The sequence below is a fragment of the Podarcis gaigeae genome, assembly GCF_964106915.1.
Source record: "Podarcis gaigeae genome assembly, chromosome: 13".
NCBI lineage: Eukaryota > Metazoa > Chordata > Lepidosauria > Squamata > Lacertidae > Podarcis > Podarcis gaigeae.
This window is the reverse complement of record NC_139689.1, coordinates 26207763-26341476: the sequence shown is the minus strand read 5'-3', so window position 1 is coordinate 26341476 and position 133714 is coordinate 26207763. Positions and strand designations below refer to the sequence as shown.

General features: G+C 41.7%; 7 protein-coding genes and 1 long non-coding RNA gene across 8 annotated transcripts; 4 read left to right on the top strand and 4 right to left on the bottom strand.

Annotated features, from left to right (window-relative positions):
- Window positions 1–15531: 15531 nt before the first annotated feature.
- LOC310830534 (vomeronasal type-2 receptor 26-like) lies at window positions 15532–21100 on the top strand (the record flags this gene model as incomplete). Its single annotated transcript, XM_083710314.1, has 4 exons — window positions 15532–15786; window positions 17999–18211; window positions 18703–18829; window positions 20199–21100. 4 exons carry the CDS (start codon window positions 15532–15534, stop codon window positions 21098–21100), a joined length of 1497 nt encoding a protein of 498 aa, XP_083566440.1.
- A 14122-nt stretch (window positions 21101–35222) lies between these two features.
- Window positions 35223–36158, top strand: LOC310830533 (olfactory receptor 6F1-like; the record flags this gene model as incomplete). Its single annotated transcript, XM_083710313.1, has 1 exon — window positions 35223–36158. One exon carries the CDS (start codon window positions 35223–35225, stop codon window positions 36156–36158), a length of 936 nt encoding a protein of 311 aa, XP_083566439.1.
- Window positions 36159–49879: 13721 nt separating this feature from the next.
- On the bottom strand, window positions 49880–57740 carry LOC310829688 (olfactory receptor 10R2-like). Its single transcript, XM_083708423.1, has 2 exons — window positions 57353–57740; window positions 49880–52629 (listed from the first exon to the last, which is right to left on the bottom strand). Exon 2 carries the CDS (start codon window positions 52544–52546, stop codon window positions 51680–51682), a length of 867 nt encoding a protein of 288 aa, XP_083564549.1. The 5' UTR covers window positions 52547–52629; window positions 57353–57740; the 3' UTR covers window positions 49880–51679.
- A 2261-nt stretch (window positions 57741–60001) lies between these two features.
- LOC310829646 (olfactory receptor 6F1-like) lies at window positions 60002–61198 on the top strand (the record flags this gene model as incomplete). Its single annotated transcript, XM_083708364.1, has 1 exon — window positions 60002–61198. One exon carries the CDS (start codon window positions 60002–60004, stop codon window positions 60935–60937), a length of 936 nt encoding a protein of 311 aa, XP_083564490.1. The 3' UTR covers window positions 60938–61198.
- A 3392-nt stretch (window positions 61199–64590) lies between these two features.
- Window positions 64591–113396, top strand: LOC310830532 (vomeronasal type-2 receptor 26-like; the record flags this gene model as incomplete). The annotated part of the gene is made up of 8 exons (XM_083710312.1): window positions 64591–64808; window positions 65205–65496; window positions 65757–65819; window positions 66579–67436; window positions 68176–68435; window positions 68975–69068; window positions 69888–70014; window positions 112492–113396. The coding sequence occupies 8 exons, from the start codon at window positions 64591–64593 to the stop codon at window positions 113394–113396; spliced, it is 2817 nt and encodes a 938-aa protein (XP_083566438.1).
- LOC310829737 lies at window positions 83041–84358 on the bottom strand. The gene is made up of 2 exons (XR_014557349.1): window positions 84258–84358; window positions 83041–83179 (listed from the first exon to the last, which is right to left on the bottom strand). It is a non-coding gene; the product is annotated as an uncharacterized lncRNA (long non-coding RNA).
- On the bottom strand, window positions 89251–95398 carry LOC310830828 (vomeronasal type-2 receptor 26-like). The gene is made up of 4 exons (XM_083710663.1): window positions 94642–95398; window positions 93677–93904; window positions 92067–92193; window positions 89251–90429 (listed from the first exon to the last, which is right to left on the bottom strand). Exons 1-4 carry the CDS (start codon window positions 95353–95355, stop codon window positions 89519–89521), a joined length of 1980 nt encoding a protein of 659 aa, XP_083566789.1. The 5' UTR covers window positions 95356–95398; the 3' UTR covers window positions 89251–89518.
- On the bottom strand, window positions 99980–102134 carry LOC310830827 (olfactory receptor 6F1-like; the record flags this gene model as incomplete). The annotated part of the gene is made up of 2 exons (XM_083710662.1): window positions 99980–100929; window positions 102107–102134. The coding sequence occupies 2 exons, from the start codon at window positions 102132–102134 to the stop codon at window positions 99980–99982; spliced, it is 978 nt and encodes a 325-aa protein (XP_083566788.1).
- Window positions 113397–133714: the final 20318 nt, after the last annotated feature.

The following is a 133714-nucleotide window of genomic DNA, read 5'->3' as shown; positions in this document are numbered from 1 at the left end:
ATCCTAATAGACTGGGGTGGGGGTTTAAATCTGTTTTTTAACTGATGAGTTAAGCCTAACTTTAGTCTAGAAGGGAGCTTTAAATCTGATATTTTCATTTTTTAATGCTCACTATTTCTTCAAAATCCCCACTGGCCATAATCCCAACATGCTTAATTTATTTTAGAACACCAAAGAAGGGATGCTATTCTGCTAATTAGGATATTTTTGCCTATGTGACTTATGAGTGCAGCAAAAGAACCAGACTGTACAATGGTGATGGGATAAAATCAGGCCAATTCGTTTTTCACAGCCGCAGGCAGAGCAAAATTGGCATGGCATCGGGTCCCAGGATCAGTTCATCGTTTCACAAGCCTCAGGTTGCTGGAATGGATCCTCTGGGTTTGGATCGTTCCAAACCTGTATGACGGAAGTCAGCCAGTGTTGAACCTTGCCGTGGTGCAAGTCTAGCAAGCAAATTCTCACGGGGGGACCAGGGTGCAGATTTCAACCAGGCAAATATTGAACCCACGCTTCGGTTTGCCATGGTCAATCCTCCTCTTAGGCCCATTATGCCCCCCCATACTATGTTGATCCTGACCAATGCCATTTCCACCACAAGGGAGGACCTACCACGGTCTGACTCCTGCCAATCCAAACCTACCCCCATGGCCAATCCAAAGGCCCAAATAAAGATCTTCCAATCAAATGTTAATTGCCGCTTTCTGACAGGTGAAACCCACCTAGGCGAAAGAAGTCCGAAAACTCAAACCTGATCAAGGGGTGACAGATTTTTCAGGCCACCCTAGAGCATTACAGCACGCACCACGTGCCACTGCCCTATCCACCTGCAGAGGCTGATCTCCCCTCCAAGAGCATCGCTGCACCAAGATGACTGGGTGATGCACATTTTCAGATCTCCATCAGGCAACGAGGCAATGTCTTTTAAAATGGTCCACTCCAAGTAAACAGCCTTTTGTGTCCATAGGTTGCCTTCAGCCAGATAAACGACCAGCAGGTCTAGTGAGCAGAAGTACTGAGTGCATTTGGAAAGCACTAGGGTAGCATAGCTTGGCTCCTGAGCCCCACAGGGGTGCCACAGAAAGCATGCAGTTGGTCAACGGAGCTGTGGACTCAACAAAGCTGGAAACCTCTGTTATAATAATATAACATTGTGTGTCTTGTTTGTTTTGTGATGCTTCCCCAGTGCTATGGAATTAGGCTGCAGCATTTGGGACTTTATACAGTTATCTATGACATGGAGAAAGTAGATAGAGAAAAGTTTTTCTCCTTCTCTTAGGAATCTAGAACTTGTGGATATCCAATGAAGCTAGATATTAGAAATTTCACAATATACATAAGCAAGTCCTTCTTCACACAGCATGTAATTGAACTAGAGAACTCTCTCCCACAGGTGGCAGTGATGGCCACCAACTTGGGTTGTTTTAAGAGAGGATTGGATAAATTCATGGTGGGTACGTTTATCAGTGGTTACTTGTCATGATGGTTATGCTCCATCTCCACAGTTAGAGGCAGTATACTTCCGAAAATCAGTTACAGAAAATTGTAGGAGGGGAGAGGGCCCTTGCGTTCAGGTCCTGTTTCTGGATTTCTTACAAGCATCTGGTTGGCTACTGTGAGAAAACACACTGGACTATGTGGGTCATTGGTCCTATCCGGCAGGTTGTTTTTATGTTAGCAGAAGCAATAATAATAATAATAATAATAATAATAATAATAATAATAATAATAATAATAATTTATTATTTGTACCCCGCCCATCTGGCTGGGTTTCCCCAGCCACTCTGGGCAGCTTCCACAAAGACTAAAAATACACTCATATGTCATACATTAGAAAACTCATTGCAATCATTATAGTAGCAGCAGTAGTACTCAAATGGAAAGAGTGCATGGTTACTTTTCAGTGGATCTAGACTTGGCTATGCTTAATGTAGTTCCCCTGAAATCAATGGGACCATATAGGCTTGGTTATCTTGTTCTGTTGGTTTAAACGGGTCAACTCTAAGTATTGGGATCCATCCAATTAATTGTAAAAAAATAATTATATTGCCATTCTCAGGTATTGTTTTACATTATACAAATGCATACATCCCTCTCATTTAATAAAGGAGCAGCAATTTTTAAAATCATGACACTTTCCAATACAGCATTCCACAAGTGGGGAGGCACTGCAGAAAAGGCCCATTCTTGAATTGCCACCTTCCTGACCTCTTGTGGAGGGTGCACATGAAGAAGGCCCTCAGAAGGTGATTGCAGGGTTCAGGTCAGTTCATATGGGGAGTTGTATAAAGGAGAGCTCATTCACAAAAACAATTGTCTATAACTTAGCCATACTGAGGTCGTTGAATTAAAGTAACTATATAAATATGTAATAAACATTCAACATGCAATTAATTAACATGACAGATTTTTTGGGGGGGAGGGATATTCTGGAAGTAGCTTCTCAAGTCAAAGTAAGAACACCCCCCCCAAAAAAAATTGACACCCCCCCCCATGATTGTTGGAGTAATTAGAAACCATAGATGGGATATTTGATGTTACAGCATTATTAGCAAAATAAACAAAAGGCAGCTAGGTTCTAATAAAACTTCTACCTGATTAACATATGTGGAAATGAGACAAATTACATAAGAAATTTATTTTATTTTTAAGAAATAAATAAACAATGGAACTATTTCCACTTCTATATTCCCAAAAGTCATAAAAGTCATAATCCCCAAAGCCTTGTTTACTTAAGAACACTCACCAACTTTCTAAATGTTATATATATAAATAAGACCATTGTGAATAGCATTTCCCATATTAACTTAGGAACTTAATTTGCTAAGTGCAACGAGCTTATGTATCTCAGTAAGAATTGCTGCAGTCAACAAACCATGTCTGGGTTTCATAGTCAAAAAGAAAAAAAAATCTACTAGCTAGCCAGAATATAGTAAAAGTGTCTTTGAGCACATACAGAGTGCCTCTTTCTGTCTCTACGCTGAGCAAGTGCAAATTGTCCAACCCCTCCACGTTTCCTCTTTTTCACAACTTTTTCACAGCTGCACTAGAAATTCAATTTGGTTCAAATTTTATTGCAGACCTATGTAACTACAATTCCCGAAACAACAGGCAAACGTAAACACAAATATTCTTCAAAATTCACACTGTTCTCAATATTGTGTGCAGTTCTTTAATCTTAAAATGTATACTGAAATGCATATATTGGGGGGAAGTGAACATTAAAAGTGTACATTAGTGAAAACTACACCCAAACATGCAGTATACTACATTATGCAGAACTGCTTGCAAAAAGGATATATTTGGTAAACTGGTACACTAAAGCATGTATATTAGGAGAAATACCAGTGCCACCCTATCTCTTTCCAGGCCACATCCATCACTGGCCCTACTTGAGAAAGGGGTGTGTGAGTGTAGAAACTAAATTTCTGAACAAAAGTAAAATCTGAATGCCTTGCTAAGCCCACTTTTTCAGCTGCCCCTGTGCAATACTGGCATGTGCCCCTCTGAAGGTTGCAAACAAGGAAGGAAAAACAAGTATTTCACACTTTGTGACATCAGGGAGATGTTTATCCACTATGTAATTATGAAAAACACTATTATTGTTTTTCCTTAATCTGTAATCAAAAAAGAGAGACGGAGAGATTAAAAACAAGTGCTTCAAATTTTGAGCTCACTTAAGTACTGGTTACAATGTGCTGCATAGGTTGGAGGGTGTGTGCTTGTTGTGACACATGCAGAAGGGATAAATTGACCTCTTACAGTTGCTGGTTTTTGTGTGGCAAAGCATGCCGTTGTGCAGTTGTGGTATGGGCAGGCATGTATTTGAATTAAGGTGCTTGCTGTTGCTGCTGCTGTTGCAGCTACAGCTCCCTCCCTTTGCTTGCAAGAAAACGTCAGAAAAATGCACAAACACCCAATACCATTTGTATAAGCCTGGAGAAGTGATCATCGGTGGGATTCTTTCTCTTATACAACATGGGGTATATTTGCTCAATTTTACATTCGTTCCATACAGAATTCATGATTTTCCTCTGTAAGTTTTGCATATGTTTTTTTACTAGTAATCATTTTTACTACTTAATATTACATATGCCAACAACTGCACAGCAGATGTGTGTGGAATGCTACAAAGTTCGGCTTTTCATATGATGTTAATGGGCAAGATGTATAATTCCAATTTCTACTTGTAATACATTTATTAAAGACCTAGCCACTGTGGGTGGCACAATAGTGTAGGATTTTGACCCCATCCCCAATTTTCCTAGGAAAAGCCCTTCAAAACAGTGTACTTTAATGGGAGGGAGGGAGGAAGAGAAATTAGTGCATGACACCCTTCCTGCCCAAAATATGGTATCCTGCCCACCATGCTTTAAAAATAGGCAATTCCACTGGCAATAACCAGACAATTGTTAAGTCCAGCTGATCCAAGTGCTTAATTCTGGCTGGATCTGTCCCAGGTTTACAAGAAAATGTTTTCCTTAATCCCCATTTGTCTGACTCAGTTCAACAACTCTGCCTGAAGATGCTGGATCAAAATTCACACTTCTTTTCTGATAGTAACCTGCCTTTCTCAAGCTATTAGGGAGTTGTCTAATAACTTTTCAGTAATTAAAAACACCACAAAGCTGGAAGGTAAATGAAATGGGGGACTTGTCTTCATTGGGGGGCAGGTGTGTGTGGACAACGGAAGAGGTTGAAACAGATGGTGAGTACTCTGAGGCATGTTGAGATGAATAATGATCTCAGAGACTTACACATTGGGCTTTGTGGCCCATGGAGCAGGATATGGATCACTTTTGGGGATAGCCTGCATCACTCTCTTGGGGTCTGCTAATGCATAATATCTAATTGACCTTTGTAAATCTCATTGTGAATCTCATTGCAGCATAAAGTTTAAACATTATCAGCATGTCCTCGCCATGATTTTTGCCATTAATGAGATCAACAATAACCCACGGCTGTTGCCTAATATCACACTGGGGTTCCATATCTTTGACAACCTATATAACTCAAGAAGAACGTACGAGGCCACCCTGGATCTACTTTTCAAGCAGAAAAATAATATACCAAATTACAAGTGTGGTAGGAAAGATGTATTTTCTGTTACTGGAGGACTCACTTCAGAATACTCCATGCAGATGGCCTCCATTTTAAGTAACTTCAAAATTCCACAGGTATGTTCATGCTTGCTGTTCAGTTATACCCTCTCAATTTTTCATTCTTTGAAAAAAAAAGATATAGGAAAAATGTAATTGGTTCACAGAAGTGCTGATTATTAATAGTTTGGGAAGCTCAATGTGTTTGTGAAGAATGTGAAGAATGTGAAGAAACTGCATTTTCTTCTTTAGGAACAACCTGAAGATAAATAAAGAATGCAAAATATATACCAATTGCTGTAAAAGTTTGTAGAATAGTTTATATTTTCTTTCTAATTGACATATATATAATCATAATTTCAAAAATAAACATAATTTTAAAAGGTAAACATCAATTTTTGAGCCATGCACATGGTACATCTGCTGAAATCCTGTACCTTCTTATACCAAAAATATTCTGGATTGTTCTATCTCACTTTGACGGCAATAATGTAAGTACATTGTATATATCACAGAAAAAGTAATTAAGCAGAATTAACCTACTACCAACACACTGTTTTTGTTTCAAGACCACATTGCAGATTACACCCACAAGAAAACACTGGTTTGCAAGAGCCCTAGGCTTACTTTTATATACTAGGTACTAGTTTAACAGAGACAGGTGTTGTAAATCTTTATTTAGCAGAGCTATTGATCAAGTTTTGAAATGAAGTATCTAGAACATTAAAAGAAAGATTTTTTTTTCATTCAGCATTCCCTAAGAACTAAAAAAGGGGGGATCCTTGCACATTTGTGAAAATTGGTGTATTAATGTTGGATACATTTCCTATTCTTACAGATATCATTGTTTTGTTCACAGATTGTACACACATTGACAATTAAATGTGAATAACAGTAAGTGTATAGCTCAACTATTGTGTAAAGAAATTCACAAATTGTATACTTTTTGAATGTCATGTGTGAACATAGTAATCACCTGGATTGGGTCTTTTGGTTGCAGATGCTTATAAAGGCAGTTTTTTAAAAAAATAAATCTTGAGTTTTAAAAGAAAACATATGTTTGCTCATTTGTTAGATCACCTTTGACTCATTTGAAGCTACAGTGAATGATAAAAGTGATTTCCCTTTTTCATACTGGACAGCACCAAGAGAAACCATACATCATGTTGGTATCATCCAGCTACTCCTGCATTTTAGATGGACATGGGTTGGCCTCATTGTATCTGATGATGATGCTGGGGAAAGCTTTGCACAGAAGCTGTCTTCTTTGTTTATCCACAACAACATATGCATTGCCTTCTTGATAAGGGAAATAGTAACTCATTTTCTTCGTAATAATTACTGGAAACCTGAAAGCACTGAAAGAATCATGGAATTAATGCAAATACTTATTTCAAGTAATGCCAGTGTTATTATTCTCAAGGCGGATGCTCTGTTGTCGAATAGCTTAACACACTTGATGGAAATAAATGAATTCAAGATGAACACCAATGTAGGGAAGGTTTGGATCATGCCGCTTCAGTGGTATTTCAGCACCTTCTTAAAGGGAGAATTGATTGGCAGAAACATTTTCTTTGGTGCATTTTCCTTCTCTGTCCACACAGATACAGTTCCAGGTTTCCATGATTTCCTTCTGAATGTAAAGTTTGATAAAACACTAAGTACGTTCCTCTGTTTCTTCTGGCGATTAGCACTGCTACGGTGTGAAAACTGTAGAGAGGAATATTTAGAAGATCTTCCTTCCAAGGTTTTTGAGATGGATATGTCTGGTGAGAGCTACAGTATCTACAATGGTGTCTATGCTGTGGCACATGCTTTGCATGCTATATACTTCTCCAGACCAAAAGCTATGTTGCATAAAGTCAATGTGGAGCCTGTGAATGTTCACCCATGGCAGGTAAATTAATCACTTTAAGGCTGGGAGTACCTATTTGTAATCCACAGTTTTGAGAACATGTTGTGGGCACCAGTCACAAAATGGCTACCATGGTTATTAGACAATAGCACAGCATGGCTAACACATCAAAATACTGGGAAAAGAAAAAGGAACACAAAACTGTATGGGTATATGCCCCCATCCATGGGGATGGGGTGATCTATATCAGCATTCACTGTGCTTGCTGAGAAAGAAAGAAAAATATCTGCTTGTTGTCTCTGTTTAGAACAAAAGGTAGGCCAGGTACCGAATCCTGGTCTTTACTTGGAGAGAATTAAATCATAAAACTGCTACCCATAATGTGTGGAAATAAGGTAACAGACAGCTTTTGAACTTTTCTCTGTACTTCACTTCAGCTATAATTTAAAATGCTTGTAAATGACCTCATGGCATATTGAGGGCATGCAGAAACTATAGATAACATTTTATAAAGCTCTTTTTATTTTCTTCCAATCCAGCTCCATGCTTTCCTGGAAAACATCCGCTTTAACAATGGAGCTGCCCAGGAATTCTTTTTTGAGAAGAAGGATTTGTCCATTGGATATGATATCACCAACTGGGTCACTTTCCCCAATGAGACCTACCTAAAAGTCTTGGTTGGAAGGGTTTCATCAAGTCAGAACTTCAGCATTATCAAAGATGCCATTGTGTGGAATACAAGATTGAAGCAGGTAGGAATCAACTGTGGATGGAGCTGCTATCCACACTCTTGCTGTAGAACCTTAAGTCCTCTTATTTGTCTTTAATAATCTCTGAGCCCCACAGAGGTAGACTGGTGCAATGAAACTAGCCTTCTTTTATACAGGGTGAGTCTTTTAAAAGAGGCCCCGTGGAACATGTGTACTCTGTATCCACAGAGCCTCTTTTAAAGGACTCACCCTATACATATTCAGGTTCAGTGTTTCTCCACAGCAGACAGAGTTGCTCATTTATTGCAGTAAGCAGCTGGAAACCGGGCTCCTTCCTGACTGGCAGGGCCTGGGCCTCTGCTTGCTCTGGGAGCCAATCAGCTCTCTTGACTGGCTCCTAGGAATACAGCCAGGGCACAGAACAGAGAGTAAATTGTACTCCCTTGGTCTGCAACCAAGCTGTAAAAGGAGACAAGAGCTGTAGGAAGCCTGGATTCTTAAGGTAAGTATGGTTGGACTCATACATTTTTTTATGAATAGGTGCCACCACATTCCATATGTGTTGAAAGCTGCCATATTGGACAGAGCAAGATAGTTCAAGAAGGCAAACCACTCTGTTGTTATGACTGCACTGCATGCTCAGAAAACATGATTTCCAACGAGAAGGGTATGTGGCAGTACACAGCTATGCAAAGGGAGGGGGAATCATATATGTGTTTCATGTTTTTATATACTTTGTTAGGACCAGGAAAGGGGGAAAAGCTCCTTCTTGTCTCGTACATTCCTAAACCTATGCAGGCCCCCAAGGAATTACAATTTGCAATTTTTAAAGATTCACATACCGCAAGACAGAGTTTATATAGGCTGACACCAGGTTATCCAGAAAACTGAGGATTTCTCAACATAGAGAGAAATATATACATATAGAACCAAGGAGTCCCCAATACCTACCCATCCCCTGTCCCCCAGAAAGAGAATCTAGGTGTCTCTAACCAGGGCAACCAACCCTGGGCAAAACCAGAGGTTAACCTGGACCTATTCTGATCTAGTTTGTAGGTAGGTCTTACTTTAATTAGCATACAGCCACCAGAGGAAAGAGATGTTGCTCCGCTCTCCCCCCTCCCTCTCAGAGAGGTGGCTTGGATAGGAGCAGCTGTGCAGATAAAATCAGTGGCTCTGCTTCTGCCCCTTAACAACAAACAAGAAGATGAATCATGCAATGGGCTGCTATCTTCTCCCAGTGGTCAGGGTAGATGCCAGCCTTTTCATTCCTCCCCCCTCCCCCGATACATGATGGTCCTTCCTGCTCAGTACCCCATCCCCTAATAGCTGCAGACCTCTCTGAGTGATCCCATCCAAACAGATAGATAAGGATATGGAAGTATAAGCATCTCATAATAATAACTTGATTTGTGATACATATGTCAAGAAAGGATAACAACCACATTTCGGACCATCAAATATTTTAAAGCAGGCTGTGGGATGACTAGGCTGATGGCTAAGCTGTGGAATGTTCCTAGCCAATCCCTCATATTTTTGTTCCCTTCTTGTTAAATTTATTTATTTAGTGTATGTATGTATGTATGTATTCACTTGCTGGAGGAGACTCTTGAGAGTCCCATCGACTGCAAGAAGATCAATTGTATCCATTCTTAAGGAAATCAGCCCTGAGTGCTTACTGGAAGGACAGATCGTGAAGCTGAGGCTCCAATACTTTGGCCACCTCATGAGAAGAGAAGACTCCATGGATGTTGGGAAAGATGGAGGGCACAAGGAGAAGGGGATGACAGAGGACAAGATGGTTGGACAGTGTTCTCGAAGCTACAAACATGAGTCTGAACAAACTGCGGGAGGCAGTGGAAGACAGGAGTGCCTGGCGTGCTCTGGTCCATAGGTTCACGAAGAGTCGGACACGTCTAAACTACTAAACAACAACATGTATTCACTATATTCTTGCAGGTCACCCTCAGCTTCTTTGCTGAAGACAGAAATTGGGCAAATAATCCTTCCCATCCTTTCTTAAAATGAAAATTTCTTAAAATGTTTATACTTGTGCTTCGTATAAACATGTGGATTGAGCCATTTTTGTCCAGTATTAATTACACATTATGCCATTTCTTCCCTTCTGCATAAATGCTGTCATTTATATGATATATCCTATTAATTCCTTTCAGATGCAACTCATTGTGTCAAGTGCCCAGGAGATCACTATCCAAATGAGAACCATGACCAGTGTATCCCTAAGGTTATATCTTTCCTGTCCTATCAAGAGCCCTTGGGGATTGTTTTGGTTAGTGTTGCTCTTTCCTTTACTGTGAGCACTTGTTTTGTGATACAAACCTTCCTAAAGAATTGGAACACGCCCATCGTCAAAGCCAACAACCAGAACCTCAGTTGTGTTCTTCTCATTGCAATCCTGTTGTGCTATCTTTCTTGTTTGCTCTTCATTGGCAAACCTGGGAAGGTGTCCTGCCTTCTTCGACAAATTACTTTTGGCATCATTTTCTCTGTGTCAGTTTCTTGTGTGTTGGCAAAAACAATCCTTGTGGTCCTGGCCTTCTGGGCCACAAAGCCAGGAAACAGGGTCAGGAAATGGCTGGGCCAAAAAGTGGCTACTTCCATTGTTTTTTTCTGCTCCTTCCAACAAGTGTGCATTTGTATTGCATGGTCGTTGTCCTCTCCACCATTCCCAGATGTTGACATGCACTCACAGACTGAGAAGATCATACTGGAATGCAATGAAGGTTCCATCACCATGTTCTATTGTGTCTTGGGCTACATGGGGTTTTTAGCCATGATCAGCTTCACTGTTGCTTTCTTAGCCAGAAAATTGCCTGACACTTTCAATGAAGCAAAGTTTATCACTTTCAGCATGCTGGTGTTTTGCAGTGTTTGGGTCTCCTTTATCCCAGGTTACCTAAGCACCAAGGGAAAATATATTGTGGCTGTGGAGCTTTTTGCCATCTTGACCTCAAATACTGGGCTATTGGCTTGCATCTTCCTCCCCAAATGTTACATCATTATTTTCAGGGCTGATTTCAATACTAAGATGGTGCTAACAAAAAAAGGAAATGACTGATTAGTTTTTGTTTGTTACATGTCCCCCCCCCCCGGAGGGGAGGGTTCCAATAAAGACTTATTTACTGAACTTAGTAAACTGTGTATCTGCATGTTGGTTAATAACTTTCAATTGTTAAGCCATTGAGACAAGGAAACCATATCATAGTTTAGGTGTCAGGTTAACCAATGAATTAATACTAGAATGAAATGAAGCCTGTGTTAGGTAAAGGTAAAGGGACCCCTGACCATTAGGTCCAGTCGTGGCCGACTCTGGGGTTGCGACCCTTTATTGGCAGAGGGAGCCAGCGTACAGCTTCCGAGTCATGTGGCCAGCATGACTAAGCCGCTTCTGGCAAACCAGAGCAGCGCATGGAAACGCCGTTTACCCTCCTGCCGTAGTGGTACCTATTTATCTACTTGCACTTTGACGTGCTTTCGAACTGCTAGGTTGGCAGGAGCAGGGACCGAGCAATGGGAGCTCACCCCATCGCGGGGATTCGAACCGCCAACCTTCTGATCGACAAGTCCTAGGCTCTGTGGTTTAACCCACAGTGCCACATGCGTCCCTTCTCACTGTTCAAAGATACAGCTTTATTGTACCTGAAAATTGCTTAGCACATTCACTGAAGCCAAGTTCATAAACCTTGACATGCTGTCATTCTGTTCTGTGTGGATTTCCTTCCAACCTGCTTACCTGAACACCAAAAAGGTGGATATATAGTGATAGTGGAAGTTTTGGACATTTTCATGTCCACCAAAGGCCAATTTTCCTACACCAGACTACCCAGCCTGTTTCATCCCCATCAATCACCTCAGGTTAAAAGCCAACCCTTCTTCCCTTCCAGGAATGTGCAACATGAACAGATATTCACATAAGTGTTGATGGTGTCAGAAGCTCCCTTGAAAGTCCCATTCTGGCTCACATGTGTGCTCCACTCCTCCTTCCCTGTTTGCTCACTCAACTACCAACTGGCCTGCTGGCCCCTGGTGGTCTCCTCTAATGATGGGGGGGCCTTCCTGGCCACCTTTAGAGCTGAGCAGCTGCCCACCTTATGAGAAAGGAGCCAAATTGTCTTCATTGTGCCCTCCCACTCCCCCCCCCCCCAGGTGTCCCAGGACACAAATGAGCTTGGTTGACTTGTGGTAGGAACAGAGCCTCCATTGAACCCCATGCCTGCCTTTTCATGATCTGGGCAATGAGGCAAGCCGTTCCACTGCCATGATTGGTCACAACCAACCAAAGAATAATTGTTTTGTTTTGTAGTTTGGTATATATAATTGTTATTATTTGCATATTTTGGATACATAAATGATATGTATTGATCTTTCACAACAAGTAGAGAATCCTCAGTGCAATCAGTTAACTTGTATGAATTGTAAAGTGATAGAATCAGCTCTGTATGGGATGGAGCTGATGTGCTTATCCTTGTCCCCCACCCCCAATATTCTCAGTTAATGTCTGGGGCGGGGTATAATTATGATGGCCTGCAAAAGAAGTTTGAAAAAGAGAGGTGCTTTTTTATCACCACCATCACCCACAGTTTAATAAAAAAACGTTTTTCACTGATATTCATTGGAGCAATATTGGACTTGAGACATACCATCATCAACTTTTGTGATCTCTTGTGGAGGGTGCACACGAAGAAGGGCCTCAGAAAGTGATTGCAGGGTTTAGGTCAGTTCATATGGGGAGTTGTATAAAGGAGAGCTCATTCACAAAAGCAATTGTCTATAACTTAGCCATACTGAGGTTGTTGAATTAAAGTAACTATATAAATATGTAATAAAGCGTGTTCTCCCTAACAGAGAGCACGTGTTGCGGTTGGGGGAACAGGCCACCCTGCCATGACTAGGCAAATTTGGTCAGCAACCCTAGCTTTTAAGGGGTTAATTGGGTTGCTGGGGAATTTTGATTGTTGCCAATTCAGAGGAGGGGTCAGAGGCTTTAAATATAGGGGCCAGACGTGGGGACGACATCCTCTTAGCCATTTTGCACCGGATCACCCGCCCTCCCTCCCTTTAATAGGGTGTTTTTTTCTGATCGCTTGACCTTGCTATGCCTGTCATGGGGTCGTTCGCCTTGGAGCGGGGGCCTGGTAGGAATTTTGCCACTTGGCTGATTGGCTGGTGCCATTTGGTTTTTGCCTACTGCGTAGCAAATCGTCACAACTTGTAAGGTTGGCGGTTAGGCATTGGTTAATTGGTGCTTGGAGGGGTAAGTGCCTATCCCTCCAAATGATGCGGAAAGGGAATTCCGTTAAAGGAATCCAGGGGCTTGCCATTCTTTTCGCCCTTGTCCGTGGAGCCGGACTTGGGCCGTGCAAGCCCCACAGGAACATGAGGGTAAGAAGTGTTGGACTGATTCCCAGCCTCATTTCTCCCCAATACTTGTTTCCCACGCTGGCTTCCGGTGGTGTCCGGAAGGGACCAGCTCTGTCCTTGAGGGCCAGGACAGATAGTCATAACCAATGCCTAAGCAACCACTCACATTTTTTGTATTTTAATAAAGTTGTGGCCAAAATTATGCCAAAAACCTTAACAAAAATTGATGTGTGAAGTGTGAATTATTTTGGGGGGTGGCACTGTGGGACTCAACACGCAAACCTTCAACATGCAATTATTTAACATGACGGATTTTGTGGGGGGGAGGGGTATTCTGGAAGTAGCTTCTCAAGTCAAGGTAAGAACATCCCCCCCAAAAAAAAAATTGATTCCCCCCCAATGATAGTTGCAGTAATTAGAAACCATGGGCGGCATATTTGATGTTACAGCATTATTAGCAAAATAAACAAAAGGCAGCTAGGGTCTAATAAAACTTCTACCTGATTAACATATGTAGAAATGAGAAAAGTTCCTTAAGATTTTTTTTTTTTTTAAGAAATAGATAGACAATGGAACTATTTCCACTTTTGTATTTCCAAAAGTCATAATCCCCAAAGCCTTGATTACTTAGGAACACTCACCAACTTTCTAAAGATATATATATATTTCCAGGCCACATCCATCACTGGCCCTACTTGAGAAAGGGGTGTGTGAGTGTAGAAACTAAATTTCTGAACAAAAGTAAAATCTGAATGCCTTGCTTCGCCCACTTTTTCAGTTGCCCCTGTGCACTACTGGCATGTGCCCCTCTGAAGGTTGCAAACAAGGAAGGAAAAACAAGTATTTCAAACTTTGTGACATCAGGGAGATGTTTATCCACTATGTAATTATGAAAAACACCATCATTGTTTTTCCTCAATCTGTAATCAAAAAAGAGAGACGGAGAGATTAAAAACAAGGGCTTCAAATTTTGAGCTCACTTAAGTACTGGTTACAATGTGCTGCATAGGTTGGAGGGTGTGTGTTTGTTGTGACACATGCAGAAGGGATAAACTGACCTCTTACAGTTGCTGGTTTTTGTGTGGCAAAGCATGCCGTTGTGCAGTTGTGGTATGGGCAGGCATGTATTTGAATTAAGGTGCTTGCTGTTGCTGCTGCTGTTGCAGCTACAGCTCCCTCCCTTTGCTTGCAAGAAAACGTCAGAAAAATGCACAAACATCCAAGACCATTTGTATAAGCCTGGAGAAGTGATCATCGGTGGGATTCTTTCTCTTATACAACATGGGGTATATTTGCTCAATTTTACATTCGTTCCATACAGAATTCATGATTTTCCTCTGTAAGTTTGCATATTTTTTTTTCCTAGTAATCATTTTTACTACTTAATATTACATATGCCAACAATTGCACAGCAGATGTGTGTGGAATGCTACAAAGTTCGGCTTTTCATATGATGTTAATGGACAAGATGTATAATTCCAATTTCTACTTGTAATACATTTGTTAAAGACCTAGCCACTGTGGGTGGCACAATAGTGTAGGATTTTGACGCCATCCCCAATTTTCCTAGGAAAAGCCCTTCAAAACAGCGCACTTTAATGGGAGGGAGGGAGGAAAAGAAATTAGTGCATGACACCCTTCCTGCCCAAAATATGGTATCCTGCCCACCATGCGTTAAAAATAAGCAATTCCACTGGCAATAACCAGACAATTGTTAAGTCCAGCTGATCCAAAGGCAGCAAGCTAATCATTTGGACAAAGTGCTTAATTCTGGCTGGATCTGTCCCAGGTTTACAAGAAAATATTTTCCTTAATCCCCATTTGTCTGACTCAGTTCAACAACTCTGCCTTAAGATGCTGAATCAAAATTCACACTTCTTTTCTGATAGTAACCTGCCTTTCTCAAGCTATTAGGGAGTTGTCTAATAGCTTTTCAGTAATTAAAAACACCACCAGGCTGGAAGGTAAATGAAATGGGGGACTTGTCTTCATTTGGGGGCAGGTGTGTGTGGACAACGGAAGAGGTTGAAACAGATGGTGAGTACTCTGAGGCATATTTGAGATGAATAATGATCTCGGAGACTTACACATTAGGCTTTGTGGCCCATGGAGCAGGATATGGATCACTTTTGGGGATAGGCCTGCATCACTTTCTTGGGGTTTTGTATCCTCTTCTTAAGAGTGCCAAAAGGTGAAAGTTAGAATTCAGAACCAACTCGCCATATGGTAGGCTCACCCAGTCAATATGATAAGGAGCCTGATAGAATTGGGTTTCACATAGTTTTCATTGCCCACTATGAAATTTTATGACTTCATTATGTTCTTGTGTTATTTTAATAAAGGGGCCCTAATTTTATCCCATTCTCTGTGTGTGTTCATTGACTATTTGCAGTCTGCTAATGCATAATATCTAATTGACCTTTGTAAATCTCATTGTGAAACTCATTGCAGCATAAAGTTTAAACATTATCAACATGTCCTCGCCATGATTTTTGCCATTAATGAGATCAACAATAACCCACGGCTGTTGCCCAATATCACACTGGGGTTCCATATCTTTGACAACCTATATAACTCAAGAAGAACGTACGAGGCCACCCTGGATCTACTTTTCAAGCAGAAAAATAATATACCAAATTACAAGTGTGGTAGGAAAGATGTATTTTCTGTTACTGGAGGACTCACTTCAGAATACTCCATGCAGATGGCCTCTATCTTAAGTAACTTCAAAATTCCACAGGTGTGTGCATGCTTGCTGTTCAGTTATACCCTCTCAATTTTTCCTTTCTTTTTTTAAAAAAGTGGTTCACTTAAGTGCTGATTATTAATAGTTTGGGCAGCTCAATGTGTTTGTGAAGAATGTGAAGAAAGTACAGTTTCTTCTTCAGGAACAACCTGAAGATAAATAAAGAATGCCAAAGTAACTATTGCCATATATACCAATTACTGTAAAGGTTTGTAGAATAGTTTATATATATGTCAATTGGAAAGAAAATATAATCATAGTTTCAAAAAGAAAACATCATTTTCAAAGGTAAACATCAATTTTTGAGCGATGCATGTTGCATATCTTCTGAAATCCTGTACTGTACCTTCTTATACCAAAGATATTCTGGGTTGTTCTATCTCATTTTGATGGCAATAATGTAATTACATTGGATATATCACAGAAAAAGTAATTAAGCAGAATTAATCTACTACCAACACACTGTTTTTGTTTCTATACTAGGTACTAGTTTAACAGAGACAGGTGTTGTAAATCTTTATTTAGCAGAACTATTGATCAACTTTTGAAATGAAGTATCTAGAATATTAAAAGAAAGATTTTTTCATTCAGCATTTCCTAAGAACTAAAAAAAGGGGGGATCCTTGCACATTTGTGAAAATTGGTGTATTAATGGAGGAGAGCCTTCCTATTCTTACAGATATCATTGTTTTGTTCACAGACTACACACATTGAAAATTAAATGAATAACAGTAAGTGTATAGCTCAACTATTGTGTAAACAAATTCACAAATTGTATACTTTTTGAATGTCATGTGTGAACATAGTCATCACCTGGATTGGGTCCTTTGGTTGCAGATGCTTATAAAGGCAGTTTTTTAAAAAAATAATAATCTTGAGTTTTAAAAGAAAACATATGTTTGCTCATTTGTTAGATCACGTTTGACTCATTTGAAGCTACAGTGAGTGATAAAAGTGATTTCCCTTTTTCATACTGGACAGCACCAAGAGAAACCATATATCATGTTGGTATCATCCAGCTACTCCTGCATTTTAGATGGACATGGGTTGGCCTCATTGTATCTGATGATGATGCAGGGGAAAGCTTTGCACAGAAGCTGTCTTCTTTGTTTATCCACAACAACATATGCACTGCCTTCTTGATAAGGGAAACAGTAACTCATTTTCTTCTTAATGATTACTTGAAACCTGATAGCACTGAAAGAATCATGGAATTAATGCAAATACTTATTTCAAGCAGTGCCACTGTGATTATTCTCAAGGCAGATGCTCTGTTGTTGAATATTTTAACACGCTTGATGGAAATAAATGAATTCAACATGAACACCAATGTAGGGAAGGTTTGGATCATGCCACTTCAGTGGTATTTCAGCACCTTCTTAAAGGGAGAATTGATTGGCAGAAACATTTTCTTTGGCGCATTTTCTTTCCCTGTCCACACAGATAGAGTTCCAGGTTTCCATGATTTCCTTCTGAATGTAAAGTTTGATAAAACACTAAGTACGTTCCTCTGTTTCTTCTGGCGATTAGCACTGCTACGGTGTAAAAACTGTAGAGAGGGATATTTAGAAGATCTTCCTGCCAAGGTTTTTGAGATGGATATGTCTGGTGAGAGCTACAGTATCTACAATGGTGTCTATGCTGTGGCACATGCTTTGCATGCTATATACTTCTCCAGACCAAAAGCTATGTTGCATAAAGTCAATGTGGAGCATGTGAATGTTAACCCATGGCAGGTAAATTAATCACTTTAAGGCTGGGAGTACCTATTTGTAATCCACAGTTTTGAGAACATGTTGTGGGCACCAGTCACAAAATGGCTACCATGGTTATTAGACAATAGCACAGCATGGCTAACATAGCAAAATACTGGGAAAACTGTATGGGTATATCCATGGGGGGAAAGGATCTATATCAGCATTCACTGTGCTTGTTGAGAAAGAAAGAAAAATCTCTGCCTGTTTTCTCTGTTTAGAAGAAAAGGTAGGCTAGGTACCAAATCCTGGTCTTTACTTGGAGAGAATTAAATCATAAAACTGCTACCCATAATGTGTGGAATAAGGTAACAGACAGCTTTTGAACTTTTCTCTGTACTTCACTTCAGCTATAATTTAAAATGCTTGTAAATGACCGAATAGCATATTGACGGCGTGCAGAAACTATGGCTACCATCTTATAAAACTCATTTTATTTTCTTCCAATCCAGCTCCATGCTTTCCTGGAAAACATCCGCTTTAACAATGGAGCTGCCCAGGAATTCTTTTTTGAGAAGAAGGATTTGTCCATTGGATATGATATCATCAACTGGGTCACTTTCCCCAATGAGACCTACCTAAAAGTCTTGGTTGGAAGGGTTTCATCAAGTCAGAACTTCAGCATTATCAAAGATGCCATTGTGTGGAATACAAGATTGAAGCAGGTAGGAATCAACTGTGGATGGAGCTGCTATCCACACTCTTGCTGTAGAACCTTAAGTCCTCTTATTTGTCTTTAATAATCTCTGAGCCCCACAGAGGTAGACTGGTGCAATGAAACTAGCCTTCTTTTATACAGGGTGAATCTTTTAAAAGAGGCTCCGTGGAACTTGTGTACTCTGTATCCATGGAGCCTCTTTTAAAGGAACCATCCTGTACATATTCAAGTTCAGTGTTTCTCCACAGCAGACAGAGTTGCTCATTTATTGCAGTAAGCAGCTGGAAACCGGGCTCCTTGGCAGGGCTTGGGCCTCTGCTTGCTTGGGGAGCCAATCAGCTCTCTTGACTGGCTCCTAGGAATACAGCCAGGGCACAGAACAGAGAGTAAATTGTACTCCCTTGGTCTGCATCCAAGCTGTAAAAGGAGACAAGAGCTGTAGGAAGCCTGGATTCTTGAGGTAAGTATGGTTGGACTCATACATTTTTTTATGAATAGGTGCCACCACATTCCATATGTGTTGAAAGCTGCCATATTGGACAGAGCAAGATAGTTCAAGAAGGCAAACCACTCTGTTGTTATGACTGCACTGCATGCTCAGAAAACATGATTTCCAACGAGAAGGGTATGTGGCAGTACACAGCTATGCAAAGGGAGGGGGAATCAAATATGTGTTTCATGTTTTTATATACTTTGTTAGGACCAGGAAAGGGGGAAAAGCTCCTTCTTGTGTCGTACATTCCTAAACCTATGCAGGCCCCCAAGGAATTACAATTTGCAATTTTTAAAGATTCACATACCGCAAGACAGAGTTTATATAGGCTGACACCAGGTTATCCAGAAAACTGAGGATTTCTCAATATAGAGAGAAATATATACATATAGAACCAAGGAGTCCCCAATACCTACCCATCCCCTGTCCCCCAGAAAGAGAATCTAGGTGTCTCTAACCAGGGCAACCAACCCTGGGCAAAACCAGAGGTTAGCCTGGACCTATTCTGATCTAGTTTGTAGGTAGGTCTTACTTTAATTAGCATACATCCACCAGAAGAAAGAGATGTTGCTCCGCTCAGTAAGCCACGCCCCCGCCAAACTTCCCTATTGGGTGCCCAACCTGGGAGGGACGTGGCGGCCAGCCCTGGAGTTGAAACAGGGTGGAGCGCCCCCTGCATGACGTGGGAATCATCTCCCGCTCACAACCCCTCTCCTCCTTGGAAGGAGGAAAGGCTTTAGCATACATCCACCAGAAGAAAGAGATGTTGCTCCACTCCCCCTTCTCCCTCTCAGAGAGGTGGCTTGGAAAGGAGCAGCTGTGCAGATGAAATCAGTGGCTCTGCTTCTGCCCCTTAACAGCAAACAAGAAGATGAATCATGCGATGGGCTGCTATCTTCTCCCAGTGGTCAGGGTAGATGCCAGCCTTTTCATTCAGCCCCCCCTCCCCTGATACATGATGGTCCTTCCTGCTCGGTACCCCATCCCCTAATAACTGCAGACCTCTCTGAGTGATCCCATCCAACCAGATAGATAAGGATATGGAAGTATAAGCATCTCATAATAATAACTTGATTTGTGATACATATGTCAAGAAAGGATAACAACCACATTTCGGACCACCAAATATTTTAAACCAGGCTGTAGGATGACTAGGCTGACGGCTAGGCTGTGGAATGTACCTAGCCTATCGCTCATATTTTTGTTCCTTATTACTTTGTTAAATTTATTTCTTTAGTGTATGTATGTATGTATGTATGTATTCACTATCCATTTTTGCAGGTCAACTTCAGCTTCTTTGCTGAAGAGAGAAATTGGGCAAATAATCCTACCCACCCTTTCTTAAAATGAAATATCAGAGAAGGGGATTGCTTAATTAAACTTTGCTTTTATGCTTTGTATAAACATGTGGATTGAGCCATTTTTGTCCAGTATTAATTACACATTATGCCATTTCTTCCCTTCTGTCATTTATATGATATATCCTATTAATTCCTTTCAGATGCAACTCATTGTGTCAAGTGCCCAGGAGATCACTATCCAAATGAGAACCATGACCAGTGTATCCCTAAGGTTATATCTTTCCTGTCCTATCAAGAGCCCTTGGGGATTGTTTTGGTTAGTGTTGCTCTTTCCTTTACTGTGAGCACTTGTTTTGTGATACAAACCTTCCTAAAGAATTGGAACACGCCCATCGTCAAAGCCAACAACCAGAACCTCAGTTGTGTTCTTCTCATTGCAATCCTGTTGTGCTATCTTTCTTGTTTGCTCTTCATTGGCAAACCTGGGAAGGTGTCCTGCCTTCTTCGACAAATGACTTTTGGCATCATTTTCTCTGTGTCAGTTTCTTGTGTGTTGGCAAAAACAATCCTTGTGGTCCTGGCCTTCTTGGCCACAAAGCCAGGAAACAGGATCAGAACATGGCTGGGCCAAAAAGTGGCTACTTCCATTGTTTTTTTCTGCTCCTTCCAACAAGTGTGCATTTGTATTGCATGGTCGTTGTCCTCTCCACCATTCCCAGATGTTGACATGCACTCACAGACTGGGAAGATCATACTGGAATGCAATGAAGGTTCCATCACCATGTTCTATTGTGTCTTGGGCTACATGGGGTTTTTAGCCATGATCAGCTTCACTGTTGCTTTCTTAGCCAGAAAATTGCCTGACACTTTCAATGAAGCAAAGTTTATCACTTTCAGCATGCTGGTGTTTTGCAGTGTTTGGGTCTCCTTTATCCCAGGTTACCTAAGCACCAAGGGAAAATATATTGTGGCTGTGGAGCTTTTTGCCATCTTGACCTCAAATACTGGGCTATTGGCTTGCATCTTCCTCCCCAAATGTTACATCATTATTTTCAGGGCTGATTTCAATACTAAGATGATGCTAACAAAAAAAAGGAAATGACTGATTAGTTTTTGTTTGTTACATGTCCCCCCCCCCCCGGAGGGGAGGGTTCCCATAAAGATTTTTTTACTGAACTTAGTAAACCGTGTAACTGCATGTTGGCTAATAACTTTCAATTGTTAAGCCATTGGGACAAGGAAACCATATCATAGTTTAGGTGTCAGGTTAACCAATGAATTCATACTAGAATGAAATGAAGCATGTGTTACCATGTACTATAATTAGAATTATCCATTCTTACTGTTCAAAGATACAGCTTTATTGTACCTGAAAATTGCTTGGCACATTCACTGAAGCCAAGTTCATAAACCTTAACATGCTGTTATTTTGTTCTGTGTGGATTTCTTTCCAACCTGCTTACCTGAACACCAAAAAGGTGGATATATAGTGGAAGTTCTGGACATTTTCACTTCCACCAGAGGCCAATTTTCTTTCATCTTTCACAATACACACCAGACTACCCAGCCTCTTTTATCCCCATCAATCACCTCAGGTTAAAAGCCAACCCTTCTTCCCTTCCACGAATGTGCAACATGAACATATATTCACATAAGTGTTGATGGTGTCAGAAGCTCCCTTGAAAGTCCCATTCTGGCTCACATGTGTGCTCCACTCCTCCTTCCCTGTTTGCTCACTCAACTACCAACTGGCCTGCTGGCCCTGGTGGTCTCTTCTAATGATGGGGGGCCCTTCCTGGCCACTTGCAGAGCTGAGCTGCTGCCCACCTTGTGAGGACGGAGCCACATTTTCTTAATTGTGCCCCCCCCCACTCCACCACTCAGGTCTCCCATAGCACAGGTGAGCTTGGGTGACTTGTGGTAGGAAAAGAGCCTCCATTGCACCCCATGCCTGCCTTTTCATTGTCTGGGCAATGAGGCAGGCCGTTCTAACTGCCATGGTTGGTCACAACCATCCAAAGAATAATTGTTTTCTTTTTTAGTTTGGTATATATGATTGTTATTATTTGCATCTTTTGGATATATAGATTATATGTATTGATCTTCCACAACAAGTAGAGACTCCTCAGTGCAAACAGTTTACCTGTATGAATTGTAAAGTGACAGAATCAGCTCTGTATGGGATGGAGCTGATGTGCTTATCCTTGTCCCCACCCCCAATATTCTCAGTTAATGTCTGGGGGGGGGGGTATAATTATGATGGCCTGCAAAAGAAGTTTGAAAAACAGAGGAGCTTTTTTATCACCACCAACACCCACAGTTTAATGAAAAACGTTTTTCACTGATATTCATTGGAGCAATATTGGACTTGAGACATACCATGATCACACTTTTGCACAGCTTCACTCTTTTGCCAATAAAATACAATAAAAAACACCTGTTGCTTCAAACTCCTAACTGCTCAATTCTCATCAGAGAAAATTCCAAAAGACCGCAGTGGAGTCCCATGAGGTTTGGCTCTGCTCAATTCCAGTCTGGTTAAAATTACTGATGTGTGAAATTGCAGACTCTGTGTTGGCATCTGCTGGATGTAAATTCCATTACTGTTCCTGCATTATATTCCCATTTATTTGGGATAAGGTAATCTTTTCTTATGGTCAGTAAATAGTTAATGTAAGGCAATGATCTTATGCCCAATAAACTTGTGTAAAGCAAGCACAGCATAAGGTAACCTGCATACAGTACACTAGATGCAAAGGGGCTTGCCAGGAAAGGGTACTACTGTTGGATGAGCCAGCCTGAGCATTGCAGAGGGAAAACAAACCTTCAAGATAGTATTTGAGTTACGCCACCCTTTTTGCTGACTTAACAGACAGCAGGTCCTTAGAGGGACATAAGTATTGGGCAGTGGGATTGGATACAAGATCCCAGTGGATCTTGCTATAGGAATGCTTTCTATATCAGCGATGGACAATCTCCTGTACTGCAGATGTTGTGGGACTGCAACACCCATCCACCCCAGCAAGCATGACTATTACTCAGGGATGATGGTAGTTGTAGGTGAACAGCATCTGGAACACCACAAACTCCTCATCCCTGAACTCAATATTGTAAGGAGAACCAACCGTGTTCAGACAGCCTCACAGTGAAGCAGGTGGTACCTTGGCTGTGTCTGTGAATTTTTTTCGCTATTTCCCACAAGCAGAGAATGCACCAATTTGGGGAGGTATTTACCTGCTCTGTAATTATGCAAAACACTATTATTCATATGTAACCAAAAAATACAACAAAGAATTAAATAAAAGAAACCAAGGGTGGGTAAAGGCTGAATTCCTTTGAGTGTTAGTTACACTGTGCCTCTTAGAGCTGGACGTATGGTGATATATGCACGAAAGATAAAATCACCACCTACTGTTCTCACTGTATGTATGGTGAAGCATTCATGCTGTTATGGGAAGGCATGTATGTAAATGCTGGTGTTTGCTGTTGCTGTTGTTGTGGCAGCTACAGACCCCTCCTTTTGCCTGTAAGGAAATGACGGGAGAATGCAGAAACACCCAAGAACATTTGTATAAGCCTGGAGAAGTAATCATTGGTGGGGTTGTTTCTCTAAAACAACAGTGGGTTTATTTACTTGATTTTAAAGATGTTCCAGACAGAAATCACGATATTGGTTTGTAAGTTTTGTACAGTTTTGTCTACTTCTAATCCTGGTTGACAATGTTAGATTTGCCAACAACTGCATGGCAGAAATTCCTCTGGAATGCCACAAAGTGTTCCTTTTCATAACTGACGTGTCCCTTAGAAAATGTGGGTTATTGGTCAAAATCCTGTCACCTGTATGGAGCAATGTCCAAAAGATTTCCTGTAATTGGGTAGGATTTTGAGCTCCCCACCCCCCAGTTTTTTACTAGGGAAAGCACTTCAAAACAGCCCACTTCATAATGTTGTGTCCCATTATATATGCCCCCACCTAAAAGGAAAGGAAAGAATGAAAGCTGAGCCAATTTACCGCCTTCTCACTGCATGTTATGCATAGTGTATGCATGAATCACCAGGGAAATATACCAGGCAGGAATAGAAAGAAGTACAAGGGAGTACCCTGCATAGCTTTCCCCACTCGAAACCGGCTGCTCCACTGGCAAGAACTATCTAATGTTAATATATTATGTCCCACTGATCCAAAGGCAAACAGCTAATCAGTGGGATAAAATCTGGCTGCATCTGCCCTGGGTTTACAATGACTTACTCTACCTGTTCCCTCTCTGTCTGACTCAACTGAACAATTATGATCTCAGATACTGAACCAAAATACATTCATCTTAACCTCCCTTACCCCAGCTAGTAGAAAGTTATGCAGCAGCAATTTTAAAAACCAAACAAACCGGTGCTGCTAATAGCAAATTGAACAATCCCAAACTCACCTTTATAAATCTCAATGTGAACCTCATTGCAGCACAAACTTCAAATATTATCAACATGTTTTCGCCTTGATTTTTGCCATTCGTGAAATCAATGACAACCCACAGCTCTTGCCCAATATCACCCTAGGGTTCCATATCTTCAACAATTTATATAATTTAAAAAGAACCTTCCAATCTGTTCTGGATCTACTTTTCAAGCAGAGAAATAGTATGCCCAATTACAAGTGTGACAGGAAAAATGTATTATCTGTTATTGGGGGACTCACTTCAGAATATTCCAAGCAGATGTCTACCATTTTAAGCAACTACAAGATCCCACAGGTATGCACACTCAAGCTTCGTATGGATGGTGTCCACTTGCTTTTCAATTATGCTCTATCAATCTCCCTTTTTTATAAAGAGTATGAAAAAAATCAGAAGTTGTTTCTCAAAAGTGGAAGTAATTAATGGTTAATGACACTGAGTTGGAATACTGATTAAAAACTAAACTTCAACACATAAATTAACACTTAATAATGGTGATATTTGCTCTTCGTTACATTCATGCTAGAGCCATTTAAAACCATAGACTTAGATTACCTAAATTAATGAGCAACTACAACAAATAAATTTGGGCTATCTGTGTTGCACCAAGACTAAATGTAACAGAAAAATATTTAGCTGCTAACAAGCTCCTCATGCAAAACTCAGCAATGGTTTCGCATGAATACAGAATACATCCTCAATAAAACACGATTAAGTAGGAGATCTGGCTTTTCCTTTATCTACACATTCTATGGACTAACTATAGCATTGAAAGGTCATTTAACAGAAGTGTTGAAATACTTTTGAGTTGAGGTATGTAAAACATTTCTAGCTGAAGAAATAAATTGTCAGCCAAAAAGAACAGAAAATAAAAACCCTACTTTTAGGTGCCTGTACATGAAAAAAAAGCATATTAGTGTGGCACCTGTTCTATTCTTACAGATATTATTGTATAGTTTACAATGCGCTCTGATTGAAAATTTAATGTGATTAATGGTATGAATGTATTGCTGAACTACCGTATTTCCATATAGAAATATGCAGATTGTAGCCTTGCTGAATGTAATGTGTGACCACATGAAAGGTGTTCTTGGATGCAGTTGCTTATTAAGGCAGAGTTCTTTTTTTTTTATTTGTTTGTTAGCTCACTTTCGGTTCATTTGAAGCTACAGTAAGTGGCAAAAGTGATTTCCCTTTTTTGTACCGGATGGCACCAAGGGAAACTACCTATCATATGGGGATCATCCAGCTATTTTGGCATTTCAGATGGACATGGATTGGCCTAGTTGTATCTGATGATGATGCTGGGGAAATCTTTGTGCAGAAACTGACTCCTTTGCTTGCCCAGAACAAAATATGTGTTGCCTTCTTGAAAAGAGAAACAGTAACTAACTATATTCTTAACAATCACATGCAATTGGATTACATTGTAAGAATCACAGAGTTGATGCAAACACTTGCTTCAGCTGATGCCAATGTGATTGTTCTCAAAATGGATGCATTGTTGCTTAATATTTTAATACAGTTGATGGAAATAATTGAAATCAATGTGATGAGCAACATAGGAAAGGTTTGGATAATGCCTCTTCAGTGGGATCTTGCCAGCAAACTAAGTGGAGAAATGATTGGCAGAAACATTTTCTTTGGTGCCTTTTCTTTCTCAGGCCACACAAATGCAATGCCAAAATTCAAGGAATTTCTTCGGAATGTCAAGCTTGATGACACTTTAGAGATGTTTCTCTGTTTGCCGTGGAAAGCTGCATTTAAACTGTGTGGAAGCTGTAGAGGAGAGGAGAATTTGGAGGAACTGCCTATAAGGATTTTTGAAATGGAAATGTCTGGTGAGAGCTACAGTATCTATAATGCTGTCTATGCTGTGGCACATGCTTTGCATGCCATATACTTTTCCAGACAAAGAATTATGTTGTATAAAGGCAGACTTGAGCATGTAGAAGTCCAGCCATGGCAGGTAAAGTGTAATCACTTTAAGGATGGGCAGTGCTTTTTTCTGAGAAAGAAAGGGCCTATTGACATTAAAATGTGGTGGTAGGGGCACAGACATGGAGAGGGGCCAGTGGATGGTGGAGGGGTGTGACCTGATGTCAAGACTGAGCAGTCAGCTGTTTGATGCTCTGTCTCTCACACACAAACCTACTGGAGAGCTGCTACCCAGATGAAGAAGCCTACCATGGCCATTGCCACCGGGGGGAAAAATAGTTCCTGGAATGGTGTTCCGGTGTACTCCACCGGAAAAAAGCACTGAGGCTGGTGTTGTCTATTTGGAAATTTGAGGTCATGCCTTGGACACCAGTCACAAAGTGGCTACCATGGTTAACATGGCATAACACAACATTGCAACATGTCAAAACACCAGAAAAAGAGACAGGGATATGAAACTGAATGGGCATAACCCCCCCCCCCACTGCCTGTCATTGGACAAAAGAACATATATCACCATTCACTGCACTTGCTTAGAAACATATATTCCTTGCCCACCCTTCTTTGTTCAGAACAGAAAGCAGACTAGATGTCAAATTTTGACACCAATGAAATGTGGTCATGTCTAAACAGATTTTCAATGTAGAGATTGAGCCTGTGCAAACAGGAACTCAACAGGAAGAACAAAATAACTCTCGTTCACTGTATATTTTTAAGAATTATGTGGAGATAAAGTGACAGAAATCTTATGAATTTGAATCCTCTGTGCTTCACTTCAGGTCCAATTTTGATTTTTTTTGTAATTGGAATATTGAATGTACACAGTAACTACAGATGCCATTTTATAAAAGGTGGTGTGCTGTCTCCCAATCTAGCTCCACCTTTTCCTGGAAAACATCCATTTTAACAATGGAGCTGCCCATGAAGTCTTGTTTGAGAACAAGGAATTGTCCATTGGGTATGATATCATCAACTGGGTCATTTTCCCCAATGAGTCCTACATCAAAGTCTTCGTTGGAAAGGTTTTGCCAAGCCAAATGTTCAGCATTATGGAAAATGTCGTTGTATGGAATCAGAGATTAAAGCAGGTAGGAAGAAATTGTGTATCTTGATGGAATGGAGCTGCTGTCTGTGCCATTTTGCACTCCTGCTGCAGACCCTTCAGTTTATAATTTCTCTTTACTAATTTCTCAGCCTTCCAGAGCTTGACTGGGGTAATAAAATACCACACAAATCCAAGTTCACTGGTTTTTAGCAGCAGACTGGGTTGCACTTTCACTGCTGCATGCAGCTAGGAGCCTGTCAGCTTTCAAGCTGACAGGACTTTGGCCTCTTGCTTGCTCAGGGAAGTTGGATCCTCTTAACAGAGGGTCCATGTTGCCCTGGAACTCCCCCCAACCGGCTTGGCCAATCAGTGATGTGACAAGGGTTGGGGGTATTTAATAGGCAGCACGACATGGGGACCTCCTCTTGCTTTGCGCTGCCGAACACCCTCTCTCCCACCTGTTAGTTAGGTCATGTCTGGCCTTGCTTTGGACTTCAGTTAGTCGCCTGTTTTGGAATGGGGGCCAGGTAGGAATTTTCCCCAATGTGGCAGATTGGCTGTGGCCACTTGGTTTTTGCCTACCTCTTAGCAATCGTCACAACTTTGTAAGGTTTGACAGTTAAGCAATGGTTTAAGGGGATGTGGGGAGGGGATGTGCGGCCATCAACTGCCCCGCCATTTTGATAGGGTATTCCGTTAAAGGAATCCGAGGTCTGGATCTCGTCCAAATCCCAGGGAGGGGTTAGGGCCATGCCAGGACCCCCGGGAACCCCAGGGGTGAGCTCCAGTCAATATACATTGATGGAGTTCCCTCTGCTGGTAGTTTACCCCTGCAGGTTCCCTGCTGGGTTAGCAGGAGCCTGTTATAGTCATTAGATACCAATGCCTAAGCCAATACCAGTCACACTTGTGTATTCAATAAAGTTGTGGCCTAAATTTGCCCATTAACCTTTAAACTAAATTCTGTCTTCACTGTGTCTTTATTTCCATGGGGTGGGTTTCAGGGCTCGGCACACAACCAAATGGCAAACTTGATTAGCTCCTAGTGTTAGAGCTGTAGTGCAGAACAGGTGGCATATAGTGCTTCTTGTCAGAGAAATAGTAAAAAAAGCTGTGTATGGCAATTAATAAAAGAGTGAAAGTGTGGGGCTATATGCACTCTCTAGGAAGTCATAGCTCCCAGCAGAATATTTAAAAATCAAAAATGTGCAGCACAGTGAAGCATTAGGAATATAGGCTGCTACATATCTTTAAATATCCCTTATAGTTTGCTTTCATTGTTTCCCCATTTCCCACCACTAAAAAGACCCTAACCACATCAGATTTCATGCAAGGACAGAAGTGATGGGCTGGCCTATGTTTGAGGACAAGGTTCATGCATTCTATTCCCCCCCTTTTTTTAATGGATAGGTGCCACCACGTTCCATATGTGTTGAAAGCTGCCATATTGGACACAGTAAGATAGTTCAAGAAGGAAAACCAGCCTGTTGCTATGACTGCACTCCATGCTCAGAAAACATGATTTCTAACAAGAAGGGTATGTGACAGTGTACAGTAAATTTTATAAACATGAGTTTTGTGTTCTATACTTTATCAGGACCACAGCACAGCAGGAAAAAGTAAAAAACACTCTTCCATCTGCAGTGCATTCCTAATTCTATTCAGGTCCCTGAGAAATTACAATTTGCAAGTCCGTGTTTATGCAGATTGGCACTACTGAGGATTTATCAACATAGCAAAATAATTATCAGTATAGTTCTGTAGTGTGCAGGGCTATGCACTGACATACAATACTAAACCTCAATCCAGGGCTCTTGAATCAGGCTCTACCTTTAACCTGGTTCTGAAGTATTTTAGGGAGGAAATTATTTTTAATGAACATGTAACTGGGAAGGGGAAGCAGGAAGGAGCTATTGCTTTCCCTCTCCTCCCACTTCCAAACTAGGAGCAGGAGTTCAATTCTCTGACAAGCTTCTTGCACAGCAGCACCCTGTCACATGTAGGATCAGGGCCTCCACTGAACGGTTGTTCAGCAGAGGTGCCAATCCTTCTCCTTTACATGTGGCTTGACAGCAGGGAAGCTGCTTGCAAAGAAGCAAGCATACACCCCACAAGATTCACATCTCAGTTTGTCAGAGGTGTCAATCCTTCTTTGTGCATAATGCACTTTTGCAAGCTGCTTCTCTACAGAAAAGCCACCAACAATTGAGTGCTTTTCACTGGGCATGTTTGACATCTCAACTGAAAAGCTGTTCAAGAAAGGCACTGCTTCTGCTTCACAGAGCTACTTTGCAGTTCAGTGGTCAACAATGTCCAGGGCGGGATCTACACTGACGTATTTAATGTTATTTCCTGTTATTAGGACGATGGTAGATATGTTGTTTTAAAACGTCACAGGGCATACTTATTAATTAACATGTTTTATACCTTGGTTTTTGCATCTAATTTAAATAATACCCGGCTACAACATTTTCCTAAATGTTCTTTCTTTCCCTGCTCCTGGTCACTGGTTGCTCTGCTTTGTCCTCTGGTGTTACATTTTAATTTTTCCTCCCTCCCATCTTTCCCTCCCTCCATTGTCTTTGATTTCTGCGCCCCTCAAATACCACTGGAGGGGGATGGGAGTTTCAATGACATAAAAAAAGAAGGTAAAATGCTACATAGGGACATATGAGCAGTGTTTTACCAATATTGCAGCATAAAATGATTATTCATTAAGTGATAAAAAGACAAGGTGATAACACATTATGAATGTAAAAAGGAGGACATCATGTGTTCATCTACATTATCGAAACCATTTCTTAACCCTTCCTTAACATTAAAAACGATGAGCATAGATCCACCCTGGGACTACTGTCCTGAATCAGCCTTCAGAGTTTTGAATCATGATTGCAAGGGAATATATTGGAACTTTATTGGTGAATCAGTTTTCAGGATATTTTTGTCAATGGACACACTTAAGTTAAAACGGTTGTGTTTTGCAACCAGACCCAGAAATAAAGAAGCAAGACTCAAGTGATGATTTGAACATTTTATTCGTAAAATCTGACCCTTGCTGCCACCTCTGCTGCTTCCTGAGAAATCAGCCCCAGCATGCTGAAGAAGGTGGGAAAGAGAAAAAAAAGAGATGGAAAGGAACAGGCTGTGGCAGCAGTGGCCCCACTCTTCCCAGCCAGTGGTGGAGGGACCTTTTCCCTTGAGGGCAACATGGGTGGTGGTGGTGGGAGGGACATTCTGCCCCCCTCCCAGCTGTGCCCTGTCTGCTGCCTGAGGCAACTGGCTCAGTGTGACTCAGGGACATGGTGGGACTCTGCTTGGCAAGGCCAAACATTTCCCATTCCAAAGGGCACGACAAGATATAGCCCCAAAGCCTGGGCCCCACCTTATGGCAAGTAGTGAGGTCTTATTGCCCCACCAAAAAGATTATTATTATTTTAATGATTTCTTCAAGTCACCCTGAGGTACCTCACTGAATGTAACCCTCCTGTCTTTCGGCTTTGTTCTGTGCTTAGTATATATTTGGAATTGAGACGCCTTCATTAAAACATTTGGATTGAATCATTTTTGTCCGGCATTCACAAGGCATTATGCCATTTAATCCTTCCTGCTTGAAGCAAAGAGTGCTATTTCAATGATATATTCTCTTTATACCTTTCAGATGCAGTTCATTGTACCATGTGCCCAGAAGATCACTATCCAAATGAGATCCATGACCACTGTATCCCTAAGGTTATATCTTTCCTATCCTATCAAGAGCCCTTGGGGATTGTTTTGGTTAGTGTTACTCTTTCCTTTGCTGTAATCACTTGTTTTGTGATACAAACCTTCCTAAAGAATTGGAACACGCCCATTGTCAAAGCCAACAACCAGAACCTCAGTTGTGTTATTCTCATTTCCATCCTGTTGTGCTATCTTTCTTGTTTGCTCTTCATTGGCAAACCTAGGAAGGTGTCCTGCCTTCTCCGACAAATGACTTTTGGTATCATTTTCTCTGTGGCAGTTTCTTGCATGCTGGCAAAAACAACCCTTGTGGTCCTGGCCTTCTTGGCCACAAAACCAGGCAACAGGATCACGACATGGCTGGGCCAAAAAGTGGCTATTACCATTGTTCTTTCCTGCTCCCTCAAACAAGTCTGTATTTGTATTGCATGGTTGTTGACCTCTCCACCATTCCCAGATGTTGATATGTACTCACAGACTGGGAAGATCATACTGGAATGCAATGAAGGTTCCATCACCATGTTCTACTGTGTCTTGGGCTACATTGGCTTCCTGGCCCTCTTCAGCTTCATTGTCGCTTTCTTAGCCAGAAGCTTGCCTGACACCTTCAATGAAGCCAAGTTTATCACCTTCAGCATGTTGGTGTTTTGCAGTGTTTGGATCTCCTTTATTCCTGGTTATCTGAGCACCAAGGGGAAACACATTGTGGCTGTGGAGCTTTTTGCCATCTTGGCCTCCAATACCGGGCTGTTGGCTTGCATCTTCTTCCCCAAGTGTTACGTCATTGTTTTCAGGGCTGATCTCAATACCAAGAAGCTGCTAACCAAGAAAAGGAATAATTGAACAAGGTACATTTCATATACCTTTATACTATTGTTTACTGCAGGAAATTAACTTTGTGGCTTAATATTGGCTACTAATTTTAAGTTTAAGCCAGTTGGACCAGTAAACCATGTCAGAAGTGGCTTTTGGCTGTTAGATTTACTGATCACATTATTCTGGAATCAGATCAAGACTCCACTACCATGTTCTGTCCATCCTCACTGTACAAACTTGTACTTTTACAGCAGCTGTCATAGTTAGATGGCTAGATTCTGGTATTTTATAGTGTTTGTATGTCTTTTCTAACCAAATTCATGATACCAAAAATGGAATATACTGAGATAGTGGAAGTGTTGGCCATTTTTGCTTCTGACACTGGCCGGTTTTCCTACACCATTCTCATAAAAAATTACATTAGTCTTCTATGAAGTAAACTGAATTCCAAATAACCAATGTATAAGAGAGAGAAATAAGCTTTGTGTGGCGATACCCGCCCCCTCCCACAGATGAAATAAATAAAGACACAGGAGACCAGAATTAAGGTTAATGGGCGAAAATGGCCACAACTTTATTGATTACAGGTAAGAGCGGTATTGGCTTAGGCATTGGCCCCCCTAACAGAATAACCGTTTTGACCGGGGAGGGTTAATCACCAGCAGGGGGAGCCCCCCAGATGTACATCCGTAGGCGCTCCCCGAGGGGTTACTGCTCGGGAGCGCGCTTTAGGCCCTAGCCTCTGTAGGTTTCGGATGAGGCGACGCCCCCCGGAGTCCTTTAACGAACTACCCTCCAAGCTATGGGGGAGGTGATGGCGATCCTCCCCCCCGAACTCATTTGCATAACCATACCCTGGCCAATGCCTAACCGCCAAAACCAGAAAGTTGTGACGTTTGCTACGAGGTAGGTGAAAAAACCAAGTGGCTCCAAAATACAGCCAATTAGCCAAATGGAAAAACTCCTACCAGGCCCCTTGCGGCGACCAGCCGAAGCCCATAGCAAAGTCCCGAAGCCTGCCTAAAGGGTGGGTGGGTGGGAAACTGCTGGAGCTGCCGAGGAGGAAAAGGGGCAAGCCTAGGCTGCCCTGACCTTAAGTGCCCTCCCGGTAGACCCGCCCCCGGCACCAGCCATTGGCTGGCGGAGCCAGAAATGAATATGCATGAGCCTGCTGAATCTCGCGGGGCTGGAATAGCCCCGCGATAATGCGGGTGGGGGCGCGCGCCCGCAACCCCCCCCCTCCATAGTTCGGGAGGGGCTTTATTCTACAAGGTTAAGAGGGCTTGTGCATACAAATAAATATAGATCAGCCACAAGAGGCCTGAAACTCTAAAGGGAGAAACTCTGCTGGGTGATTAAGCTTGAAGATCATAATTGTTGGGGAAAATAAATTAAGTAATTGACATTCAACTGTGTGAGAGTTTTCTTCTTCTTACTATCTTCTCAGGTATGTTTGACACTGCTTGTAATATTCCGAATGATGGAAGAAAATGTTGAGGATCATTAGAATGAACTTAAATTGAACTGTGAACTGAACTAGTGGGTAAATATAGGTAAATATGTCCGGACAGTAGTTTTGACATACACCACCTCCCTTTATCCAAGTAGGAAGGAACTATTATCCCAGTCCAAAGGCATATTCCAAGCTTGCCAATGTACTAGAGAAGGTGTGGACCAGGGCTCTCTCTCTCTCCTGATTTTGAAATTATACAAAGGTTCATTATGGATTTATCTCTTATATGCCTCTTCTTACCCTTCTTCCCAGCATCCTTTGTGTTAGGTACTTGGAAAGAGAAAGGCATTTACAGTAAATTGGATGTAAAAGATGTTGACATTCCATCTTTTTAATTGATTGGCTGAAGCCAAAGCAGTAGAAGGATTACTAACATGACTGTGCAGTGGCAGTGTGCCTGAAAAGTTGTGCTGATAGCTTTCTAATTAAATTAAGGAAGCAAACTGAACTGGGAAGTTAGGAATATAAGAATTCCAAAAGCTGCACCAAGAAATTCAATACAATTCACGCTAATTGAATTATCAAGGTCTATTAAAGAAATGACCGCTCTGTTGGGTACGATTTACCCATTGGTGACATATTAGTTATAATTGGTCACATCTCTCCTTCATATCCTGCGGTCTTTTTCTTGACCTCTTTCAGAATTTCTATATTGAGAGATCTAGATAAAGATAACAACAAATAAAACATCAAGAGAACAGAACAAAAAAACAACCTAACTAAGTGACCTTTGGTATTTTCCCCCAATCCTAGAAAGCCAAGGTGAAATCTCAAGGTGGCTATGATTTTAATGAGATAAATATTCATTATTCACCTATCTAGATCTCAGATCCCATGGTGTTGTCATGGCCCTCTGTTTTATTCTCTGCAGTGAAGGATCTGTGGGAGCCTAGCAATATAAATCCATAGGGATAATAGAATACAAAAAGTTTTAAGTGACTTCAGGGATTCCCCCCTCCCCCGGTTTAGTTGTGTAAGAACTGTTAGAACACATTTTCGGAATTGAGAAGAAATCTCAAAGGAATCTTGTTGGGGTTTTTTAATATCAATTTTAATTATTCAGCTACCTGCATTTCAGTTATAAGCATGTGTTTAAGAGGACACACCTATCCAAGTTTTCCACTGTGTAAGTAGAATGAATAAGAGAAGAAATCCATATATATACCTGTATATAATTGAAAAAGGTAAGTGGTAAGAGTGGGAGAAGAGTATATATGGATGGGTAGATGGAAATCTTTGTGTATTCAAAGTGGTACTTTGGGCATATTGATACAAACAAATGAAATGGCAAATAGTAAATAACTCTATTTTTTAAATGGTTGTTTTAAATACTGTTTAAATGGCTTAAATTGGTTCTTTTATTGTTGATTTATTGTTCTTTTAATATGAATACTGGAAGTCACCATGTATCTTGGAAAGATGAAATGTGGTTTAGAGGAGGAAATGTAAATAAGTAACAAACAAACAAACAAATCAGTAAGGGTGTTGGGCAAGTATCCTATTAGCACCACAACCAAGAAGAGCCTTTTCACGGCAGCAAGCCACTTTACTTTAGATGATAAGATCATCCAGATGAGGGCTTCTGCATCTGACCAAAGTGTAGGAAGAGACATATATTGCAATAGGACCTTCAGAAGGTCTCAAGTCATGTAGATCTTTTCTGTCTGCATACTCCTCATCACATCCTTGGTGAATTATCAATGTGTTAATTGGGTGATTTCCCCACTCCCCAGCAGTTAAACTGATGGAAGAGAAGAATAAAGAAAGAAATGGAACGAATGTGATGGAATTCATTCTTCTTGGCTTCCCGGGATCTCAGTATTTACAGATGTCCATCTTCATGCTCTTTCTTATCATGTATGTGATGGCACTACTGGGAAATATGGCCATCATCATTCTGGTAATAGCAAATCGTCGTCTCCATACTCCCATGTACTTCTTTCTATGTAATCTCTCCTTCCTAGAAATATGGTACACAACAGCTTCTATCCCTAAGAGTCTTGCCATCTTTCTGGGGAGGAGCAGAAGCATCTCTTTCACAAACTGCATTGTTCAGTTTTACTTTGTGTTTGCCTTAGGGTCCACAGAATACTTCCTCTTGTCTGTCATGGCTTATGACCGATATTTGGCCATATGTTACCCTTTGCGTTACAGCAGTATCATGGATAGCCAGCTTTCTTTGCAGCTGGCAGCTGGCTCTTGGCTGTGTGCATTCCTCATTATTCTTATACCAGCCATCTTGATCTCAAGGTTGACTTTCTGTGGTCCCAATGTGATCAATCACTTCTACTGCAGCATTGATTCATGGATAGCCATTTCATGCACCAGCACCTTTGAGATTGAGATAGCAGCTTTTGTTATATCCATTGTTGTCATTGTGTGTCCCTGTGTGATCACCTTTCTTTCCTATATATTCATTATCAATACCATCCTGCACATTCCTTCTGCACAAAGAAAGCAAAAGGCTTTCTCCACCTGTTCCTCCCATCTTGCTGTAGTGCTCATTTGGTATGGATCCACTATCTTTCTTTATGTCAAACTATCTAATATCTCTTCAGATATGAACAAAATAGTCAACATATTGAACACAGTTGTGACTCCATTGCTGAATCCTTTCATCTATACACTAAGAAATAAAGAGGTGAAGGACACAATTAGAAGTTCATTGCACTGGGGTTGAACCCCACCCCATATGAGTCTTGAAATTCAAAAAGGGCATAAAAAGTATGTCACAAATGTGTGTAGACCAGTGGTGAGGATCTTTCAAGGGCCACGTTAGAACAATGGTACCTTCCAATCTGGCCCATGGTCTCCAAACCTCTGCCCCACCCCACATGAAAATTTGGCTGTAAAATGTGAGTGATTTTCTTAAGTGTTGCAGCTGGGAAGAAAAGGGTTAATTAGGGTGCACTGATATTAGGGGAGATTGTCCAATTCATGTAAATGAGACTTTATTATAAGTTTACTTGCTGCAAAGGGGGGGGGGGGTTATCCCTCATCTCAACAAATACCACCATATGCAGCAAATAGGCTTTGGAAATTGTCTGATTCATGATGCCGCTGTGGAGAGAAGTTTGGGGTGGGGAAGGTTATTAACCTTTTGCTTTTCAACAGTGCCACTTTCCTGAAAATGATCCTATGGCTATTAGGCTTGCAGAAAATAGTTAAATTACCCAATTGTGCAGATTAGGGAAGGGAATAGGGATGAGAGAGAGAAGGGTCAAGTCTGTGTTATGGATAGTGGTTTAATTGACATGGAAATGAGAATGCCAAAATATGTATTGGTGAAAAGTTTTAAGATGGGGATTTTTTATAGGGCTATATTAAAGCCAAGGAGAGCTTTTGCTTAGTTAATGTTTCCTGGAAACTAATATGTGAGTGTTGTAACTTTAGATAATGTGATGAAGGTATTGGGTTGCAAATCTTCATTTTGAATGGTGTTGCTTTTGTGTCTTTTGTCTCAAGGCTTTGTGAAGTCAGGGCATGCAAAAGACCCTCTCTGACTGAGAGAGGGAGAAAACATACCTAGGCTAAAATGGATGTTTTGGGAAGAGACAGACCTTTGTTCCTAGGTCTGCTGGAATTATTTCATATTTCAAAAACTGCTGAGCCTGTGCTGGAAGCACAAGACATTGTAAGGGTGTTTTGGATGTATAATTTACTGTACTCTGTTTTGTTTCTGAAGAGTTCTGCTAGTAAAATTTGAATAAGATTTTCATGGGTCTGGACAATGTTTCATTTCCAAAAGGAGTCAGTTTTCATGCATCCAGTCTCTTCAAACTGTGCAATATTAATATTTCATAGAATCATAGAGTTGGAAGAGACCACAAGGGCCATCGAGTCCAACCCCCAACCCCTATTTGTAACAGTCTGTTTCTGCCAGCCAAGCAACTCCATGTCTGGGTTTTTGTGGCCAGCTTAGGATGGGGCACATGCCTTTATAGGTATTGTCTGTGCCTCTCAGCATAGCATCAAAGCAAACAAAAAATGATATATCAAAGCAAGCAGATAAATATATGCATGTCTTGGTGAAGATAGCTCCATCAGTAGAGCATGATATTCTTAATGTCAGGGTTGTGGGTTTGAGCCCCATGTTGGGCAAAAGATTCTTGCATTGCAGGGGGGTAGAACTAGATGACCCTTATGGTCCCTTCCATCTCTACAATTCTATGATTCCCACAGCAGATACCAATTAGTCCCAGGCTTATATTGAGTATAAAAGTGGTGTTTACAGGCCTTCCAGGACATTTTCAACATTTGGTTCTACACAGCTGGAAAGGGTGCAGTAACAACTTTCCTGACTATACACAAAGGGACATTTGGTCTCGAAGAGGGCTGTCATAAGCTTTTATGAGCACCTCTTCCTTCTTATGTATTTTACCCTTGCCATTCACCCACTATGATTTCTCCCACTGGTTTATCTTTATGGGCATGGGAATTAAAGGAAACCTCTGGTTTTGATGGCATGCCATATATGTACAAAAACAATGGTTAATTTCATTCCAAATGTGAGGAAATTTTCTAGACATTTAGAAGAAACCATTCTGTTCCCAGCCTGCATAAATGGGGTGATCTACCCAGGATTTCTCCCTAAATAAGGGATAGACAATATTTTCTCCTGCAGAATAACATTTTCTCCTCCCAACAACCACAGCCAGCATGGCTAGTAACCAGGGATGGTGGTAGGTAGGCAGCTGTAGGAGAACAATATCTGGAAGATCACAGGCTCCCTATCCCTGGTCTAAATATTGTAAATGAAAGCAATTGTGCTCAGGCAACCTCACTGTGAAGCAGGTGACATTTTCTCTATTCCCAATGAACAGAGGATATATGACATCAGGGAGGTATTTATCTACTCAGCAATTATGAAAAGCACTATTATTCATTCCCTTAGTCTGCAACAACAAGAATAATAAGATTTTTTATAATAAGGAGTCTAAATTTTGAGCTCAAATGGTTCCAGTGTGACACACAGAATGGGTGGTCTGTGCAAGAAGGATAGGGATAAATGTACTATCTACTGCTACTGCTGTGAGTGTGGTGAAACAATATGTTATGCAAGTGTAGCATGGGTAGGCATGTTTTTACATGCAGGCACTTGCTGTTGCTATTATTGTTGCAGCTGCAGCTCCCTCCTTTTGCCTGTACAGAAATGACAGGAAAATGCAGAAATATCCAAGAGCATTTGTATAAGCCTGGAGAAGTAATCATTGGTGGCGTTCTTTCTCTAATACAACCTTTGGAGTATTCACTCAATTTTACAGCTGTTCCTGATAGCAATCATGATGGTGCTGTGTAAGATTTGTACAGTAGTTACTAGTAATCAGTTTTGCCAGATGGTATTAGTTTTGTTATCAATTTAAACTGCTGAACTTCAAGAAGTGCTTTTCATATTGTATTACTGAAGTTAATGGGAAAGCTGTAGCATTAAAATTTGTTCTTGTAATAGATTTATTAAAGGTCCAGAAGCTACCAAAGATCTTTGAAGAACTACTCACTCAAACGCATTAAACTATAGATCAAAAGCCCGCCCCTTGTTTTCCTAAAGAAATGGAAGAGGAGCCTGTTCAGTGTAATCCTACTACAGTGGATGCTTGGGTTGTGAACACAATCCATGCAGGAAGCACGTCTGCAACCCACAGCGCTGCATGGGTTGCGATTTGCCACTTCTGTGCATGCGCAAAGCGCAATTTGGTGCTTCTGTACATGCGCCAAAACCCAGAAGTAACTCGTTCTGGTACTTCCGGGTTTGGCGTGGTGCGCAACCCAAAGCGTCTGTAACCCGAAGTATGATAAACGTAATAAGCATGGGACTGGGGTGGGAGAGAGAAAGCAGTGCAGGGAGAGAGAAAGCAGTGCAGAAGAAAGTATCCTGACCAGCCCCACTCCCCCACATCTCAGTGTGAGAGTTCCACATCTACTGTTACAAATCTTCTGTTACAAATTTTAACTCCAGCTGATCCCAAGCACACAGTGCTGAATTTTGGTTGCATCTGCCCCAATTTTAGAATGAAATATTCTCCCCCTTCCCCTCCATTGAACAACTCTACTCACACATGCTGATTCAAAATACATTCCCCCGACTCACACTTATTTTCTGATCTTAACCCTCATTTATGAAGCTAGAATGTTTTGTTTGGCTTTGCTTTTTGGAGCAGGAGGTCTGACAGCTCTTCTTTTATACCTGTGCTACTAACTGCAATTTATGTTCTCTCTAATTGATGTTTCTAAATCTCACTGTCAACCTCATTGCAGCGTAAAGTTAAAACATTACCAACATGTCTTTGCCTTGATTTTTGCCATCCATGAGATCAATTACAACCCAGGTCTCCTGCCCAACATCACACTGGGGTTTGATATCTATGATAACCTGTTTAACTCTAGAAGAACATACAAGGTCATCCTGGATCTACTTTTCAAGCAGAGAAAGAATATGCCCAATTACAAGTGTGACAGAAAAGATGTATTGTCAGTTATTGGGGGATTCGGTTCAGAATACTCTATGCAGATGTCCATCCTCTTAAGTAACTACAAGTTTCCACAGGTATATGCATATCAATATATGTATGAATGAATTCAGCAGTGTTTAGTTTGCTTTTCATTGTTAGTATGTTAGTGTTGTTAATATTGTTTTGTCGATTACAAGTGCTGTAATGCTTTGTGAATGTTATAATATGACTTTTTTGTGGTTGTTTTATCTGTTCAATCTATTTTTAAAGTTGTTCTGTTAATAGTGTTTTATAGAAGGTGCTTATTTTATTTATAATTTGTTAATTGTTTTATATCATTTATGTTGCAATTGTGATGTTCTACTATGTTATTATTTATTGTATGTAAACTGCTTTCTGACTCATGTGAGTGAAAAGCAGCATAGAAATATAATAAATGAAAATGAAATGAATGGTGTCCACTTGCTGTTCAATTCTATTCTTTCAATTTCCCCTTTATTATAAATAAAATTGAAGAAAGGAATACGGTATTTGGTTCTCAAAAGTGCCAATTATTAATACTTATTGAAGCCGAATGTCTTTGAGAACTGCAGTTTCTTCTTCAAGAGCAATCTAGAGATAAATAAATAAAGTAAAAATCAACTATTGACATATGTACAAAAAACAAATTTTGTAGAATATTCAATACTTAGATTTATCAAATAGAGAAATGCTACATTTATTTATTTATTTATTTAAAATGCAGCCTTTATTTGGGATCAGTATATAGCACTCACCGTGTGGAATGCCCTCCCATCAGATGTCAGGGAGATTAAGAACCACACAACTTTTAGAAGAAATCTTAAGGCAGCCGTGTATTGGGAATTTTTTAAATGTTTGATGTTTTATTAAGGTTTTTTTTGTGTGTGCGTGTGTGTGTGCTGGAAGCCACCCAGAGTGGCTGGCACAACCCAGCCAGATTTTTTTTTTTGGGGGGGGGATTAAGAAAATTATTCTTACATTTATATATGTTTATATTGGTTAGAGTAGAGCCATTTAACCAATGGACTTTCATTATTTCATTTATTTCAATGCATCTACTCTGAGTATGGCTAAAACTGGATATGCCCCATTTGTTTTAAACACGAAGAATAAAAAAAATAAAGAAGCTAATATGTTTATGGGACTCTACAACAAATACTTTCGGCTATTTGTCAAGAAGCATAAGAAATACTAAATATAAGAGATAAGCTCCAGATTGTTAGCTTTTGGTGCAGTTTCCTATAATGGCAGAGTGGATTTATTATTATTATTATTCTTTAGAGTGTTAAAATGATATACCTCTGTTTCTTAGCTCACTTTTGGTTCATTTGAGGCTGCAGTAAGTGGGAAAAGCGATTTCCCTTTTTTGTACTGGATGGCACCAAGGGAAACTACCTATCATATGGGGATCATCCAGCTACTCTGGCATTTCAAATGGACATGGATTGGCCTGGTTGTATCTGATGATGATGCTGGAGAAAACTTTGTGCAGAAACTGATTCCTTTGTTTGCCCAGAACAAAATATGTGTTGCCTTCTTGCAAAAGGGTACAGCAAATGACCTTGCTCTTAAACATAACATTAAAAGAATTATAGTGATGGCACAAACACTTATTTTAACTCATGCCAATGTGATTATTCTTGCAATGGACTCTCTCTTATTCCATATACTAGTGTTGTCCTTAGAAGGCATTGAATTAAAGAAGAAAGTCCTAATAGGGAAGGTCTGGATCATGCCACCGCGGTGGTATTTCAGTACCTCTCCCAATGGAGAATTGATTGGCAGGAACATTTTATTTGGTGCCTTTTCTTTCTCAGTCCACACAAATGTGGTGTCAGGATTTCAGGAATTTCTTCTGAACATAAAGTTTGATAAAACACTAAGGACATTCCTCTGTTTAGTCTGGCAATTTCCAATAAATCAATGTGAAAGCTGTAGAGGAGTGGAGAATCTTCATTCAAATGTTTTTGAGATGGATATGTCTGGTGAGAGCCATGGTATCTACAATGCTGTCTATGCTGTGGCACATGCTTTGCATGCTGCATATTTTGCCAGACAAAGAATAATGCTGGATAAAAGCAAAGTGGAACATGTGAATTTTCATGCATGGAAGGTAAATAAATCACTCTGAGGATGGAATTTGGCTATACATCATGGGATAATGGGCATATTTTGAATTTTGAGAATGAGTCTTGGCCACCAGTCACAAAATGGTTTCCATGGGTATTATAGGACATACTTTTGGGTTCAATGGCATCCACAGGTGCAATTTTGGCTCCCTACTCCAGGGAATGTCCTTGTGTGGTTGTCTGAAGCTGCTGAGGGGTGTGTGTCTATTTTCTTCTGCTTAGCAAATTGCTGTGGGGAAATTCTCTTAAGATATTAAGTAAAATATTGGGGGTGGGGTAGAATATATTTTTCTCCCTCCTCAACCCAATGAAAGATAAATGGAGAATATGGAATTTGCTGACTATTTTGTGACATTTTTTGCCCTTCTGTCAATTTTGGATTTGCTTTTGTAGGCCAAGGTGATTACCTTACTTTTATATATAAAATAAAACCAAATAACTGACACCAATGAATTCAAACTGAGAGGTTGTAAGTTGATAGGGAACTGAGGAAAATATTATTTCCATGTTTATGTTAACAGTAGTTTATAGATGTCTGAATGGATGAGAGTAAGAAAATTCACTCCAGTTGATAATAATTGCTGTAATTTCTCCCAATCAAGTTACACAACTAATTCACATTGCTATTCCCTTTTTGTGTGGAGATAGTGATAGAAATCTTCTGAATTTGTACTTTGGGTCCAGTTTTAAAATGCTTGCATATTGCAGAATTGAACAGGCAGAAACAACGGGTTCCATTTTATAAAATTTATTGCATTGTCTCCAAAACTAGCTCCATCCTTTCCTGGAAAACATCCACTTTAACAATGGAGCTGCCCAAGAAGTCTTGTTTGAGAACAAAGAATTGAGCATTGGATATGATATCATCAACTGGGTCACTTTCCCCAATCAGACCTACCAAAAAGTCAGGGTTGGAAGGGTTTCATCAGGTCAAATGTTCAGCATTATCAATGATGCCATTGTGTGGAATAGAAGATTAAAGGAGGTAGGGACGTGTTCCATATAATAATAGAATGCTGCTACTCTGGATTATCTGCATTGCTGCTGTGAAACCTTCAGTCCATCATTTGTCTTGAATGATCATAGACTGGTGCACTATATCTAGATAAGTTCAGATAAGGTGTTTCTCTGCAACAGACCATGTCGAATTCTAGGCAAGGCAGGTGGAAGGGAATTGTTTTGGACCCTGGCCAGTGGTGCTGGCAGTATTTGAGTCTCTGTTGACCCTGGGAGACAATCAGCACCCATTACTGACTCCTAGGGGCAGAGCTGGGGCATAGGCCTGATGGAACACTGTACTTCCTTAGTTTGTACCATGACTGTAAAAAAAGAAGAAGCCTAGACTATGACAGCTTAAGTCCTGCTGTCATTGACTGACTCTCTCTCTCTCTCTCTCTCTCTCTCTCTCTCTCTCTCACACACACACACACACACACCTTTGTCACAGCAAGGCTTTAATTCATAAGCCTGACTCACATATGTCACAACTGAGCCAGGGAGGAAACTGGGAAGAGTCTCCCCAACTGGTATTGTTTGAGGCATAGAGCTGGAAAACAAATGTCACACACTTAAGTTCCTGTGGGACCCATCTGATTCTGTGCTATTAGTCATATACACTTTTGACTGAAGGGACTCAGGTGGCACTGTCGTCTAAACCACTGAGCCTCTTGGGCTTGCCAATCAGAAGGTCAGCGGTTCAAATCTGTGCAACGGTGGTGACCTCAGCTTCTGCCAATCTAGTAGTTACAAAACATACCAGTGCAAATAGATTAATAGGTACCACTGCAGTGGGAAGGTAAACAGCATTTGTGAGCACTCTGGCACTCATCATAGTGCGCTGTTGCACCCGAAGCGGTATAGTCATGCTGGCCACATGGCCCAGAAAGCTGTCTGTGGACAAACAGCGGCCCCCTCAGCCTGAAAAGTGAGATGAGCACCGCACCCCATAATCACCTTTGACTGGACTTAACTGTCCAGAGGTCCTTTACCTTACCTTTTACTTTTTTACCCTTTTGATAGACACACCTTCTTCCTTTCTCAATGAACTGCAGGGTAAATCAGTACAGGTATGCATTTCTTAATGCTTGTTTAACCTGGAGGTAGGCTGTCTGAATTGTGCATTGCTTTGAAACGATTTGTTGGGTCTCTAGACCTTAATAAAGATTGATAATGATATATTTTTATGAACAGATACCACCACGGTCTACATGTGTCAAAAGCTGTCATACTGGACACAGCAAAATAGTTCAAGAAGGAAAACCAGCCTGTTGCTATGACTGCACTCCATGCTCAGAAAGCATGATTTCTAACAAGAAGGGTATGTAGCAATATAAAGATATGCACAGGGAAATGTGTTGCAGATTGCTGCATACTTTGTATGGAGCACAGCACAGCAACAAAAGGGTTAAAAACTGCTCCTTGTACTGTGTGATCCTAATCCTGATCAGGAGGACCCCAAGAAATTCATGATTTTAAAGGATTGAGGGGTTAGAGCAGACTGCCTCAACCTCGGCTCTCCAGATGTTTTTGGCCTACAACTCCCACGATCCCTAGCTAGTAGGACCAGTGATCAGGGATGATTGGAATTGTAGTCTCAAAACATCTGGAGGGCTGAGGTTGAGGAAGCCTGGGTTAGAGCCATTGCTTTCAAAATAGGCATTGTTCCATCCTGAGACTTCTCTCAATCTGGATATTATAAACAAAACTCCACAAACCTCTAGAGCAGGCATTTTACTGAAGTTCACAAGGCACACGTAGAGATATTTACTCACATTCGAGTGTATGATGTTCTTTTGCTTTGAATGAATGCAGTTAGGAAACTCTCCATGAAGTTCTTTATGGTGTTTTCTATGGAGTTTTTAATGGAGTTTTTTAAAGAACAAGTGAATTTGCCTCTCTTCCTGGGCTTGCAAGAACTAAACTGAACTAGGTTGTAAAGGACGGAAGGAGGTTTTCTCCGCTCTGGGCAGAGCGAATAGAAAATAAAATACTCCTGTGCCTTCATTTCCCAGCCTGCTTTGGGGAAAGGCACTACCTTTCCTTAAAGGGACAACATTATTCCTTTTACTGATACTAATATACTGATATGCTATCACTAAATAATTGAAACAGGGGCGGGGGGGGGGGCAGAACAGATATTTCTGGGAATAAATGGACTAAAGGGAAATAAATGTGTTGAGACAATTTTGGCCAACACTAATTGCGTGCATATATTGTATATATATTATATTGCAGATGCAGCTTATTGTATCAAGTGCCCAGAAGATCACTATCCGAATGAGAACCATGACCAGTGTATCCCTAAGGTTATATCTTTCCTATCTTATCAAGAGCCCTTGGGTTTTGTTTTGGTTAGTGTTGCTCTTTCCTTTGCTGTGATCACTTGTTTTGTGTTACAAACATTTGTGAAGAATTGGAACACACCCATTGTCAAAGCCAACAACCAGAACCTCAGCTGTGTTCTTCTCATTGCCATCCTGTTGTGCTATCTTTCTTCCTTGCTCTTCATTGGCAAACCTAGGAAGGTGTCCTGCCTTCTCCGACAAATGACTTTTGGTATCATTTTCTCTGTGGCAGTTTCTTGCGTGCTGGCAAAAACAATCCTTGTAGTCCTGGCCTTCTTGGCCACAAAGCCAGGCAATAGGATGAGGACATGGCTGGGCCAAAAAGTGGCTATTTCCATTGTTCTTTCCTGCTCCCTCAAACAAGTCTGTATTTGTATTGCATGGTTGTTGACCTCTCCACCATTCCCAGATGTTGATATGTACTCACAGACTGGGAAGATCATACTGGAATGCAATGAAGGTTCCATCACCATGTTCTACTGTGTCTTGGGCTACATTGGCTTCCTGGCCCTCTTCAGCTTCATTGTCGCTTTCTTAGCCAGAAGCTTGCCTGACACCTTCAATGAAGCCAAGTTTATCACCTTCAGCATGTTGGTGTTTTGCAGTGTTTGGATCTCCTTTATTCCTGGTTATCTGAGCACCAAGGGGAAACACATTGTGGCTGTGGAGCTTTTTGCCATCTTGGCCTCCAATACCGGGCTGTTGGCTTGCATCTTCTTCCCCAAGTGTTACGTCATTGTTTTCAGGGCTGATCTCAACACAAAGAACCTGTTAACTGGAAAAAGGATTGGCTGATTTTGCATGTTAATATCTCCATTCATTCATCCAAATACAGTGGTGCCTCGCAAGACGAAATTAATTCGTTCTGCGAGTTTCTTCGTCTTGCGGATTTTTCATCTTGCGAAGCACGGATGCACCCTGGTATTAATGGTTTTAAGAAAACGGAAACAAACTCGCAAGACGTTTCGTCTTGCGAAGCAAGCCCATAGGGAAAATCGTCTTGCAAAGCAACTCAAAAAACAAAAAACCCTTTCGTCTTGCGCGTTTTTCGTCTTGCGAGGCATTCGTCTAGCGAGGTACCACTGTATGTAATTCCTGCAATTTGCTCACTTTTGTGGTATGTTGCTTTTAATCAGTTTTCTAGTGACACAAGTGTTAATGAAGTATTAATAAAGTAGGGCTGGTAAAATAGTTGACTTTGGGATGTCAGGTTGAATGATGGAACCACACTGGAATAAAATGAAGACTCCATCATCACGTCCTACAGTCAGGTTTCTGGTCATCTGCAGCTTCACTTTTGCTTTTCTAGCTGGGACATCACTTGACATGTTCATTAACACTGAGCCCCTCGTCTTAGGCATGCTGGCTTTTTCTAGTGTTTGGATTTATTTCATACCTGCTCATCTGAGCACGATAATAATATACTAATGCTATTTAAATGAGCTTGTGGGAGAGGGTAATTAGTAATTGTAGAATAGGGTGAACTGTACCAAAGATTGGAAGGATGAGACACACAAGGAAATAAAAATAGAGAGGTTTGTTCTTTCCTTCTCCCATGTAAAGGATTATAGGATTGCCACCTTAATTAGTCATATTTAGCTTGAAAAGCCTCACTTATTTAAATGGAAACTGAATGCAACATAATGATTGACCTAACACCACACACTAGGAATGATTGATATACCCATGTTTCTGAAATATAATTTCAGCACACTGTCCCTTACTCATATTAGCTCTCAAACCTCATCATTAAACTAGTTACAGACTATATTCTCTAGTGCCTTGTTATTAATATTTCTGTCTGTCTCTACAGAAATAATCTCTGGTGAATCTTGCTTTTTAAAAAAAAACAACAGAGAATAAAAGATGTGCAAACTGAATGACAGAATCTAAAAGAATTAAAGGTGTTTAGATAAAACCACCCAGACAATAGGAACAAATAGCAGGAGTGTAGGTAGGGTATGAAGGAAGATTCTTAAAAGCCATTTCTGAGATGGAAAGTCATGGCTTGAGTCATATTTGAGTGAGATGGACAAATGTGACAAAAGTGTGACTTAAGAATCCCTCACTCCCCCCACTCCCAAAATCCTGAAGATACCCAGATATAATCATTTGAATGAGACACATCAGAAGAAAAGCCCAAATGTGCAGAAGCCGATTGAGAAAACTAGACAGAAAAGGTAAGGTTTGTTACATATCCCTTATCCACTGTCTTCATTTCAGATGTAATTGTTTCAGTCACAACCCATAATAAAATTTCATACATCATTTCATACAAAGAAACAAGGGAAAATGAATACTTAACAGCAAACACAAAAATGAATACACACTTCATGATTAACAATTCAGCAAACTATCTTTTGGAGGTTTTTTAAATGGCTCTTTCCAAAAGCGTAGCTGTATTAGTCCCTTGCAGCAAAACTGGCAGTCTTCTGGCATCTTAAATGGAATAATAAATAATAAATTTCTTGGTATTGAGTGAGGTGCCACAAGACTGTCATATTTGCATTTTTCACCATGGTGAACAGTCTGCTTTGACACATAATTTTGTGATTAAACATTTCTGCATTATTGTTTAAAATACTTCTTCCTCCCATAATTAGGATTACCTGATGGAAATTTTTATGCAGCAAAACAGAACAACAATGAATCTATTAATTCTCCATGGATTTGGGGACCTCCAGGAACTTCAGTTTTTTGTTTTTCCACTGTTTTTAGGAATTTATGGAATAACAATGGTCGGGAATTTTCTTATTTTAATATCTGTATCAGTTGATAAGAAACTTCACACTCCCATGTATTTCTTTATTGGCAATTTATCATTCTTGGAACTCTGGTATACCTCAAACATTACCCCCAAAATGTTGGTGGATTTACTGAGAAAGGACAAGACCATTTCATTGACAGGCTGCATCATACAGCTATACATATTCTGTGCCCTGGGAACTGTTGAATGCTTTCTCCTGTTGCTCATGTCATATGATCGTTATCTTGCCATCTGTAATCCACTGCACTATGCCAAATCAATGAATTGGAATTGTTGCCTTAAATTAACTGCTGGAACATGGTTATGGGGCTTCCTGTTAGCTGCTGGGCTGAACATCATTGTATCCACGTCCTTAACACTTTGTGGCCCCAATCAGGTTGATCATTTCTTTTGTGACTTGACACCCTTGTTGAAGTTGTCCTGTTCTGATATCCACCTAGCAGAAGTGGCCATCTTTGTAGCATGCTTTGCTGTGTCATTAGTTCCTTTTCTTCTAACCATCACATCATACGTCTCTATCATACTGACCATTTTCAAAATTCCATCGTCATCTGGAAAGAAGAAAGCCTTTTCCACTTGTAGCTCTCATCTAATTGTAGTAAGCTCCTTCTATGGGACTCTGGGCATCACATATGCAGTCTCTATAGGGACACAGTCAGTAGAATTAAACAAAATACTTTCCTTGTTGTATACTGTTCTGACTCCTATGTTTAATCCCATTGTATACAGTCTGAGGAATAAGGAGGTTAAAGAAACACTAAGAATGTTGTTGAGTAAAGCTTTGGCTTTCATAAACTGGTCAAACGCTATGCAGCAATATTGATAACATTTCCCCAAAAAAATGTTGAGGTTGGATTTGCTATAAGTAAACTGCAGCCAAAGGCAGCAACATAGGGCTTGAGACACTGTATGCCAGCACCACAGGATACATTATACTACAGATGTGGTAAAATCTTCCAATTCCTTCTAGTCTACCTAAATACTTTAGCCTTCCTTAAACATTCTTGAGACACACTTTCTGAGAAGGGAACTTGCAAATCTGCTTTGAAAATCCCATTACCTGGAATCTTGTGACCCAAGTCTGGAAGCTCCCTGATAAATTCTCATAGTCCTATTGAAATTCTGCGCTCGTATTTTCATTATTTCAAATTATAATGCACTCATCATGATAAATATTTCTAGGTCAATTTACAAGGTGTTGGCGCAACACTAGCTTTTCAACAGTGGTGCTGCTGCTGACCAGCAGGGTGGAGAGTGAGGTGACAAGGTCTGCAGGGTATGGTTGAAGTGATGTGAGCACAGGGTTGGCCCCACCTGTGTACCTGCACCATGCTAACCTCTTTGCACCCCTTTTGCTCCTGGTAAGTGGCAGTAACAACACTGCTGGAAAGCTAGCATTACAGCTCCACCCTTCTGACTCTTCCTTTCTTTCTCACACGAAATAGCAAGTTTGAATTTTTATGTATAAACTTTGTAATTTATTTTGACATACCAAGAGAAATGAATAACAAGCTTATATTCCCAATGGATGCGTTTGAGATATGGTATACATTGCAGAGCTCTTGATTTACTGGTTTTTGTTTTAAATAATTACCACCTTTTGTTTCTTTGACGTATACACTATTGTTTTGTCAGCAATAAGATTCTATTTCTTTATATGTGTTTTAAAATTTAATAAAGCTCCCCTCCTCTCTTCTCCCCCAACCTTATACTGTACACAACATAAATGTCTCACATCAAATGTAACTGATTTGTAGAAAAGACACTATGACCTGAAAATAGAGACAATACAGTACTTTTATAACCCAGGAAAATCTTTAATAAAGCTTAAATAAATAAATACAAAGAATAAAGATTAATTTGAGACACAGGAGCCTTTGCATTTAACTCAAAACATCTGTAGGCAGGATAATGTATTGAAAGCCACAGAGAGGTCAGTGACACGCTCCTTCCATTGGCTTGAATAAGCTTCTTCCCTTCCATAACTATAATTATCATAGGTTTGCAGCCATCATGAGAAGATAAAAGCTGTTTCCATGCATTTGTCCGAACACACAAAGGGTTAAAATAGAGATGGGGCAGGGGTGCACATACAAGGTCTGTAAAGTATAATTAATTAATTGACACTGGAATAAGAATGGCTCTATGTATTGCCGAAAGGTTTAACATTGGAAAATTCCATTGGAGTATAGCCAGCAAGAAGAGCTCTCTAAGCTGCTTAAATGGGTTGATAATTCGGTATTTTTATTGTTCTCTGGTAGCTCTGTTGTGGTGGTTTTAACCTTAGATCATATGAGAGGTATTGAGTTGTAAATTGGAAGGGTGGTGGCTGAATCTTTGATCTCAGGTTCTGTGGAAGTAAGGGTGTATGAATAACCCCTCCAGTGTGTGAATACAGCTCCAGGAAAAATGGAGGCTGTAAGGAGAGACAGACCTCTGATTTTAGATCTGTTTGAAGTATTTCATATTTTATTTCTAAGATGCTGAGCCTGTGCTGGACTTGCACAATATATTCTATGGAAATATTTGGATGCATCTTTGATGTTTTTGTTGTTTTGAAGCAAGTTCTGCAAGTAAAGCTTTAATTAAACTCATGAACCTTGACAATGTTTTATTTTCAAAAGGAGTGAGTTTTTATGCACCCTGTCACTTCAAACTGTTCAATATTAATATTTGAAATAAAGCCACCACCCAGAGTACCCTGACTGCTCTTTGGCCCATCAATACTTTATATTGATCTGATATATGCTCAGCTTGTTAATTCCCCCAGGTTTGAAAGCTCTTCACACTGTTCTGCAGCTGTCCCATATGTTGCTTGCAAGAATCTGAAATTGCCAGATGCACAAAATATTCAAATAAAGAATTACCCCACTGGAGGGATCATGAACAGTTTTCTTTGACTTTCCCATGGATCTGTAAGCAGGGGCAGTCTCCTTCTATCTCCTCCATTTCTTTCCATGCCTCTCCCCACCAATGGTAAGTTTTTTGTACTTTCAGTTTCCAACTGCTTAAGAGCAGACATGGTTCCATGCTGTCTGAGACCCAATATTTCCTGAGATGTGGAACAATATTCACTTAGGAATATCCTGATCCAGAGATCCATAATGAATGCACGAGAAAGCACAAAAATCCATGGAATGGACAAAAAGATGCACAATTTCAGGGCTGGGATGTGGGCTGTGTCCACTCTCCACATATTGGCTATCAATGGGAATGACTAAACTCTGAATACAGCTGATAACACATTCACATCACACTGAAAGTATATGACGCTTCAATGTTTATACCTTATTCACAGATTGGATGTGTGTGTGTGTGTGTGTGTGTGTGTGTGTGTGTGTAGGTGGTACATATGCACATAAGTATGTTTCAGAAGAATCTGTACATTTTTTATAAAAAAACCAATATCAGATATGGAAACAATAATTTTTAAATACAAATTTACAGTGATCTGTGCTTCTCCACATTCACATGGTATGCCAACATTCTCTTCACTTAAGTGGCAATATAGGCTTTCTAGTCAAAAGCTTCCTCAATGCATTCTGGACATCCTTGTTCCTCAGACTGTATATAATAGGATTAACCATTGGTGTCCCCACTGTATAGAGCATAGAAAAGACTTTGCTTAAGTTGGGATACCAAGTTGTTGTAGGTACACCATACACCACCATCAGTGTCCCATAGAACACTGTAACCACAATGAGATGTGAGGAGCAGGTGGAAAAGGCTTTCTGTTTGATTTTGGCAGATGGGATCTTGAGGATGGTGGAGGCGATTTTATAGTATGATATAATAGTGAGAAGGAAAGGAGAGAAGGTTACAAGGATGGAGATAAGAAAAGAGGGGAACCTCACTTTTTGTGTGTCTCCACAGGCAAGTTTGATGACAGGGGCCAAATCACAGAAAAAATGATTGATCTCATTAGAAGCACAGAAAGGCAACATAGAAACCATTATTATGGTGAACACTGGGGTCAGAAACCCACCAATCCACGACCCTATTGCTAGCTGAATGCACACTCTGAAGCTCATTAAGTTTCCATAATGCAGTGGTTGGCATATGGCTACATAGCGATCATAGGACATTGCTGCTAGAAGAAAACACTCAGTAACTGCCAAAGAGCCAAAGGTGTAAAACTGGAGGAGACAAGCTGAGAAGGGAATGGCCTCATGGGCAGTCAGTAATGTTTTCAGCATCTTCGGAACCACACTAGTGGTGTACCATATTTCTAAGAAAGAGAGGTTTCCTAGGAAGAAGTACATAGCTGTATGAAGGCTGTGGTCAGTCAACACAACTGCCATGATAATTATATTCCCTGTTAATATTACTATATAGACTGCAAGGAATACCACAAACATAGGGATCCTTAGCTCATGAAGGTTTCCTAGTCCCAGCAGAATGAATTCTGTGATCAGTGTATGATTAGGGCTTCCATTTCCATCTGGAAAGAGAAACACATGGGGTATGGAGGAAAGAAAGACCAACAGAACAATAAATTAGTTCAGCATAATTTGAATAATTTGATTTGCTATAAATCATATAGTGTCTTAGCAAATCCCTTAGATTGTACGATCACATGCAGCCATGGGAAAACTCCTTGCTAGGTGCCAGACTACATCAGCCATGCACATAAATACACACATAGGAAACTCACAACTTCCACCCCATTCTGGGCTACTTCCAAATGCAATGCTTTAATTATCTCTTATGAGTGTATGACACTCATTCATTTTCATGGTGACCAGAGCTGAAGGAACATCCATGGTGAGAGGCAAGTGTCTAGGGCTGTCACCTCTGAACTATGTATTGATTTCCCAATCACTAATGATGCTTTTTGGCATAATATAAGCAGCCTTCTAGGTGTGTCAGAAAGGAGAATCAGGGGAATCAGACTAGATGAGCTTCAGCAGGAATTTTTTCAAGGTCTGTCATTTGGTTCACACAGAGTTTTAGCCAATTAAATTATACAGAGTGCACTCACTGATATACAGTGGTACCTCAGGTTAAGTACTTAATTTGTTCTGGAGGTCCATTCTTAACCTGAAACTGTTCTTAACCTGAAGCACCACTTTAGCTAATGGAGCCTCTTGCTGCTGCCGGGCCGCCGGAGCACGATTTCTGTTCTCATCCTGAAGCAAAGTTCTTAACCTGAAGCACCTCCGGAACGAATTAAGTACATAACCAGAGGTACCACTGTACCATGCTTCCTCATTCAAAGAGGAACTGGACCCTGTGATGGAAATATGGGGAACCTGTAGATCTGCATAGATTTCTGGACTCCAACTCACATTAACCCAGCCAGCATGGGATCATCAGGGATCATCAGGGATCATCAGCAAAATCTGAATGGCTAAATTGTCATTAATTCTACTCAATATTGATCTAGAATATATTCCAATGTATAGTTAGCAGAGTAAACATTGCAGGATTCCACCAAAAATAGACCAGATTAATTAATTAATTAATTAATATTTCATCCAGCAGAGCTTTACTGCTACTGAAGGTAAATGAGCATAATGTTCACAAATCCAATACATTCAGAATTGGCACTGCCCATAAGAAATCCAGTTGCAGCAGACTTAACTTAAACTTACAATAACTTACAAGTGTAAACTTTAATACTAAGCATACTATGTACAGAACACCACACCAGAATGAAAAGCGATAGAAAGAGAAAGTGAAACCCAGGGTTCTTCTGGCCTATTTTTATAGTCAGCATGAGATAACAGAATCAGTTTAAGCCAGCTGTACTCAGCTTCTCTAAAGGAATAACCCAAACATCTTGAACCTTCTGCTTGTTTCTTTCACACAGAGAATCTTCCAGAACCCTTCAGATCTCTACATATCAGATCAATACTTTGAGTAAATCCATTGAAGGAATGGGGACATAAGTTAGATTTCAGTAGGTCTACTTTAAGCTTAGGTCTGGATGCAATTCAGAGTTACTGTTTAAATGTGCTTTCAAGGAAGGAAGGAAGAATAAATTTTGTTTTACCTTTCAAAATATTGCCTCCAAAATGCATCTTGAATCTCCGTCTTGACAATTGTCACAGAGTATTTTATTTCTCTCTCTTCCTGATACTTAGAATATAGTCTTTAGAATACAACCGAAAACCTGTTTTGATGTAAGAAGCGGGAAAAGTAGTTCGTTCAGTATTTTATGTGGAGGAAATGGGAGGAGTGATGTGACATCCTGGCAAACCAATAAATGAGGTGCATGCATCACCAATTAAAAGCAAATTATATTTGGCAGTGCTGTATTGACTTGATTGCAGCAACAATAGGGACTACTTTGAATCACCAGTATATATACACTTGGGAATATTTAATTATGAGTCAGCTCAAAGCCTAAGTTACTGAAAAACAAGGGAGGATATAATCAATATTTGATATTGGGGAAACCCAGCCAAATGGGTAGGGTATTAAAAATATTTATTATTATTATTATTATTATTATTATTATTATTATTATTATTATTCAGAATATTTTGCCCACTTCTTGGGTTGGATCAGTAAAAAATAAGTTAACTACTTACACTTAAGTAATTAAGTAAACATCCAACCATCTGTAGCCACTTGGGAAGAAAAAAATTGCCCTTTGAGCTTTTTCCCTCTGTAATAAATTCTGTGTAAACATGTGGTGAAATACACTAAAAATAACACAGATACAACATAGTGAATGCCACAATGGCTTTAAACCCCTAATTATGAAATTTTAATGTTTTCAATTTGTCAAAAAGATTGGTGCTTATTTTAACTTTTTATGTGGTTTGTTTCTATGGAGCAGATCCTCAGTGCAGGCTGGCATGGTTTAATTTTGAAATTGCCCTATAACCCTAGTACCTTTTCTATCTTGTCCAAGACATAAGAGAACAACTGGCATCCTCTACCTACTTAACACTTAACCAGATTGCCCTGGCAAATATGAAGGTTATCAACTCCCTTAAGGAGAAACTCAACTTCAAACAATGAAGCTAATTTTGGGGTAAATTTCTGATTTGGGAGCCATAAATAAGAACATAAGAAAAGCCCGTTCTCAGAACTACAGAGATAAGAACTTCTCCCCTCCCCCCAACAGTAGTGTCTTTCCCTTTTCAGCTCAATCTTATCTCAGGAAAGCATGACAGAGTAAGGTGTATGGAACAATTTTGCACCTTCATTTATTACACAGGAATAAGTGAGGCCCCAAAAAGATATTTAAATTATAGTTTCTTACAATGGCAAATTAGCAACACACATTTGCTCCAACTCTTTCCTCAGCACTCTTAGTTTCTGTAGATTTATAATGCTAGATACATCCACTCCTTCTGCATATCTCTAAGAGAATTAAGATTTCTTTAGAATAGAATATTTGAATGTAACAATGACTGGGCTCTGCCTACATACAATTAATTTGTAACTGGCCAGACAGGTTGTGCATTTAGTTCTGTTTTTCTTTTCCTTGTAATAAATCAAAATTGCTGCTTGTGTGGAAGTATATGAATGTGGAGAACTCCATACTTCAGATTCCCATGTTCAGGTATCCCTACTGAATGAATGGTAATCAAGGTGACAGGAAGACCCAGTCAGCTGCCAATTCTGCCTCAGTACTGGCCAGTGGGGTGTATCCTCAGCCTGCTCAGACTTAGGGAGACAGCATATCTGCTGCTTCTGCATCAATCATACACTTGCGGGTGAGGTGGTGGTGGGTCGTCCTTTTAAGGGTGGGGGGGATGCCTCCGTCCCACTTCTTTTCCCAGCACCACCCTCCCCCCCCATCTCTCAATGTGGCTTATTCGTCGCTTCAGGGCCATGTAGGAATCATTGGCACATCCACCTCTGGGTGGGTTGGTTTTTTCACCTACTGCATATTGAATAGCTGGGTCTGTTAGGATTTTTATCTCAGCAGCTGCCCAGCGAGCAGCACAATGGTTGTTTATATCATGTGAGTGTCTGGGAGTGTGAGACAGGAAGTCTCAGCACAGTCTCAGTACTGTGAAAAAAAGTTACTTTCACTTCTGAGTGAAGTGTTCTCTTCCGTACTGCTGCTCAGAGAAAGCAGACACGCTGATGGGTTCTCTGTATATATGGACTGTGAAATAAAGTAGTTTATAGCTACTGATTGTCTTTTTCTTCTGCAATGAGAGGCCAGAAGACGAGTGTGCTCCTCTCAGGAGGGAGGGGTCGCTTATTACCAGTCTCTCTGGACTGAGGAAGATTTACAGCCAGAGGGTGACCACTGGAGAGACGCCTCGGTGTCTTGGGAAGGTGGCATCCTTCCCGGGCATTTTTCCAACAGGGTCGTGGGCATTAGATGGTCTGCTGGCCTGTTAATTAAGTTAATCTGCTATTTTATTCATTCATTTTTGGCAGGAAGGGGAGTTGTTGTATCCTCAGCCTGCTCAGACTTAGGGAGACAGCACGTCTGCTGCTTCTGCATCAATCATACACTTGTGGGTGAGGTGGTGGCGGGTCGTCCTTTTAAGGGCTGGGAGGGAGAAGCCTCCGTCCCACTTCTTTTCCTAGCAGCACCACCCTCCCCCCATCTCTCAGTGTGACTTATTCATCGCTTCAGGGCCATGTAGGAATCTTTGGCAGATCCACCTCTGGGTGGGTTGGTTTTTTCACCTACTACTTATTGAATAGCTGGGTCATGGGCATTAGATGGTCTGCTGTACTGTAAATTAAGTTAACCTGCTATTCTATTCATTCGTTTTTGGCAGGAAGGGGAGTCGTTGTGTTTCAGCCTGGTCACCCCCTTAAGGCAGGTGCCACAGAAAGAATGTAGTTGGTCAAGGGAGCCTTGGATTCAAAAAGTTTGAAAACTTCTCCCCTAGTGGTTGCAATTTATTCCTGCACCAATAGTGTTTTCCCCCTGCAAGGATTTTTAATAGTGCACCAGAGAATTATATGCAATTCACACAAATTGGATGCTCAAGATGTATTAAAGAAAAAGTCCACCCCAAGTTTTTGGAGGAGGAAAACAAGAAAAAAAATATATTCTGAATCCCAGAAGCCAGAACAGCAAGAGGGATCGCTGCGCAGTGAAAGCAGCGATCCCTCTTGCTGTTCTGGCTTCTGGGATAGCTGCACAGCCTGCATTCGCTCCATAAGACGCACACACAGTTCCCCTTACTTTTTAGGAGGGAAAAAGTGAGTCTTATAGAGCAAAAAATACGGTATACCTTAAGTGACAGATTGCTTAGAATTGGTCCCAGATGCTCGGTCTATCCTTCAAATCCCTTGGTGTATTCCTAGACTCTCTATGTTGAAGGGCCTGTGGGAACACAGCACAGCTTAAGTTATCTAAGGGATTTCTTTTTCCTCCATAGGTGTTTAAGACTTGATAGGGGTATATTTTCAAAGCTGAGGTGAAATCTTAAAGGAGACGTGGCTTTTAATAAGATAAATATTTCTTATTCAACTAAATTAATTTGAGTTACAAACAGCTGTGCAGGACAGCATCCTTACCTGAATTTTTAACTGGGTGAGTAGAAAGAATAAGACAGTCAATTAGTTGTTGAAAATAGTAACAGTGGAAGAACAGTATATATTATAAGTGAATTGATACAAAGAGAGCAGTAAATAGTTGGTAAGTGGCTCTATTTTTCCAGTGTGTTTCGGAATATAAACTTTGAGAGAATTCAACTTTTTGTATTCTCCTGAAGCAGTTCCAGCTTCCTGATAAGGCAATGGGCCATGAAAGGGAACAAAGGATGTGGATCTGTACAAGACAGAAAATGGGGCACCTTCTCCATTTAGAAAGAAAAAGTATTTGATTGGAAGTGGTGTGAGCTAGAAGTGATTTGAATGTGAATGTGAATGGCATAAACCCCTCCATTGTAATCTCAAGTAGTGTGTGTGTGTGTGTGTGTGTGTGTGAGAGAGAGAGAGAGAGAGAGAGAGAGAGAGAGAGAGACTACTGCATTAAAAATAAATTAGTGAAATTGAACATATCATTTTGTGATGGATAAGTAAAGAGTACGTTATGAAAGTCAGTTTGTATATACTGCATAAGCGTTCAACTTCATCATATTATGGCAGGAACACATTTTCCCCTCCCTCCAATACTACTTTACAGTAATTTAAACAACGGGAATTTTTTTATTCTATAATATCATTCACATGCTTTCTTTATATTTCAAGACCTTTTAAGAATTTGTTTTTAAGTTCCTGTGGCATGGTTGGTGGTTTTATTGTGCACATTTTGCTTCTGTGCTGAGTGTGGTGTTTTGTAGTGATTTGTTTGTGTGTTTGGAGGAGCAGTGATCTCACTTTCATGATACTTTGTGTTTTAAAGCTAATAGGCTTTATTTATTGTTCTATACTAAGTTTTATAGTTTTACTTTGTGGACAACATCATATATGTGATGATGTACCTCATAAAGAGAATGAAAAATGAAATTATTTCCTTCTTTTTAGAGGCATATGCATAATGTTGAAATCATTGTTGACAGAGGCTTTTTAAAAATTGAATTCTAATCTAACTTTATTTAACGTATCAATTGGAAGGAGAAGGCATGTAACCTGAGGTACTCCATGCAGCTCAGGTGGGTTCAGTGATTTGGCATGACTATGGGCAGGTGCAGCTAGTTTGCTGGCTACCACCATTCCTAGATTGGAATAATCTAGGATCAATCCCTGCCGTAGTAACCTCCCAAGTAGTGTATTGTGACTCACTCCATATGGGACTGCCCTTGAAGATAGTCCAGAAGATGCAACTGGTGGAGCAAGCAGCCACTAGTGTCCTAAGCAACATGAGACCCGAACACCTCAAGAGTACCTTCCCCCTGTATCAATCTTCCAGTGACTAAGGTCCAATGGGAAGGCTATCCTTGTTGTCCCACCAATGGTTTAGGCTCACAATATACAGTAGTAACATGGAACAAAACCTTATCTATAGTGATATCCCACTTAGGGAACACACACACTATTGGGCTGTTTGATGATACCGACAGAAAAAGGTAGATAAAGTGAGGTTTAAACAGAAGTCAAAAGCAAGTAATAAATAAATCAGTGAGGGTACTGGGTGAGCCTCTATTGGAAAGTTTTTTGTTAGCAGATAGCCACAATGAAGAAGGATCTTTTCACCTTACAAGATAGTGAGAGTCAGTGATATTGTTCTAGAAAAAGAGGTGCTGGAATTCACTATGAATGCCTCCCTCATTCTCTTCAAATGGTGATGATGATCTTAATACTATTATGTATATAGTACATTAACTGATTTACCCCATGAAATAATAATATATTCTTATATATATCCGGAACTCAGCTCCCGGATGCTCTTCTGGTACAATCAGCATTTCTTCCCACAGAGGGGCTTAATCATGGAGCTGTACCATGAAGACTATGCAGTATACAATCATTAGTTTAGAGAAATGGGCAGATCTGTTCCTACATACATATCTCCCAAGGGAAGAACAGAAAGTGGCCCTCCAGCGTTCTATTTGCAAATAGAGTTGATGTTGCTTCTATCAAATACATGAGTGGTTATAAAGAAAAATACTACTTTTGGAATTTAATTGTTTGCTTGTTTATATTCCTCATTGTGAAGTAGTTGCCTTTGGTGATATATTTCTATGTGACTTTGCATTTTGCTATTATATCACTACCCTGTGTTTCGTTTGTTGAGGAACTTGGTTCGGGCAAGTTCCAGCTTTAAAAAAGCCCCAGTCAGAGTATTTGGGGGGAAAGTGCTGACAGATAACAGGTTGATGGGAAAGGTGCAGGGGCAGGTTCATGTTGGATATATATATATCCAATATTGTATCATTTACTGGTGGATAATGAATCTGTTAATTTGGCTATTTGTTCGAGCAGTTAAAAGAAGATTGATGGGAAATAAAAATGAAGGATCGCAAAATGGAACAAAAGTGATGGAATTCATCCTTCTTGGCTTCCCGGGATCTCAGTATTTACAGATGTCCATCTTCGTGCTCTTTCTTATCATGTATGTGATGTCACTGCTGGGAAATGTGGCCATCATCATTCTGGTAATAGCAAATCGTCGTCTCCATACTCCCATGTATTTCTTCCTATGTAATCTCTCCTTCCTAGAAATCTGGTACACAACAGCTTATATCCCTAAGACTCTTGCCATCTTTCTGGGGAGGAGCAGAAGCATCTCTTTCACTGGCTGCATCCTTCAGATGTACTTTGTGTTTTCCTTTGGATGCACAGAATACTTCCTGCTGTCTGTCATGGCTTATGACCGATATTTGGCCATATGTGATCCCCTGCACTATAGCACCATCATGGACAACAAGCTCTCCAGGAAGCTGGCAGCTGGCTCCTGGCTATGTGGTTTCCTCATTATTTTTATACTGGCCTTTCTAATCACAAGATTGTCTTTCTGTGGGCCCAGTGTGATCAATCACTTTTACTGCAACATTGATTCCTGGATAGTTCTTTCCTGTAGCAATACCTATGACATTGAGATGGCAGTTTTTGTAATATCCATCATTGTCATATTGGGCTCCTGTCTGATCACCTTTTTTTCCTACATATGCATTATCACCACTATCCTACGCATCCCTTCTGTACAAGGTCAACAAAAAGCCTTCTCTACATGCTCGTCCCATCTTGCTGTAGTGCTCATTTGGTATGGCTCCACCATCTTTCTCTATGTCAAACCTACTAAACGGACATCCCTAGAAATGACCAAAATTGTCAACATCTTGAACACAATTGTTACTCCATTGCTGAATCCATTCATCTACACACTACGAAATAAAGAAGTGAAGGATGCAATCAGAAGTTCATTGCATTAGGCTTACGGTCCCAATTGCATTAATGGAGGCATCCCCCACAACAGCTGGTGATCGTCAGTGAATGAAAAACAAGGATGACAGAGGGTAAATCATCCTTGCAAACTCCCACAGGGACAGGGGAAATGGGCTTCACTCACAGTTCATCTTGGTACCTGGCTTTTGAATGGAATATGGGAGGCAGGGATTCGCCGAGTGCAAAAGCACTTCACCTGGTGAAATCCCTCCTGTGACACCATTAAGAAGCAGAGGTTCTCCATTTAATGGGATACAGTGGTGCCTCGAGTTAAGTACTTAATTCGTTCCAGAGGTCCATTCTTAACTTGACTTAACTTAAGTGTTCTTAACGTGAAGCCCCACTTTAGCTAATGGGGCCTCCTACTGCCGCTGTGCCACTGGAGCACGATTTCTGTTCTCATCCTGAAGCAAAGTTCTTAACCCAAGGTACTATTTCTGGGTTAGCTGAGTCTGTAACTTGAAGCGTATGTAACCTGAAGCATATGTAACCCGAGGTACCACTGTATTTAATTGGCTTTAAAGTACAGGCACGTGATGCAAAAAGGTTGCAAAAACATACTGGCAAATATACCAGCTACATGGATTTAATTGAGATAAGATTTTCTTCGGCATGAGAGTCAGATGGGGAGAGGGAAGCCACAGTTTGTTTATTCTAAGTTTCTTTTAAATATTCACAATTCGGCAACCTGGAAAATTAAAAAAATATGTATTTATAAGTGAGGAAGGGACATTGGAGTAAGGTTGATATTAACAAGCAAAAATAGAAACTGTGTGTGATTTGAAATGAAGAAAGGAGGGGAGGGGTAGCTCAAGTATGACTATTGGAAACACAGAGTAATCCTCCTCACCTCTGCTTAAAAACAACAGACAAGGAAAAAGAGACTGAGATTTATGTGTGCTACTGATGGAATGTAATCTAAGATAAAGTTTAATTGGGCCATAAATCTCTTGTGGAAGGAAAAGAATTTGGAGGCTGTGAAAAGAATGCTGCAGAGATTCTGGGAGTTGGAAAGGAGTATTAAATCTTCAGCATGTTCAAAAATTGCCCACATTTTCCTAGGCTGAGGGGGGAAATGGTGACATGTTTTACTATTGAGACAGAATGTGTTTTAGCAGACTCAGGGCCGTCTTTACTCAGGGTTGCGTGTGGGGCACCTGGGCACCAAATTCTGGGGTGCGCCAAATGTATACCTACTGTATATGGTCCCTCTCGATCAGTGACAGTGAAAAACAATGGAGTGAAAATCCCCATCCCCCCTCTGTCGCTCTATTACTCTGCAGCACCAAATACTTCCAAAGAGTCAAGAAACAAAAGCAGTTATTTCTGCTGCATCGTTGTTACAGGCGAGCTATCCCCCCCCCCGACTTTGAGTTCACCTCCCCCAAAAAAGGTCAACAACTTTGGCTCTCCCCTCCCCAAAAAAGCTCAATAAAACTTAATTTGGGGGTGGCTAAACTAAATTTGGGGCCGCTGTGCAGATTTTTGCACCCTGGCGGGGCATATGCTAAAGACGGCCCTGAGCAGACTGTTCTCTGTTCTGAGACATCGAAGCAAGGGATGGAGAGATGAGACCTCTGAGAAACTTCAAGATTCAGTTCTGCCCCAAGTCCTGATGGGAGAAAACAGCAGCTGGGAAGTGAAAGAGACAACTGGGAAGTGAAGGAGACAACACACTATATGGACAGAACGAATCTCCGTGGATATAACAGTTTTCACATGCAGGGCAGAATAAAGATAATAGTTTGAGTTCCTCACTTGAAGCTTTATAAATGTATATATTGTAACATCACAAATGGAAACCATTAATTATGTAGCTGTTGACTAAAGGATTATTATTGTAACTGAAATGTAACTGACATTAATTTAGATTATGAAACACAGTGATATAAGATCGGAAACGCACCCAAACTATCATGTGGGGAGCCACTTTAACTGGAGATTGATTGGGGCTTTGATAATTGTATAATTGGCGAATTAATTGTTATTGTTATAATTTGGCGATTATTGTGGGTGTATTGGAAAACTAATAAAAATATTTTTTTTAAAAAAGAAGTTCATTGCATTGAGGTTCAAGAGAAACATTTATTACTGTATATGATAATAAAGGGTATTGAAATAATGCCACAAATAAACTCATGGTGAAGAACCTCTGGAGAGAGGGGCACATGAGGCCTTCAGTAGCTTGAATCTGGTTGTATGGAAAGCATATTTCCCCCTCCTAGACCTAGTTTCCGCAATGGTCATAGGGTTAGTTGTCATATGTCCAGGAAATCCCAGACATGTCCTTTTGGGCGCCTACATGCCCATCTGGGTGATTTTTTTTTTACAATTTTAAGCAAATGTCCGGGTTGGGGGAGGGTAAAAAAAAAATGTGTGTGCACGATCGGTTCTGGCTCTGTTTCGAACTCTGTTTTGGGTGCCTCAGGCTCTATTTTGGGCTCTGGCACTTATGGCTCTGGGTCTGTTTTGGATTCTGGCATTAGTGGGCGAGCTAGAATAGGCTCAAGTACAGTACAGGTGTTGATGACTTGTTGATTAAGCACTGGAGCAGCCATTGAGTACTTTAGAGACAGAAACATAAGGGAATGGGAAGCTGAGTGTGTAGAGTTGTATGTGATAGATTGGACCACCTAATACAGCATTAGTTACTATGGCTAGGATTTGAAACTGAGGCTCCCTGGCTTCATTTTGACTAGAGGTACTGGAGGGCAAAACAAGAATTTTTCCCCTACAAAGAAAATGCTTTGTATTCTACTTTTTCTTAATCTGTGAGTTGAATAAGAATGCAAGAAGCATTATCAGAACGTTGACTGTGTGATGGAGAGAAGAGCATTGTGTAGAGAGGGATCATATACTATTTCTGCTGGATGATTGGTTTGTTGGTTTCCCTTGTCTTGGGTAATTCCAAACAATACTCTCCCTTGCTGTGCTGTACAACAGCAGTTTTGTCATCATCTCCCAGGGCACAAGATGCTCCTTGCTTTCGGAAGTTGATGAAGCAGTAACTAAGCTTCCAAATTTTACTGTTGTTTGATATTAGAATAGTGGAATTCAACAAAGCTTACTCCCAAGTAAGTATTGTGCATAGATTGTAGTCATGACACATGGCTGATCAGGGATATAGATCCAGGTCTCCTCCAACAATTTCCAAGATACTAACTACACCACACTACATTTTGGAGTCCCAATTGGTTACAGGGTTTGTTATGATGAGCTCCTAACTTCAAAATTCACCACTACACCACTGGTACCTTATTATCTAACCAAAGGGAATTGAAAAGTGACAGTTCTGAATATGTGACAAACACATTTTCTCCAGCATTTCCACTGGGAATACCTAGCACTTAATGAATAACTACTTTCCTGTTTGATTATTAAGAGGACTATAATTAAAGCTGCTGCTTCTCAAAAATCCTTGTGGATGTTCAGTGATAACTGTCAAAGGATACTATAAATCAAATCAGAATAGATAGAGTCTGGGATCCAGAAGTCTGAGTTTGGATATGCCGAAATTGAAGCCTCTGAGGAAACTAAATTACCATTCAAAGTAGACAATTTTCATCTTGGAGATGCTGCTCATAGGATTGCCAGAAAAATAGTGGTCTCTGTGTAGGATGAAGATTGTATTGTATTAAGGATGGTTATTTTAGTAATCTTTCTGCTGGAACTATTTCCTTTCATGGTATGTCAGGCTCACATAGCAAAATGCAGGCTCCAAGGTCCTCATCGTCCACTTCACATCTATCATCAGCCAGGAGATTTCATCTTCGGTGGCATTGTTTCCCATGGTGGCTTCTTATCCACTTCAGCAACATTCATGGAGGAACCTCCACCAGTACTGCCTGAAGAACTTGTGTAAGAACTCAGCGTCTCATGATCAATCCCAGAGCAGCAGCTTCAGAACAATGGCTGATGTTGCAAATGTCAACTCAGTTATCTTTGATTTAAATATAACATACTGATCTGGAAATTCACATGAATCAACTGTGAATAAAGGGAGTAACACAAACTCCAATTTATGGGATATATACTAAGAAATATTGAATACAGTGAAAATATACTGATCCCACAATGGAAAGTAAGCTCCATTGTGCTCTTTTAGGTTTAGTTCTTGGTCGGGATGTATAGATTAACAGTCTAGTAACTTAGCAGTAAACCCAGGTGAACTCAATATGATTAACTTCTGAATAGATATTTAAATATCCCAAGTGTTGAAGGTGCTTCTGAAACAATCTGCAACTCTCATTCTAGGGTGGTGCCCAAGGCTTACCAGCACATCCTGGCATTGACATTTGCAGTCAAGGAGATCAATGGATGCTCCCACATTTTACCCAATATCACCTTGGGCTTCCATATCTATGACAGCTATATTAATGCAAGGAAGACGTATCTTGCCACACTGATACTTTTATCCAAACTGGAGAAATGTGTCCCCAACTATGTATGTGATACTGAAAATAATCTAACAGGGGTTATTGGAGGACTCGACTCTGAAATCTCCTTTTATGTGGCAACCATTTTGGATATCTATAAGATTCCACAGGTAAGACACTTATGGGCAATACCTCTATTAGATTGCAAAGTGGAAAAGAAGAGGCTAGGTCCACAGCACCAATTCAGGGTGTAGGTCCCCCACTCCAGAAAAGATCCTGTTATCCCAAGCATTCCTTGTAGGAGAGGGATTTTTCTAGTATCCAGCCTTTCATTTCTACTATGCACTTTAATGACAACATTGCTTTGAAGTAAATTTGCATGGGAGGGGAGAATAATTCATTCTCAATCTCAACCCCCTCCCCTTTCCAGGAGACTGATATCCCAAAGTCCACTGGTGGGATAATGGACTTCTCCCTTACCACCTATGTTTGGGTATGCAGCATTTTCTACTTAGCATTTTCTACTCAGTGTGTGTGTGTGTTTGGGGGAGGTTTCAGGATTCAAATACACAGGTAACTGGCACTAAATCCTTCTCCCTCCTCACCCCCCCCCAACCGTAATGGGTTTGGGGAAGATTAAACATAAAGATTAACATAATGAAGTTGTGTTAAGTAGCAGAAACAATCAATATTTGCTTGAAAGGAGTAATAGTAGTGAACAGCTGGTTCACAATTGAAATATGGTTTCATAAAAGAAGTGGGAGGTATTGTGGAAAAAGGAGGCGGAAATCTCAGTTTTGCTCTGGGCTGGGTTTTGTGCATCATGAATAAGAAAGAAGAAGCTCTAGAAAAATAAATTCGGAACTTACAGTTCTGACAAAGCTAAATAATATCTAATGTACAGGTAGCTAATCCTCTTATTGGGGTGAGATATGCCCCTCCCATCAATTTTATTCAACCTACAAGACCTACCAAAGTCAGCAATGACACACACAAAATCTAAATAAATAAATAAATAAATAAATAAATAAATAAATAAATGACACAGTGCCTGTCCCCACTCATCAGATCAAATGTTTAACAAGCAGGAATGGGAAATTATCCCAGTTTTCAACTCATATGAATGTGTATATTTTGAATAAATGAAAGACAGCATGCGGCCAACAGAATTCATCATATAATGTACATAAATAGTTTGAAATAACTCTGGAAATTATATTTTGTCTCGTCCCTTCCTCCATTCCCTCTTTAGCTCATTTATGGCTCTGCTCCAGTGATGAATGATAAAACCCCAGGTCTTTCCTTCTACCAGTTGACAGCCCAGGAAGACCTTCAATATGAGGGAATTATCTCTTTGCTTCTGCATTTCAAGTGGACATGGATTGGGGTCACTGCAATGGACAATGGCAATGGGGAAAGATTTGTGCATACAGTACTTCAATTGTTTTCTCAAAATGGCATCTGTTTTGCCTTCATAGAAAGAATTCCCAATTTTAGTTTCATCTCTGAAATTAAAGATATGCTACAACAGGGGGCAAAAATACATGATAAAATAATGAGCAGCAAGGCTAATGTAGTGGTGGCCAATGGAGACTTTTATTCTATGGCACTTTTTAAATGGCTTCCGTACCTATCAGAACACGATATGACAAATAATGTAAAAAGTAAAGTTTGGATAACAACAGCCGAGATTGAATTCACTTCATTTGTCTATCAAAGAAACTGGGATTCGGGACTATTCAATGGTGCTATAGCCTTTGAAATTCACTTCAGTGACCCACCAGGATTTCATCAGTATGTTGAGCACAGAAACCCTTCCAACACAGATGGGGATGGTTTTATCAGGGACTTCTGGCAACAGGCTTTTGATTGTGTATTCCCAGATATCACTGCAGACCAGGTGGAGGGGAACATTTGCACAGGAGAAGAGAAGCTGGAGAACCTTCCAGGATCATTTTTTGAAATGAGTATGACAGGGCACAGTTACAGTATCCACAGTGCTGTCTATGCCATCGCCCATGCGTTACATGCTGTGTCCACATCCAGACCCAGACACATAGGAATGGCATATGGTAGGAGAGTGAAGAATCAGAATCAACTGTTTTGGCAGGTAATGGGTTGAACATCCTCAACATGGAAGAGCACTTTTATTCCTTCACAATGTATGGGTTTCCAAAATACTGTCAGCTTGCTCTTTCCTCTCAGGGTTCAGGCATATGGAATATGAGGAGGAACTGAATCTATAATTTTGTGGACAGATGATGGCTGTGTCTTTGTTTCTCTGAGGAAAGAGCAATGATGGCTGTCTCCTTGTTTGAACAGAAACCCCCCAGTACATGATAAAGCATTTGCTTGGAGATGTTTTGTGGCCCATTGAGACACCATTTCACTAACAGTCAGGAAGCAGTGGTAACAGTCAACAGAGATGAGCAACATTCTTGCTATTCCAATTGTTACAGCAAACCTGCAAATAGCTGTGTAGCTGTGTAGCTGCTATATATGTATAGGCATCCAGAGGAGTAGAAGCAAATGTGATATTCTTGACAATAAATAATTATCTGTCATGTGCATTCCTTTGGCTGTGAAACACCCTTGACAGCCTGCAAATTTTTCCTCAGAGCAGGGGGTCACACACCACTCTTCTGCCTGAGGGATGTAACAGGAAGAGAGAGGCCTGACAGAAAGAATGAGAGAAAAACATTTATGTGGGAGAAAATTGGTTGGCTCTCTACATGCTTGTCCCTGACTCCACTCACTGTAGGTTCTGATGTCAGAGGAAAAAGGATTGCTCAGCCCTGTATTAGAGTGCAGGCTTTTCTAAATACTTGTCTTTTCTGTTTTCAATTTAGCTCCACCACATTCTGAGAAGTATCTCATTTAATAACACTGCAGGAGATGTGGTATCCTTCAACAAGAATGGGGAGGTAGCATCTAGCTTGGATATTATCAATTGGATTATATTCCCCAATCAATCCCTTCATAGAGTCAGAGTCGGAAGGATAGATCCTGGAGCGTCTTCAGATCAAGCGTTCACCATTGATAAAGAAGTAATAACTTGGCACAGCTGGTTTAACCAGGTAGAATCCAAGTCACAGGCATTTAGCAAAAGGTCTAATAATAAAGGAGCCCTGTTGTTCTATCCTGATCTTTAAAACTGATTTCATTTGATGATGAACACTTGTGAAATACTTGTTTTATTTTGAAAGGAGCATACAGTGTGGACCAAAAAAGGATAAAAAATAAAGATAGGATAAAATGTGACTGAAATGCGGGGGGGGGGGGGGGGAAGGACATGGGTGAATGGGTGGAGGTGTGTCCTGAACCACCCACATAACTGGAAGTACATTGCACTGGTGCAAACAGTCCCCAGAGCAATGCTAGATAGTCCAAAAGGTCAAATACTGGTCCCAGTCCAATACAACAAGCAAAGTCCAGAGTCAAACAGTAAATCCAGGTTCCCACCTCGGCAAGAGAACCAGGGTAGGAAAGCCTAGAGTCATCTGAGTGCCCACAAACCTCCTCCAAGAACAAGCCTCATGGTGTCCACCTGGTCAGTTAGTGAGCTGGGCTGTGTTCCCTTGCCTGCCTCAGTCTTCTAGAGTGTGTTTCCCACTGTTCCTGACGCCTCACAGCCTGCTGTGTCCATAGAGATGGAAGTATCTCTGGTTCTAATGATGTGTCCTTTTCCCCCTGGCTCCCATGGACTGTTAGCTGCCCCTTGAACATCCCCTACTACTGTCCTGTGAGTACCTCCTAAGTCCCCAACCTCTCCTGCCCAATCAGCAATTTGTAGCAGTTGTGGCTAACACTCCTTGCCAGGATCCTCTTCCCCTTCCTCGGTGTCCTGATACAGTATATCATGACAAGAAGGCAACAGTGGATGAAATGAGGCCAGAGGGAGAAACTGAGAGTTGACAACAGGAAGTATAGAGGAGACAACTAAAGTTGATATGGGAGTTGTAGAAGAGAAAAAGGGAAGCATGGTAGTGAAGGTGGAGATAGTGAAGGACAGGGATGAGGTCAAGAGCTTGGTGCAGAAGTCATAGTATTTACTGCCATTCTCCTTATTTATTTACATATTACTTTTGTATATTGTCTGTACAACTATCTTCCCACTGTTATTGATGCATATTTTTATGAATAGCTCAGTTCCGTTCCTTTTAAAAAACAAAACTGGTTCGATGAACATGTTTACTTAATATGCATATTTTTCCCTCAGAATACATATTTAATTACATATTTTGATCAAAGAAACACAATGTGTTGGATAGTTAACTTCATATTCTGATGGTATGGATCAGGACGTTTTTTATTAGAATATCTAGGGACTGAATTCATCAAATGTCCCCAAATGACTTCTTCCACCTCAGATAGTAGCTATTGAGACTAGGGTTGGCAATTACTTCTACAGTGTCCAGTGCCCTCAAGGGAGCCAATTCATACCCTACTGAAATGCTGTGTCACTTTAGTAACACAAAGCTGGGTCCAGCACCTGAGGGATTCCAAACACCTTATTTTCTGTTTATCATTCTGCTTATTCTGTTTATCATTTATGAATTAGGCCTCTCCTCTTTCGGCCTGCACTGAAAGTTGCCAACCAGGATCTAGCAAGAAAGTGAAAGAAGGGAAGCCATTTTGCTGTTATGATTGCATCCTATGTCCAGAGGGCAAGATTTCAAACCAGGAAGGTAAGAGACATAGATGATTGCACAGTCAATTGCACTTAGTTTCCTCATACATGATGGCGTCTAAATGTAGCCATGGCTAACAAACTACCATATTTTTTGCTCTATAAGATGCACCAGACCATAAGACGCACCTAGTTTTTGGAGGAAATCGAGAGAGAAAATATACTGAATCCCAGAAGCCAGAACAGCAAGAGGGATCTGGCTTCTGGGACAGCCTCTTGCTGTTCTGGCTTCTGGGATAGCCACGCATAGCCTCTCCCGGGCAGCGGAATGAAGGCTTCCCCTGCCCGGAAGAGGCTGTGTGCGGCTAACCTGCCCTCTGTCCTTTCCCCCACCTCCTCCAAAAGCCAGCCAAGAGCGGCGAACTGTTTAAAGGGAGCACTGCTCTTGTGGGCTTTTGCAAGAGGTGGGGAAGGGACAGAGCCACGCTCTGTCCCTTCCCCCCATCTCCCGCAAAAGCTGTGTGCTCTTTAAAAGGAAAACAGGAAGACACAATGAGAGATAAAGGAGGTGCTGTGGGATTGGTGGAAATCAATGTCTTCTTGTTGTTTTAGTGTTTATAATATTAACTTGTAAGATATGGATTTGTTTGTTTGTTTTTGTTTTGTTTTGTTTTCAAATGTTGATTTTTGTGTGTTGTGTATTGTTATTTTTTGATATCTTTCGTGTTGTTGTTGTTGTGTGGAAAATACTAATAAAATTCATTAAAAAAATAAAGGGAGCACGGCTCTTGGGGGCTTTTCTGGGAGGCGGGGGAAGGGACAGAGCTGCACGCCGTGTCTCTTCCCCCACCTCCTGCATGAAGCCAGAAGCTGGAACAGCAAGAGGGAGCACTGCGCAGGGCTCCCTCTCCCTGTTCTGGCTTCTGAGATAGCCACGTAGCCTGCATTTGCTCCATAAGATGCACACACATTTCCCCTTACTTCTTAGGAGAGGAAAAGAGAGGAAAAGAGAGGAAAATCTTATAGAGCGAAAAATAAGGTATTTTCAAAGGGGCTGTTATGGATAAGAGTCTGATGCTGTGCTAACCAAAGCCAATAATCACACCAGGATGTGGGGGTATTTTATTGAGACTGCAGTAATATGGTACTGGGAAATGGATTCCAAAGCCTATATATATCATGGGTGCCCAGGAAATATTTTTATGCATGATGCTTAGATCAAGCCATCAGGAGGATATATCATGTGACATGCTGATTGGTTACAAAGCATTTTCATAGAATCAAGGTATTTGCACACTATTCAACTTTTCTACTTGTTTTTCAGATTCATGGTAATACCATCTATCTTCTTCTACTGCTTCCTTATTCTGAAATCTAAGGGCAGGTTTCTCTCTCCTCTTTCTCACAAAACTGAGAATATGGTCAATTTTTATTCACCACAGTCATGGGATGCTTTTTCATACCTCACCTGGCTTACCACATCCTTGCCATTATAGCCCAAAATCATATTATAGCACCACATAGCTCCAAAGCAATTAAACAAGTCCCCACAACAATTCAAAGTATTTTCCAATTTGAATAGATACATTTCTTTTTCTGAGTTTGAGGGAAAGGCATGGGATGTTTCTGAGACTGATAGCATATATGTGAGCTAAGGTTCATACTTTTCTTTTCCCAGATATGAATGACTGTACTAAATGCTCAGATGAAAACTATCCAAACAAGGAACGAGATATATGCATTCCCAAAGGCATCAGCTTCTTGTCGTATGAAGAACCTTTAGGCATCAGTTTAGCTATAGTTGCTCTTTCTTTTGCTTTCATCACAACTCTGGTACTGGGAACATTTCTGAAGAACCATAAGACTCCCATTGTCAAAGCCAACAACCAGAATATCACCTACACTCTCCTTGTCACCCTCTTGCTATGCTTTCTTTGTGCTTTATTGTTCATTGGCCAACCAAAAAAGATGACATGTCTCCTGCAACAAGCTGCTTTTGGCATCATCTTTTCAGTGGCTGTTTCCTGTGTACTGGCAAAAACTGTCACTGTGATTCTGGCTTTCACAGCCACAAAACCAGGATCCAGGATGAGAATGTGGGTGGGGAGAAGGCTGGCCAACTCCATTGTCATTTCCTGCTCCCTTATTCAAGCAGGCATCTGTACACTGTGGTTGGCAATCTCTCCCCCATTCCCAGATGTTGACAAGCACTCAATGCCTGATGAAATTATACTAGAATGTAATGTGGGGACTGTGATTATGTTTTACTGTGTCCTTAGTTACATGGGCCTTCTAGCAATAATTAGTTTCACAGTGGCTTTCCTTGCCAGGAAATTGCCAGACATTTTCAATGAAGCAAAGTTTATCACTTTCAGCATGTTGGTATTTTGCAGTGTTTGGTTGTCCTTTGTTCCATCCTACCTGAGTACCAAGGGGAAATATACAATAGCTGTGGAGATCTTCTCTATCTTAGCCTCCAGTGCTGGTCTATTAGGTTGCATCTTTTCCCCCAAATGTTTTATTATTTTGTTGAGGCCTGAGCTGAATAATAGGGAACAGATAATAAGCATTAACAAAATGAAGAATTAAATATCTGTGTTTTGCTGTATGCTATGTAGGGAAAACACCTCACTTTATTACCAGCTTTTATTTACACTGCTGATTCAACTTCTAACCACTATCACCATAAATATGAGGGATGAAGGCCCTGCCCTTTGAATATGTTGATAGTTACACAGATGCATGTGTGAGAGAAAAATCACTGCTTTATTAGGGTTGCCATATTCCCCAAAGTGAAAATCCAGACAAAGTTGTTCAGCCCTAGCTCTATTTCTCATTTTAAATAAATGAAGCAGTAGTTCTAGTGGAATAATCACGTGTGTTTGGTAATTGTCGGGGGACTCCCATCGGAACAGGGAAGGGAAGGAGAGGGGCAGTTGGCTTACAGGGAACCTCCCAAAATCTTGCGAAGCAGTTCCTCTTTGTGATGGCCTGGGATTCGGACTCGGAGGCTGAACCTGAGGAATCTCAGCCTGCACAGGATTCCCTGCTTCCAGAGCCATCTGAGCCGGGCTGGGGCATGTGCCTGAAGGGTCCTCACCTCTGCTGGATCCTCAGGTGCAGGCACCAGCTAAGTCTGCTCTAGCTCCTGAGGTGATGGAGGACCCATTGCCTGCAGGTGCTCCACTCTCAGCCCCATCAGAAGAAGCTGAGGTTGCCTCTGGGTCAGATAACCCTCCAGCCTCTCCGGGGTTGTAGAGGCTTAGGGCAGAGAGGCGGAGGGAACTAAGTTCCCACAGGAGGAGTGCTCACCTCCAGGCCAGGAAAGGTGAGTCACCTGAGGATCAGGGCCACCCTATGCCTCAGGGCAGATAAATGCCAGCCAGCCCCACTCCCAAGTTGTGGAAGCAACATTGTTGGTTGCCAGTTCCTGCCTGAACCCTGCCCTGCTCCCGGCCTCAGCTTTTACAGACTGCCTCCATATTGCTCCTTCGACCTCGCACTGGACTTGGACCTCGCCTCTTGATCTACCCATGGGACCAGCACAGTCTTCCTGTGGTGGGGAAAGCCACACCTCCAGTGGGGAAGAGGGGAAGGGACCAGAGGATGCTGCTGGGAGCCTTAGCACCACTCCTGGTCAAGCCAGCCAGGAGGGAAGCACGCCTCTTCCGTCGCCCACCCTGCACAGAGGTGTAAAACGCACATAAGGAAGGAAAAGGCTGGGGGTGACTAAGCTATTATGTTGGGGGAGGACCCGGAAACAACCACTCCCGGATTCTGCTAGTGATTGAGGCAGACATGAACTTGTGGTTCTGTACTGTAAATTGTCTTGCACCAAAATAAAACCAGTAAAAGAGTCCTGACTGGTTACTCACGAGCAACCACCATTGCCATCTGACAGTAACTGAAGCATTTTAAGCTTCCTTTTTCATCAACAAGGCTCTTAGAATAGCTAGCAAAGATCAACAGTAATAAAGTTCTTGTCCTTAGGTTTACAGTATGTACATTATATTTTAAAAACACTCTCAAAGCTTCACTTGAACTTTGTGTATTCAGAGAGAGAGAGAGAGAGAGAGAGAGAGAGGGAGGGAGGGAGGGAGAGAGATAAAGATAAAGGGACCCCTGACCATTAGGTCCAGTTGTGGCTGACTCTGGGGTTGTGGCGCTCATCTCGCATTATTGGCCGAGGGAGCCGGCGTACAGCTTCCAGGTCATGTGGTCAGCATGACTAAGCCGCTTCTGGCGAACCTGAGCAGTGCACGGAAACACCATTTGCCTTCCAGCTGGAGCGGTACCTATTTATCTGCTTGCACTTTGACGTTCTTTCGAACTGCTAGGTTGGCAGGAGCAGGGACTGAGCAACGGGAGCTCACCCCGTCATGGGGATTCGACCCGCCAACATTCTGATCGGCAAGTCCTAGGCTCTGTGGTTTAACCCACAGTGCCCCCCGAGTCCCATATCTATATATCTATATCTACGGTATATCTTCATGGTTATGTGTGCTCTTGATTTTATTGGGACAGTCACACTTGATCCTGTTTATACTGTTTCAGAATTTAACCCCTACAATATTTTGTTGCTGATCCATACTTGTCCTCTTATTATTTCTGGATTTCTTTTCTTGGTCTTGTTCATCCCATCCCCAAATATCCTTTGCCATGGGAAATGGGTTCAGGAACCAACAGAGTGTTGGGTGAGATACTCTCCATTGGGAGAGTGGTTTTTTAGCAGAGAATCACAATGAAGAAAGCTCTTTCCACAGCAGCTACCTGCCTTAAAAGGTAGTGAGTATATTTGGCCAAAAGGCCTTGGACATAGCACATTGATGGGACAGTGTAGGGACAGGTTTACACTCAATATACAGAGTTGGAAGGAACCTTGGGGGTGAAATTAACTATCCATAAACCAGTGGGCAGTCTGGTTGATTAGTAGATACATATCCTATGCCCAAACCTGCAAAAAAAAATCAATACAGTGGTGCCCCGCAAGACGAATGCCTCGCAAGACGAAAAACCCGCTAGACGAAAGGGTTTTCCATTTTTTGAGGCGCTTCGCAAGACGAATTTCCCTATGGGCTTGCTTCGCAAGAAGAAAGCCCATAGGGAAATCTCCGGGGACCTCTTTTAAATGCTGGCGGTGGGGAGCAAAGCCTTCCCCCCCCCTCCGGCCTTCAGAAGAGGTCCAGGAAGGCCGGCAGGGGCTGAAAGGCTTTGCTCCCCACCGCCAGCATTTTAAAAGCGGTCCGGGATAGCAGGGAAGCGCTTCCCGCTATCCCGGACGGCTTTTGAAGGCAGACGGGGGGAAGCAAAGACTTTCGCCCCCCGCCGGCCTTCAGAAGAGGTCCTGGACCTCTTCTGAAGGCCGGCGGGGGGCAAAAGTCTTTGCACCCCCCTGCCTGCCTTCCCGGGAGAGCGGAAAAACGCAGCGCTTTCTCCGCTTTCCCGGACGGCTTTTGAAGGCAGGCGGCGGGGGGGAGCAAAGACTTTCGCCCCCCGCCGGCCTTCAGAAGACCTCTTCTGAAGGCCGGCGGGGGGCAAAAGTCTTTGCTCCCCCCCTGCCTGCCTTCCCGGTAGAGCGGAAAAACGTAGCGCTTTCTCCGCTTTCCTGGACGGCTTTTGAAGGCAGGCAGCGGGGGGGGGGGAGCAAAGACTTTTGCCCCCCGCCGGCCTTCCCGGGAGAGCGGAAAAACGCAGCGCTTTCTCCGCTTTCCTGGACGGCTTTTGAAGGCAGGCGGCGGGGGGGAGCAAAGACTTTCGCCCCCCGCCGGCCTTCAGAAGAGGTCCTGGACCTCTTCTGAAGGCTGGCGGGGGGCGAAAGTCTTTGCTCCCCCCCGCCTGCCTTCCCGGGGGCTTTAATATTGCCCCGGGACAGCGGAGAAGTCTGCTGTCCAGGGCGATCTTAAAATGCTGGTGGGCGGCAGCACTGCCGCCCGCCAGCATTTTAAAAAACCCCGGGACAGCGGAGAAGTCCTCTGCTGTCCCGGGGTTTTTTTAAATGCTGGGGGTGGGAAGAAAAGCCCTTGTCCCCCCCCAGCCTTCAGAAGAGGTCGGGGGACAGACTGTCCCCGGACCTGGACTGAAGGCGGTTTCCTTAGGAACGCATTGATTGATTTTCATTGCATTCCTATGGGAAACCGTGCTTCGCAAGACGAAAAACTCGCAAGACGAAAAAACTTGCGGAACGAATTAATTTCGTCTTGCGAGGCACCACTGTAAAGTTGTGGCCTTATTTGATCCCAGCACAGTACTTGGACGTATTTTATGTATCCACTGTGTGTTCACCAAACCCCTCATGGCTTCATTGCGCCTGGGCTCACAATTTAAATGCAGATTGATTTCCCTTCTTTGTGTATATCAACAGGGAGGGCCTCTTCATAGCTAGTTTCTCATTCTCATTATTTGTTATGGCAGGGGTATCTGAATGCCATTTGCTACTCAGGAAAGCAAGTTTGTAATATGATGCTATTATTTTATTCTCCAACTCTGTCATTACTTTCCCCCTGTTACTAGCTTTTCATGTCTATATGTTCTTGTATAACAACAACAACAACAACAACAACAACAACAACAACAGATTAGTATTGTGAATCAGGTTAATATAAAGCTGATGAAGACAAGAGAAATTTTAAAAATCTACTTACACAAATACAAAACACACACACTTGCAAACCTCTCAATTAAAATGTATAGCAAAGAACTTAAATTCATTCTTTTCTTCTTGTTAGCATTTCCCTGTTGTTCAAGTCAGGTCTTAACACAACAATATAACAAATTGGGGGAAAAATGCAACCTAACAATCCAGCACTAGAGGCTAAGATACAAAAGATCTCCACTGCTACCATATATTTGCCCTTAGTGCTCAAGTAACTTGGAACAAAAGATAACCAAACACTACAAAAGACCAACATGCTGAAAGTTATAAACTTGGCTTCATTGAAACTGTCAGGTAACTTCCTGGCAAGAAAAGCCACTGTGAAACTGACAGCTGCCAGGAAGCCCATGTAGCCAACAGCAGAGTAAAACATAGTCACAGAGCCCTCGTTACACTCTAATATAATTTCTTCAGTCAGGGAATGCATGTCAGCATCTGGGAATGGGGGAAATGTTGCCAGCCACACAGCACATATGCCTGCTTGAATAAGGGGGCAGGAAAGAACAATTGAGTTGGTCAGTCTTTTCCCCACATACTTCCTCAACCTGGAACCTGGTTTGGTGGCTATGAAAGCCAGAACCACAGTAATTGTCTTTGCCAGCACACAAGAAACAGCCACTGAAAAGATGATGCCAAAAGCAGTTTGTCGGAGGAGACATGTCACCATCTTAGGTTGGCCAATGAACAATAAAGCACAAAGGAAACAGAGCAGGAGGGAGATGAGTAGAGTATAGGTGAGGTTTCGGTTGTTGGCTTTGACGATGGGAGTGTTCCGGTTCTTCAGAATTATTCCCAGCACCAGTGCTGTGATCAAACCAAAGGAAAGAGCAAGGAAGGCTAAACTAATGCCCAAAGGCTCTCCAAAAGACAAGAAGCTTATATTCTTGGGAATGCATGTATCTTGCCTCTTGCTAGGATAGTTTTCATCTAAGCATTTATTACAGTCACTCATATCTGGAAAAAGAAAGATGTATTTTGAGTTCATATAGTTGCCATCTATATCAACAGCACGATGTAACTGCTACCCTTAGACAGAGCTGTTCAAATAAGATGATAGAGGAAGCGTTGATATGATAAAAAGTGTTCAGGGGTGAGTATTGTTATGTAGTGAAGTTTCACCCTGGGCCAGCAGGGGGATACTGTATATAGTTTTCACTCAGGTCTGTAGATAGTTTTCACTCAGGTCCACATCAGTTATTTTAGGCGGGAACTCTGGGCTGTTGTTACAATGTTGGCAGCCGGCTGCCTATAAAAGCAGGCCGGCTGAGCTGTTTGCAGTCAGTTCTATTCCAGCTTACAAAATAAAGAGCTACTTGGAGAAATCGCTGTGTCGTCTGCTATGTCAACCCACAACTTAACACTGGCGACGAAGGTGGGATAGATGGACATCAGAGCACAGCCAGATGCGGCCAGCCTCTGAACTGAGCTGAATCACTGAGCTGAATCACAGAGCGAAATCACTGAGCAAAATCACTGGACAGAACCAATTCAGAGCTGACTGTTCTGGCTAGAGCACGGTGTTCCATCCATCGCCCTTCACGCCGGCATCGGAATCATGGCTTCACTTGTGCCTCTACCGCCGTTTGCGCCAGCCTCTGAATCATGAGACTCCTACCTCGCTCGGTTCGACTGCTACCTCCAAGCCAACGAGCTGACAGCAGTATCAAAGGATCGGAAGCGGGGCCTATTCCTCAGCCTCTGTGGGCCTGAGGTGTTTGAGACGGCCCAAGCATTGGTTGCGCCTGAAGCAGTCCAGGCAACACCATGGGACACGATCCAAGAGAAGCTCCACAACCACTACGCACCAAAGCCGTCCAAGATTGCTGCCCGCCATGCGTTCTACCACCGGAACCAGGCAGAGGGGGAGTCAATCAACAACTACACCACCGCCCTGCGACAGGCTGCAATGCACTGTGAGTTCCGAGACTTAGACGATGCCCTGATGGATCGAATCGTCTGCGGGGTCCGGGACATCCATCTGCAACGGCAATCCTCGCCAAGCAAGACCTCACGCTACAGAAAGCCATTGAGGAGGCTGTGGCCTCAGAAGCTGCTGAACGCTCCGCCCAGGAGATCCGCAAGTCCAGCAGCCCGCGTCTTGCTAGGGAGCCAGTTGCGGTGCATCATGAAGAGGCCAGCAGTGATGAGGCATCCTCCAGTGAAGACGATGATGTGCACCAGACAAAGCGGGAGCGCAGGAAGTTCCAACAGAAGTCCAAGGGCCAACCGGAATGTGCCGGCTGCGGAGGCAACCATTCCCGTGCCAAGTGTCGATTCAGAGACGCCATCTGTAGGAAGTGTTCCAGAAGGGGCCACATCGCTAAGGTCTGCCGATCGGCTCCGTCTGACACCCCCCCTTAATCGACTCGCAAGTCCAAGTCTTCACTCCAGTCTGCCAAGGAAAGTTGTTTCGTTCTCACCAACTGCCACTGCCCGTCTGGAACCACGATTGGCCAAACCGACTCACCTACGCGACGCAAGCTGAACATCACGGTGCTCATTGAAGGAGCTCCATGTGACATGGAGATCGACACCGGGTCTGCCCTGTCCATCGTGTCATGGAGCACCATCAAAAGACTGGTACCCAGAGTGTCCAAAAGGCAACTCGACTCTCACCGCGTACACCTGAGAGACTACCAGGGAAACGACATTCCCGTGGTAGGCGTTGGCCGGTTCCGGATCGCCTTCAAGGATTTTTTGGGCCTGCTCCGGTTGGTGGTGGTCGAAGGTCAGCGGCCAAGCCTCCTAGGGCTAGACTGGTTTGATGTACTCGGCCTGGAAGTCACCGGCATCAACTGCATCTCTAATGCAGAGACTGAGGGTCTGGTCAAAGACTTTGCCGACGTTTTTGATGGCACTTTGGGGCAATATACAGGTACGCCCATCTCCTTTAGCCTTGATCCACAAGTCGCCCCCATCAAGCTAAAGCCACGCCGGGTTCCCTTTGCTCTCAAGGCTAAGGTGGACGAACAACTGGACAAACTGATCGCCCAAGGAGTTTTGGAGCCGGTTGACCACGCCAAGTGGGAAACTCCCATCGTCACGCCTGTCAAGCCAGATGGGTCGGTGAGAATCTGCGCTGACTACAAGTGCACGATCAACAAGGCACTTCAGCAGCACGCTTATCCGGTTCCTGTTGTCCAACACCTGCTGCATTCCCTGGGTGAGGGTAAGGTCTTCGCTAAGCTGGACCTTGCCCAAGCCTATCAACAACTGCCAGTCGATGATGCCACTGCTGAAGCCCAGATGATCGTCACCCACCGGGGGGCATTCCATTGCCGCCGGTTGCAGTTCAAGGTGAGTGTGGCTCCTGGCATCTTCCAAAGCCTTATGGAGCGTCTCCTGCAAGGGCTTCTGGGCGTGGTACCATATTTTGATGACGTCTTGGTGTCTGCAGACTCACACCAGCAGCTGTTCGAGCGCCTCCATGCCGTGCTGACCAGGTTCCAAGAGGCCGGGCTCAAGGTAAAGAGGGAGAAGTGCCAGATCGCCGTTCCACAGGTAGAGTTCCTGGGCTATCTTATTGATGCCTCCGGCCTTCACCCAACCACATCCAAGATCCACGCTATCCAGCAGGCCCCCACCACAAAGAACAAGACGGAGTTGCAGGCATTCCTGGGGCTGCTGAACTTTTATAACATGTTCCTGCCCCACAAAGCCACAGTGGCTGAGCCTCTTCACTGACTCCTTAGCACTAAGACGCCTTGGGCCTGGGGTCATCGGGAGACGGCGGCCTTCAACGCGGTCAAGGCTCTCCTTTCATCAGACAGTGTGCTGGTACAGTACAGTGAATCCAGGCCGCTGGTCCTTGCCTGCGACGCCTCACCTTTTGGCATCGGTGCTGTCCTTAGTCACCGTTTTCCAGATGGAAGAGAAGCACCGCTCGCCTACTTTTCCAGGACACTATCTCTGACGGAACGGAATTACAGCCAGCTTGACAAGGAGGCATTGGCACTTGTGGCTGGAGTGAAGAGGTTCCATGAATACTCTATGGCAGGACTTTTGACCTCATCACTGACTACAAGCCACTCCTGGGCCTCCTCGCCGGTGATCGTCCAACTCCACCGGTCCTCTCGCCATGCATGCTGCGATGGACTCTTTTCCTGGCTGCCTACCACTACCGGCTCATCCATCGCCCGGGGAAATCGATGGGCCATGCCGACACCCTCAGCCGTTGCCCTCTTCCAGCATTTGTGGAAGACCCGGCTCCAGCTTCATCGCTCCTTCTGATTGAGGATCTTCCGGCAGCGCCTGTATCGGCTGCCACTGTGGCCTCCGCGTCTGCCCAGGATCGCACCATCAGCCGGGTGCTCAACTGGGTGTGGAGGGGGTGGCCACAAGGGCCTTTTGCATCGGAGTTCCAGCCCTTCGCAACCAGACAACATGAACTCTCAGCTCATCGCGGCTGTCTGCTGTGGGGAGACCGCGTCGTGATTCCCCAGGGACTCCGTCAGCGCGTCCTGGAGGCTCTGCACATTGGCCACCCAGGAATTGTCAAAATGAAGGCGTTGGCTCGGTGTTACGTCTGGTGGCCTAATATGGATGATGCCATCACTGCCTGGGTGTCCGCCTGTCAAACGTGCCAAGAGTCGAGGCCTGCACCACCGGCAGCTAAGGGACACACCTGGGAGACGCCAAAGACACCCTGGTCGAGGGTGCACATCGATCTGGCTGGCCCCTTTCACGGCCGGACCTTTATGGTAGTGGTGGACGCCTATTCCAAATGGCTGGAGGTCGCCCTGATGCCCTCCATCACTACCGAAGCTGTCATCCGGGTGCTGTGAGGCCTGTTTGCAACGCATGGGTGTCCTGATGTCCTTGTCTCTGACAACGGACCGCAGTTCACGTCAGGCACGTTTGAGCGGTATCTTTTGGGACTGGGCATCCGCCATGCCCTAACGGCACCCTTTCATCCATCCAGCAACGGGCAAGCGGAAAGAATGGTGCGCTCGGCAAAAGAGGCACTGGCGCGCCTGGACCGGGGAGACTGGCATGAGCGGGTTGCCGAATACTTGTTCGTGCAACACATCACCCCTCATGCGGCCACAGGGAGGAGTCCTGCTGAACTGCTTATGGGCCGCCGCCTCAGGTCACCGCTCGACCGGCTACACCCGGACTTTGCCGTGGCTGAACCCCCAGGCTGTGCCAACGCGCCACGGTCATTTGTCCCAGGAAACCAGGTCTTTGCCCGGAACTATGTGGGGGACATTCCTTGGGTGCCAGCCACAGTAGTGGGAGTCACTGGACCTCGCTCGTACCAGGTGGCACTCGAAGACGGACGCTTGTGGCGACGGCACATAGACCAGCTTAGGCGCAGGGTTGGGGACTTGGACACTACCGAGGTGCCCCCAACTGCGCTTGCGGCTCCAGAAGAGACACGTACAGATGGCGAGGCCCCACCTACTCCTCCCTCGCAAACTGCCAGCGTGGAGCCAAACCAAGCCGCTTCAGAGGGTCTGCCAGACTTATCACAGACTCAGACCACTCCACTTGCGGAGGCTCCACCCACAGCAGCGGATCCAGGGGAGTTGGTTCCAACGCCACCTAGGGTCGCACCACAGCCTCAGCAAGAACTGTGTGGCCCTCCGGACTTGGCTACCAGTCCCCGGCGGTCTGGCAGAGTTTCCAAGCGCCCAACTTATTTAAAGGACTATGTTGTTGGACATGTATCACTGTTGGTCTAAGTATGGGAAATGTAACCGATATGCTTTTGTGCCTAATTGAACCATTACGCGTAGTGCTGTATATAAGGAAACCATTACGATTGTAACTAATGCCTTATCTCGGTGGGGAGGGGTGTTATGTAGTGAAGTTTCACCCTGGGCCAGCAGGGGGATACTGTATATAGTTTTCACTCAGGTCTGTAGATAGTTTTCACTCAGGTCCACATCAGTTATTTTAGGCGGGAACTCTGGGCTGTTGTTGTTACAATGTTGACAGCCGGCTGCCTATAAAAGCAGGCCGGCTGAGCTGTTTGCAGTCAGTTCTATTCCAGCTTACAAAATAAAGAGCTACTTGGGGAAATCGCTGTGTCGTCTGCTATGTCAACCCACAACTTAACAAGTATCACTGCTTAAGGTCTGCATGGATCTAAAGAAGCATCATAGTGTGGGACGATGCAGGGATAAAAATGATATGGTAAACTATTTGGGATCATGTTTACTAAATCTGGGAGTGATGTCATAACTCAGTAGCATTTACGTCCAATGCAGATTGACTTAAATACACACAGGCCATAATATCAACCTGCTTGTTACCTTCTGAATCACTTATGCAAATATAAAGAGTAATTCCCAAAGCTTGCAATATACTCCTCAGATTCATATATCTGAATAGCCAGAGCTTTCCCCCTTCCTTCTTACATTTCTCTTACATTTACTGTATTTCAATGGATACTAACTGCAAATAACTGAGTGGATCCAGCGTTCTATGTTTATCTCTTACCCTCCTTGTTTGTCATCTTCCCCTCTGGACACGGGATGCAATCATAGCAGCAAAATGGCTCCCCTTCCTTCACTTTCTTGTAAGAACCAGGTTTGCAACTCTCAGTACATACAGAAAGAGGCTGAGCCTAATCCATAAATGAAAGAGCAGAATGATAATGAAGAGAACAGTGACTGGTGAATCCTTCAGGTTCAGGGTCCACTTGTTTGGGGAGAGATAGAAAATACCTAGTATGATATACTATATATAGATAAAGCAGTTTTAGGGCTACACCCATTCCCAGTTTCAGCAGCCACTACCATAGGAGGATGGTCACGTTTAGGAATGTTTGATAAATTCAGTCTTTGTGAATCCCAGTACAATATGTTTGATCAGCATCTAGTGGACCAATGCATATGTATGTTTTTAGCTTTCTCAAAAATTGCAGCACAGTTAAAATAGATTAAAACAGGGATTTAAATATGCATTCTGAATATTTATCTTAATTCATATTAAAATGTTTTTTATTTTAAAAAATCAGATTTATGAGGAAATGGACCTATGGCTTAAAATATGCATATGTGACAAAAACTGGCAAGAGAAATTAGTTCCATGGGTAGTATACAAATGTAGTTAATAACTGAAAAAACAACAATACAATTAAAACCAGAAAGAGTGGCTGGTGCGGAGGGCTGTCAAATATCAGTCATTCTGGCAATGCTTTCACTGTTGCTTATTGGAAGGGAGAGTGGGATATGGTGGAAAAGTTGCCCCAATCAACACATACCCTTTGCCAGTGCACTTACAGTGCATTGACCTTTCTGCTGTATTTCCCCTCCTCCTATTCCACCCAGTAATGCAGTTGCATTGCTGTTGGGAGGCCAGGTATGCTGTGTCACCCTTCCCTGAAAACCACTCCTGTAAGAATGATATATTCCGTATCTCCTGCTCAAGCCCCTTCACCACTTCTCTTTTTTTCTCCTCTTCTATTGCCGCTCTAAAAACAACCTGATCATGTCTACTCTCAGCTGGTCTTTTTATTCTTCACCCCTTTATTGCACATCAACCTGGATAGAATTCATAAATAGTAATCTTCTTTCAATCAAAAATCTTTTTTGTTGGTATTCATGATTGCCACAATGAAAGCAGTTTTCACCATAAGGAGAGATCATCTGTCCTCAATCAATCCCAGAAAACCTTTGAAGTAGCTGACAGTTGGGCTGTACCTGGTTAAATAAGTTGGGCCACTTTATGACATCCTCATCAATAGTAAATGCTTGATCTGGAGAACCCTGTGCATCCATCCTTCCAACTCTCACTCTCTGAAAGGATTGATTGGATAATATAACATAGTTGATAATATCCAAGCCAAATAGCACCTCCCCATTTTGGTCGAAGGAAATCTCATCCTCTGCAGTGTTGTTGAATGAGACACTTCTCAGAAATTGGTGGAGCTAGATTGGAAAAAGAAAATCAGTAGTTTCAGGAAAAAAAGGTAGAGACGGTGAAACTTGTTTCCAGGAAAGCATTTTGATACATATGAAAACTCTTAAACCTCATCAAATGGTGAGTGCAGATCGCAGTGCCAATGGAGCATGGTAATTATGTCAGATGGGAGTAGAGTCATAGCCCAAAATGGACAGAATCAACTGATTTTCTCACACAACATCTTTTCCTGTTCTTTTACCACCACTCCCCCCCCAACCACCACCTTCCTTCTCGGGAGTGATGTGGGAACACTTTCTCTGAGGAAGGATTTGGAGGATGGGGGCTGTTAAGGGAATGGGGCCGGCACCTCCAGCCATTATCGCCTCCTGGTTGTTATTAGTTTGGCATCTCAGCTGGCTTTGTGGGATCTTCCATACAAACACTTTGTCATGGAAAACAGGATGCTTTCTGCATGAATGATCCCATGATCATATTTTTTTTTCCTCCGGAAAGTGCCACCTTTGTACAGCCAGAATTTGCAGGCATCACAATATGCCACAAATCAACCAGACTACTGTAACTATAATTCTCCCCCTCCTCCTTTGTGTGGGAAGTCATGATTCAGCATTGGTTTTCTTATTCTCTTTGTAAAACTAAGCTGCAAAGAGCAGGCTAGAAGCATGGAGGAAGACCAGATGTCGGGAGAAAGTGACAAACAATGTGTTCTGCTCTGCCACTTGAGGATTTTCAACACCTTACCTTCCAGAACTTGTGGTTCTGATTCTTCTGCCTCATTTGGTGCACCATTGCTCTCTGTTCATGCTTGACTGAAGACATCTCATGTAAAGCATGGGCCACAGCGTAAACAGCATTGTAAATACAGTAACTATGGCCTGTCATGCTCTTTTCAAAAAAATCTGCAGGAAGGCTCTCCAGCTTCTCCTCCCCAGTGCAAGCATTCCCTTCCACTTTGCCAGCCATGTAATCTGGGAATTTACAGCCAAAGGCCTGTTCCCAGAAGTGCTTGATAAAACCATCTCCATCTGTAATGAATGGATTTCTGCTCTTAACATATAGATTAAATCCTTCTGGGTCATTCAAGTGAATTGTGAAAGAAATAGAGCCATGGAACATTTCTGAATTCCAATTCCGCTGAAATGCAAATGAAGTGAATTCAATCTGGGCTGTTGTTATCCATACTTTGCCATTCATGTTCAGTGTCATCTGCTCATGTTCTGATAGAAAGGGAAGCCATCTAAACAATACCATGGAATAAGATTCTCCATAGACCACCACTACATTAGCTTTACTGCCCATAATGGTATCATGTATTTTTGCTCCCTGTTGTACCATGCCATAACTTTCACTGTCATAACTATATTTGGGGAATCTTTCTAGAAAGGCAAAGCAAACACCACTCTTTGTAAACATTGGAAGCACAGTTTGCACAAATCTTTCTCCATTGTCATTATCAACCACAATGACCCCAATCCATGTCCACCTGAAATATAGAAGCAAAGAGAGAATTCCTGCAAACTGGTGGTGTTCCTGGGGGGCCACCTGGTAGAAGAAAAGTCCTGAGGTCTTATCATTCACCACTGGAACAGGGCCATATGTGAGCTAAAGAGAGATTAGAGAAAATGTGAAAGCTATTATAAATTATACAACAGATTAAACTAGTTATAGCCATTCACATATGTTACTATAGGGATTTTTAGAAGAACCCTGAAAGGCATTTGAACTTTACAATTGCATGGAAAACAGCCTCTGGAATTTGGGATTGGGTGAGGATGTACACTCTTGCATTTATTTATTTCAGGATCTTGGAGAAAGACTATATTTTAAATGGGCTTGAGAGAATGGTCTAGGTCATCAGCTTTCAGAGAGCATTTGTTATCACATATGCCATGACATTATGCATGGTCTTCATGCGCTGAGCATCCTTTGTCTTTTGTACCTGGGGTCTGCCAGGGCCTTCCCATCTTAGGAGAGATGGGGACCCAAACTGAAGTATGTCAAGAAAATTGGTTTCTTCCAAGAGTCAGACATGAATCTCACTTATATTGCTAGAGCATTGTTTTCCAATTATAATGTCTTCCCTCTTTCATGAATGAATTGTAATAAGGGTTTTTATTAGCCTGGGTATAAGAGAGACGGAGAGAAAGAATAATTGTTGATCTGATTATTTCTAATGTGTCTAATTCTCCTTCCAACACACAAAATAAAATCTGGAAAGAGCACGAAAGTATAAAAATAGCATTGGATTCTCATACTCCAAATGAAAACAGACAAGAGTTTCCTACCTGTGGAATTTTATGAATATGCAAAATAGTTGCCACATGAAGGGAGATTTCATAGTCAAGCCCACCAATGACAGCTGTCAGATTATTCTGGATGTCACATATATAATTGGGGACAAATTTCTCCAGGGTTGATAAAAGTAGCATTGTGGCATGATACGTCTTCTTTGCATTGTCATTACTGTCATAGATGTGGAAGCCGAAGGTGTGATTGGGTAAGATGTGAGGGTTTTCATTGATCTCCTTTATTGCAAATACCAAGGCCAGGATGTGCTGGTAAGCCTTAGGCACCACCCTAGAACAAGAATTGAAATCTGTGTCAAAATACTTCATACTGGTAAGCCCCTTATATTTTAACTCAGAAGTTAATCAGTTTGCATTCAGTGGGATTTACTCCAATGAAAGTGATTGTGTGTTAAGTGCTGCAACTTCTGGAGGCTCTGGAGAAGAATCCTCCAAGTAAAGCAATGTCGTCAATGATTAACTCTTATGACTGATTATGCATATGAGATGGATAATGTGGGTACTGCACTCTGAATTTAACAATATGTGGTTCAGTAGGGTTTATTCCCTGAGAAATGGGAATAAGTTAAAATGACCATAAATGGTCTGGGTTCTTTTTTTAAAAAAATGTTTTACTTAAAAAAAACCAACCAACTATTTAAAGGTGGTATTTCAGATACACAAAATAGATATTCCTTTCAATGAAGCATTATTTATTCGCCTGTGGAGAAATGGAAGATTATTTTCTTCATTATTACTTTAAAAACATTAATTTAAAAGCACACACCTCTCCATTTTCTGTCAGAAATGGATCATATCATTCAAAGGGAGCTGTTGCCAAATAAGTGAATAAGTGTGCATATGTTTGCAGCCTCAGCGGGTGTTTTGAGGCTGATAATTCAAGTGACATGAGAAATATAACTAAAAACCCAAACAATAAATATGTTCTTACAGAAGCTCTTCAGGCAACGCGGGTGGCGGATTTTCAGTGAAGGTTGTTTGACTGGAGTAGAAACCACCATGAGTAACTATGCCACCAATAATAAAATCTCCTGACTGATGATATATGTGAACTGGATGGTGTGGATCCTGCACCCTGCATTTTGCCACATGGGAATTGCATATCTTGTTAGGAAACATTGCCAGCAGCAACACTACCAAATCCACCATTCTTAGAACAAGAGGAAATCTTCCTTATGCACAAATATTTCCCTATTCTCTTCTGCAACACTCTCATTACTTTTACACTGTCTCTCTTGAGTCTAGGAGCATCCAATGTCAGACTAGTGGATACCATACCTTTTAAATGGTACTGGGTATGCTTATATCATCTTCCACAGGTTTTGCTGTGAGTTTTGCCAGTGTTCACTTCAACTCCATAGGGGCTTTGGGAAGCAGCAGAATTAATTACAGTACTTTTGATCATGAAACAGGAAGATAATTATTAAGTCAGAATGGGAGATTCCCTGTAGAACTGCTGCTACATTTCCAGTAGTATCATTTTGAATTCTCTTCTTTTAGATAATGTGGTAACAAGGGTGTAGTAGTGAATTCTGATGTTAGGCACTGATTTTAACAGCTGCTGTAGCCAAAAGGGACTCCCTAGTGGAGAGTGGTATACATATAATGTTCAAATTAGGCTGTGGAGACCTGGGTTCACATCACCAATAAGCCATAAGGCATTACTAAAATACTGTTCATAATAGTTGTCTGGGACTAAGGTCCACTGAATCCTTTGGCTCTTATCTCATCATAGTTTTACAAATTTCAACATGTAAAGCATAATTATTATTTTTTAAAAGATATTTAGTGAGCTAAAATGTGACCTTAAGGTTTTATTTAAAAATACAAACTAGTTGTTATTTTTTTAAAAAACGTTACCCCACAAACTGCTAGTATAAAGGAGAAATACAATCAAAGGAAATGACACATTCATTGCTTGATTGTTATCCTTATGTTTTGACATCCACTTTGCTGCTCCCTCACAAGGAACAATAAAAGCTGAAAGGCTCATTATATTCTCATTATCAGAGAGACTCTGCTGTTACATTTGTACTGTAGCAGATTATGATATCATTTGTGTTCTGAAACACACCCACCAGAGCTGACCTCTGTTCGTTCCTAAACCTATTCCCCATGGCAAAGGATATCTGGGGATGGGATGATCAAGACTAAGAAATGAAAATCAGAAATAATAAGAGGACAAGTGTGGATCAGCAACAAAATATTGTAGGGCTTAAATTGTGAAACACTATCAACAGGATCAAGTGTGACTGTCCCAATAAAATCAAGAGACACATGACCATGAATACACAAGGTTCAAGTGAAGTTTTGAGTGTGTTTTTAAAATATAATTTACATACTGTAAACCTAAGGGCAAGGACTTTCTGACTTCTAATCTTTGCTAGCTACTCTGGGAAACTTGTTGATGAAAAAGGAAGCTTAAAATGCTCCAGTTACTAAACACACATGATTATTCCACTAGAACTACTGCTTCATATATTTAAAATGAGAAATAAAGCTAGGGCTCAACAACTTTGTCTGGATTTTCACTTTTGGGAATATGGCAACCCTAATAAAGCAGTGAGTTTTCTCTCACACATGCATCTGTGCAACTATCAATATATTCAAAGGGCAGGGCCTTCATCCTTCATATTTATGGTGGCAGTGGTTAGAAGTTGAATCAGCAGTGTAAATAAAAGCTGGTAATAAAGTGAGGTGTTTTCTCCTCATAGCATACAGCAAAACACAGATGTTTAATTCTTCATTTTGTTAATGCTTATTATCTGTTCCCTATTATTCAGCTCAGGCCTCAACAAAATAATAAAACATTTGGGGGAAAAGATGCAACCTAATAGACCAGCACTGGAAGCTAAGATAGAGAAGATCTCCACAGCTACTGTATATTTCCCCTTGGTACTCAGGTAGGATGGAACAAAGGACAACCAAACACTGCAAAATACCAACATGCTGAAAGTGATAAACTTTGCTTCATTGAAAATGTCTGGCAATTTCCTGGCAAGGAAAGCCACTGTGAAACTAATTATTGCTAGAAGGCCCATGTAACTAAGGACACAGTAAAACATAATCACAGTCCCCACATTACATTCTAGTATAATTTCATCAGGCATTGAGTGCTTGTCAACATCTGGGAATGGGGGAGAGATTGCCAACCACAGTGTACAGATGCCTGCTTGAATAAGGGAGCAGGAAATGACAATGGAGTTGGCCAGCCTTCTCCCCACCCACATTCTCATCCTGGATCCTGGTTTTGTGGCCGTGAAAGCCAGAATCACAGTGACAGTTTTTGCCAGTACACAGGAAACAGCCACTGAAAAGATGATGCCAAAAGCAGCTTGTTGCAGGACACATGTCATCTTTTTTGGTTGGCCAATGAACAATAAAGCACAAAGAAAGCATAGCAAGAGGGTGACAAGGAGAGTATAGGTGATATTCTGGTTGTTGGCTTTGACAATGGGAGTCTTATGGTTCTTCAGAAATGTTCCCAGTACCAGAGTTGTGATGAAAGCAAAAGAAAGAGCAACTATAGCTAAACTGATGCCTAAAGGTTCTTCATACGACAAGAAGCTGATGCTTTTGGGAATGCATATATTTCGTTCCTTGCTTGGATAGTTTTCATCTGAGCATTTAGTGCAGTCATTCATATCTGGGAAAAGAAAAGTATGAACCTTAGCTCACATATATGCTATCAGTCTCAGAAACATTTCATGCCTTTCCCTCAAACTCAGAAAAAGAAATGGATCTATTCAAATTGGAAAATACTTTGAATTGTTGTGGGGACTTGTTTAATTGCTTTGGAGCTATGTGGTGCTATAATATGATTTTGGGCTATAATGACAAGGATGTGGTAAGCCAGGTGAGGTATGAAAAAGCATCCCATGACTGTGGTGAATAAAAATTGACCATATTCTCAGTTTTGTGAGAAAGAGGAGAGAGAAACCTGCCCTTAGATTTCAGAATAAGGAAGCAGTAGAAGAAGATAGATGGTATTACCATGAATCTGAAAAACAAGTAGAAAAGTTGAATAGTGTGCAAATACCTTGATTCTATGAAAATGCTTTGTAACCAATCAGCATGTCACATGATATATCCTCCTGATGGCTTGATCTAAGCATCATGCATAAAAATATTTCCTGGGCACCCATGAGATATATAGGCTTTGGAATCCATTTCCCAGTACCATATTACTGCATTCTGAATACAATATCCCCCCCCCCCCGGTGTGATTATTGGCTCTGGTCAGCCTAGCACCAGACTCTTATCCATAACAGCCCCTTTGAAAATACCTTATTTTTCGCTCTATAATATTTTCCTCTCTTTTCCTCTCCTAAGAAGTAAGGGGAAATGTGTGTGCATCTTATGGAGCAAATACAGGCTACGCGGCTATCTCAGAAGCCAGAACAGGGAGAGGGAGCCCTGCGCAGTGCTCCCTCTTGCTGTTCCAGCTTCTGGCTTCATGTGACTATCCCTGGCTTTTGCAGGAGGTGGGGGAAGAGACACGGCGTGCAGCTCTGTCCCTTCCCCCGCCTCCCAGAAAAGCCCCCAAGAGCCGCGCTCCCTTTATTTTTTTAATGAATTTTATTAGTATTTTCCACACAACAACAACAACAACACGAAAGATATCAAAAAATAACAATATACAACACACAAAAATCAACATTTGAAAACAAAACAAAACAAAAACAAACAAACAAACAAATCCATATCTTACAAGTTAATATTATAAACACTAAAACAACAAGAAGACATTGATTTCCACCAATCCCACAGCACCTCCTTTATCTCTCATTGTGTCTTCCTGTTTTCCTTTTAAAGAGCACACAGCTTTTGCGGGAGATGGGGGGAAGGGACAGAGCGTGGCTCTGTCCCTTCCCCACCTCTTGCAAAAGCCCACAAGAGCAGTGCTCCCTTTAAACAGTTCGCCGCTCTTGGCTGGCTTTTGGAGGAGGTGGGGGAAAGGACAGAGGGCAGGTTAGCCGCACACAGCCTCTTCCGGGCAGGGGAAGCCTTCATTCCGCTGCCCGGGAGAGGCTATGTGTGGCTATCCCAGAAGCCAGAACAGCAAGAGGCTGTCCCAGAAGCCAGATCCCTCTTGCTGTTCTGGCTTCTGGGATTCAGTATATTTTCTCTCTCGATTTCCTCCAAAAACTAGGTGCGTCTTATGGTCTGGTGCATCTTATAGAGCAAAAAATATGGTAGTTTGTTAGCCATGGCTACATTTAGACGCCATCATGTATGAGGAAACTAAGTGCAATTGACTGTGCAATCATCTATGTCTCTTACCTTCCTGGTTTGAAATCTTGCCCTCTGGACATAGGATGCAATCATAACAGCAAAATGGCTTCCCTTCTTTCACTTTCTTGCTAGATCCTGGTTGGCAACTTTCAGTGCAGGCCGAAAGAGGAGAGGCCTAATTCATAAATGATAAACAGAATAAGCAGAATGATAAACAGAAAATAAGGTGTTTGGAATCCCTCAGGTGCTGGACCCAGCTTTGTGTTACTAAAGTGACACAGCATTTCAGTAGGGTATGAATTGGCTCCCTTGAGGGCACTGGACACTGTAGAAGTAATTGCCAACCCTAGTCTCAATAGCTACTATCTGAGGTGGAAGAAGTCATTTGGGGACATTTGATGAATTCAGTCCCTAGATATTCTAATAAAAAACGTCCTGATCCATACCATCAGAATATGAAGTTAACTATCCAACACATTGTGTTTCTTTGATCAAAATATGTAATTAAATATGTATTCTGAGGGAAAAATATGCATATTAAGTAAACATGTTCATCGAACCAGTTTTGTTTTTTAAAAGGAACGGAACTGAGCTATTCATAAAAATATGCATCAATAACAGTGGGAAGATAGTTGTACAGACAATATACAAAAGTAATATGTAAATAAATAAGGAGAATGGCAGTAAATACTATGACTTCTGCACCAAGCTCTTGACCTCATCCCTGTCCTTCACTATCTCCACCTTCACTACCATGCTTCCCTTTTTCTCTTCTACAACTCCCATATCAACTTTAGTTGTCTCCTCTATACTTCCTGTTGTCAACTCTCAGTTTCTCCCTCTGGCCTCATTTCATCCACTGTTGCCTTCTTGTCATGATATACTGTATCAGGACACCGAGGAAGGGGAAGAGGATCCTGGCAAGGAGTGTTAGCCACAACTGCTACAAATTGCTGATTGGGCAGGAGAGGTTGGGGACTTAGGAGGTACTCACAGGACAGTAGTAGGGGATGTTCAAGGGGCAGCTAACAGTCCATGGGAGCCAGGGGGAAAAGGACACATCATTAGAACCAGAGATACTTCCATCTCTATGGACACAGCAGGCTGTGAGGCGTCAGGAACAGTGGGAAACACACTCTAGAAGACTGAGGCAGGCAAGGGAACACAGCCCAGCTCACTAACTGACCAGGTGGACACCATGAGGCTTGTTCTTGGAGGAGGTTTGTGGGCACTCAGATGACTCTAGGCTTTCCTACCCTGGTTCTCTTGCCGAGGTGGGAACCTGGATTTACTGTTTGACTCTGGACTTTGCTTGTTGTATTGGACTGGGACCAGTATTTGACCTTTTGGACTATCTAGCATTGCTCTGGGGACTGTTTGCACCAGTGCAATGTACTTCCAGTTATGTGGGTGGTTCAGGACACACCTCCACCCATTCACCCATGTCCTTCCCCCCCCCCCCCCCGCATTTCAGTCACATTTTATCCTATCTTTATTTTTTATCCTTTTTTGGTCCACACTGTATGCTCCTTTCAAAATAAAACAAGTATTTCACAAGTGTTCATCATCAAATGAAATCAGTTTTAAAGATCAGGATAGAACAACAGGGCTCCTTTATTATTAGACCTTTTGCTAAATGCCTGTGACTTGGATTCTACCTGGTTAAACCAGCTGTGCCAAGTTATTACTTCTTTATCAATGGTGAACGCTTGATCTGAAGACGCTCCAGGATCTATCCTTCCGACTCTGACTCTATGAAGGGATTGATTGGGGAATATAATCCAATTGATAATATCCAAGCTAGATGCTACCTCCCCATTCTTGTTGAAGGATACCACATCTCCTGCAGTGTTATTAAATGAGATACTTCTCAGAATGTGGTGGAGCTAAATTGAAAACAGAAAAGACAAGTATTTAGAAAAGCCTGCACTCTAATACAGGGCTGAGCAATCCTTTTTCCTCTGACATCAGAACCTACAGTGAGTGGAGTCAGGGACAAGCATGTAGAGAGCCAACCAATTTTCTCCCACATAAATGTTTTTCTCTCATTCTTTCTGTCAGGCCTCTCTCTCCCTGTTACATCCCTCAGGCAGAACAGTGGTGTGTGACCCCCTGCTCTGAGGAAAAAATTGCAGGCTGTCAAGGGTGTTTCACAGCCAAAGGAATGCACATGACAGATAATTATTTATTGTCAAGAATATCACATTTGCTTCTACTCCTCTGGATGCCTATACATATATAGCAGCTACACAGCTATTCACAGTTTTGCTGTAACAACTGGAATAGCAAGAATGCTGCTCATCTCTGTTGACTCTTTTCACTGCATCCTGACTGTTAGTCAAATGGTGTCTCAATGGGCCATAAAACATCTCCAAGGAAATGCTTTATCATGTACGGGGGGGGGGGGTGTTCTGCTCAAACAAGGAGACAGCCATCATTGCTCTTTCCTCAGAGAAACAAAGACACAGCCATCATCTGTCCACAAAATTATAGATTCAGTTCCTCCTCATATTCCATATGCCTGAACCCTGAGAGGAAAGAGCAAGCTGACAGTATTTTGGAAACCCATACATTGTGAAGGAATAAAAGTGCTCTTCCATGTTGAGGATGTTCAACCCGTTACCTGCCAAAACAGTTGATTCTGATTCTTCACTCTCCCTCCATATGCCATTCCTATGTGTCTGGCTCTGAATGTGGACACAGTATGTAACGCATGGGCGATGGCATAGACAGCACTGTGGATACTGTAACTGTGCCCTGTCATACTCATTTCAAAAAATGATCCTGGAAGGTTCTCCAGCTTCTCTTCTCCTGTGCAAATGTTCCCCTCCACCTGGTCTGCAGTGATATCTGGGAATACACAATCAAAAGCCTGTTGCCAGAAGTCCCTGATAAAACCATCCCCATCTGTGTTGGAAGGGTTTCTGTGCTCAACATACTGATGAAATCCTGGTGGGTCACTGAAGTGAATTTCAAAGGCTATAGCACCATTGAATAGTCCCGAATCCCAGTTTCTTTGATAGACAAATGAATTGAATTCAATCTCAGCTGTTGTTATCCAAACTTTACTTTTCACATTATTTGTCATATCGTGTTCTGATAGGTACGGAAGCCATTTAAAAAGTGCCATAGAATAAAAGTCTCCATTGGCCACCACTACATTAGCCTTGCTGCTCATTATTTTATCATGTATTTTTGCCCCCTGTTGTAGCATATCTTTAATTTCAGAGATGAAACTAAAATTGGGAATTCTTTCTATGAAGGCAAAACAGATGCCATTTTGAGAAAACAATTGAAGTACTGTATGCACAAATCTTTCCCCATTGCCATTGTCCATTGCAGTGACCCCAATCCATGTCCACTTGAAATGCAGAAGCAAAGAGATAATTCCCTCATATTGAAGGTCTTCCTGGGCTGTCAACTGGTAGAAGGAAAGACCTGGGGTTTTATCATTCATCACTGGAGCAGAGCCATAAATGAGCTAAAGAGGGAATGGAGGAAGGGACGAGACAAATATAGAGTTATTTCAAACTATTTATGTATATTAAATGATGAATTCTGTTGGCTGCATGCTGTCTTTCATTTATACAAAATAGACACATTCAAATGAGCTGAAAACTGGGATAATTTCCCATTCCTGCTTGTTAAACATTTGATCTGATGAGTGGGGACAGGCACTGTGTCTATTATTTATTTATTTATTTTTAAAGATTTTTGTGTGTGTGTGTCTTTGCTGACTTTGGTAGGTCTTGTAGGTTGAATAAAATTGATGGGAGGGGCACATCAGGCCCCAATAAGAGGATTAGCTACCTGTGCATTAGATATTATTTAGCTATGTCAGAACTGTAAGTTCCGAATTTATTTTTCTAGAGCCTTTTCCCCCTTATTCATGATGCACAGACCCCAGACCAGAGCAAAACTGAGATTTCTGCCTCCTTTTTACATGATTCCTTGCACTTCTTTTATGAAACCACATTTCAATTGTGAACCAGCTGTTCACTACTATTACTCCTTTCCAGCAAAGCTTGATTGTTTCTGCTACTTAACATAACTTCATTATGTGTTTAATCTTCCCCAAACCCATTACTTTTTTTTGGGGGGGGGGTGGAGAAGGATTTTAGTGTCAGTTACCTGTGTTTGAATCTTGAAAGCTTCCCCCCTCCCACTGAATGCACATTCCTTCTTCACTAAGTAGAAAATGCTGCATACCCAAACATAGCTGGTCCATTATCCCACCAGTGGACCTTGGGATATCAGTCTCCTGGAAAGGGGAGGGGGTTGAAATAGAGAATGAATCATTCTCCCCTCCCATGCAAATTTACTGCAAAGCAATGTTGTCATTAAAGTGCATAGTAGAAATGAAGGGGTGGATACTTAGATTGCAAAGAGGTATTGCCCATAAGTGCCATACCTGTGGAATCTTATAGATATCCAAAATGGTTGCCACATAAAAGGAGATTTCAGAGTCGAGTCCCCCAATAACCCCTGTCAGATTATTTTCAATATCACATACATAGTTGGGGACACATTTCTCCAGCTTGGATAAAAGTATCAGTGTGGCAAGATACGTCTTTCTTGCATTAGTATAGCTGTCATAGATGTGGAAGCCCAAGGTGATATTGGGTAAAATGTGGGAGCATCCATTAATCTCCTTGACTGCAAATGCCAATGCCAGGATGTGCTGGTAAGCCTTGGGCACCACCCTAGAATGAGAGTTGCAGATTGTTTCAGAAGCATCTTCAACACTTGGAACATTTAAATATGTACTCAGAAGTTAATCATATTGAATTCAGTTAAGTCTACTACTGCGCTACTAGATTGCTAGTATGCTAAAAATTCTACAAGGAAGGCTCAAGTAGTATGTGGACCGAGAACTCCCAGAAGTGCAAGCTGGATTTCGAAGAGGCAGAGGACCCAGAGACCAAATTGCAAACATGCGCTGGATTATGGAGAAAGCTAGAGTTCCAGAAAGACATGTACTTCTGCTTCATTGACTACGCAAAAGCCTTTGACTGTGTTGACCACAGCAAACTATGGCAAGTTCTTAAAGAAATGGGAGTGCCTGAACACCTCATCTGTCTCATGAGAAATCTCTATGTGGGACAAGAAGCTACAGTTAGAACTGGATATGGAACAACTGATTGGTTCAACATTGGGAAAGGAGTACGACAAGGCTGTATATTGTCTCCCTGCTTATTTAACTTATATGCAGAATTCATCATGCGAAACGCTGGGCTGGATGAATCCCTAGCTGGAATTAAGATTGCCAGAAGAAATATCAACAACCTCAGATATGCAGATGACACAACCTTGATGGCAGAAAGTGAGGAGGATTAAAAAACCTTTTATTGAGGGTGAAAGAGGAGAGCGCGAAATATGGTCTGAAGCTCAACATCAAAAAAACGAAGATCATGGCCACTGGTCCCATCACCTCCTGGGAAATAGAAGGGGAAGAAATGGAGGCAGTGAGAGATTTTACTTTCTTGGGCTCCATGATCACTGCAGATGGTGACAGCAGCCACGAAATTAAAAGACGCCTGCTCCTTGGGAGGAAGGCAATGGCAAACCTAGACAGCATCTTAAAAAGCAGAGACATCACCTTGCCAACAAAGGTCTGTATAGTAAAAGCTATGGTTTTCCCAGTAGTGATGTATGGAAGTGAAAGCTGGACCATAAGGAAGGCTGATCGCCGAAGAATTTATGCTTTTGAATTATGGTGCTGGAGGAGACTCTTGAGAGTCCCATGGACTGCAAGAAGATCAAACCTATCCATTCTGAAGGAAATCAGCCCTGAGTGCTCACTGGAAGGACAGATCCTGAAGCTGAGACTCCAATACTTTGGCCACCTCATGAGAAGAGAAGACTCCCTGGAAAAGACCCTGATGTTGGGAAAGATGGAGGGCACAAGGAGAAGGGGACGACAGAGGATGAGATGGTTGGATAGTGTTCTCGAAGCTACCAACATGAGTTTGACTGAACTGCAGGAGGCAGTGGAAGACAGAAGTGCCTGGCGTGCTCTGGTCCATGGGGTCACGAAGAGTCGGACACGACTAAACGACTAAACGACTAAACAACAACAACAACAACAACAACAACAACAACAACAACTAGACTGCTATACATCCCTACCAAGAAGTAAACTATTTCTTTTTTTCACAGCTGATTCATGTGAGTTTCCAGATCAGTATGTTATATTTAAATGAAAGATAACTGAGTTGACATTTGCAGCATCAGCCATTGTTCTGAAGCTGCTGCTCTGGGATTGATCATGAGAGACTGTGTTCTTACACAAGTTCTTCAGGCAGTACTGGTGAAGGTTCCTCCATGAATGTTGCTGAAGTGGATAAGAAGCCACCATGGGAAACAATGCCACCGATGATGAAATCTCCTGGCTGATGATAGATGTGAAGTGGACGATGAGGACCTTGGAGCCTGCATTTTGCTATGTGAGCCTCACATATGTAAGGAAATAGTTCCAGCAGCAAGATTACTAAAACAACCATCCTTACTACAATACAATCTTCATTCCTCACAGAAACCACTATTTTCCTGGCAATACTATGAGCAGCATCTCCAAGATGAAAATTGTCTAATTTGAATGGTAATTTAGTTTCCTGACAGGTTGCAATTTGGGCATCTCAAACTCAGACATTTGGATACCAGACTCTATCTATTCTGATTAGATTTATAGTATCCTTTGACAGTTATCACTGAACATCCACAAGGATTTTTGAGAAGTAGCAGCTTTAATTATAGTCCTCTTAATAATCAAACAGGAAAGTAGTTATTCATTAAGTGTTAGGTATTCCCAGTGGAAATGCTGGAGAAAATGTGTTTGTCACATATTCAGAACCGTCACTTTTTAATTCCCTTGGATTAGATAATAATGGACCAATGGTGTAGTGGTGCATTTTGAAGTTAGGAGCTCATCATAACAAACCCTGTAGCCAACTGGGACTCCAAAATGTAGTGTGGTGTAGTTAGCATCTTGGAAATTGTTGGAGGAGACCTGGATCTATATCCCTGATCAGCCATGTGTCATGACTACAATCTATGCACAATACTTACTTGGGAGTAAGCTCTGTTGATTTCCAAGACCTTATCTATGATCGCAAAGTTGTACAAGACTCGTAAAACATAAAAAGGAGAAAATACCATTAAAGGAAAACAAAATGCCGTCTCTATTATCATCCCACATCTTCAAATTCCACTATAATATACTAATGACAAACAACAGTAAAACTTGGAAGCTTAGTTACTGCTTCTTCAACTTCCAAAAGCAAGGAGCATCTTGTGCCCTGGAAGATGATGACAAATCTGCTGTTGTACAGCACCACAAGGGAGAGTAGAGTTTGAAATTACCCAAGACAAGGGAAACCAACAAACAAAGAAACCACAAGAAATAGTATATGACAATTTTTTTATTAAAAAAATATTTAAAGATCCCTCTCCACACAATGCTCTTCTCTCCCTCACAAAGCCAACATTCTGATAATACTTCTTGCATTCTTGTTCAACCCACAGATTAATAAAAAGTGGACACTTCTAGACTGAGAGTAAAATGCACGTGCTTCATAGGGTGAAGATCCTTCTTTTGACTTCCAGTACCTGTCTTCAAAATGAAGTCAGGAAACCTCAGTTTCAAATCCTTGCTATAGTAACTAATGCTGGGTTAGGTGGTCCACTCCATCACATACAACTCATCACACTCAAGTTGCATGAAGGGCTGCCTATAAGGATCACTTATGAGCATTATAGATTACCATTGGCTGTAAAACAAGCAAAATGAGATAACTGAACCTTTCAAAAAGTAGATTTTGTAAAGAAATAAATGGTGCTTATATAAGTATGTTGAAAATATCCTACATACTTATATCTGCCAAATATGGTAGACATCATTTTAAAATACAAATTAGCAGATACTTTGTTGTTCCCCACATTCAAAGGGTGTGTCAAAGTTTTCATTCACATGCCAGTGCAGGATTTCTAGTCAACAGTTTCCTCAATGCATTCTGGACATCCTTGTTCCTCAGGCTGTATATAATAGGATTGACCATTGGTGTCCCAACTATATAGAGCACAGAAAAGACTTTGCTTAAGTTGGGATACCAAGTTGTTGTAGGTACACCATACACCACCATCAGTGTCCCATAGAACACTGTAACCACAGTGAGATGTGAGGAGCAGGTGGAAAAGGCTTTTTGTTTGCTTTTGGCAGATGGGATCTTGAGGATGGTGGAGATGATTTTACAGTATGACAGAATGGTAAGAAGGAATGGAGAGAAGGATACAAGAGAAGCAATAAGGAAAGAAAGGATTCTCACCAGTCGTGTGTCTCCACAGGCAAGTTTAACCACAGGTGCCAAATCACAGAAGAAATGATCAATCTTATTAGAGGCACAGAAAGGCAGCACAGAAACCATTGGCATGGTGACAAATAAGGAAATAAACCCACCAACCCATGACCCTATCGCTAGCTGAACGCACACTCTGAAGTTCATTAAGTTTCCATAATGCAGTGGTTGGCATATGGCTACATAGCGATCATAGGACATTGCTGCTAGAAGAAAACACTCGGTAACTGCCAGTGAGCCAAAGATGTAAAACTGGAGGAGACAAGCTGAGAAGGAAATGGCCTCATGGGCAGTCAGTAATGTTTTCAGCATCTTCGGAACCACACTAGTGGTGTACCATATTTCCAAGAAAGAGAGGTTTCCCAGGAAGAAGTACATGGGGGTATGAAGGCTGTGGTCAGTTAACACAACCGCTGTGATCATTATATTCCCCATTAATGTTACTATGTAGACCACAAGAAATATTACAAATGTAGGCATTCTTAGCTCATGAAGGTTCCCAAATCCCAGGAGAATAAATTCTGTGATCACTGTTTGATTAGGGCTTGCATTTCCACCTGAAAAACAGACACACGGTTGATGAGGAAGAGGAAGACAAGCAGAGCAGGGTATCTGTTTCTCAACTAAAGCATCTATGACAGATGGTCACCCAACCTCCTCTTAAAAATCTCAAATGAAAGAAAGTCTACCACTTTCCGAGAGAGTCTGTTCCTGTATCAAACAGCTCTTGCCATTAGAAAGTTATTCCTTATATTTAGTCGGAATCTCCTTTTTTTGTGACTTGAAGCCATTGGTTCTGGTCCTACTCTGTGGAGCAGGAGAAAATGAGCTTCTCCACCTTCCATGTGGCAACCTTTGAGATATATGAGGATGGCTATCATATCTCTTCTCTGTTTCCTCTTTTCCAGGTTAAACATATCCAACTCCCTCAACCATTCCTCATAAGGCTTGGTTTCTAGACCCTTGATCTTCTTAGTTGCCCTCCTCTGCACATGTTCTAATTGTTATATTTCTAAAACCAAGCCTCTGGTGCTCTGTCATACAAAGGGAAACTAGACCTGAATGAGCAGGGAACCTGCTGCTCTCCTGATGTTGTGGATCCACTCACAGTGACCCCCTCCCAGGGAGCAAGAGCTAACCTTTGAAGGTGAACAAAGCAGGCAAGATTTCAATGGCTCTACTTAGCATGACTAATGGAACAATCCTATGCACAGGAAGCTTGTGTGAAGCAAGCCCAGTGTAAACTGAACTGGCAAAACGTACATCAGATCCAAACTCTGTTCAGGGGCAGGCTACTTCTGGCTGAGGCAGCCTAAATATGACAGGAGGGAAAGACGCCTTTAAAATGTGTTTTGAGTTATACCCCCCATTTTGTTGGCTTAATGTACACCAGGTCTCCAGGACACATGACTGAGCTGAAAGGGTTTGAAATCCAACCTAAGTCTCCCTTCCCTCTATTCCCCCCCTCATCTGTTTTAGAGCTTATGCCAATTTAAGATTCTCCAGGCTCAACTCAGATGACTGGATCCCAGCTCAGATAAGATAAGGATGGGGAGATAAGCTGGTATAGTCTGGGTGTTCCGGGAACCACCCAGCTCAATCAGAGATCTGCTGGATCCTAACTCCACTCATGCTGGTGGATCTTGCTGTAGAATTGAGTCTGGATCCAACTCAAAGTTTGTCTTTTTAAAATATTTAAAGGAAAGGCAGCTAAATAAATGAATTTTGTTTTACCTTTCAACACATTGTCTTCTAAATGCATCTTGCAGGTCTTGGCTATGTATCTATCATAGGTTATTTCAGATTCATATATATATATATATCCCCGTTAGGGAAAACTAGTTTTCGTGGTGCTTTATTCTGAGAGAGTAGCTAAAATGATGCTTCCTTGGCAAACCAATAAATAAGCAAATTGTTGAACTAATTAGTAGCAAAATATTTATATTTAGCAGTGCCATAATACAGTAATTTGATTGCATGAACAATAGGGATTAATTTGTATCACTAGCCTATTTCCACTTGGGAATATTTATTTATGAGTCAGGTCAAAGTTCTGGTAGCTAAAAAATAAGGGAGAACAAAACGGATCCCCCCTTTCTTTTTTTGAAATGGCACAGTCAACATTGTGACAATCAGAGAGCATAATTGCCTTTAAATCTGTAGCTATGCATTTTTAACGAATGGTATTTGTATATAAGCATGAAGAAGACATATTGGAATGTTGTTATTCTTATATCTGCATTTGATAAAAGCAGACACACACATCAACAACCTAGAATTCACTAGAAGATTTATTTATATTAGTAGTTTAATATTAAATAATTTAAACTTATTTATTATAGTAACAGGGCACAGCTGTTGCACTACTTCACAACAGCCTTGGTAGACATATAAAATATGTGAGAATGGTATGATTTTTGTAGAGTTATACTAATATTTTAAATGCACCCCCATTTTAGCTTCTTTTCAGCTTATATCCTATGTTTGTAGTTCTACTGTGAAGTATAAGATACAGTAGTCACTTATATTATTTACATCTACTATCCATCAACATGTGATCCATACAACATGTATTTTTAATCTTTTGTTGGAAGCTGCCCAGAGTGGCTGGGAAAACCCAGCCAGATGGGTGGGTTCGAAATAAATTATTATTATTATTATTATTATTATTATTATTATTATTATTACCAACTCCTAGAGGCCATGGGGGCTTCAGCCCCCACAATAAATATTTAAGGGGCCAGGGCCCCACAAAGTTGATGGGCATTCCCATTCAAATGGTGTGTCTGTACTGTGTCATGTGATCAATTTTGCAGGGCAGGGCTTACCTGGGCCCCCACAATATTTCATTCAAGTCGGCACACCTGATGTGATCTGCTATTTCTATGCTGTCGTGTTTGCTTTATTGTTTTATAAACTAAGTGCAAAATTACTAAAATTACACATTTTAAAGGAGACAAGATTGAATTTTTGGGCTCCTTTAGGAGGAAGGGTAGTATAAACATTTAATACACAAATAAATAAATTCCTCTGTTTCCAGACTGAGGCATAGCTGTCAACCTTCCCTTTTTTTGCGGGAAATTCCCTTATTCCAGTGCCATTTCCCACTGCTTCCCACTGCTACTCTGGATTGTTAGATATATTGTAGACTGTCCCCAGGACAGTTGAGGTTGCTGATCCCTTATTTTCAAATCTGAAAGTTGACAGCTATAGACTGAGGCCTTGTTTTTCTGGTGTCTGATCCTTCCTGTAAGTCCCCAGAAACATTTACATTCTATAATTTCCTATCAAACTAGGTGCATGAGGAAACACCCTTTTAAGATGTGGCAAACATGTTTTCTTGTGCAATTTCTCAGGGAATTTCCAATTTTGAATTCTTGATGCCATTCATTATCATGAGCAGTGCAATTAGTTGCTGCATGTCAAAAATAAAAGGCAACGAACAAGCCAAAATGTCATCTGTGTAGTTGTAGTTACATTTATTATCATGATGAGTATTATAATTAACTGCTGCTTGCCGAAACAAAAACAAAAAAAAGGAACTTAGTTGTGGTTTCTGTTAATTAAATTAACAATATATACCATGAAGGATGCCATAAGTATATCCTCTAGCACTTAGAGGGAGGGCTAGCAACTAAAATGAGGCATTTATTCATCAGAATGCTCCTCAGGTCTTTCTATTTGCAATTGCAGACTTAAGGACTGTTTGAACATTCAGATTAGGCCATTGTAATCTTGCAGGCTCTTGGGACTGTTTTATAGACTTCAACAGGAGAATCTGCATGTAGATGGAAAAATTGAACTTGTGCTGGGGATAATGGTTCTCTTGGTGTTATGGATGCTCATTCTGCTCCCTCACATAGCATGCAAGGCTCGCACTGTTAAATGCAGGGTCTGGTATCCACACCCTCCATTCCACAAGTATCATCAATCCGGAGACCTCCTCATTGGTGCTGTTGTTTCCCATGGTGGCTTCATCTCCTTCTCACCAGATTTCACAATAGAACCTCCACAGCCACTGATGGAAGATTTTTTGTAAGGGTTTGATTTTTTTTACTTAATATTGGCTTCATTTATCTTAGAAGTAGAATGATTGTTGGTAAGCAAGTCTTGGGCTGATTGTCATCTGATGCCTTTTTAAAATGTCTTGTGGGAGGGGGGATTATTAGGTTGTCTTTGGTTTTGGTTTTATTATGTGTTCTGTGTTGTTGTTTTTTAATATGGTGATTATATGTGCATATTGATGATGATAAATTGTAGAATATCCTTCTGATATAAAATGTAACTCTCATTCTAGAGTATTGCCTAAGAATTACCAGCATATTGTGGCCTTGGTCTTCGCAGTGAAGGAGATTAATGAAAACTCTCATATCTTACCCAATGTTACCTTGGGCTTCCACATCTATGACAACTATTACAATTCTATGTGGACCTACCATTCTACAATGCTGCTCATGTACAGTTTGGAGAGATTTTCCCCAAACTACAACTGTGATCTACGTAATAAGCTAACTGCAGTAATTGGTGGTCTGGATTCCCAAATTTCTTCTAATATGGCCATTTTCTTGGATATGCACAAGATTCCACAGGTAAGATATGCAAATAAGAGTATGACAAGTTTACAATTCCTTCACAACTCCTTAGTCATAGTTGGGTGCAATGGATGCTTTAGAAGGCAACAAATGAATCTTATCTTACATGTTAGTGTCATCTGTGGGAGAGGGGTGTTATTGTTTTATTTTGTTTTTCTTCTCATTTTTATTGTGCATTTTATGTTTTGTACATTTTTATGCAGTGAACCACCCTGAGAGCTTCAGATGAAGGGTGGTACACAAATTTAAATCAACATCATCCTCATCATTTTTAGGTGCTAGCCCTATTCTTTGGATGAGAGCAAGTTTGCTACTCTCTTTCTCTTTTATTAAGGAAATCATGGGAGTCTTCCTTCTGGAAGAAGTGACTAAGCAGGATTTCACATGGTACAAGGGGTCAATCAGATTGGGAAGTGCATCCTCATTTTAATGGCAGTGCCACCCGCAACCTCTTATTTTTTAAATCTTCATGCCATCTACCTTTCCAATGTTTGGCAATATGGGACTAGGCATTTCTGGGATATTTTTAAATCAATGTTAGGTTTTTGTTTGCTTCTTTTTGCCTACTCCACGTTACCCTCTACTGATACACATGAGCTTTATGAATTTCTCTGTTTCATTTCCTAAACTGGTAAGTGGATTTGATCATCATCAAGCATCCAATGTTTCTATGCTTAGGTATGAGCACTCCTTTCACTGCCAATCAGCTTAGAAGGCTGTTTGGTATGGTGCCCTGTCTGGCCTTCTGGATGCCCCCTGTGTAACATGTACCAACAGCGGTGGGGTACACCAGTCAAGTCACAAACTCCCAGGGATCCCATTTAATGAGAGATGGGAAACTGCTTCATCCCATGCGATTAAACTGATGGAGTTCAGCTGGGGTAGTTTTGCAGAGTTTGGTGTTTTCACCAGTCTGCAAAGATTCAACCTGACTGCACTTAATTATGTTTGGTTATATTTGATAAATATAACCAAAACTGGCCTCCTGATTCTCCCTTTGGTGTGCAGGAAAACACAGTCTGTATGGCCCGTTCATAACCTATAAATGCCACATTCTCATTGACTTTGAGTTCAAAGTACTTGATTACTTTGTTTTCCCCTCAGAATATTTACTGTGAATTGATTCATGAATCTCAAGGAGATTCTTCAGGACTACATATTATCATAATGCACCCCACTCTGTAAATAGCCCTAGGAAAAAGGTAATTTAGGAAGCTTCCAAACCAGCTGTTTATTGAGCAGTGATTATTGTATATTTGCAGAAAACCTGCATGGAGCTTATATAGCATTGCCTCTTTATTAAAAAATATTTATATCTCATCCTTCTTAATTTCACTGAATAAAACTCTGATAATTATTCTAAAAATGCATCACTTGCAGACAGATAATAAAAAAACTTTAAATTTGAGACGCCTTCATACAGTTCACTAACTTTGCAAGTAAAATGGCTGTCAGAGTAGAAATGACATGTGCCAATAGTGTCAATTTCTCTAGCACTAATGGGTAATGAATGGGAGTTTAAATCACCAAAAGTGATTTTTTTATCTTCAACCTCATCTTTACATGTATCCTTAGCTAACATACAGCCCTGCTCTGGAGACGAACTATAAAACCCCAGGCCTTTTCTTCTACCAGATGGTCCCTAAGGAAGACCTTCAGTATGATGGGATTCTCCATCTGCTTCTGCACTTCAGGTGGACGTGGATTGGGACCGTTGTTATGGATACTGACAATGGAGAAAGATTTGTGCAAACTGTGCTTCCAACGTTTCCCCAGAAAGGTGTCTGTCTTGCCTTCATAGAAAGAATCCCCATTCCAACTTTTATCTCAGAGGTTACCAGCATGGTGGATCGTGGGAAAGAAATAAATGATAAAATAAGAAACAGCAAAGCCAACGTAATTGTGGCTTGTGGGGAATCTTATTCGTTGCCATTTTTTAGATGGTTGTCATTTCTGTCAGGTGTAGACCACATGGCAAAGAAACCCAAAGGCAAAGTGTGGATAACAACAGCCCAGATAGAGCTCAATTCATTCTCCTATCAAAGGAATTGGGATATGGAAACTTTCAATGGTGCAATAGCCTTCTCATATCAGTACAATGATGTGCCAGGATTTCACCAGTTCGCTGAGGGCAGAAACCCTTTCAGCACTTCTAGAGATGGTTTCATCAGGGACTTCTGGCAACATGCTTTTGATTGTGCATTTCCAAATACAACAGTGGGTGAGGTGCCTGAGAATATTTGCACAGGAGAGGAGAAGCTGGTGGACCTTCCGTCCATCTATTTTGAAATGAGCCTGACTGGCCATAGCTACAGTGTCTACAATGCTGTTTATGGTGTAGCTCATGCATTACATGCCATGTCTTCTTCAAGACTGAAAAACATAGCAATGCTGGATGAAGGGGATCTGAAGCTTCAGAATCAACCATATTGGAAGGTACTTAGCTAAACATCCTCATGGGGTGTAGTTAAACTAATTTGAGAAGTAAGCTGTCTCCCTATACTCTTTCAGTACTTATGGTTATATCTTCCTTAGTCTTTCTGAAAGCTAGAACCATTATATTTAATTCAACCATCCAGCTTTTTCTACTTTCTTATTCGTTGTGTATGTGCTGAACCCTAAAATCTTTGTAACCAGTACAGAAATCCACATTTTATAATCTTAGGAAAGTTTGCTCCTGCATCTGGCTGCAAAAGTGGTCCAGGCAGGATAGCTTTTGTGCGGGGACAGAAAGACTGGCATGCAGCCACACCAGTTTCTGATGCTAGAAAATTTCAGCAAGGGGAGGGGGGGCAGAGGTATTTAAGGTGATACTCTCTGCCTCTTTGTCCTCTTTCTTTCTGAGCACAAGATCCAACCTGCCCTCCTAGTGTGAGTTTAACTGGTTGCCTTATTTGGGGGCAAGAAGGATTTTTTGTCCTTTTTTGTGATTGGCTTACAGAGGCATTCCCCCCCTCCTATTCCATACTGTCATGCCAAGCTGCCACAGTTAGTGGTGCATAGTGGATATTTATGTTGATAGGTTTTGTTAATGATGGGTGGGAAAGGTAGAGAATTAAACATGTGGTGAGTAGGTTCTGGAACCTGTGTCACTCACTCTTGAGGGGGCATGAATGGGTTTCTAAAAAAGCTCAATATCTTTGCAAAACAAATTAACAAATGCCCGAATTATGAGACAAATGCAATTTCATGACCCACCTGCATCATTTTCTAAACCTTTATATTTTCAATCTAGCTCCATCACTTTCTGAGACATATCTCATTTAACAACAGTGCTGGACAGAAGATTTCCTTTGACCAAGATGGGAAGTTAGTAGCTGGATTTGATATCATCAACTATTTATGTGGTTCAAATATATCTAAAGTAAAGATTGGAAAGGTTGATCCTAGGGCCCCTTCAGAACAAGTATTAACCATCAATGAGAATGCCATCACATGGGACAACTGGTTTAACCAGGTAGGATCCAGTTAATAGCAATTACCAGCTACTACTTGTTCCTTGAGTAGGGACGCGGGTGGCGCTGGGGTAAAACCTCAGCGCCTAGGACTTGCTGATTGTCAGGTCGGCGGTTCGAATCCCCGCGGCGGGGTGCGCTCCTGTTGCTCGGTCCCAGCGCCTGCCAACCTAGCAGTTCGAAAGCACCCCCGGGTGCAAGTAGATAAATATGGACCGCTTACTAGCGGGAAGGTAAACGGCGTTTCCGTGTGCTGCGCTGGTTCGCCGGATGCAGCTTGTCACGCTGGCCACGTGACCCGGAAGTGTCTTCGGACAGCGCTGGCCCCCGGCCTCTTAAGCGAGATGGGCGCGCAACCCCAGAGTCGGACACGACTGGCCCGTACGGGCAGGGGTACCTTTACCTTTACCTTTACCTTACTTGTTCCTTGAAGTACTGGCTGTCAGTAATGGTACACAAAATTAATTTCCTGAGGTATTGCTCAAATGAAGATACTTTATATAAATTTGTAAAAGTTTATATACTTCATAACATTATGCTTGGCATGGAGAAAATGGATAGAGAGCAGTTTTTCCGCCTCTCACATAACACTGGAACCCGTGGATGAAAATGAAGACAGATAAAAGAAAGTAATTCACACAGTGCATACTTAGACTATAGAACTTATTCCCACATTCCTGGTACTTTTTACAACTTTTTACTACTTTCCAGCATATTTCCAGCATATTCCAGCCCATTGGTGTAGAGGAAAGACACCACTAGTGGTAATGGTTGAAAGACTGGACAGAGATGGGTAGAACAAGATGAATTCCAAATGCTAATCCTAATTTTCCAGTTTGATAGTGATAATTGGGCATGCATTTGTGGGACTGGAGTCACATAACATGGTCCCAAGACTTCAAAAGCATGTTAGCATATGATGGAACCATGCATTACTAGCAGCCATTCTGCTTCTTAAAGATAAATCTGAAAATGAAAAGCCCACCTTGAAGCTTTAAAGGTCATCAAAGGAAAGATTATTGGTTTTGTCCTATTTGCTTTATGAATTAGACGCAACCTATTTCTGAATGCGTGGAAAGATGCCGTCCAGGTTATAGCAAGAAAGTGAAGGAAGGGAAGCCATTTTGCTGCTACGATTGCATCTCATGTCCAGAAGGAAAGATTTCACATGAGGAGGGTAAGCCTTATATTGTATAGGTTTATTAATGAAATGAATGCAGTCTAGAGGGATAGGTTTGTAAAGACCACTTTATGTAGAGATAGATAGATTTTCTGTGTTGCACTTCACCATATGGCTACAGGGCCATGTAGAATATAATGAAATATATCAATACACACCTCTAGAAATCAGTTAAAATATTAATGCAAAATAAACTCACCATAAACTAACAGTGGATAACCTAAGATAATTAAAGGTACAACAAATTGAACTAAATCTCCCCCCCCCCAAAAAAAAAACACCTAAAAGAATAGTCATAAACTCATTCTACTTTTTTAAAAAAAATGTTGGCTTATTTTGGTAGGGGTCGGTGCTGCACAGGACAGCACTGAAAAGGTATGAATCAATATATGTTATTTAAATATATGTGCAATAATTCGACCTTGTGTCTGGCAAGGCCCACCACCATGAGGTCTGGTGAGACCTGCTGCCACCACAAGATTCTGTTAGGGTTGGTGCTGCCGCGAGGCCCGGCAAACTGGCATACTTCTGGAAGCCTATGCCACACTGGAAGTGCACTGGAAGTGTGGCCTGGTTCCTGAAGCATATCAGTGGCCACAGGATGCTTCTAGGCCTTGGCAGAGGCCCTGTAGATGTGGTGGTGAAGCAGGAAATCACAGATTGCCATAAGAAGCCAGGGCAGCTTCTGTCAATCAGTGTCATCCCATACAAATTGGGACCATTGGTGGATGTGTCATGTTGGTCTCCTACTAAAAGTGAACCAAAAGATATCACCCTTGGGTCTGGAAAAAAACATACTTCTGCTGTTTTTCTTGAACATGATCTAGTTTGTTTACACAAAGTAACTTGAAACAACTTACAACAGAATGCCACTTCTATACTTGAGTGGGGGCAAATTTGCCACACTCCATTTCCCCCAGGAAAGGAGATTTAAGTGGTCTCTTCCTGGAGAGGAATTGTGGGTGGCCCACCTTAATGTGTGGAGCAATCATAGAGAGGGGGAGCAGGCTTTTAAGCTTTGATCCTTCCTGAATGCTGCAGACTTCTCTTTGGAGAGCCCCACCCCCTGCTCCTTCCCAATGCAATGTAGGCTTGGGTTAGGTGGTCATTTCGGAGCTGAATAGGAATTTGGGAGTGAGCCCATAATTCACCTTGATATTTCTCTGTTTTGCCTACTTCATACTGTTTAGTTTAGTTTAATTGTCTGTTCGTCCAGACAGAAAATACAAGTCAAGAGAGGTGGGATAAATAACTGAGGAAGTATTGGGTTAAGAACACTCTTGAGTCACTTTATGCTGCCTTGATTGGGGTTATTGGATGTGCCCTTTAGGCTGGCATGCACACTGGGGTGAATGCTAACCTGATGGGGACAGTGTGTGCTTCTCGGGTCACCTACCAAAGGTTATTAGAGTTTTCTTTCCAATCTTTTCCTCCAAGCTGACAGGTATCTCCTGTAAACATACCCAGGAGTAGGAAGTGACATGTTTCCTTCTGTCTTGGGAAACTTTTCCTTTCAAACTATATTTTGGTTTTACTAGCTTTAATTTGGCTTTTAGATATATAATCTCAGATAATTCTGTGTCCTGAGTCTTCCTTTGGGTATATAGACAAATATATAACACCCCCCTTAATATCAGCATTAAACTATGAGTAAAATCTAAAATGTAGGCACCATGACTATGGAGCTGGCTAAGTGCATCACTGTCCTTAGTCATGAACAATATTTGGTGCTTTGTTCCAGATGTGTGCAACTATCACAGACAAATCATTACTTGAAGAGTGATGTACATTTAATACCTCTGAGAGGAACAGATATAGATATGTTTATGGGATGAATATAAGATTGACAGAACTCTTAGATCCCAAAACTAAGATTCTGTCAAGAATGTATAACTTGCTGTTGAAATGGAACACTCAGGATGAAATGGTAAAATCTGCTATGATTAAATGGGCACAAGATGTGGGACACAACATTATGCTGGCTGACTGGGAACAATTATGGACCACAGGTATGAAGTTCACGGCATGTAATGCCTTAAGAGAGAATATTATGAAAATGATATACAGGTGGTACATGACACCAGTCAAGCTTGCAAAAATATATCATTTGCCTGATAATAATTGCTGGAAATGTAAAGAGACCGAAGGTACATTCTTTCACCTTTGGTGGACGTGCCCAAGGATTAAGGCTTTCTGGGAGATGATTTATAATGAAATGAAAAAGGTATTTAAATATACCTTTCTGAAGAAACCAGAGGCTTTTCTCCTGGGCTTGGTCGGCCAATTGGTGTCAAAGAAGGATAGAACTTTTTTTATGTATGCCACAACAGCAGCAAGAATACTCATCGCAAAGTATTGGAAGACACAAGATCTACCCACCCGGGAAGAATGGCAGATGAAGGTGATGGACTACATGGAACTGGCAGAAATGACTGGCAGAATCCGAGACCTGGGAGAAGAGTCGGTAGAAGAAGATTAGAAGAAATTTAAAGACTATCTACAGAAACATTGTAAAATTAAGGAATGTTAGAAGGATGCTGGAATGAAGTTATGTGGTTTTAGCAGTAATGTTACAAAGGAGTATGTAAAAAATGGATTGTTAATAGGTGAGAATGTAAAGTTATAATATATTAAGATAAATTATTAAGATAAAAGTAAAAATGGAATGGAATTGCTGAAATAACTAATTGAACTAGAATACAAAAAAGGGAGGTGTGAGGAGGTCAGGGAAACAAGTAAATGAAAGACAAGATATGGAAAGGTTGATTTGTTTTTAATTGTTTTTACTTTTCTGTATTTTGTATTTTGTATTTTGTATTTTTTTTCTTATTCTTGTAACTTATTTTTTTAAAAAAAGAATATAAGATTGACAGAGACTCATTTCTTTTTCAGACATGGGTGACTGCTTTAAATGCCCAGGTGAACATTATCCAAACAAAAACCAGGATGCATGTATCCCCAAGGAAATAAATTTCTTGTCTTATGAAGAACTATTGGGGGTCACTTTAGCCTCTTTTTCTCTCTTCTCTTCAATTATCACAGCTCTGGTACTAGGAATCTTTATAAAGCACCATGACACTCCCATTGTCAAAGCCAACAACCAGGACTTGACCTACACTCTCCTCCTCTCCCTCCTGCTCTGCTTTCTTTCTGCCTTGCTATTCATTGGTGAACCTCAGAAGGTGACATGTCTCCTTCGGCAAACTGCTTTTGGCATCATCTTCTCAGTGGCTGTTTCTTCAGTGTTGGCAAAGACTATCACTGTGGTTCTGGCTTTTATGGCCACAAGACCAGGATCAATAATGAGAAAATGGGTGGGAAAAGGTCTGGCCTACTCTGTTGTCTTTTTCTGCTCCTTTATTCAAGCAGGCATCTGTACTGTGTGGCTGGCAACTTATCCCCCATTCCCAGATGTTGACATGCACTCAATGACAGAAGAAATTATACTAGAATGCAATGAGGGGTCTGTGGCAATGTTCTACTCAGTCATTGGCTACATGGGCTTCCTGGCCATGGTCAGTTTCACAGTAGCTTTCTTTGCCAGGAAGTTACCTAACAGTTTCAATGAAGCCAAGTTCATCACTTTTAGCATGTTGGTCTTCTGCGGTGTTTGGTTATCCTTCATTCCTTCTTATATGAGCACCAAAGGAAAATACATGGTGGCTGTGGAGGTTTTCTGTATCTTAGCATCCAGTGCTGGGTTGCTGGGCTGTATCTTTTCCCCAAAATGTTATCTAATTTTGTTGAGGCCAGAGCTGAACAATAGGGAACAGCTAATAAGACAAAATATTTGTTGAATGTGTCCATGAATTCTTCTGTAATCTGCAGTGCCCAGCACAATATGTGCATGTTCTAGAATAGCTCTAGATTTTTTCCTTGCAGCATTTGTTGTATGTAAATTTTCTTTGCAGGTCTCCAAACACACTCTAGCAGTTTGTTACTAGATCTTGTCATATGTACATCCATGCCCATGAACCCATATCTGATATGCATAAGACCTTTATTCTTTTTAGTGTGTGTTGTTGTTTCCTTTATTGTGGGTTATGGCTTGTTCCAGTAACAGATAGGTAGCCGTGTTGGTCTGCCAGTCAAAACAAAAAATTCCTTCCAGTAGCACCTTAAAGACCAACTAAGTTAGTTCTAGGTATGAGCTTTCGTGTGCATGCACACTTCTTCAGATACACTGTAGTATATCTACACTGTGGTATATATTCCAGTGTATCTGAAGAAGTGTGCATGCACACGAAAGCTCATACCTAGAACTAACTTAGTTGGTCTTTAAGGTGCTACTGGAAGGAATTTTTTGTCTTGTTCCAGTAGTTATATAGAAGGCACGAGTGATGACCCTCTTTCCTCCTGAGAGTCATATTTCATTATGGATAACCTTCTGAGAGGCATGTATCAGTGCCTCTCTGTCCATCCAAGGAATGAAGAAGCACTGTCAAACTTCAAGGAAACATTTCAGACAGGTAAAACCACCCAAGGAATGTGTAAAGCAGCACTGGTATATGATGCGGCCAAGGGAAAGCCTTAATAGAGAGATGTGAAGGGATCACCCTTAGCCCTCAGCTCTGAGGTGCACCACCCCTGTTCTAAGCAGTCACCCTTAATTTGTAACAGCCAGGTGAACTTTGCTTGCCTTTTGTGCTCATTGTCACAACTACAAAGATGAATAATACAATTCATAGGATCCCCAAATCTTCACTAGCAAGGAAGTTTCTTGGACAACCCATTTGGCTGTAATTTATATTGTAATAGTTGCTTATTGAGCCAATAAACTAAATTGCAATATCTGACAGAGCTGGCATGCTTTTTGGTAACCTCTTCTTAATCTGAAACCATCAGTCAATAGTGATGTATTTCCCCTTCCTATTCCCTGGCTAAATTTCACCACCAGATATAGCCAAGGCATCTACAGTTCTAAAACTGAATTATAGGCAGTTTGAAATAAATCTAAATATTTTCATCTAGGAATGCCTGTGCCTGTATGTGCAGGGTTACACTGCTGGTATACTGTAATTGAGAGAATGAGCATCTGTACCCTCTAATTCTGCAGCTACCATTTTGCCTGTCTATAAAACAATAGACAGGGTGATGATACAATGACTACTGCAACTGAAACAAGAGAATAGCACCAACAATGGTGCAGTAAATAAAGAGTTCACTTGTAATTGTTCAAGATAAAATCTATTTTGGAAAGAGAAGAAATGAACTCTGAACCACTGATATATTACGAGTACAAGTGAACTATTTATTTACTGTGTTTGCTATTGTTTAAGATAAAACCGATTTGGGAAGGAAACTACTTTTGTTATTTTTATGGACGTTTATGGTTTGTTTACAGATTATTGCCTAACTAGCATGTTTTATTTATGTATGGAAGTGATTTTACCTTATGCTGGTCTAGGACTGTAATAAAGATTTGGAATTTACAATAAACAGTTTGTGTATGTTACTTTAAGTAATGTATGCATTTATATGAACACTTATTTGTACACATTGCTTAGCTGGAGAGCTTAGCTGGAGAGCTTATGTGTGTGTGTGTACACACACACACATATACATATATATATCTGGAGAAATGTGAATTTAAAATGGTGGCTATGTTTTAATTTGTGCATTGTTTTGGAAAGTGCAAATTTTGCAAATTTGCCTTAAAATGTGATGTAAAGATCTTCTCCAGTCAGGCACTTAAAAGCTCAAATGCATATTCCTAGTCTGATAAGTGGAAAATAAAACTTCTATTCAGATGTAATAAACATGTTTTCTTTTGCAATTCCACAAGGAATTCCCACATTGGAGTTCATATCACACTCCCCTTTATGTATAAAAGCTATAATTAATTTCTAAAATCCACTGCACAATTACAGTCTCCCCTTAGAGAGCTAATAACACAAACTGAGGATGGCACAAAAATGCCCTCTAGCAATCACAGGTATGATGAGGGACTAGGTACAAACATGCATACACCACTCTTATCACTTTACTTATACTTTATATCTTGGACTAATTCAAGGATACCACCAGCCTGACTGAGCATCCAAGTCAAGTCATCGTAACCACAGAGAATATCATGATAATGATGCAGGTGGAAATATAGGAGAATCTGGACGCAGAGTGAAAGGTGGTGATCAATATGATAGTATTAGTTGTCTTCCTGCTAATACTGCTTTCTCATATTGCATCTGAGGATCACTATGTTAAATGCCGGATCCATACTCCACACCCTCCACTTCAAAAATATCATCAGTCAGGCAACATCATAATTGGTGGGATTGTTTCCCATAGTTTCATCATTGTTAATTCAGTAGCCTTCACAACAGAACCCCCAGCACCTTCATTTGAAGATCTTTTGTAAGGAGCTAATTCTTTCTCACTTGTTTTATTTTGTTACTTGGACTTAGTCTTAGAAGCTGCAGTCGTATAAAAAAATGTTTTCTTGGACTGTAGAAAAAGCTAATGCATTTAACGGAAAGCTCAGAAAGAAGCAAATTCCACATGGTAAAGCAAAAAATTGTCTGCCCCCAAGAGAGTTCAGAGCCTCCATATTGTTTGTATGTTTCATTTTACTTACATTTCATGACTCTTTCCAATGATGAGCGTTACCATAACTATCTCAGTGTTTCCCATATGCATATTAAAATAGACTGATTTCTTCTTGTATTTTTTTCCTTCCAAGAATGTATTTTTTGAAAGAATATTTATATGACATTGAGGTGGCTATCATGCTATCATTATGAATGTCTATACTGCAGGGTTACAACATCAATAGAAAGAGTAAATATAAATGTGAGTGTGCTTTGAATCATAGTAACATACCTTATCAATACCAATATTTTGAAACAAAAAAAAAAATCCTTCCAGTAGCACCTTAAAGACCAACTAAGTCAGTTCTTGGTATGAGCTTTCGTGTGCATGCACACTTTGCTCATACCAAGAACTGACTTAGTTGGTCTTTAAGGTGCTACTGGAAGGAATTTTGTTTTGTTTTGACTATGGCAGACCAACACGGCTACCTATCTGTAACTAATATTTTGAAGATACTGTAAATAGTCATATTGTTGATTGTTTAATTTAACCCACCTGAAAAAAGCATATAAATAATAGTGATGAATCTCATGCAGAACAAAATGGCAATAATTTCTTAAGGGGAGAATATATGACTCATTGTAGTTTTTAATCTTGTCCTAGTATGGTGCCTAAAAATTACCAGCACATCCTGGCCTTGGCATTTGCCGTACTGGAGATAAATGAAAACCCTCACCTATTACCAAATGTCACCTTGGGTGTCTGCATCTATGACAGCTATTTCAGTGCGCAGAGGACTTACCATGCTACTATGCTTCTTACATCCACATTGGAGATATTTGTCCCTAACTATTTATGTGACACCCAGAATCATTTGGTAGCAGTCATTGGAGGACTGGATTCAGATATTTCTCTCTATATGGCCACTGTATTGGATATCTACAAAATTCCACAGGTAAGGGATATGTGTATATGAATATTATAAATAATAGTGGTAAAATGAACAGCTTGTGAGGACAAATGCCTTTTTCACATTAAATGAGAATGTGCACATAATATTTCCAAGATGAAGAAATTGGACGGTAAGCATTTATCTATCTATCATCTATCTATCTACATCTATCTATCTATCTATCTATCTATCTATCTATCTATCTATCTATCATCTATCTATCATCTATCTATCATCTATCATCTATTTTATTAGATTTGTATCTCAACACTTCTCTTTTTTTATTAAATATTTATTAACAGTTTTTATTTTTAATTACAATACCAATAAGCAATACCATATAATACAACTCTTAACATAGTTTTCTTAACTTCTTTGGACTCCCTCACCTCTCCCGCTCCTGCGTTCCTGATAAAATTTTAACCAGCAAATTTATCCCCTTGTTTCTATTCTTATTATCTAATTTTCCAATGTTGTGTCTCTAATTTTAGATATCCTTTATTCAAATCTTAAAAATTTAAATATAACCTAAAATTTCCAAAAATTTATCTTTCCTTAAATTTAGCTTATCTTCATTTTTCACTTCATCTAGCTTAATGGTGCCAAGTTGTTTATACTCTAGCATCCTTCTTAACATTCATACAATTTACAATATTTTTGTAGATAAATCTTAAATTTCTTCCAATCTTCTTCCACCGTCTCTTCTCCCAGGTCTCGGATTCTGCCAGTCATCTCAGCCAGTTCCATATAGTCTATCAGTTGCATCTGCCATTCTTCCAGTGTGGGTAGATCTTGGGTTTTCCAATGCTTAGCGACAAGTATCCTTGCTGCTGTTGTTGCATACATAAAAAATGTTCGGTCCTTCTTTAGCACCTTCTAGCCGACAATACCCAGAAGGAAGGCCTCTGGTTTCTTAGGAAAGGTATACTTGAATACCTTTTTCAACTCATTATATATCATTTCCCAGAAGGCCTTCACTCTAGGGCAAGTCCACCAGAGGTGAAAGAATGTTCCTTCATTTTCTTTACATTTCCAACATTTGTTATCAGACAAGTGGTATATTTTTGCAAGTTTGACTGGGGTCATATACCATCTATATATCATTTTCATAACATTTTCTTTCAAAACATTACATGCAGTGAAATTCAGCCCAGTAGTCCACAACCTCTCCCAGTCCTCAAACATGATGTTATATCCAATGTCCTGTGCCCACTTTATCATAGCCGTTTCATCTTGTGTATTCCATTTTAACAGCAAGTTATACATTCTTGAAAGTACCTTAGTCTTAGGCTCTAACAATTCTGTTTCTAGCTTCGATTTTTCCACCTGGAATCCTAACTTTTTTTCAAGTTTAAAAACTTCTTTAATCTGAGCGTAGTGTAACCAATCTCGCACTTTGTCTTTCATTTTCTTGTATCTCAACACTTCTCCCATGGAAGACGAAGGTGGCAAACATCAAACAGTGAAGCCATACAAGTTCAAATAAAATAGAAACATAGTCAAAACATTTTTTAACCTTCCAAAAACATGCTCCCCTACCCAACTTGGGGAAAATGTGTATCTGAATATCATTTTGTGCATTATCCATCCAATATATGTGATCTCTAAAAGGCCTTCGAGAATCTGTATATCTTGAAAGAGTTTTGGACTTGGCTTATCTCCAAGATAGACAAAAAAATTCACATCTTCCTCCCAGGTTTGAGCCCCATGTTATCTGTCCTTGAACTCAAAGATTACTAAGATTAGTAAGATCTTGTTTTGATTAATGGAGTGCTGAAAGACAGTGCATTCAATGGCTCTCCAACAGGTACATGGTGTTAGGCTTTTCGTTGGTAGTTTGACTGACTTGTTGGGTCAGTCATGCTGATAGTACACAGGGGTCAGGAAACTGGCTGGTGAAAGAACATTGTAGATATAAAAGTTGCACTTGAGATTGAGTTAACATTACTGGTACTTCAGTTATAGAAGGCAAGGGAAGATAGACCACTAAAGAATAGAAAGGTTGTTACTGAATAGATTCGTAGATGTTGTGGTCAAGAAATAAGAGAATAATGTAGTAATATTATTTAAAATAAGTAAAAAGGTAAAGGTAAAGGTAAAGGGACCCCTGACCATTAGGTCCAGTCGTGGCTGACTCTGGGGTTATGGCACTCATCTCGGTTTATTGGCTGAGGGAGCGGGCGTACAGCTTCCGGGTCATGTGGCCAGCATGACTAAGTTTCTGGTGAACCAGAGCAGCGCACGGAAATGCTGTTTACCTTCCCGCCGGAGCGGTACCTATTTATCTACTTGCACTTTGATATGCTTTCGAACTGCTAGGTTGGCAGGAGCAGGGACCGAGAAACGGGAGCTCACCCCATCACTGGGATTCGAACCGTGACCTTCTGATCAGGAAGTCTTAGGCTCTGTGGTTTAACCCACAGTGCCACTCGTGTCCCTAAAATAAGTAAAGCATTTATTAAAAACCAAGTAAAAGAATCCCCCTTAAGAACCCATCCCAGCAGAATATCTGTGAAACAAAGCAGAAGAGGTGCACCTCATGAAACTGTCAAATTTTACCTATTAAAGGACAGGGTAAGGCTGTGCATCTTTAGAATAAGCCAGAAGCTAAGCAACAAAGATGCTAGATGCATCTATGGGTGTCACATAATTTAGAAGTTGCCAAAGAAAAATCGCTCTCCCAGGTAATAATTCCCAACACTCCAGGAACATAATAAGTATTATTATCATAATTTTCACTCACATCTCCTCTTTCATCTTCAGCTAACATTCAGTCCTGCACCAGTGATGAATGATAAAACCCCAGGCCTTTCTTTCTACCAGATGGTCCCCCAGGAAACCCTTCAGTATGAGGGCATTCTCTCTCTGCTTCTGCATTTCGGGTGGACGTGGATTGGGGTCATTGTTATGGATAATGATAATGGAGAAAGATTTGTGCAAACTGTGCTTCCAGTCTTTTCCCAGAAGGGTGTTTGTTTTGCCTTCACAGAGAGAATCCCCACACTTTCTTTTGTCACTGAATTTATGGACATCATAGAAGATGGGGTCAAAATAAATGATAGTATGATGGGCAGCAAAGCAAATGTGGTAGCAATCTTTGGAGAATCTTATTCCATGTCATTTTTCAGATGGCTTCCAGTTTTATCTGTTGAAAATAAATTAGGGGGGAAGGTTTGGATAGCTACAGCCCAGCTGGAGCTCAGTGCATTTCACTATCAAAGGCACTGGGATGCAGAACTATTCCATGGTGCTATACTCTTCAGATATCAGTTCAGTTATTTACAGAGATTTCACGAGTTTCTTAAGAAAATAAATCCTTTAAATACAATAGAAGATAATTTTATAAAGAAATTCTGGGAGCATGTATTCAGCTGTGTCTTCTTAAATACTACTGGGGACCCTATGGATGAAGGTATTTGCACAGGAGAAGAGAAGTTGGAGAGCCTCTCTCTCCCTTTTTTTGAAATGAGTATGACTGGTCACAGCTACAGCATCTATAATGCAGTCTATGTAGTGGCCCATGCTTTACAAGCCATGTTCTCATCCAGAAGGACATATGGAACAGTGTTAGTCAGAGGAAGACCTGAACTTCAGAATCAACCATTTTGGCAGGTAATGGACATTCTCATGCGGTAGCATACTGTATTTTGAAGGTAACAAAAGATACTAATTTGTCTTAAAACTCTACCTATGCTGATATTTTCAGCTTTATTTCTCTGCCCACTGCATAGAAATGAAAGAATAGTGCATGCTTCAGTCAGCTTTCATTTCTTTTCTTTTCTTTTCTTTTTTTTTGCATATAAACCTACTGTAAATACAGTGTATTATGGGTTATGGATATTCATTTTCTGATTTGTGTAGTATGATGGATGACCATTTTTTTTCCTACCAATTTTTGTTCAGCCCCAATAGAGTATTTTTTTTATGCTATTGTCTTCAGAATGAAGTTGGGATAATGTAGGTCAGGAGTTTTATAAATTCTTCTAAAGTGTCCATTTTAAGTTCAACATTTTGCGCACTACAGTGGTACCTCGGCTTAAGTACTTAATTCGTTCCGGAGGTCCGTTCTTAATCTGAAATTGTTCTTAACGTGAAGCACCACTTCAGCTAATGGGGCCTCCTGCTGCCGCCGCGCCATCCGAGCACGATTTCTGTTCTCATCCTGAAGCAAAGTACTTAACCCAAGGTACTATTTCTGGGTTAGCGGAGTCTGTAACTTGAAGAGTATGTAACCTGAGGTACCACTGTAATATAGAAATGCTGTTATTTATTTACGTCTAGCTCCATCACTTTCTCAGAAGTGTTTCGTTTAATAACAGTGTTGGGGACCAGATTTCTTTCGATCAAAGTGGGAAAATAAGAGCTGGATTTGATGTTATAAACCTGATTGTTTCCTCCAACCAATCCTTTCATACAGTTAAAGTTGGTAGGATTGATCATGAGGCTCCTCCAGACAGAGTGTTAACCATCAATGAGAAGGTCATAAGATGGCACAGCTTGTTTAACCAGGTAAGAACCGACTGTCAGCACCTTGCAAACTGTTTAATAGTTCAGTGAGTTTTAAGTCACTATTCTGACATGGCTAAATGGAATAAAATAAAATTTTAGCTGTAAACTACCTTAAATCCCTTTTGGATTCTTTTGTGAGCTCTAGGACACTATTCTAAAATACAATACTTTTTTAAAAAAATAATTATTTTAATAGTAGAATTAAAAAACTGGTGTATACAAATATAAACAGAACATTAAGTATATGCAAACAAACATAAACATATATATGTTTAAAGTTTTTGAAGGTAACATCAAATCAAATCCAGCTGATCTATATTACAGTTCAATCCTATAAATCACAGATTTCAGGAGCAGTTCTATAGCATGATACACCACAATGAGCAGAGGTAGAATCCAGTGGATCTCTAGCTGAACTGGGAGTTTCCTGGCCTGGTAATTTATCCCAATTGTTCCCTTGCTTTCAAAATAACAATTATATTGTACCCACATGTGCAATAACGTTTTGTAAACAGCTTTGAGGTGTTTTTCAATCAAGCAGTGAATACATTTTATGAAATAGATAAATATGCTCCAGCTATTTATGATTCCTCAGAACATAATGGCTTAATGATTCTCTAAGAAACAACTAAAAGTCCCCAAAATCATAAGGATAGCAAGTTCATTTTTCTTGACCTTTTTCATTTCTGGATTAGGCACAACCTTTATCCGTATGCACTGAGAGTTGTTATCCTGGTTATAGCAAGAAAGTGAAGGAGGGGGAGCCATTTTGCTGCTATGATTGCATTCGATGTCCTGAAATGAAGATTTCAGCTCAAAAGGGTAATACGCAAACACACACACTTTACAGGTTTCCAATATCAGATTAAAAAAGTATAGTTCTGAGGGACAGACAGTGTGGTTTGCTTTTCTTCAATGTTTGAAACGTGATAAAACAATTTGACAGTAAAGATATGTCAGATTACTCTAATCTCTATGGTTACCATTTTTACTTGACCAGGTGAAAACATTCCTCTTCAATTGGGCTTTTCACTGATTAAGCAATCTGAGGCTGGCATTTCTGTTGTTATTATGTTGTGTATTATGTGTTTTTATGTTGTACCCCAGAGTGTAATCTTTAGATGAAGGGCAGCATATAAATTAAATAATAACAATAAATTACCTTTGCTTTTCAGATATGCATGACTGTTATGACTGCATGGACACAACCTATCCAAACATCAAGCATGATTTTTGCATACCCAAGGCTAGAACATTCTTATCTTATAAAGAACCTCTGGGGATCAGCTTAAGCCTCTTTGCACTTTCCTTTGCATTGATAACAGCTCTGGTGCTGGGAATAATTCTGAAGCACCACAACACTCCCATCACCAAAGCCAACAATCGGAACCTCACATACATTCTTCTGATTTCCCTTCTGCTTTGCTTCATTTCTGCCTTGCTTTTCATTGGCCATCCTGAACCGGTGACATGTCTTCTCCGACAAACTGCATTCAGCATCATCTTCTCAGTGGCTGTTTCTTCTGTGCTGGCAAAAACTATCATGGTGGTTCTGGCATTTATGGCCACAAAGCCAGGAAGCAGGATGAGGAAATGGGTGGGGAAAAGCCTGGCCAACTCCATTGTTGCATCCTGTTCCCTCATGCAAGCAGGCATTTGCAGTGTGTGGCTGGCAACCTCTGCCCCATTCCCAGATGTGGACATGCACTCAGTGATTACAGAAATTATATTAGAATGTAATGAGGGATCTGTCATTTTATTTTCTTGTGCCTTGGGCTATCTTGGCTTCTTGGCTATTGTCAGTTTTGTTGTGGCTTTCTTTGCTAGGAAGTTACCGGACAGTTTCAATGAAGCCAAGTTCATCACTTTCAGCATGTTGGTTTTCTGCAGCGTGTGGCTATCCTTCATTCCAGCTTATCTGAGCTCGAAGGGTAAATACATGGTAGCTGTGGAGGTTTTTTCTATTTTAGCTTCCAGTTCTGGGTTGCTGGGTTGCATCTTTGCACCCAAATGTTATATCATTTTGTTGCGGCCTGAGCTGAACAACAGGGGACAGCTAGTAAGAAGATAAGACTGAATACATGCTTTTTGTTACAGTCTATGGTCTGGATGCATTTGTGCACGCATGCACACACTTTTGTGACATGTTTCCTTTTCTGGAGCTGTCCAATATACATTTTGCTCAAAATTCTCCAAGCGCTTACTAGTTTGAAATACTAGTGAAACTCAGAATCAATTTTTAAAAAAATGTATGTACAGAAGGTAAGTCATACAGACTTACGTATGTACAGAAAGTACATAAGTCAGAAACATTCAAGAAATGGGATCATCTTAATAGATGGTCCTGGTTGTGGGCAGGCTCTCAACCTGGTTGCCCCCACCCTGGCGTAGGTGGAGCTATCACCCACAGGCCGGTGTGGCACCACAATTACCCAGGGCTATTGGTTGGTTGCCCGGCTTGATTTGGGGGCCGGGTAGGAATTTTTCCATTTGGCAAATTGGCACAGGCCACTTGGTTTTTGCCTACCTCTTAGCAATCGTCACAACTTTGTAAGGTTTGGCAGTTAGGTATTGGCTTATTGTGAATGGGGGAGGGGAGGCCGGCCATCGCCTGCCCCTCCAGTGTCAAGGGTATTCCGTTAAAGGAAGCTGGGGCCTGGTTCCTGTCCGAAGTCCGCTTGAAGGGTGAGGGCCATGCCAGGCCGCTGGGAACACCAGGGGAGATGCAGGCGGGTTCCCCCGAAGCAATTTCCCTTTGGGTGATTTACCCTTACAGACTTCCTGCAAAGAGGACAGGAGTCAGATATAGTCTTGCCAATGCCTAAGCCAATACCGCTCTCATTCCTGTCAATCAATAAAATTGTGGCCAATTTTTTGCCCAAAAATCTTAAACAAAATAAGTAAGATACCTAGGGGTAAACATAACAGCGAAGAATATGAGTCTATTTAAGGATAACTATGAAAAGTGTTGTTCTGAAATTAAAAAGGGATTTAGAAGTTTGGTCAAGATTGAAACTTTCCTTGTCAGGACGAATTGCTGCTATAAAGATGAATGTATTGCCAAAAATGCTGTTTTTGTTCCAGACTTTACAGATTGTGGATAAAATGGAGTGTTTTGGGAGGTGGCAAAGAGATATTTCCAAATTTGTCTGGCAGGGCAAAAAGCCCAGAATTAAGTTTAAGATACTAACTGATGCTAAAGAAAGAGGGGGCTTTGCCCTGCCAGACTTAAAGTTGTATTATGAATCAGCAGCTTTCTGCTGGTTGAAAGACTGGCTGCTTCTTGAAAACACTGAGGTTTTGGATCTGGAAGGTTTTAACAATGCTTATGGATGGCATGCATATTTGTGGTATGACAAGGTCAAAAGTCATAAGGCTTTCAAGAACCATATTGTCAGGAAAGCAGTGTTCAATGTCTGGATAAAATATAAAGACTTATTGGAAAATAAGACCCCAAGGTGGCTATCACCAATGGAAGCTAAGGCCCGGAAAAGACTCAATATGGAGGCCAAATGGCTGAAATATTGGGAAATAATAGAAAAAGATGGAGATAATTGGAGGTTGCAGAGTTTGGAGAAATTAAAAGATAAAGTGCGAGGTTGGTTACATTATGCTCAGATCAAATAAGTTTTCAAGTTGGATAAAAAGATAGGATTCCAGGTGGAAAAATCAAAGTTAGAAACGGAATTGTTAGAACCTAAGACTAAGGTACTTTCAAGAATGTATAATTTGCTGCTAAAATGGAATACACAAGATGAAACGGTCAAATTGGCTATGATAAAATGGGCACAGGACATTGGGTACAATTTCATGTTTGCTGACTGGGAAAGGTTATGGACCACCGGTTTGAAATTCACGGCATGTAATGCCTTGAAAGAAAATATTATGAAAATGATATATAGGTGGTACATGACTCCAGTCAAGCTTGCAAAAATATACCATTTGTCTGATAATAAATGTTGGAAATGTAAAGAAACTGAAGGAACGTTCTTTCACCTCTGGTGGACCTGCCCTAGAGTTAAGGCTTTCTGGGAAATGATATATAACGAGTTGAAAAAGGTATTTAAGTATACCTTCCCTAAGAAACCAGAGGCCTTTCTTTTGGGCATCGTTGGCCAGAGGGTGTTAAAGAAGGACCGAACATTTTTTATGTATGCAACAACAGCGGCAAGGATACTTGTCGCCAAGCACCGGAAAACCCAAGATTTGCCCACACTGGAAGAATGGCAGATGCAACTGATAGACTATATGGAGCTAGCAGAAATGACTGGCAGAATCCGAGAACTGGGAGAAGAGGCTGTGGAGGAGGACTGGAAGAAATTTAAGGACTATTTACAAAAATATTGTAAATTGTATGAATGTTAAGAAAGATGTAAGATTATTAACAATAGGGCACCATTAAGCTAGTTAAAAGGAATATGAAGATAAATGAAAATATAAGAAAAGATAAATTTTGGATAAATATTATGCTAAAATTAAGCTTTTAAGGTTTGGGTAAAATTATCTAAAAATAGGGACACAATACTGGAAAATTATAATATAAGAATTGAAACAAGGTGATAAATTGCTGGGTAAAGCTCGAAAAACTTGGAACGCAGGAACGAGAGATGCGAGGATGTCCAAAGAAGTGAAGAAAATGTGGTTATTGTAAAATTATATGTTATTTTGTTTGTTTTTTCTATTGTATTAAGAAAATCTTTAATAAATTTTTTTTAAAAAAAAAAAATCTTAAACAAAATATCCGTGTCCGTGTGAATTTATTTATCTTAATGGGGGGTCTGCTTGAGGGTCTTGCCATGCAACTATACAGCAACACAGAAATGAGGATCACAGTATGTTTAAATGGAGGTATAATGAATGCTTTTAAAACATGGTGAGGATTAAAGTAAGTTTGCATTCTGGCTCCCACTCTTTTTAATTTTATACTAATAGGTTTTTTTAGCCAATGCAAACGTGGTATAGAAATTCCTTGGATCAGCACACTGCAGAGAGAACAAATCACTAGGGCAACTGCTTCTAATGAATTCTGAATTATAGACAAAATAAGTTTTGCTTTCCCAATGCAAGTCAATGTAAAGACCAAAGATTATGATTTCTGAATTTTAATTCCGAGTTGAGGTCTAAGGCTGCATGCACACAATGAAGTACTTTGGACTCTGAAGCATGCAAGAGAAATTGCAAGCAGCAACAATAGGAACAAAAAACAAAACAAAACAAAACACCCTAGAAAAACATGATCTACAGTTTTGTTAAAATAAGATGATGTAAGGCAGCTTCCTATGTTACCTGATAAAATGGATTCCAGTATGTTGTTTTCATGAATAAATGACTTTTCTCCCACACTTCCCTTTAATATATGCATGTTTGCACAAATTATGTGGTTGCGTGCTGAGGTCCCCAAGACACCCCAAACCCAATAACTCAAACTTCACACATTATTTTTGTTTAAGGTTTTTGGCATAATTTTGGCCACAACTTTATTATCAATACAAATTGTGAGTGGTTGCTTAGGCATTGGTTAGACTATCTGTCCTCCCCGCCTTGGGGACAGCCCTGACTCCGTAGTCAGTGCGGAAGAGCAAGATCAGGGTCAACTGGAGCTGCGAAACAGACCCTCAGCTAATCCCCGCATGCTCCTTGGAACTTACACGGCCCGCACCCTGCACCAAGGGTTTGGACGAAGGGGATGGTAAGTTCCAGAATTCCTTTAACGGAATACCCGTGCAGCATTGGAGGGGCAGGCCCAGCCTATCCATACCCCTCCACCAACCAATTTTAACCAATGCCTAACCGCCAACCTTACAAGTTGTGACGATTTGCTACGCAGTAGGCAAAACCCAATTGGCACACACTAATCAGCCAAGAGGTAAATTCCTACTGGGCCCCCGCACCAAGGCGAACGACCCCATGACAGGCATAGCAAGGTCAAGCGAAGCCCAACAAGGGAGGGCGGGCGGGAGATCCGATGTCCACAGCAAAAGAGAAAGAGAAAGCTGTGGACCTTGCTTAAATAGCCACTGACCCCACCCCTAAGTTTGCAACATCAACTTTCCCCAGATAACCAGATCCTCCCATCTAAACAAGCCCTGGCTTTAACTTGCCTAGCAATCATGGGGTGCCTTGTATAGCCCCATCCGCAACCCGTGCTCTCCTTTTAGTGAGAACACGCTTTGCGTGCTGAGGTCCCCAAGACACCCCAAACCCAATAACTCAAACTTCACACATTATTTTTGTTTAAGGTTTTTGGCATAATTTTGGCCACAACTTTATTATCAATACAAATTGTGAGTGGTTGCTTAGGCATTGGTTAGACTATCTGTCCTCCCCGCCTTGGGGACAGCCCTGACTCCGTAGTCAGTGCGGAAGAGCAAGATCAGGGTCAACTGGAGCTGCGAAACAGACCCTCAGCTAATCCCCGCATGCTCCTTGGAACTTACACGGCCCGCACCCTGCACCAAGGGTTTGGACGAAGGGGATGGTAAGTTCCAGAATTCCTTTAACGGAATACCCGTGCAGCATTGGAGGGGCAGGCCCAGCCTATCCATACCCCTCCACCAACCAATTTTAACCAATGCCTAACCGCCACCCGAGCCCTTTACGCTCGCCGCCAACCACTCACAGACTAAACCACACCCTCAACTTGGACACCACTGCATCCAACCAGACATCATTCCCCAACGGGGAAAGATGCACCCCATCATCCCTGAATAATTCAGAGGCCTTGAACGAAATCAGAGGGTGAGGAATCACAAATCCGCCCAAACCAACCACCAATTTGCTTGCCGCGGAATTAATCCGCTTCCTAACTCTTTCGGTGGCCGCCGGGCAAGGGCTACCCCTCCAAATGCGGCGTTTCAGCAGCTGCGACCAAATTAGTGTGGTTGAAGGCACCAAGGCCGCCAAATCCCTCAAGTCCAGTAATATGGCAGCACGCAGCCCAAAGCAGGAAGAGGAAACCATATCATTCTCCCCCAGCTGCACCACTATCGCTGTAGGGGGGCCAGCGTGGAGGACCCGTCTGTGCATGAGAGGCAATAATTCTCTCCACTGCATCCCTCGTCTGGAAATCCAGGACACCTGCACGTGCTGCGGAAGGCCCAAGCCAGCTCCCAGACCAGATTGACGAGCTCTGACAGCGGCCCAGTGCACAATGCTGTGTCCCACTATCCAAATCAGGATAGCGGCCAGACCTAGGGTTAAAACACAAAAATGTCAGTACACACACCACCATTATTTCCTCACATATACTTTGAATGCATCCGACTCCAACGACCCAGGTCCTTTATCCTCCTTGCAGACAAACCCCAATGGGCAGCTGTCGTTGCGGCACCAATACGGAAGGAGTGAGGAGCAAATTCCGATGCTTTGCGGCCGCAGGCCACTACCACCTTGCGCATCACCTTAGTGAACTGATGCCGGACTAAAGGGTGCCCATTTTCATGAATAAACAAAGGCCCCTCGCCTGCCGGCCGCAAGGACAAGAATCTCTTAAGATCCTTTACGGGGCAAGGACCCTTCTCTCCCGTTGCCGAGAGCCGAATGACGGCTCCCCTACCCACCTGGTCGGTCTTCGAATTCCTGATATGCACCCTCAGGTCCGACTGTGACATGCTCACGTCCTGCAACAGCAAACCCCTGGAACCTCCATCCCGTTTTTGCTCCAGGACCACCTCGCCTACCCTCAGTGCCCCAAAGAATGCCAAGGAAAAGGCTGCTGAAAATAGACGGGCCTCAAACTTGGACCAACAGATGCTCCGCAGTTTACTGCGCATCTGTATCAGCAACTCAAAAGTGATGGGACTTCTGGGAACAGTCCTCGATGGGGTGAGCCGTCCCCATCCCTCCAATGCCCGGCGCACCACAAACTTCCTACATGGGTCCTTGTCAAAAGTGGCCCTGCTAAAGAAAGAAATTGCTGCCGAGTGAAGTCGCAGGGTCCTAGCCGCCCGGCGCATCTGGAACAAATGTGCCAGATACTTAAGCACCTGGGCAGTAGAATGAGGGGTGATGACCGCCCCCGCCGATTGGCCATTAAAGGACAGAAAATCAGCCCAGGCCTTCTTATAGGACCTTAGCGTGGAAGGGGCGACTGATGCTGCTACTCCCTGTGAAACTAAGTGTTGCCAAGGTTCCAGAGATGATCCGGGAAAATCTCCGGACGGTCTCGAGCCTCTGGCGCCAATGACCTGAATCGTTCCATCTGAAAACGGGACAGAGCATCAGCAATCTCGTTAGAAATACCCGGAACGAAGCGAGCAGAAAATACAATATTAAAACGCAGACAGTGCAAAACAAACACCCGAAGCAAGGCCGAAACCCTAGACGACCGGGATGACTGCTTAGCTAAAACAGTCACTACTGCCTGGTTATCGGACCAAAAACAAACCCGATGGTCCTTAAAATGCTCGACCCACAAGTGTACCGCAACAACTATGGGGAAAAACTCAAGAAATGTCAGGTCTCGAGTTATCGCTTCCCCACACCAAGCCTGGGGCCAAGGTTCAGCACACCACCTGCCGTCCCAAAACAAACCAAACCCCAGTGACCCTGCCGCGTCCGAATGCACTTGAAAATCATTGTGGAGGTTCAAAGTGTCCTGCCACAGTGATACGCCATTAAATTCTTCCAGGAATTCCAGCCACACACGGAGGTCGGCTTGCACTTGGGCGGACAAACGAACCCTATGATGCGGTGCCTGCAGCCCCGAGGTAAGTTTGGCCAGGCGAGAGCAGAACGGGCGCCCCGGCGCCACCACCCTGCAAGCAAAGTTTAAATGACCTAGCAACGACTGAAGCTGTCGCAAGGTAACCTTCCTCAATGGGAGCAGTTCTTCAATGACCTTCCTTAAAGCAACTAACTTATCTGGCGGCAAACTAGAGGTTTGGGCCACGGTATCCAACAAGATACCCAAATAGGTAAGTTGCGTAGTGGGACCCTCAGTTTTCTCTGCCGCTAATGGAACCCCCAGGTCTTCAGCCAGGGACGCAAAGGCACGCAGCAGAACCACGCAATTCCCCGTGTCCCTCGCGGAGGCCAGTAAAAAGTCATCCAAATAATGCGTAACCCCGCCCAAACCGGTTCTGTCGCGCAAGGCCCATTCCAGGAATGAGCTGAAACACTCAAAAGCCGCACAAGCTACCGAGCAGCCCATGGGCATAGCCTTATCAAAATAGAATCCCCCGTCAAACTGAAAACCCAGCAGCCAGAAATCCTCAGGATGAATTGGCAACAAACGAAAAGCCGACTCAATGTCGCACTTGGCCAATAGGGCACCAGGCCCAAACTTCCTTATCATCTTGATCGCATGATCAAGAGAGGCATACTTCACCGAACAGAGCTCCGGGGGAATTACGTCGTTAACCGACGTACCATTAGGATGAGAGAGGTTATGAATTAGGCGAAACTCCCCCGGGGCCTTCTTGGGAACTATTCCCAAGGGTGAAATGTGCAAATTAGGAAAGGGGGGGGTGGCGAAAGGACCAGCCATACGACGTAAAGCCAGCTCCTTTTCAATTTTCTTACGCGCCACACCAGGCATGTCCTTAACGGATTTCTGGTTCCTAGGATTCTGGGCTACAGGGGCCACGACCACTGGGATCCTAAATCCCAGCGAAAAACCATTACTCAAATACGACGCTGACTCTCTGTCTGGGTAAGATTCCAGTAACGCCAGTAACGGCTGTAGCCGAACCGGAGTATAGGCCAAAGAAAAGATATCACTTTCCTGCTCCGGGAACAGGAGGCTGGGCAGGGACCTTGGGGGGCTGCTGGGAGCCCCCTCCCCTGCGAAAGGGCCGCCTGGCCGCGGAGCAAGCAGAAGCCGAGTGGCTCCCAGAGCATTTGTCACAAAGGTGTGCGAATTTACAGGCTTGACGTTGGCAAATGCCCTTATTAAAGTCCCAGCAGAACCACTTGCGCCCAACTTTTTGGGTGGCAGGCTTGAATTTTTGCAACTCAGAAGCCTTCTTCTCAATACGTGGTGCCACATAAGTGGTCCACACATCCAAGTCCTTCCTGTCCCAGCGGGCCGTCGGTATCTTGGCCGCCCTACGCCTAAAGTTCTGGTCATATGATAATGCAGCAGTCTCGCCAGCCATCGTTGATGGAGGAAGTACCTGAAGTGGAGGACGATGTGTCCCTCCGTCTCTTCTTAGAGTGCCTCCTGGAGCCCCTTTTTCGGCGACGATGCCCACCGGAAGAGGACCTTGGAGGAAGAGGAAGACTGTCTTCAATCGAAGAATCTGACGCTTCACCCTGTTGCACTGCACCTGGGGCTGACTGAACAGAGACAACTTGTGAATGAACTGGATTAGAATGCCCCAGCGCTGGGGGCCGTACAGGTGAGCCCCGTACAGCACGGCCCCGGGTCGATGCGCTTCTTCTGGCGCCGACCCTGGCACGACCACGGCCCCTAGGCACTGCATCCTGCGATACAGGCAGCACCGAAGGTTGGACCTGCGGAGCATCAGGTAAGCCAACTCCGGCTAACAGTGGCTCCCCTTCTTCACTAGATGATGATGCAGGAGAGGAAACATCCACCGGGGGAGGCGGGAATGCTGATGACGTTGACGGGGTCGAGCAACGGTGTAGCAGGCCATCCATCTCCGCCTCTACCCTTGCCAGTGTCACCGGGTCGCCAGACAAACTTGAAACCATAGCCTGGATGCGTTTCAAGGACTGACCAGGCTGCGGAGATCGCAAGGCCTGGGATGGGCCTTTTATAGGCCGCTTCGAGGAGCGGGCTGGAACAGGCCTTCCTGCTGCCTTCTTAGGAGCCATTCCTACTACTGGTGAGAAAAGAAAAGAAAATAAAATTAAGTAGAGGAGAAAAAAAAAAAAAAAAAAACTAAGTTCTTTAAGACGCTAGAATCTGCAAGAAAATGAAGCAGAATGAATTAAATAGTTAATTAAAACTAAGAGCTAGACTATAAAATGATGCACCAGTAGACAGGAGGCAACCACTTGCTTACAGATTATGCAACAGATCGGTAACCCAGGAGCAGCTGGGAAGAGCACCAGCCACCAAATCAGAAGCTGTCCAATACGGAAACAAACCACAACCTTGTGCTCTTTACCAGCACACACACCTACACTAGCCGTCCAGGCTGCGTGCAATTGAAGAAATTAATTGCCTGCAAACATATCAACTGCCACAAGAGGTCGCAGTAGTACCAATTATACTCAGCCTAGGATAAAGCAACCACCAGGCCCTGCAATTACTAGGCCTGAACGCTAGAGGCCGCCACGTGGCCGAGAGGAATCAAAATGGCGCTCCCGCCTAATGAGGCTGCAAAATGGAGGCCTCACAGCTCTCCGCTCAAATCAATGCACCTCTGGGGACAACCAGCGGCACCCAGCCCCCCAGCAACACCAGGCCGGCCTCCCAGGGCCTGCTACAGGGCAAGGTAAGCCACCCCTAGCCAGGCAGCCAGCCGCAGGGAAGCTACCAACAGAAGCCTGTGGGGAAGGGAGAAGCAAGGACAAACTGAGAAGAAATGTTCCCTTGACTGGGGATCGACCCTGCAAGAGGGCAGGGGAATTGAGGGAAGCCCTCCCCACACGGCCCCTGGGCCCAGGCCGAGCACCCCCCCCCCCCCGACTAAATTAAAGGGAATCAAAACAAACAGGAAAATTAAATAAAGTGGGGAAGGATCTTTCAGCAACAAATTAAAGAAAGAGGAGAAAATGGAGGAAGAAAACAAAGGGAAAGGGTATACGACCCAAACTTCTGCTGTAGTCACTCAGAGATCCGATGAGATCCGATGTCCACAAGATCCGATGTCCACAGCAAAAGAGAAAGAGAAAGCTGTGGACCTTGCTTAAATAGCCACTGACCCCACCCCTAAGTTTGCAACATCAACTTTCCCCAGATAACCAGATCCTCCCATCTAAACAAGCCCTGGCTTTAACTTGCCTAGCAATCATGGGGTGCCTTGTATAGCCCCATCCGCAACCCGTGCTCTCCTTTTAGTGAGAACACGCTTTGCAGAACTATACCTCATGCAGATTTCCAAGGATGACAGCATTTCAATTCACATATTGCTGTGAACTGCAAATTAGGTTGGCTTATATTAAAATGCCTCCCCCACCCCTGTTTCTCACAGTAATAGTCTACAGATAATCTTC

Excerpts from the sequence above, each read along its gene's own strand:
- LOC310829688 (XM_083708423.1), bottom strand. The coding sequence starts at position 52,546 with ATGTTTGTGGTATTCCTTGCAGTCTATATAGTAATATTAACAGGGAAT.
- LOC310830828 (XM_083710663.1), bottom strand. The coding sequence starts at position 95,355 with ATGGACAATGGCAATGGGGAAAGATTTGTGCATACAGTACTTCAATTG. Across the intron at positions 93,905-94,641 it reads AGAATCAACTGTTTTGGCAG|CTCCACCACATTCTGAGAAG; the intron begins GTAACGGGTTGA and ends TTTTCAATTTAG. Across the intron at positions 90,430-92,066 it reads CAAGATTTCAAACCAGGAAG|ATATGAATGACTGCACTAAA; the intron begins GTAAGAGACATA and ends TTCTTTTCCCAG.